The sequence below is a fragment of the Anolis sagrei genome, chromosome 1, assembly GCF_037176765.1.
Source record: "Anolis sagrei isolate rAnoSag1 chromosome 1, rAnoSag1.mat, whole genome shotgun sequence".
Taxonomy (NCBI): domain Eukaryota; kingdom Metazoa; phylum Chordata; class Lepidosauria; order Squamata; family Dactyloidae; genus Anolis; species Anolis sagrei.
Genome location: NC_090021.1, coordinates 22167005 through 22288857, shown reverse-complemented (window position 1 = coordinate 22288857; position 121853 = coordinate 22167005). Strand labels below are relative to the sequence as shown.

The window sequence follows — 121853 nt, the reverse complement described above, 5'->3', positions numbered from 1 at the left end:
GTGTACACAAGAAGCAAAGCAGACAACAGAAAAACAAAAAAGGGAAAAAAGAGAAAAGAAAAAAAGATCTACAAAAGAGCAAGCAAGTTTACACAAAGGTATATAGTCAGCGCTCATTAAACTTATGAAAAATCAAATTGGACTATGAAGTCACATAGCTGTTGCACCAATGGATAAAGCTACTATACAATGATACAAGTATGGTCAGCTGCCCTGCAGAGATTTCACCACCCTTCAACATCACTGTTGGCGTGCTTCAAGGATCAGCACTCTCAACATTACTATTCAGACTCTGCATGGACTAGGCAGACTATGTGTCCCTGGACTCTCATATATGCAGATGACCTAGCACTTGGTCATTGAAAACGTGCAGCCTTTGTTTCTAGCGCCCATTTTTTGCTTGATATTCAGGCAGTGCTTCTTGTAGGTCAGAGCACAGTCCAGAGTGACTCCCAGGTATTTCGGTGCGCTGCAGTGCTCCAGTGGGATTCCTTCCCAGGTAATAATCCTCAGAGCTCGGGATGCTTGTCTGTTCTTAAGGTGAAAGGCACATGTCTGTGTTTTAGATGGATTAGAATCAGCTGGTTTTCCCTGTAGTAGGCGGTAAGGGTACTTGTGCTATGAGCTTCTGTTCAACCATCTCAAAGCTCCCTACTTGAGCGGTAATGACATAATCATCGTCCTTAAGATTTTTTTTTTGTCAGGAGTGACTTGAGAAACAGCAAGTTGCTTCTGGTGTGAGAGAATTGGCCGTCTGCAAGGACGTTGCCCAGGGAACGCCCAAATGTTTTGATGTTTTATCATCCTTGTGGGAGGCTTCTCTCATGTCCCCGCATGAGGAGCTGGAGCTGGTAGAGGGAACTCATCCGCACTCTCCCCGGATTCGAACCTACGACCTGTTGATCTTCAGTCCTGCTGGTGCAGGGGTTTAACCCACTGTGCCACCCAGGGCTCGTTGTCCTTAAGATAAAACTCAGGGTTAAATAGGCCTGAAACCAGGTTCTTGTGGGTTTTTTCGGGCTATATGGCCATGTTCTAGAGGCATTTTCCCCTGACGTTTCGCCTGCATCTATGGCAAGCATCCTCAGAGGTAGTGAGGTCTGTTGGAATTAGGAAAATGGGTTTATATATCTGTGGAATGTCCAGGGTGGGGCAAAGAACTCTTGTCTGCTGGAGCTAGGTGTGAATGTTTCAACTGTCCACCTTCATTAGCATTAGAAGGCCTGGCTGAGCCTGGGGGAATCTTTTGTTGAAAGGTGTTAAGATGTGCCTGGTTGTTTCCTCTCTGCTGTTTTGCTGTTGTAATTTTTGAGTTTTTTAATACTGGTAGCCAGATTTTGTTCATTTTCATGGTCTCCTCCTTTCTGTTGAAATTGTCCACATGCTTGTGGATTTCAAAGGCTTCTCTGTGTAGTCTGACATGATGGTTGTTGGTGTGGTCCAGCATTTCTGTGTTCTCAAATAATATGCTGTGTCCAGGTTGGTTCATCAGGTGCTCTTCTATGGCTGACTTCTCTGGTTGAAGTAGTCTGCAGTGCCTTTCATGTTCCTTATTTATTTATTTACTTTGCTTATATACCGCTGTTCTCAGCCCGGAGGCGACTCACAGCGGTTCACACACAGTAAAAACAGCAATAATTCAATGCAACACGTAACAATAGACCACTTAACACATTATCCACTAATAAACAATAAGCAATTATAATAACAGTTATTACAATAACCAAACCCAATCGTCTCATCGTCAAAGCCTAGTCCAGGTTCATTGTCCATTGTTCCATTCCTATGTTCAATTACCAAATATTGCACTAGATTACTCGAACGCCTGCACAAACATCCAGGTCTTAAACTTTTTTTGGAATGCCATGAGGGATGGTGCCAGCCTAATGTCCGTAGGAAGGGTGTTCCACAGCCGAGGGGCCACCACCGAGAAGGCCCTATCTCTCGTCCCCGCCAACCGTGCTTGAGAAGCCGGCGGGATCGAGAGCAGGGCCTCCCCGGAAGATCTCAAAGTTCTGGTGGGTTCATAGGAGGAGATGCGTTTGGACAGGATTTGGGCCGGAACCGTTTAGGGCTTTATAGGCCAACGCCAACACCTTTAATTGAGCCCAGTAGCAGATCGGCAGCCAGTGGAGCTGTCGCAACAGGGGGGTTGTATGCTCCCTGCGCTCCGCTCCTGTTAGAATCATGGCTGCCGCACATTGGACTAATTGAAGCTTCCGGGCCGTCTTCAAGGGCAGCCCCACGTAGAGAGCGTTGCAGTAGTGTAGGCGGGATGTAACCAGAGCGTGGACTACCGTGGCCAAGTCAGACTTCCCAAGGTACGGGCGCAGCTGGCGCACAAGTTTTAGCTGTGCAAATGCTCCCCTGGTCACCGCTGAAACCTGGGGTTCCAGGCTCAGCGATGAGTCCAGGGTCACACCCAAGCTGCGAACCTGCGCCTTCAAGGGGAGTGCGACCCCATCCAGCACAGGCTGTAACCCTATGCCCTGTTCGGCCTCGTGTTTGGGCAATGCTGCGTTTGGTGGTCCCTATGTAGACTTGTCCACAGCTGCATGGTATACGGTAGACTCCTGCAGAGGTGAGAGGATCCCTCTTGTCCTTTGCTGAATGGAGCATTTGTTGGATTGGCCTGAAAACGCATCTCCACCTATGAACCGATGCGGACATTAAGATCGCTCTCGGTCCCGCCTGCGTCACAGGCACGGTTGGCGGGGACGAGGGACAGGGCCTTCTCGGTGGTGGCCCCTCGGCTATGGAATGCCCTACCTGTAGACATCAGACGCTGCTGGCGTTCCGGAGGAAGGTTAAGACTTGGCTCTACGAGCAAGCGTTTGGCTAAACAGTGCAACTGAACACAGGAAGACGGTAAAATTGAACATAGGAATGGCACAAGGATTATGAGAATTGATTTTGTTCTGTTATCGAGGCGTCATGAATTGATAATAATTGTTGATTTTGTTGTTGTGTATGATGTGTTTTTAACTGTTTATTGTTGTGATAACCTGCATTGTGTAAACCGCATTGAGTCGCCTAATTAGGCTGAAAAATGTAGAAATAAAGCAAATAAATAAATAAATAAAACCAATTTGTTGAAAAGGCCTGAAACCCTTTCAGTATTGAAATGACTAATAAAAAAAATACTTGAGTCCTCCAGGCCGCAGGTGGCGCTGTGATCAGAAGGGGTAGGTGGCGGTATGACAAGAGGTGCTCTGCTTTGCTGTCTTCCCTCCACCACCGATCATGAAAACACTTCGGCGTTCGACTAGCAAGCCTGGAAGTGGCGAGGGGAGGGGGAGCAAGGTTGTGGAAGGAAGCTCGAGGGCTCGGCTCTCGACTCGCACGCCTGGACGGCGCGGAAAAGGGAAGAAGCGAGGCCAGGACTGGAGCGAGAGGGGGGCGGAGCCAGAGGAGGAGGAGGGGAGGGGGAGCGCGCCGCGACTGCGCATGCCCGGTCGGCCTTTGTGCCCACTGCGCACGCGCCGGAGGTTGCAACCGTCAGGGACGGCAAGGGAAGCGCCCCCGAGAGTTCGAAGCCCTCTTTGGCTCCCTCCCTCAGCCACCGTTGCTTTGCGGCCTGCACTTCCGCTTCCTTCCTGTCAGGGCCGAGGAGAAGCAGAAGGAGAAGGATGCCGGAGAGCCCGGGGTCTGCGTGAGGCGAGGCCGGGAAGGGAGGGATGTCGCCGGCGCCGGGCCTCCACGCCGGGTCCTGGCCCCAGCCTCAGCCTCAGCGGCGCCCTCCGCCTCGGCCCTGCGCAGGTTCGGCCCGGGCCCAGCGACAGGGACAGGCCCCACCAGGCCGGGCTGGGCCCCAGCACTGACTCCGCCGCTTCCCCGACGCCGAGGGCCCGGGACGGGGCGGGCAGGATGCAGGCGCCGCCGCTGCAGTACGACTTCTTCAGCGAGGAGAACGCGCCCAAGTGGCGGGGCCTGCTGGTGCCCGCCTTGAAGAAGGTGAGTCCCGTGTTTCCAAGGAGGAGAAGCAGGGCATCTTCTCATGTTTATTTATATCCCGCTTTGTGTCTCCCTAGGGAGACTCAAAAGCGGTTCGCAACTCAAGCGTGGCAATACAACCTCAAATATACACGTATTAAACGTCATTGAAAGCAGGTCAGATCACTGACTAGATCTCCAAAACGGAGATCATGAAACAAAGCTAGAAGTTTGTTGTTTAACTTCAACTCTGGCCCCTTCCACACAGCTAAACAAAAACCTATAATAATAATACAACGACGGATTCTCCCCTATGAACCATCAAGGTTGTTAAAGATCTGGAGGGGCCCTGCTCTCGGTCCCACCTCCTTTACAATCGCGTCTGGTGGGGATGAGGGACAGGGCCTTCTCGGTGGTGGCCCCTCAGCTCTGGAACTCATCTTCTGATGTTTATTTATATCCCGCTTTGTCTCTCCATAGGAGACTCAAAAGCGGTTCGCAACTAAAGCGTGGCAATACAACTTCAAATATACATGTATTAAACGTCATTGAAAGCAGGTCAGATCAGTGACTAGATCTCCAAAACGGAGATCATGAAACAAAGCTAGAAGTTTGTTGTTTACCTTCAACTCTGGCCCCTTCCACACAGCTGAACAAAAACCTATAATTAATTAATTAATTAATTAATTTTACTTCTATACCACTGTTCTCAGCCCGGGGGCGACTCACAGTGGTGTACAACATAGGAACAGCAAAATTCACGACACAGTATAAAAACAATTCACAATCCAGCATTATACAAAAACATCATTACTACGAAAACCATTCAGCGTCGTCTCATCGTCCAAACCACAATCCAATATAATTTCCCGTTGTTCCGTTCCTGTAGTCATTACCAACCATTGCACTTCTTATTCGAATGCCTTCTTGAACAACCAAGTCTTTAATTTCCTGCGGAATATCATCAGGGAAGGTGCCAGTCTAATGTCCACGGGAAGGGTGTTCCACAGCCAAGGAGCCACCACCGAGAAGGCCCTATCTCTCGTCCCCGCCAGCCGTGCTTGTGAAGCAGGCGGGATCAAGAGCAGGGCCTCTCCGGAAGATCTCAAAGTCCTGGTGGGCTCATAGGTCGAGATGCGGTTGGATAGGTATCTTGGGCCGGAACCAGTTTTGTATACTGGTCTTCTTCTCACCTCCGTTCGAGGGACTCAGGCCGGTTTCCAACATCAATATTACAGACAGTCATTAAAACATCATATTCTAAATCACACTAAAACATTAAAATAGCAAAATACAATCATATAATTGCAGTGGTCAGTCATCATCAAAAATCATTATTCATCGTCACCCATCCATGTCACAGGATCATGGCTCATTCGTCGAATGCCAATCCCCAAAGCCAAATTTTCACCTGTTTCCTGAACGTTAAGATAGAAGGGGCAGTTCTGATCTCCAGTGGAAGGGAGTTCTAGAGTCAAGGGGCCACCATCAAGAAGGCCTGGTCTCTCGTCCCCACCAGCCGCGCCTGTGAGGCCAGTGGGATCAAGAGCAGGGCCCCTCCAGACGATCTTAGCAATCTTGATGGTTCATAGGGGAGGATACGTTCGGACAGGTAAATTGGGCTGGAGTCGTTTCGTATTATTATTGTTATTATTATTATTATAACAACAACAACAATAACAACGGATTCTCACCTATGAACAACAACAGATTCTCCCCTATGAACCATCAAGGTTGTTAAGATCTTCTGGAGGGGCCCTGCTCTCGGTCCCACCTCCTTCGCAATCGCGTCTGGTGGGGACGAGGGGCACGGCCTTCTCGGTGGTGGCCCCTCGGCTCTGGAACTCTCTCCCGTTGGAGATTAGATCTGCCCCTTCCCTCCTGACTTTCAGAAAGCTGGTAAAATCTTGGCTTTGGAATATAGCATTTGCAGAATGATGATTGAGTCAATAACGGCTGACCATACTGGCAGATGGTGATGAATTTGTGATTTTACTCTGACGACCTGGATTTGTAATTGTATGATCTGTATTTTAATGTATTTTTGTATTAATGTATTATGATGCTATTATGTTTATTCTATGTGTGTATGAATTTTCTGCTGTTAGCCGGCCTGAGTCCCTCTTCAGAGGTCGAGAAAACCAGGTTATAAAAGCTCTAAATAAATAAAGAAACTTTATTTTTGTGCCCCACCTCCATCTCCCTGAAGGAGCTTATGGTGGCTTACATATGGCACAATGTGCCTAAAGCAACGCATTAAACATACCATAGTCAGTTGTTCAGCAATTTTAAAAACTTGACATTATACAAAATTTCCTTTGACCAGAAGTTGGCCATGTTGGGTGCCGCTTTTATTTATTTGGTTTTTTATTATTACAACACTTTTATGCCGCCCTTCTCACCCCAAAGGGAACTCAGAGCGGCTTACAAGATATATATATATATATAATATATTATATTATTAGCATAGCACAATATCTGTATTATATATTACTATATTTATTTTATTTATTTTATTTTATTGACATCATTTTACCCCCACTCTTCTCACCCCCATAGGGGGACTCAGAGCGGCTCACAATGGCAATGATTCGATGCAAGATATATACATACAATATATTATATTATTGGCATAGCACAATATCAGTATTATATATTACTATATTTATTTTATTTTATTTACATCATTTTTACCTCCGCTCTTCTCACCCCCGCAGAGGGACTCGGCACGGCTCACAATGGCAACGATTCGATGCCTCAATGCTTACAATTATAAAAGCAGAATAAAATCATACCATTAAAACAGCATTAATTATCAATCATAAAGGCATTTCCATTTTAACAATCGTCGTCTGGTCCAATTCCATGTTCAGGTGCTGTTATATCCATTAGCCAAAAGCCTGGTTCCACAACCATGTCTTCAGTTTTCTTCTGAAAGAAAGGAGGGAGGGCGCTGATCTAATTTTGCTGGGGAGCGAATTCCACAGGCGGAGGGTCAGCACCGAGAAGGCCCTGTCCCTCGTCCCCACCAGTAGCGTTTGCAAAGTTGATGGGACCAAGAGCAGGGCCTCCCCGGCAGATCTAAAATATTGTACTATACCATTATATTATAATATTATTAATAATATTACATCTAATATAAAATATATAATTATAATATTGTGTTAGTAATATTATATTGTATTACATTACATTATATATATATGTATATGTATATGAATATATTATATTATATTATTAGTATAGCACAGGAGACAAGGTGGAACTGCTTTCCTGGCCCCCTCTCTCTTCACTCTGGCTCAGAGAAGCAGTTGGTGCTGAGGGGAAGGGGTTCCAGCTGATTTATACAAATATTAAAACTGTATTAAACATCATCAATATTCAAAACAATTCAGGTTGAAACTATAAAAGCACACAGAACCACAGCACCCCCAGGCCAGATCATAAAACAAAGCTAGAAGTTTGTTATTTGCCTTCAACTCTGGCTCCTTCCACATCAGAATAAAAACCCACAATAGTAGTAGTAGTAGTAGTAATAATAATAATAAAGTCAACCCTATGTAGAGCACATTGCAGTAGTCTATACGGGATGTAACTGTCTCCCATCTATGTGAAGCCGCTGGGAGACATCATCTGGAGTTTTGGAGTTCAGTGTCACTTGTACGCAGACGATGTTCAACTCCATCACTCCTTCCCACTTGCTACCAAAGAGGCTGTTCAGGTCCTGAACCAGTGCTTCTCAGCTGTGATGGTCTGGATGAGGGTGAACAAATTGAAATTGAATTCAGACAAGACAGAGGTATTCGTGGTCAGTCATAAGACCAAACAGGGCATAGGGTTATTATATTGTGTCGGCATCAAATAATTGCCTGTTGGAAGCCATCCTGAGCCCCTCTTTGGAGGTTGAGAAGGACAGGGTATCAGTGTTTTAAATAAATAAATAAAAGCACACAGAACCACATCACCCCCTGACCAGATCTCAAACACCTTCATCTTTAAAAGCCTGCTTGAATAAAAAGGTTTTAGCCTGCCACTGGAAGGACAGCAGGGAGGATGTCATTTTGGCCTCCCTGGGCAGGGAGTTGCAGAGTCAAGGGGCAGCCACTAAGAAGGAAGGACTACTCTCTCATTCCAATCAATTGAGCTTGAGATGGAGGTGGAACCAAGAGAAGGATGGGCCTCTTCTGAAGATCTCAGGGCCCAGGCAGGTTCGTACAAGGGGATGTGGTCAGCCAAATAGCCTGTACCTGAATATCTGGGGCTTAAAAGGTCATAATCAGCACTTTGAATTGTGCCCAGAAACAGACTGGCAGCCAGTGGAGCTGCTGCAACAGGGGGGTTGTCATCTCCTTGTAGCCAGCCCCAGTGAGCAACTTGGCTGCAGCTCTTTGGACCAGCTCTTCAGAGGCAGCCCCACGAGTGCTCTACAGAGGCAGTGTGTTACAGTAATCTGGACGGGATGTAACTAAGGCATGTATGGCCCTGGCCAGATCTGGCTTCTCAAGGAACGGACACAGTTGGCTTACAAGTTTAATTGTGCAGACGCTCTCCTGGCCACCTCTGACACCTGGGCCTCCAGGTTCAGCGCTGAGTCTAGGAAGACCCCCCAAACTGCAAAGCACATTTGGAAAAGAAGAGGTGCTCTCTGTAGAATCATGCAGTGGGAAGAGACCCCAATTGCCATCCAGTCCAACTCACTGCCATGCACACAATCAAATCAGATGGCCATTCAGCCTCTTCTGTGATCATGGCTAGTTTAAGTATGCATAGGGCTTTTTAAAAGGAAGATATTGTAATCTATAGTGTCTAGATCAAGGGAAATAATAATCTATTCTGCTTTGGTCAGACCTCACCCAGAATAACACTGCATCCGGTTCTGGCCCCCGCAATTTGTGACCAAACTGATCAAAGGTTTGGAAGGCTGGGTTATCCAGTCCAATAGCATTCTGCCATACAGCAATAAAGGCACTCACACCACATGGCCATTCAGCTTCTCCTTAAAACTCATTGAGGAAGTTCAGAAGAAGCTGGGCAAGTTCAGCTTGATAAAAGAAAGACTTTTTAATAAAAGGAAGAGAGGTGATAAGATATAATAATTATCTCCTAGTGCAGGCATGGACAAAACCAGGCATGAGCAAACTTGGGCCCTCCAGGTGTTTTGGACTTCAACTTGCACAATTCCTAACAACCTGTTAACAGAATTGTGGGAGTTGAAGTCCAAAACACCTGGAGGGCCCAAGTTTGCACATGCCTGGGCTATCCAGTCCAACCGCATTCTGTCATACAGGAATACAAAACAGGCACTCCCACCAGATGGCCATCCAGCTTCTGCTTAAAAACCTCCGCAGAAGGTGACTCCACCGGACTCCCAGGCAGCATATTCTGCTGCTGAACAGCTTTTGCCATCAATTCTTCCTAATCCTTAGGTGCAATCTCTTTTCCTGCAGTTTTAATTCATTGTATCCTTATCTCCAGAGCGACAAAAAACAAGCCTGCCCCCTCCTCAGTGTAACAACTTTTCATACACTTAAACATGGCTATCATGTCACCTCTCAGACTTCTCCAACCTAAATGTACCCAGCTCCCCAAGCCGTTCCTCATAGGGATTCGATTTCCAAACCTGTGTTAATTTTGTTCGGCCTTCTCTGGACACATTTTAGCTTGTCAATATCCTTCCTGAATGTGAGGCCCAGAACTGGATGCAGTGTTATTCCGGGTGAGGCTTGACCAAAGCAGAACAAAGTGGGATTATGACTTCCCACAATCTAGACCAGTGGTTCTCAACCTGGGGTCCCCAGATGGTTTTTGCCTTCAACTCCCAGAAATCCTAACAGCTGCTAAACTGGCTGGGATTTCTGGGAGTTGTAGGCCAAAAAACATCTTGGGACCCCAGGTTGAGAACCACTGATCTAGACCATGTATGGGCAAACTTCAGCCCTCCAGGTGTTTTGGACTTCAACCCCCACATTCCTAACAGCTGGTAGGAAGGAGAATGTAGGGAGGGAAAATTCCTTCTGTAAAGGACTTATGTGCATGAAAGCTACACTTACACAACCACTGACTATCATGTATAAATGTAATCTTTTGTAATTACTGACTTTAGTTGTGGGCCTAGTACAGCAAGCATTTATTTTAATTGTGATTTCATTTACAATGATGTGGTTGTCATGAGACGGATTACCATACACATGTGCTATTATTGACATGTTTATAATGGAACGTAGGAACTGAGTGTTGTGACTGAAAAAATAGGGATTTATAATAGTTTTTCTCTAGATTTATAAAATTTTAATAAACTTGATTGAGGGGCTGAGACTTGGAGAAGCCAGTTTCTTTTGTATTTGCCTTCAGGCTACTAGAAGCTCTTGTTTGGAACACCCATATTTCAGTTTCTGTTTGTAATCCTGTCACAAAGTTATCTATGCAGTTGTCTCAATTTCAGTTGTTTCCATCTACTTTACCTTGATGCTGTTGTAACCAGGAAGAATTAACAGTGTAATTCTGTTCCTATTTGCCGAGATCTTACTAAAATAATTCAGACTTACTCCCTAGTAATGTTAGTTAGAATTGTAGTCCAAATGCTAAGTGTTGCTGAATTGTAAAAAGTTCAAGTGATAATATATTGGCTACAAAAACACCTATATAAAAACAGTGTTTTACAATAATTACAGTGTGTAGCACTGCTTTTAAATGACTTGATTTCTGTTGCCTGGAAAGGAAATGTGTTTTAGCTCAAAAGAAAATTACTTTAAGAAAGTTTACCTCCAAATCAGTAGTTTTTTTGAGTTCATGTGCAAAGGATTAATTTCAGCATCTGCGGATGCATTACTAAATGCATCATGGCACACCTGACATGATATGTCATGGTCTCTGGTTCTCTAAGTTTGAGGAAACACTGCAGGCTGAAAATAAAAAGGGATTGAATAGGAGCACTTACTTAATTGCAGTTGGGTTTCATTAAATAGCCAGGCTATATCTTAAGCAAAACATTTTCAGCACTAATCTATTGAAAGCTGATATGGTTAATAATAGCTGTGGAATTTAGTCTGGGCTTGCAACAAGAAAGTTGCATGTGTCTATAAATGTGATGTGGGGTTTCTGTGTATTGAGGGGTCGCTAAGAAGTGGTAGTATTTCTGCAGAATGTAAGAAGGTAAAATTAGACTTTCTGTTACTAGTATTTATTCAGGATATTTCTAGTCTGATCTTCATTTGAAAAAGGGATCACAGAGGAATGGCTTGTGTGTATACAAATATATGTAAATGCATGGCCCCAAGTTTCAAACTTAGCTTCACACATGGACACAATGCCTGCACACCCCAATTATGGAATTAGCCAAAGGTACAGTACAGCCAATAACAAAGCAATTCTAAGCGGGACCGAGGAAGAGCAGAATGGCAGATCTTTTACTGTATATTAAATCTGCCACCTTACTCTAGCCATGGGAAAAGGCAGATTCTTCTCAGCTTAGCAGATCTTGGTCCCTCACATACATATACATACTGAAAAGAACACAGCACATGTTGATCAAGTGGCACATTCCTTTTGCAGGAGGACTTCTTTTGTGGGTCGTAACACTAGCAACAACTTTGCAGACGACACCAAATTGGGAGGGATAGCCAATAGTCCAGAGGACAGGAGCAGAATTCAAAACGATCTTGACAGATTAGAGAGATGGGCCAAAACTAACAAAATGAAGTTCAACAGTGACAAATGCAAGATACTCCACTTTGGCAAAGATACAGAATGGGTGATGCCTGGCTCGAGAGCAGTACGTGTGAAAAAGATCTTGGAGTCCTCGTGGACAACAAGTTAAACATGAGCCAACAATGTGATGTGGCGGCAAAAAAAGCCAATGGGATTTTGGCCTGCATCAATAGGAGCATAGTGTCTAGATCTAAGGAAGTAATGCTACCCCTCTATTCTGCTTTGGTTAGACCACATCTGGAATATTGTGTCCAATTCTGGGCACCACAATTCAAGAGAGATATTGACAAGCTGGAATGTGTCCAGAGGAGGGCGACTAAAATGATCAAGGGTCTGGAGAACAAGCCCTATGAGGAGCGGCTTAGGTAACTGGGCATGTTTAGCCTGAAGAAGAGAAGGCTGAGAGGAGATATGATAGCCATGTATAAATATGTGAGAGGAAGCCACAGGGAGGAGGGAGCAAGCTTGTTTTCTGCTTCCTTGGAGACTAGGACGCGGAACAATGGCTTCAAACTACAAGACAGGAGATTCCATCTGAACATGAGGAAGAACTTCCTGACTGTGAGAGCCGTTCAGCAGTGGAACTCTCTGCCCCAGGGTGTGGTGGAGGGTCCTTCTTTGGAAGCTTTTAAGCAGAGGCTGGATGGCCATTTGTCAGGGGTGATTTGAATGCAATATTCCTGCTTCTTGGCAGGGGGTTGGACTGGATGGCCCATGAGGTCTCTTCCAACTCTTTGATTCTATGATTCTAACAGTTAGTAACATCACCAGCAAAAGCTTCTCATGCACTGGTTTCTCTGAAGCTTTAGCAGAGGTATCTATAATGGCAGAGTCTGTCCACCAGTAGAGAGTAACTAGCATCATCCTTTCCAACTGATTTGGGCAATAACTGGCAAGTCAACATCTGAACCACTCTTAGATGACTTTTTAAAGGCTTAGGCATAGTTATGGGGGTCACAACATGGGTTTCACTAAATATGAATTAAGGCAGTCTGTGGCTCCTTCAAAAGGGAAGGCAAGATTCCAGCCAGCTTAAAACAAGATGTAATAAAATCACTCAACTATCGGCCAGTTTCCAGTCTCCCCTTTTTGGGCAAAGTCATGGAACATGTGGTGGCCTCGCACCTCCAGGTGTTCTTGGAAGACACGGATTATCTAGATCTGGTGCATTCTGGCTTGAGGCTGGGACATGAAATTGAAACAGCCTTGGTTGCCTTAGTGAATGATCTACACTGGAAACTGGACAGGGGGAATGTGTCCCTGTTGGTTCTGCTGGACCTCTCAGCAACCTTCGAAACCACAGACCACGGTATCCTTCTGGGACGCCTGGCAGGAATGGGCCTTGGAGGTACTGTTCTATAGCAGATTTGGTCCTTCCTGGAGGGCCATTCCCAGAAGGTGTAGTTGGGGGACACCTGCTCGGCCCCACAGCCTTTGTCTTGTGGAGTCTCACAGGGTTCAATACTGTGTCCCATGTTGTTTAATATCTACATGAAGCCGTTGGGAAAGATCATCCAGAGTTTTGGAGTTGGATGTTATCTATACGCAGATGATGTTTAACTATATCACTCCTTTCCACTTGCTATGAAGGAAGCTGTTCAGGTTCTGAACCAGTTCTTGGCAGCTGTGATGGGGATAAGAGCAAACAAATTGAAACTGAATTCAGCCTGTAACCCCAGGTTTCAGCGGTGGCCAGGGGAGCTTTTGCACAACAAAAATTTGTGCATCAGTTGCATCCATACCTTGGGAAGTCTGACTTGGCTGTGGTGGTCCATGCTCTGGTTACAACCCATATAGATTACTGCAGTGCGCTCTATGTGGGGTTGCCTTTGAAGACTGTTCAGAAACTTCAATTGGTCCAATGGACGGCAGCCAGGTTGCTCACCGGAGTGGTGTACAGGGAGCATACAACCCCCCTGTTACATCAGCTCCACTGGCCACCAGTCTGCTACCAAGCACAATTCAAAGTGCTGGCTTTAGACTATAAAGCCCTAAATGGTCCCAGCCCAGTTTACCTTTCCGAACGTATCTTCCCCTATGGACCACCTTGAAAATTAAGATAGTCTGCAAAGGCCCTGCTCTCGGTCCCACCTTCTTCGCAAGCATGACTGGTTGGGATGAGCGACAGGGCCTTCTCAGAGGTGGTCCCTTGGCTGCGGAACTCCCTCCCTAGCAACATTAGATCAGCCCCCTCCCTCCTAGCCTTCAGAAGGAGAGTAAAAACCTGGCTTTGGGATCAGGTTTATTATTGCGCTGTGCAATAATATAATTGGAATAGTGCAAAGACTACAGAACGTCCTTAGACTACAATTTCAGGATGTCATGATTTTAATACTGAATGTAATTTTTAAATGTTTAATGTGTATTAATTTTAATTCAATGTATTTTAAGCTTAATGTTTTATGTGTTTAAGGCATTGAATAATTGCCATATGTAAGCCACCTTGAGTCCCCCTTGGGATAGACAAAGGCGGAGTATAAATTGGGTAAATAAATAAACAAAGAATATGTAATGGTTTAGTAGCACTGTACACTAACTGATTATTTGGACAGAATGCTCTGTTTGTGTGCTTAAATCTATAAAGTATTGTATTTACTGTATCCAAATTTCCATTTTGCCTACAAAAACCTTACCTGTTGCTTCACAGTTTTCAGATATATTACATCTGTAGCCAGAATATCTTTCTCTAGTAGACCAGTATTCTGTCTGCAGACATTTTCAGGGTGGGACATTTAGTCATGTAAGCTGTCCTGACGATGATGGGTTTACGAGTTTCTACGCTGTCGATAAGAAGTAGATTCAAGTCATACATTTCTTCCAATTTTCTTCATATTTTAGCACACATTGATTTTAAATAACTTTCACTTCATAACTTAGTTTATATGCAATGGAATCTGAACCAAGAAATTCTTGTACATGGTTTTGCACTTTTCCTTTTTAGTTGTCTGTTTTGTTTCTCTATTCTTAAATGGCCACTTAATAATAATAATAATAATAATAATAATAATACTTTATTTGTATCCTGCTCTATCTCCGTGAGGGGACCTACAGCTTAAACGGTGTTGGTTCTCTCAGTTTCTTGCTACTAGACTGCTGCTTAGGAAGAAAGCAGTACCAATTTTACTATATTTTAAATTGTGTTGAACTCTTAATATTGATTTATTACATGGTGCCACAGGTTCCTTGAATGTTAGGTGATAAACATTTATATAAGTATCTTTATATAGGTTGTCCATAGGGGAAGATACAGAAAGTTGGACTTGAAAGAAAACATATTGTTACAATCATGCTTTTAGTATTTTCTGCATCACAGTACAGTCTAGAAAAAAATCAGACATCAAAACAGCTTCTTGATTAACCTGGTGTAACAGATAGTTCGCGGAGCCTATATTTACAAATGTTCGTTTTTCTAAGATGCAGCTGAATAGTATAATTGTAAATTTAAGTCTGATTATTTTATGTTGAATGTAGGTTCAGATGCAAGTCCACCCTAAACTCTCATCTACTGAAGATGCCTTGCAGTATGTTGAGGAATTAATTCTGCAGTTGCTAAACATGCTGTGCCAAGCCCAGCCCAGAAGCTTCCAGGATGTAGAGGTAGAAAAATCGTTCTTAGTTCATCTTGTAGCTATCTATGTGCTTGTTGATGCAGTATTAGTAGCTCGGGACTTCATCACTGAATTATTGGTATTTTGTTAAACTCATGATGTTGTAAATATTTATATACTTTGAATTGTGTGTTATCTTAACTCTTTGTGCTATTGTGGGGAAAATTTCATACAAAAATGACTGTATTTTTAATCTTTTAGAATATGTGCTAAATACTGGCTATATGCAAATATATAAAGACTCTGTTATTTACATTTCTTTTATATATTTATTAATGAATTCTGCTAATAAAGTGAAGCTATTTCCTTTGGAAGATCTCTAGGCAGGCGGTTTCTGTATCTGGGAAGTTCAATGGTGGTTCTACTTCCCTGAAAGAGGAGGTGCACAGCTAAGGTTTCTCTTGGACCCACCATTATCACTATGTTTTCTCCCATGTTTAATTTAACATATAGTTTTTACTTTAGATTGCTTGTGGCTCCAGGGATTGCCAAAAATACTCCCAAAAAACAAAATGAGAAGTGGCTTGAAACTTACTATTGTTAAAGTACAAGGAAAGGTGCTGCAACTTGTTTAAAAGGTTAAGTACCATCCGGGAAGCTTCCCAAAAAGGAAACTTTATTGACTAGAAGATCTTGAGAGTCTGTGAGGCTTGGGGGCTGTAAAAACAAATGAGGGAGGATGCGTTTGGCTCCAATGCTATACTTTGCCCACATCTACTTTAAAGCCATCAGTAGTTTAAGACCCAAGTGCCCTAAGAAACAGCTCCTCCTTGAGCATTATGATCACTTGTTTTCTTTTGATAAGAAAACTGCTATGAGATTATAAAGGGAAAAGTCTTTTCTGTTCTTACCATCACACCTTGGAATGCTTTTCTCAGAGAAGTTTGTCCCTTCACCTATGTTGTGTGTTTTGGTTTGTTTGTTGAGATAGCTGATGAAAACGTATTTGTTTGCCTGGGAATTTATTTCGTTTTTTAACTACGGTAGGAATTTAGCTTGTGTTTGAATAGTTTTATCTTTGGCCTTTTTTTGTTTGTTTGTTTCTGTGATTGATTTTGTGTGTTGCTTGATCTGCCTTTGATCTCACTTCTGTTTAATGAGGGTAGTTGAACAAATAAAAGCTCTTTCAGTTATTTAAGGTATATTAAACAACTGTTATATAATAACTGATTACATGCCTAGCTTTGGGGAGATAGGGCAGAATATAAATAAAGCTTTATTATTAATACCTGATTTTTGTGTTAACAGGATCGTGTACAAAAGAGTTTTCCCCATCCTATTGACAAGTGGGCAATAGCTGATGCTCAGTCTGCAATTGAAAAGAGGAAGCGAAAAAATCCATTATTTCTTCCAGTAGAAAAAATTCACCCATTATTAAAAGTGGGTATTATTAATGCAGAATGTAACATATTGCAGAATTAGTGATGTTTGTTCTTCATTATGTGTTCTACACAGAAATTGATCTCTTAAACTCTTTTCTGGATTTTATCTTCACACCTGTTGAGATTGACCCAGCAGTCTGTCGTCCTAGCTAGTGCTGATTCCAGCTAGGTTTAGCTGAGTGTGAGGTGTGGGGGGTTTTTTGGGGGGGGGGGGGGGTTGGTGACCAGGCAAAATATGTGGATTTCTATATACCTGCTGGTGTTGTTTATTCGTTCAGTCGCTTCCGACTCTTCGTGAGCTCATGGACCAGCCTATGCCAGAGCTCCCGGTCGGCTGTCACCACCCCCAACTCCTTCAAGGTCAATCCAGTCACTTCAAGGATGCCATCCATCCATCTTGCCCTTGGTTGGCTCCTCTTCCTTTTTTCTTCTATTTTCTCCAGCATAATTGTCTTTTCTAAACTTTATTTTCTTCTCATGTGGCCAAAGTACTTCATCTTTGCCTCTTACTATCCTTCCTTCCAATGAGCAGTCAGGCTTTATTTCCTGAAGTATGGACTGGTTGGATCTTCTCGCAGTCCAAGGCACTCTCAGAACTTTCCTCCAGCACCACAGTTCTAAAGCATCTATTTTCTTTCGTTCAGCCTTCCCTATGGTCCAGCTCTCACATCTGTAGGTGACTATGGGGAATACCATTGCTTTCACTATGTGGATCTATATACCTGCTAGAGATCTATTTTTAACTCAGGAGAACACTTGCAACATTTCTAACAGGAAAAATACTTGGTGTGATACATATATTTTTCAAGCCTCAGGTTCCAGCCAGTAAGAGCTGTTGCATAATACAGCAAGGCCTGGAATATAGTTTTTTAAGATTCCTGCACATCTCCTTCTCGTAACGAGCTTTATTTAGAGGCAGAGAATACATAAATATTTGAGTGCAAGTAAGCACCTTAGTGCTAAATCTAACATTACACTGTTGGCTGCCGTTGAATTTTCCTACCCTTTCTCATTTCACTGTTCTTTCCTGAACACTAGTTCTAGATGGTTTTTTGACTCTGCAGAGTTAGTTTTGGAATCTGTGGGGGCCACACTGTGAAAGAGATGTTTCTCCTTTCAGGTTACAATGGATTCCAACAATGGGTTGATAGATACTACCCTCAGACCATTAAAAGACCTCACTGCAGAATTCCTGATATTTCGCACACTAAATACTCATTGTACTAGACTCAGTCATTCAGCAAAAAGGTGTAGTGACTGGAGTTTGATTGTTCCTCAGATAAAATTGCCTTGGTTAACAGAACTGGAGAAAAGGGGTAAAATTTCCTTTCCTTTCCCCACAACCTAATGTACCCTAGAATTTGCTCAAAGAGTCTGAGGAAGCAGTGGAGGCAGTTTGGAGAGGGGCATGAAGATCTTTGAGATGAAAGAAAAAGGGAAGAAAGTCCTGTAGTATTAACGATTATTTGGTAGGATTGTACTGAATTTAAATGTATGTGCTATTTAACTACTGTAACAAATGTAGTGAAACTACATTGTGTAATTAAATATCTCGTTCTTTTGCTGAACTCAGTGTTACTCTTAGCTCTCTTATATGATGCCTAGTTAATACATTTATTATTTGATGCCTGATAAAGTGGGTTAGTGTAGAAATATATAGAGAAATGTACAGTTCTTTAGTGTATATCTGCATAACTTGATGTTATTAAATTATCTTTCATTTTCAGGAAGTTCTTGGTTATAAAGTTGACCACCAAGTATCTCTTTACATAGTAGCAGTATTAGAATACATTTCAGCAGATATTTTAAAGTTGGTTGGGAACTATGTAAGAAATATAAGACATGATGAAATCACGAAACAAGACATCAAAGTGGCAATGTGTGCTGATAAGGTGGGTAACATTTCCAGTTACTATATACTTTATTGCATCTAGCAGAGCTCCTCTACAAGGTCACCGTGAGGAGAAGAGACTTCAGTTTAGTAGATACTTTTGTAAATAGAAGGAGGAGTCCCCTCTACACCATTTTTAATACTGTTAAAGAAGTTCTGCCTTCTTTCTGTAGAAAGTTTAAGTAAAGGAGAAGGAGGATGTCTCTGGCATTGTTACACCATTTTCTATGAGGAAATCTTCAAGATTTCCACAACTGTTTCAAGAAGTTTCAAGATTGTTTCAAAATGATTACTTGAAACATCTTTATATTTTATCAGTCTAATATATTTCCTTCTTTATACATTTCCCTTTCCCTTTAACACTATTTCCTTAAATGAATTCTTAAACAACAATTAATATATACACCCTGTGCATCACCATTCTCACAATTTAATACATACAGTGAATCTAATTGCTAAACAGAATTATAAATGAACTTTTCTTTCACTCTGTAAAGAATGGAATATTTTCTGATGAGGATTTAAGATTTCCCTGTCCCTTTTTCTTGGGTTCCAATCCTAGATATGTCTACGGAGTCATTTGGTAGATCACAGTCTAATTTGGGGCGTATGTCTGCTAATTTTCTGGAAACTTTTTTTTTGTTATCCATGCTTTAGTGAGCCAATTTCAGGCATAATTCTGATTTTATTTCTCCAGTGCCTGTTTAATTTAGTTTAATCAACCCTAACATTAATTTTCTTTCTTCCATCTTCAAATAAATAGGTACTGATGGATATGTTCCATCAGGATGTAGAGGATATTAGTACACTAACATTATCTGATGAAGAACCCTCCACATCAGGAGAACAAACGTACTATGATATTGTGAAATCATTCATGGCAGAAGTTCGACAGTACATAAGAGAGCTAAATCTCATAATAAAAGTGTTCAGAGAACCTTTTATTACCAATCCAAAGCTATTTTCAGGTCATGTAAGTATTTTACATTTTTACTATATGGAATTTGTTACTAGAATGTTGAAAACAAAGTCTCTGGTTTAGGAAGCCCATGAGCACAAGATTTTAATATTGGATAAAACAGTATACATGTTGTTTGATTTTATAGCATTTGTGACCCGAATTGTATCAAGCAGACACATGTTAAGTTCCAGATAGCATCTTTTATTGGATCGCAAGTTTGATTGGCACAACAGTTTCCCGCAAACTCTTTTACACCTTCACATTCTTAGCACATTTTGCACATTGTAAGAAGCCAGGGGCCCTGAGGATTCCAGGTTTATCTTGAATGAAAAGTGTGTTTATACCTGCCACTGATTGCTCCAACTTACACAGAGAGTGGATATAGCTGAAGACTTCATTTTGCTGTTCATGCCAGTACAGTAGTGGATTAAAAGGCAGCTGCTGTTTGTCTTGACTGTTGTAAGGCTGCAGTAGGATCAGCTAGAGCAGAATCTTAGTCTTTCCGTGCTCATGCTGTATTGTATTGTTTGCTACATTATTTCCCACAAACATATTTCTGCAACTCGGCAGGTTTGTGTTTATCCCTGAAGTCAAAAGGAATTAATTTTTCTGTGAGATGTGTTTGTTACTGCAAGATTACATATTTCACCAGTATCTTGACAAATCAAGCAAAAGACTAAGGGCCTAGCCCTTTACCCAAAAGGAAAGCTGTAGTCTTGTGATTTTGTATAGAATCACTATCCGTTTCTGTTTATTTCATTTGTAAGGCCCAGTTATCGTTTTTGAGCACCTCTCCCAAAAATGGGTTCCTTTCCAAATGAGCTTTTTCATACCAGGTCTGAAAAAAAAATGAATATTTTCATCCCATTGGCAGCAGTGGGTGGGCTTTCTCTTCCCCTCAGGTTTAGGTACTAGCAGGCGTGGGTGCTTTCTGGGCCTGCAAGCCATACATGAACTCTCCTTGGAAAGAGTGTGCCCGCACCTGCCAGGACCTACAGCCAAGTGCTGAAAATCAGGCGACCAAACAATTACTGTTCCCACTTACCTTTCATTTCACTGACATTTCCATACTAGAGGGGGGTGTATTGTTTCGTGCCATCCGAATGAAACAAACAGTACAAAAACACATATTAAATGCCTGAAACGGTTACCAGACCCATGACTAGGAAGCACATCTTTGTAAAGATTTGACCACATCTCCTTGAAGCCCTCTGCAATATAGTCTACCTAGCAGTAATTGTTCTAACTTTAATTTACAATTTAATGTGTCAACCTTAACTCTCACCTACAATTATTAATTATCAATTCATTCATTTTTTGCAGGATGTAGAAAATATATTCAGTCGCATATCAGATATTCATGAACTTAGTGTGAAACTGTTGGGCCATATTGAAGATACAGTAGAAATGACAGATGAAGGCAGTCCCCATCCTTTAGTTGGAAGCTGTTTTGAAGATTTAGCTGAGGTATGTAGTAATAAGGTCATAGTATTCCTACACAGATATAATGATGCTGATCTTTTCTTTTCTCTCTGATGTAAATACCTTCGTCCTGTCACTCCTTATCTCTAATAACCATTGCATGTTATATCTCTGTCTACTTTTGAGTGCCACATTTATTTTGATGAATATATATAAAATGGAAAGGATTCAGAAACTAGATATATGTATCCTGGAGAAAAGACACGAGGAAGGCATTATAGCATTCTTCAAATATTGGCAGAGTTGTCATGGAGAAGATGGTGAAAATTGTTCTCTGATGCCCCAGAAGACTGAATATTTTGGGTTTAAATTGAAGATTTTGGTTGAATATTGAATAGATTTTAAATGATGAAAGCAGCCTGCATGTGGAAACAATTAGTAGAATCAAATAAACGATGACTAATCATTTGTTGCAAATGGGGATATACTTCAGATAATGATACTAAAATGAATAGGGCTGATTTGGAAAGCTTGAGGAGATGTCCAGTTCTTGAGATGGCACAAAAGGACCAATACATTTACTGATGGGTTAATCCCTGTGTGCCAAACTCCTTATGTTCTTTTTCAATTAGCACCATTAAGACCCCTTTCCTTTCAACATCTTTTTCTTTTTTTCCCTGCAAACCAGGTGAAGCAAATCCTGGTCCCTATTTGTCCTTTAATTTGGAGAATAATTAGGAATAAAATAGAAAGGTATAGGGAAATGGAGCAGTGAGGAGAAAGGAAAGCTAAAGAAGATAGTTTCTCTCAAATTGCTGAGAAGCAGATTGAGAGACCGTTAAAATTAGTTTCACCCAGATGGTCTCAGCACAGCGTGGCTCTGAAAAGGAATGGAAAGTGGAAGTAAGGAAAATATTACACTCCTCCAGTGAGAGTAAAACAAAAGAACTCAAAAGGAGCAAGGAAGTAAATTTAGGAGAATGTGAGCACATAAAATGTTTTCCGGGGAGGGATGCAGCAGGCCTCACACAGAAATAAAGGAAAAGAGACAAAAGAAATGCAGATAATATACCTATGAGCTCAAGCAAACCAGAAAAAAATATGACAGTAGCAGCAATTTACTTGTGAGCACAAAAAAGCCAGAGAAAATCATTGTAGCAGTAATGAGGTCTTTAAAGCTGCTTCAAATTGTCATCTCAAAAAGCAGGACTTCAGGTTGGGGGCTATGCTAGAATGTGCTTCTGCAGACAGAGCATGCCCAGTTATGTAAGAGTCGCCATCACTAACTCACAATTATGACATAGCAAGGCTGGAACGTCATGACAGAGAAGTAGTGAATTACTCACCTGTGATAGATATATCTCTTAAATTTATAACATCTTTACTGATGTCAGACACATGAGTCGTGATACAAAAGGGTTGGAGATCAGCAGATAGCTAGGCTGGAAATACAAAAGCTTGAGTCCATTACAATAAGGCAGATCATTTTATACCCCCAAAATGAGAGGAATGTAGTTACAGAGATTGATTCAGATTTGCAAAAATTGATATGTGAAAAAGTTGGAAAATGTTTAGAATAATTGTAGGAGATAGCAGTGATACTGTAAGCAATGATCATATTTAAGTATAATGCATTTAAAATATTTAATAAATTTTAAGTTGAACTAGTAGAAATTGCTGAGAATAAGAAAAGAAAGACTGACATATCGAATCACAAGGGAGTCTAAAATTATGCAGAGGGAAATAGAAATATGTTGATTTGATGTAGAGGATGAATTGATGGATGAAATTAGTGGATCAATGAAGAGGAAATTAATGTAGAGGAAATTCCTGAAAGGAAGATGAAGAAAAGGAGGTTAACAAGGCAGCTTCACGCGTGTTAAAATTAATATTATTTCAAAACAGTAAAAAAAAAACCCAAGGACATCTTCCTTTCAGGATAAACATAAAATAGCAACCTTTTTTTAGAAAGCAGCAACTAAAAAGTTGTGAAATGTTACTTTCAGAAATATTTAAAGATATAAAAGAGTCTGTCATTGCCATTGGAATATTAAAATGTGCATCTTTTCAATCTATCAAAATCATTAAATATATCTGTAATTTCCATATCATTGCCAATGACAGACAAGAAATAGTTAAGCTTGCAGTATCAGGACAGTCGCTCTCAGTTCAGGGCTCAAATATTCAGACTGGCACCTGACCCAAGAGTTTTTCCAAAGGTATTAATACCCCTAGTGGTGTACCTCAGACAAAAAGGAATTCATATACACTTGTATTTAGAGGACTGGCTCTGTAAACAAAATTGCATGGGACATGGGAATAACTATCACAGCTCTGAAAAGATAAGAATTTGGGATAAATTATGAAATCATTTAGTTGCCCAGATCAATACTTATCAGGATAGTATAGAACTGTCAATAAAAAAAGGAGAAATGGAAGCAGCATTTAAAATATATGATAATTCTTGAATTTGCAGTTGTAATCATTGGTGAATTTAATGTAATATTAATGCCAACTATTTAGTACCATGGTGGAGATTTCATCCAAGAAACTTGCAAAGAATCAGACAGGTTTCAGAATGTCTGCAATCAATATCTGCTGTTTATGTCAAGGGAAAATTGAATATACATGCAGACTTTCTGAGTATGAATTCAATACATCCATGGGAATTTATGCTTCATTCAGCAGTGTTCTGGAAAGTAAGCAGTCCGTTTGGGCCTGATTTGCTTCTAGAATGATAAATGTAGAAAGGTATTACTCAGTAGATGTAAGTGTCAGTGTTAGGCCTATGATGCATTATCGTTCTCTTGGCCAAGGGGATGATTGTATGCATTTTTTCCAATAAAGTTATTTCCAAAAGAACATCTGAAGATTCAGCAGGAGAAGGAATGTGATTTTAATAATACAACTTTGGCCTACATGGCTATGGTGTCAACAACTACCTTGAATGTCAGTAGCCTGTCCATGGATGCTACTAAAGAAGCCAAATCTATTAAGCTAGGGACCAATATGATATCCAGATTCAAAGTTTGATGACTTTGAGAGATGATCATTATAAGAAAGGGATATTCAAAGGAAGTGATACAAACAAATATGGCTTCCTGACACCAGTGGGCACAGAATATGTATATAAAAAAACTTTGAAAACATTTATACAATTATGCTGTTACGTATGATACACTTGTACAGTATAAACCTGACTCATGTATTACAGTTTCTTTAGGACAGCCTTAAAAATGGTCTGAGACCAAACACTTTGAGGTGTCAGGTTACTGCATTATCTGTCGGGTTTAGATTAGAGAAATGGTTTCCAGCCTTTAGTCCTCCAGTTCCTTTGGACTTCAGCTCCCAGAAATCCCAGCCAGTTTACCAGCCATTTGGAATTGTGGAAGCTGAAGTCCAAAGCACCTTGAGGACCAAAGATGGGAGATTAGAGGGTGTCTCCATCGGTTCACTCTCACGTTAATAGGTCTTTTAGGGAATGCAATCTTGTCCTCAAGAGTGCATAGGTACCCAATCACAGAATTTGCAGTTGGTGTTGAATAGTCAAACAGAGTCACCATTTTCCCAATGGAGCCCCCGGTGGCACAGTGGGTTCACTGTGCCGGCAGGACTGAAGACCAACAGGTCGCAGGTTCGAATCCGGGGAGAGGCGGATGAGCTCCCTCTATTAGCTCTAGCTCCTCATGTGGGGACATGAGAGAAGCCTCCCACAAGGATGATAAAACGTCAAAAATAATCCAGGCGTCCCCTGGGCAACGTCTTTGCAGACGGCCAATTTTCTCACAACAGGAGCGGTTGCTCCTGACACGACAAAAAAAACAAAAACACAATTTTCCCAATATAGGAAGCTTCCTTGCTACTTCGTCCCTTTAAGGTGCCTTTTTGATTGGCCAGAAGGGTGTCCAAGATGGCAGCTTTTTTTTAAAGTCCAAATTTGTGCACATTTGAGCAAGATAGTTTAATTGTCACTTTGGAGCCAACATTTTACCAAAGTGTGTTTCTAAGAAAGGAAATGAATCTCTTCATCTATCAAATTTCTGTCCTGCTCCTGTGCACTTACTGTTGAATGGTAAGGCCATACTGAAGATTTCCTGGGTTTAACACAGTTGAAACTGCTAGTATTATGGAACATTGCTGTTCTGTAATTTCATTCTGGATACTGTAGAAAACTATGGGGTGGGCTGGGGGGGGAGAGACCCAGAACGTGGAATAGGAACTTGGTAAGGATAGGGAAATTGCATTATTTTGTTGAGGCTACATGTCCTGTTTTGTAGACTTAAATTGAACCAAATTGTGTTCCTTTGAATGTCTCTAATACATTGAAAAGGTTAAAGTTTAATTACAAATTTCCCAGTTAAATATTTGAATTTATAACCGAGTCATTTTTTTCATGGTAACTTTCAAACAGTGTTACAGTCTACTAAACTATTCTGTAATCCTTTGTTTAGGAACTTGCATTTGATCCTTATGAAACCTATACTCAAGATATTTTACGGACTGGCTTTCATGACCACTTTCTTAGTCAGTTGTCAAAGCCTGGAGCAGCATTCTATTTGCAGGTATGTAAAGTAGCACACTGGACATTGCAGAGGTTGTTGCCATAAGACTGTTTCATAAGATTGAAACAACTGTTTTATTTTCAGTCAATAGGAGATGGTTTTAAAGAAGCTGTTCAGTATGTTTTACCAAGGTTACTTCTAGTTCCTGTTTACCATTGCCTTCACTATTTTGAAGTTTTAAAGGTAAGAAGCTAATTATTCAATTTAGTATTGTAAAAAGGTTATTTGTAAACCACTGTCACTTATACATTGTTGGGGGGAGGTACAGTTGTTCTTCCTGGCAGTAGTAGTTTATGGTGCCATTTCATAGGTCAACATTTTCCAGAAGGGGAGGCTGAAACACTGTTATGTGCAAGCAAAATACCATCTTTGGTGCATTGCATCATATTCGTTAAAATTAACATTTTAAAATCTCTCTTAGTTTTAGTGAAAGACTTCAGAATCTCTGTTATCTCAATTTATAATTTGAGTGCAGATGTACATATTTTAAAAGCTCTTCTATGCTTTTGTAGTTACCTTATTTAGACATTAGATGGTGTTGGTGTATAGGCATTGTAGTAGTCAAATTTAAAGAAGTAAGTATGTGATAAAATACAGCTGCTTTAACCTCATAATATAGAGCATGTTTACAATATCTATACTACTAAATCAGCCACAATCCTATCCATCTTTTTTTTAATGTGAAAGTATCTTGACTTGTTTTGCACAAGTATCTGATTCTATAAGATGTGAGCAATTTGAGGCCAAGTATCATGTATTATATTTATATGTGGTACAAAGTTTCTTTCTGCAGGTTGTGTGTTTCATGCTGCATAGATTTGGTAAAATATTGCTTTTGGTTTTCTTTTTTACTTTACCTAGATTAAATCTAAATTTAAGACTTTTTAAAAAGACAACTAGTTAATTGACATAATTGATTTTGTGTTATCACTTTTTAGCAGACATTTCTCTCTCTATTGTTCCTGCCTAAAATAGTCATTTGGTATGTGAATAGAACATTTACCTCAATTATTTTCAAAAGAGATTGATCATGTGTAATTGGTTCTGTCCGATAATTGCATCTTCTAATAAACAGATTCCAAGGATCTATTCTGATCCTTGAGGTGTTCAGTAGTGGAACTCTTCCTCAGAGTGTAGTGGAAGCTCCTCCTTTGGAAACTTTTAAACAGAAGCTGGATGGCCATCTGTCAGGGGTACTTTGATTGTTCTTTTCCTTCATGGCATGGGGTTGGACTAGATGACCCATGTGTTCTATTATTCTATGAATCTACAGAACCCATGTCCCTTGGTATACCTATTAACAATACTATTATTTCTTTTCCATAATTACTATTTAAATCATCTGTTAATAGACATATAAACATTCCATAGATTTCCCAATCATATAAGAGTGGTGTTTTGTTTTTTGGTTGGTGGTGAGGTTGGTGAAGTCATATGACAATCAGCCGAAGAAGCTTGAAATTCCATGAAAGTTAAAGGATTTTTTGGGTTTTGCCACAAGCCTCCATAATAGCACTGGATTACATTATTCTGAATTTATCACAATTATGGAATCATAGAGTTGGAAGAGACCACAAGGGCTCTTCAGTCCAACCCCCGCAATGCAGGAACTTAAAGTCAAAGTACCTCCCAAGAGATGTCCACCCAATCTCTGCTTAAGAACCATCACAGAAGGAGACTCGACTGCGTTCCAAGGCAGCACAGTCTACTGCCGAACAGCTCTTACTGTCAGAAGGTTATTCCTAATGTTTAGGTGGAATCTTTTTCCTATACTTAGAATCCATTATTCCATATCCTAGTCCCCAGAATGAATTTGTTCATCTGCATTACAGCATATATCCTGTTGCATATCCCAGTTATATCCCCAAGAAAAGCCAAAGTTTACAGCCACTATCTCAGCTCTAAATCCTTTCATATGACAAGAACTTTTGACTAGGTTTTTTGTGCTGTTCTACAAGACTCTTAACACTGATTATTATGTAGTTTGTCAATTTGTTAACGTTAACAAATAAGAAAAGAACAGTACTTGTCACCAATGGATGAAATTAAATTTGAAAACTTACATAGTATTTTCTTCCCACATTCATAGCAATTAGAAGAAAAGAGTGAAGATGAAGAGGACAAAGAGTGTTTGAAACAAGCAATTACAGCCCTGCTTAATCTTCAGAGTAGTATGGAAAGGATATGCTCCAAGAATCTTGCAAAGAGACGGCTTAGGTAAACATATTTCCGCTTTCCTCCCTGCTTTTAGCCCTGGACTGCTGTGCTATAAATTCAGGCTTTCCAGTTTCCTCTTTCAATAAACAATGGACAAAGTAGTTTGTGACAAGCCTACTTTTTGAGAGGAAGTGACATCAAAGTCCAGATAGCTATTGTTTCAGAGTTCTCCTGTGTGTGTGTGTGTGTCCTTCACACTGCTAGTGAATGCATCTTGAGAATCTCCTGGTAAGCAGAAAGAAAAGTAGCTTTTCTTTAGTTTTACAGAGACAAAAGTATATGCAGATCTGCTTAAAATGTCAAAAAAAATCATGCTAATTTATGTTGTGGTGACTAGTATAGTTTATGCTTTGATTAAGTAAAGAAGAATTGTCAGATTTTGTTTAAGATGTTAATATTTGTTTTTGAAACTAAATTACAGGAATGCTGGAATTCTCAAATCATGTTCATGTGTAATTGAACATATCTGGTGCAATCCATATCATTCATATCACTCCTCCAGCTTAGTTTTTAGTATATTTTTGGCCTAGTATATATATGAATGGCTATTATATGTGAGTTAGCTTTTATATTAATAATTTGTTTCCTCCTCGTTCAAAGTGAATCTGCGTGCCGTTTCTATAGTCAACAAATGAAAGGGAAGCAACTTGCAATCAAGAAAATGAACGAAATCCAAAAGAATATTGACGGCTGGGAGGGTAAAGACATTGGACAATGCTGCAATGAATTCATAATGGAGGGGACTCTCACGCGTGTGGGTGCCAAGCATGAAAGACATATATTTCTCTTTGATGGCCTCATGATTTGTTGTAAGTCAAATCATGGCCAGCCAAGACTGCCTGGTGCTAGCAATGCGGAGTATCGTTTGAAAGAAAAGTTTCTAATGCGAAAGGTACAAATCAACGATAAAGATGACACTAATGAATACAAGCACGCCTTTGAAATAATTTTAAAAGATGAGAACAGTGTTATTTTTGCTGCTAAATCAGCCGAAGAGAAAAACAACTGGATGGCAGCCTTGATCTCTTTACAGTACAGAAGCACCTTGGAGCGCATGTTAGACGTAACAATGTTACAAGAAGAGAAGGAGGAACAGATGAGATTTCCAAGTCCTGAGCTTTATAGGTTTGCAGAACCTGATTCTGAGGAAAATATTGTTTTTGAAGAGAACATGCAGCCAAAATCGGGAATCCCTATAATCAAGGCAGGAACAGTTGTCAAACTGATCGAGAGACTTACATACCATATGTATGCAGGTAAGAAATCTTTCTTGGGATTTAAAATATCTGAGCTGTTTTTTCATTCTTTCATTACCCCAGGGAAGTGAGTAGTGGGCCATACAGTGTCTGGTTTAAGTAACAACTTTTGCCAACTTTATAGTAGTATGTTTGGGATAATCTTAACTATGAAGGGGGGAAAGTCTTGTTGTAGAGTGAAAAAGGTTCTAGTTGCATTTGCCCAGTAATTTGAATGCTGAATAATTTCAGGATATTGAATCTGAGCTAAAAAGCAAGAAAATTGGTCACAAACTTGTTAAGTGCATTGTTGTGTATTTTCCGGGATATATGGCCATGTTTCAGAAGCACTCTCTCCTGATGTTTCACCTGCATCTATGGCAGGCATCCTCAGAGGTTGAGACCTCACAACCTCTGAGGATGCCTGTCATAGATGCAGGTGAAACGTCAGGAGATAATGCTTCTGGACCATGGCCATATAGCCCGAAAAACACACAGCAACCCAGTGATTCCGGCCATGAAAGCCTTTGACAGTAACTTGTTTAGTCTTTATCAGTAGATCAAACTAAAAAAATTGTAGGTTTTTGGGTTTTATTTTTTGTTTGTTTGTTTGTTTGTTTTATAAGAAAACATGCTTAGTTTCACATTTCCAGGAAATGATGGCAAACATCCTAAAGGAAGAATGGCAGATTGTTTTTTCTATTTTTCAGCAGCAGCCTGCTACAGTGGTTACAGACACATGGTGCATTAAATGCAAGAACACTACTTATACTTTTAGGGATAATAGTTTTTTTCCCGTCCTCTGTTTCTACCCACACACTTTCGTGATGGAATGAACTATGTAACCAGAAGAAAAAGAATTTGTATTTTATTTTCTCTAATGGTGCAAATGTGAGCATATAGAGGATATTACCAATTTAGGGGTTTTGAAAATATATACAGAGGCAAATGTATATTGCATGACTTAAGCCAGATAGAATGAAATCTGTAATAGCAATGCAGTGGTTAAGTAAATCAAGTATTTTGACTTTCAGATGTCCAGCATTGTTAATGTGCTATTTAACTTCCTATCTACAGTGCTTCATTTTTAATGTGCCCTGTTCAGAAAATAATTTCAGCTGACATATTACTGGGTTTTCAGGGTCTGAAAATTTGTGATTCACCTAAAGTCACCCAATAGATTTTCATGGTTTAGCAGGGAATCAAACCCTGATCTCCAGAGTTGTAATCGAATCCTCAGAGCACTACACCACACTGGCTTTCTGTGTGTACTCTTAAAAGTTTAAATTTGTGCCTTGATTGTTACAGAATAAGATATGCTATCTTGGCCTTTTTACCCAAGCACTACAAATCCTATTCAGCCATTGCTTTGTCTTCATAAATTTCAGCAAGGTTTACTGACTAAATCTTAAGGATGGTACGATACATTTTATTGATTGGCCTATTGGCCGTATCAAAACATTTAACACATAACACAATTAACACATAGTCATACATAGTCATACATACAAAATACAACCCTCGGTATAAAAGAAGTTAAAATAAACAAGCTGTTAACAAGATCTCGTTCAGGTCAAATGTCTGCGTCACCTCCACAGTTTACCCCAATTGATTCTAAATGTGCAATTCTCAGCTGTGTTGCTTTGAATAGAAAAAGGGCTGTTTTGTGTGTTATTTTAGGGTTCTGACTAAATCTTAAGGATTTTGTGGAGTCATAATGGCCAGTAACTAGCTTACAATAAAATAGAGATTCTGGGGAATTTGAATACTTCCCCCCGCCACCACTCTTTTATTATTAATTTATCATGTATAAAGCACAAATTCCTTTGAGAAAATTGATCTGCTTTTTCAGTTATTTTCCAAATATTTTTTTCTATCAGTATGCAACCAGAAACTTATGTATGATTCCGTATAGATAGTCCTACTTTCCCTTATTTATTTTCCTAGTTTGCTTTCTTTTTATTGTTAATGCTGTGTGCATGTTACCATATGTTGGGGTTTTTTTTATCGTGTCAGGAGCAACTTGAGAAACTGCAAGTCGCTTCTGGTATGAGAGAATTGGCCATCTGCAAGGACGTTGCCCAGGGGACGCCCGGATGATTTGATGTTTTTATCATCCTTGTGGGAGGCTTCTCTCGTGTCCCCGCATGAGGAGCTGGAGCTGATAGAGGGAGCTCATCCGCCTCTTCCCGGATTCGAACCTGCGACCTGTCGGTCTTCAGTCTTGCCGGCACAGGGGTTTAACCCACTGCGCCACCGGGGGCTCCTATGTTGGGCTATGCCCCAGTTGCTACCTATTACATTCACGCATGATATAGGAAGAAATGGCCACATAACTACTACATCATGAGCAAAATTTAATGAAAAAGCTATTCTATTCCTCTGGGCAGTGGTATCATATATATGAGAGCAGTGGACTTATTTGCCTGCTACTGCTGTATTGATGAAATATTTATGTGAATCTCTGATGATACTGTGATCTAATAAATTATGAATATCAATCCTAAATTAGGGCACTCTGTCTTGCAGGTTAATTTGGAGACTATGGAATTCCCTCACCAGGCAATAGATAATTTGTTTGTTTTTTTCCAAAATTTCCTTTAAAAAAAATCTATATATTTATTGCCTGTATTTATTTGAGTCTAATGTGGACCATTTTCAGAACCCTTAAACAAAATAAAGTATTTCCCTGTTGAATGTAATATGCAGTGGTAAAAAGTGCTTTCTTTGTGTAATTTGGTCAAAAAAGGGTGTAGTTGCTGCCTGCTAAGAATTTATTCTTTAAAAAAAAAGTATCTTAAGACACCAAAGCTTCCAGCAATTCAAAGGAAAACCTTGGGTTGCATCTATGTTGTAAAATGAACCCACTTTAACTGCCTTAGTTCAATGCTATAGAATCAGGGGGCTGTAGTTTTACAAGGTCTTGAGCATTCTCTGCGAAAGAATGTTGATGCCTCATCAAACTACAAATCCCATGATTGTATAGCATTGAGCCTTGGAAATTATATTTGAGGTGACATCCCTCAAATGGGAACAAATAGCACTGAAGCACTAAGATTATAGTATTATGCAAATCTAATGCCCCCCCCCCCCTAATTTTGGCAGGGTAATTTAACCTTAAAAACTGAGCATTAGATTTCAGTAAATACCATTTTTTTCAGTAATTGAAGTATTGTTATACAATTCATTGAGAGGAATTTCCCCATATATGACTTGCATCACTATATACATCAGTTTAAAATATTTTTGCCACTCACACCCACCACGTTAAGAACAGTAACCAAAACAATAAAAATTAAAATGTATTTCCCACCTCAACAACATACAATGAAAATACTATTCATTTGTTTTTGCACGTGACCAGAAAGGACACTTCATTCTTGCTTTTGGCCACAATCCTATGTCACACCCAAGTTGTCATATGAAACGTGGCTCAGTTCTAGCCTTGAGGGGGTCTTTCCCGTTCTAATAGCAAGCCATGTTTTGGCATTACAAAAATACAATAGGACTTTTGTTATCAAATACAAATTTATTCACTTCCTATATTTGAAAAAAAAATCTTGTAAAAAATCCCAGAAAATAAAAGCAGGTTTATTTTATTTTGAAGGATTTTTGCTACATTTTGTTCAACATTATGTTAAACTGAGTTTACACAAAATGGGTGCGAACAGGAAATTAGTGTTCTACAGGAAAACATCCTCTTTAAAGAGGTGTTTGGCCATCTGTTTTAATATAGCTGGATAATGAACAGCTGAAAGTATACACGCATAGTCTTGGTCTTAAATTACTAGTAATTCAGATTTTGAAAGTGCTAGACCAGTGTCCCTAACACATGACTAGGATTCTATGAATTTCTTTTCATTAAATTTAGGGTTTAAAATATGAAAATAGGCTCTACTAAAGTGTACTTTTGGCTGCAGCACCAAAGTCGCATTAGATGCCAAAGCACATACCCAAATTCCAGAGTTGGTGGGTTTTAAAAAAAATATTTTTATTATTTTATCATAGTTTAATACATTTGTTATACATTGTTTGTTTTACAGCAGATACCTATTATTCAATACAACCTGTCATACTTTAACTTTTGGCATCTACTGTTATTTTTCTGCTTATACATATTATCTATCCCTTGCCACTGTGCTTCCCTCTCCCCCTCCCAAGCCACAGCTTTTATATATCATCTGTCCAAAACTTTAATTCTTCTTGTGGAGGTAACTTTCCTTCTTTCTTTTTAAATCCCTTTTCAGTAAATTTTCTCTATACATCATTGAAATCACTTTGTTTCCATATACCTCTTTTAACTTTTAATATACATGTAGTTGGTGGGGTTTGACTGGGACATCTGACAAGGGTAGACATTCACCCTCATAGTTTTCTATGTATTCCAATGATGGCTGTTTTTGGTATTTATTTACTGTATTTGTATACCGTCCTTCTCTGTAAACTCAGGACTATTTACAGAGGCGGCAATTCAATGCCCACAACACCATAAAAACATTTAAAAACATATAATATAATATAATATAAACAGATAATAGAATTAATAAAACATAGAACATTTAAATCTCCTAGTTAAAAACTTTGTCCAATCAGGCTGGGTAGCCCATGTAGAAGTTTTGGACTTTTGAGGTTGGTTGGCTTCAATAAAAAAATAACGTTAATATCAATATCCTACTGTTTGCAAAGTACAACATGCCTTCAGGAGGCTCCTTTTAGTACACACAATTCATATCCCAACAATACTAGTGCAATGTTTTATTGGAATAAACACAGTAGATATGGCTCTGGTGTTTTGCTGGTAATTTTTCATGTTAACAATTCACATCAGGGGAAAGAGCAACTCCACAGTGTTGTAGTGACCATGTCATCTTCTCTGACTATGTGGAATCTGAAAATGTCTGCATTTCTGTCTTGCCATAGCCAACAGTTTTGGAATACATATGGTTTTGGAGTAAAGATGTACAGACAGCAATCTTATTCTTTTCAGTGGAATGGATGTCTCTTCTACATGTGCCCACTTTTCTCTAACACCAACTACTCACTGGTATGTCTTGGTGGCTGTGCCAGGTGTGATGGCGTGTTCTTCTCTTGATGTTGTCCTAGCAGATTCAAGCTCTTTCAGGGGCCAGATTTAGTTGCTTTACCTGACATTATGCCAGCACTACAGGTTGCTACACCATCCTGATTTGGAAAATCTGGCGGTACAATTTCGTTCTGTCCTAGGTGCTCTTTTTGTTTGCAAGATCTGATAGGCCGTCCTTTTTTAGTTGTACCTAGAGTACTGGTTTTGTTGACAGTTAGCTTGTGTAAATGACTCAGAAGCAGATTCAGAACAAGAAGCTACTATTCTGTTTGGATAGAATTTTTATATATTTTCTCAAATGATAGCTTTTCCTCAGAGTTCTATGTATGGCACAAATTCCTCTCCACTTCCTGATTTGATGTCTCTCCTTTTAAAACAGCTTGCAGCTTTTTCTCTTGTTGGGTTTTGCTGTTCTATTTATAAACTCTGATATGTTGAATGAATGTGCGTCAGCATAGTGTCCATTTCCTCTCTTAAGGCATTGAGGAGTGATTATTTATTATTATTTAGACATTGTTTTTAGCTTTTAAAATGCTTGGATTGAGTAGAGATTTATCACATGAACAGACATCCTGCCCAACTATGTGTGTGTATTTTTAGCTCAAGCAGTTGGCTATTTGAAGTCATTGTAGCAGGAGAACACACTCAGGAAAGTGCACTTGCTCTGTCATAACTTCAAAACGAAGATTAGAAAATTAGTACAAGCTTTCTATATAATGAGCATACTGAAATGTTCTTATATATAGTGTGTGAATTTGCAATCTAGTATTTGTAAATATATTATCTTAACACAAGTGTTAATTTTCCATTATCTTAATGGAAAATTGGGATTTACGTATGCTGGTTTCAGTGCAGACATAAGAAATCATGACTTTTCGGTAATAGGGTGGGAAGAGTTCAAGTATGAGGCATGTGGTCAGGGGAGCAGTTATGTAGGAGTCATTTTTATATGCAGGAAAGAGGTTTGTTCAGGAAGGCTTCTCTTTGGGGCTACAGAGCACTAAGAAGTACTTTGCCAAAAGATTGAACTTGTTCCTAATTACCCTGTTACCTTTCTTGGTTGCACTAGACTTTTTTAGGTCCCTAAAGATTTAAGAGGTTTGAAAAACAGGAAAATAAAAACTGCTATTGCTTTACCTGAAGTTTACAGGCCATCTATTCCCCAAACCCCATTCTTTCTAACCTGGTCTTGTAGAAGGTAATTTTTAAAAATTATTCTAAATAAATTCAGCCAGAAATTCAATCTGTCAGTTAATATCATTAAGAAGTCTCTCACACTAGAAGCGCCTTGCAATTTCTCAAGTCGCTCCTGACCCAAAAAAAAAAAGTGCAAAGAAAACTGTGGGTGTGAAATGCTAAGAACACCACTTTTCCTAAGGATAATTTTGTATTGCTGTACAGTTGTCAGAGCAGAGGATAAGAAGTTGGGACAAGGAACCTTTCAACACTATTTTTCACAAATGTTATATGTCTAGGAGATGGTTTTGTCGAGTAGCCCTTGGATTAGTGAAGCAGCACAAACCGTTGACATGGCTGGCCTTCAATTTATTGTAATAGCAATCATTCAGAAGTGCTGAGAAAACAGTGTGAATACAATGTGTTGAAAACATCACTTTCCATTAGGAAATGTCTTTGAGTTGTCAGTTAGACAGAACAGAGGACGATAGAATTGGATATTTGCTATATGTAACCCAACCATCTTCATATAACTGTTGCCTTTTTCAGTTGGAGATCCCTAATGTTGATTTTAGAGATACATAGAGGAATAAATGGTTGATATGATGGACCTACACAAAATATAACAGAAACAGGCTAGAGATGTCAAAGTAGTGATCTGGATTATCAGTCCCAGCCAAACCTAGTTGTAGTTTCTTTGCTTTCCTACTATTTTCTAGTTGACTCTTCGATGTTGTAGGGGGAGCGGATAGTGCTAGATATAAAGAAATTTTGCTAAGACAATTAGTTAGAAACATTTGCATATTGTTCTGTATATCTGTTCCAGAACTCAGTGAATTAGAAACTTTAAAAATCTCCCCTTATTTTCCAAATTCTCAACTTAATTAGAAAGAACCTCCATATAACATTTCTTTATGTTCCAGTCCTTGCTATAGCATTGAATTTGCAGCATCTGCTATTTCACTGATACAGTTTATGAAGTTTCCTACCATGGCATCCCATTGTCTTCGAAAAGAGTCCTAGGACACTTCCTTGATGAAGTCCGCCATCATACGACACAACACTTCTTCTGGCGGGGCTGTATACAGGAAGCATCCTGGCAGCATCTTAGAACTCTTCCCAAAGTCAATGTGATGATGTAGTAAGAAACGTCATAAACTGTATCAGTGAAATAGCAGATTAAATGATGTATGTATGTTTTCATACTTTGAATTGCTTTGTTTACATGTTTGCCACTTTGAGACTCGATTTTGGGAGAAAAGTGGGATAAAAATAAATAAATAAATAATAAGATGCTGCAAATCCAATGCTATAGCAAGGACTGGAACATGTTGAAATGTTATATGGAGGTTCCTTCTAATTAAGCCTGGAGAACATGGGAGACTTAGATAGAATGGGGGGAAATGATGGGAAAAGCACTGCAGCAGGTGATGTGAGGCACATGGCAACGTTTTCTTCTGCTGCCCAGCAGATTCACCACACTGCATGGCAAATCTTCCCGCTGTGAGGAGGTCCTTAGTTTAGAGTTGACTGGCTTCAGTGCTTGGGGCCAGTCTCTGAAGATTTTTTGTATATGTCAATTCAACACTTTGCAAAGAAATTTTATATTGAGATAGAGGAATAAGGTAAAACAACATATATATTACTTTGCTGTTTGGTGTGGCATTGTCTGATTTACAAAAAAATAAATATCTCTATAATAATATTTCTGGATTGTACAAAGTTTAAAAAAGAAAGCTTGGAAAATGTAATAAGATATTTTACCCATGGATACTCAAGGTGGCTAAGGGGGGTATAAAAAAGTTGATAATAATAAAATAATATAAATAAATAAATAAATATTACTTTATTATTATCAACTTTTTATACCCCCCTTAGCCACTTTGAGTACCCATGGGGACTCAGGGTGGCTAACAATCCCACACTTTAGTCAAGTTTAAAAAGCGCAATACAAAAGTTAAAGAACAATTAAATGGTACAGTGTGGTAAAAACATTACAAAAGATACATTTACTGGGTTTTGTATATAAATGTGGTTGGTATCTATCTATACTGGAGTTATAGGTGTCTAAAAGTGGTATCATTTGTAAAGAAGTATATTTGGAGGAAACTGGAAGAGAAGAAAGTCTTCTCATAAAAATCTAGGAAGGCTGCCTTGTTATAAAAAGGAAATAATTTGTTATTTGAGGGTTTTTATTATTATATATTGTTAAAAGAATGATTTAGAGATATATGATAACTCTTTAATTAGCCACATGTACTGACATATATCAACAAGAGTATTTATGTTATTTGATAAAATTCCTAATCTTACAATGACTTTTTGTAGAAAATAAGTATATGTTTTGTAAGCTTTGATTTTGTTTATTAGAAGATAGATTTTTATAAAGAGGAATTGAAGTGTAAACTGATTGCAAGTTTAAATAACTGTTGAAAATGAGATGGAAAGTCACTTTTCTCTTTTTGTGTCCTTTGTTTTATCATTGTCTATTTATATTGGATGTGGCGCTTTCTCAGTAAAATAACAATTTTGTTCATTTACTGATTTATAATCTAAGATAAGACACAAAAAGAAAAGTCCAACAGGTACTGTCTCTTTTTTGCTCCCTCTGAGGTTAAGGCAGTGGCAGTGGTATGGAACGAGGGTCTTTTTGTTTGCATTGTATTTTGCAGTTTTGGGTTTTTTTTCCCAGTTTTCTGTTTTCTTTTTTGTCAGTATTGTCCTATTTTATGTGTTGTATTAAAATCTTAAATGAAATTTTTAAAAAGAGAGAAAGATAGGGAATCAGAAGCAGATTGTGGGATAGAAGTGCTTTTTATCTTCTCGTTTTGTTCACCTTTCACAATCCTGGAAACATGGCAAAATTGGTGGGAAGGTACTCTAAGGCTCTTTAAGTAGAAACGTCAGTCTCCCGTTAATCTGCTAATCTTTTAGTTCTTATTATTGATTCTCACAAATCACAGTTAAAAGACTTACTGTAAGCACTTTAGATGGTTCAGTTTCAGGAGACTTTGATCAGTGTGTAAATTATGCATCCACTGTTTTGAAATATTAACCATGCTGACCCTTTAGTTATCTGCATTCTCCTAATTCTGCTAAGGTGACATCCTATCTTGCAGACTTACCTATTTTGGAATTAATTACATTTTGATATTCCTGAATTAAATCCTTGCCCGTTTGCTTTCTGTTTATTTGTAAAAAGAACTAGGGAGTCTTTGGTCCTTCTTAATCTCTTAATATGGACCAGTCCGGCTAGGGCTTCTGGAGAACTGAATCTCCAGATATCCTGAAGGTAGTGGTTCTCTATTAGGGGCCACTCTAGTTGGATCTGCCTGTTTTGCATCCTTTCAGTAGCTGACATAATAGGAAATCCAATACAGGAAGTTACAAACATCTGACTTACAGATGATTCATAGTGAAGAACAGGAGTGAAACAACAGAGAGAAATCTACCCCTCAGAAGGGACATTCTCTCCCGAAAGAGTTATCATGGGGGAAAGGTATCTCCACTGAAGCTTTATCACCAATCCTCATTTCCACAACAAGCCACATTTTTCAAAATCCAGTTATCACAGGGACAGATAGTGAGATGAAATCTTCTCAACAGGAGTACAGACAGCAAAACAAACATCACTGGGGTGTTAACCCTTCCTTATTCCTTCCAAAACACTTTATAAAGTCCTTGTTCCAACTTACTTACAAATTCTGCTTAAAAACAAACCTACAGAACCTTGCCTGTATAGATTTGTTCTCTTGCTTCAGCCTGGCTTTCAACTTTATTCTCTGCTCTCATATATGTTTATTCTGTTAGCTTAAAACCTCTCTGGTCATCAAGGAAAAGAACAACCCCCACAGGAAGTGCCTGTTTGCCCTGCCTTCCCAATCCTAAAGCAAAGTTTTCCCAGAGCAAAATATCCTCCTGCAATGTAACCTGAAAAGTCCCAAACACCATTCATTGACTTTATGTATAGAAAGGCTGCCATAAATTTGAACAACAAAAAACATAATAGCAGCTGTCATTTAACCACAGCAATAAGGAAAAAAAATATGTTCCTTATAGCAGAGTTGAGGATTATGGAGTCCTCAAGTTATTTTTTTCAGCTGCAGCTCCCATCAGCCTTAGCTACCATGTTGGATGGTGAGCAGTGTTGTGAGCTGCAGTCTGAACAATATCTGTATGGTTCCTTAGTAATACAGATATTAAAATTAAATTTAAAAACCACACCTTATATTTATTATTTACAGTATTTGTAAAATTAAACCCCTGTGCCGGCAGGACTGAAGACCGACAGGTCGCAGGTTCGAATCCGGGGAGAGGCGGATGAGCTCCCTCTATCAGCTCCAGCTCCTCATGCGGGGACATGAGAGAAGCCTCCCACAAGGATGATAAAACATCAAATCATCTGGGTGTCCCCTGGGCAACGTCCTTGCAGACAGCCAATTCTCTCACACCAGAAGCGATTTGCAGTTTCTCAGGTCGCTCCTGACACAACAAAAAAAAAGTATTTGTATACTGCTTTTCTCACCCCGAGGGGGACTCAAAGCGGTTATACTACCTTGAGGCCTCCCGAAGATTTCTTCCCTGATGTATTCAGTTATATCTTTTCTTTTAGGACCCTCCACTTAAGATTTCTATTTTGGTGGGAAGACGCGTAACTTGCTAGGGTTAGCTGGTAAGGTTGGCTTATCTGCTCTCCCCTTTTCATTCTGCTAATTCTGGAGGAAGCTGCTGTTTACCTGGCCTGTTGTAGAGAGGTTCACATAAATTGGCTAGAGTAGAATTCCATTATTTACCATGTCAAGCTGTATTGCAGAATTTACTGTCAATATGCTGCTGCAACACAACACCAAACCTCTATATTTTTCCAGCCCTCTTTCTATCCTCCAGTATCACTATTACTTTAAAAATGCAGCTGTACAGAGAAACAGAAAGGAAAGATTGTGTAAAAAGACTCTACTTTGTTGCAGGCTTTTTAAACTGAGATATTCCTGTAATAATAACAATAACAATAATAACAATAATAGCAACAGCAGCATATTGACAGTGTTTGGTGTTTTTTGGTGTTACAATTATAGTTACTGATTTTCTGTCTGTGTAATTTTTAAAATACTTCTCCTTTCTGTCCTAGATCCCAACTTCGTTCGAACATTTCTTACAACATATAGATCATTTTGCAAGCCTCAGGAATTGCTGAGTCTCCTGATAGAAAGGTAGGTAGTTTTCTTAACGAATTGTAATGTAACTTTCTTTTACTTTTAGGAGGTTTTTTTTCCCTTCAGATTAATATTTCTGTTTGGAAAGATAGGTCCTGCTTTTTTATGATAGTTGCAGTATGCAAAGGTTAAATTTTGTCAGGCACATTCACAAATCAGAGAAAGGTTATGACTCAAATGATAAGTGCACTCCAGCTTTTATCTTGCAATAACACAATTTGTTTGGCAGCTCAAACCTTTTGGTATGCATTTTTTCTTGATAATATACTCTATTTTTCCATGCTGAGATTATTTTCTCCATTTTTTTTGAGAAACCTCATATTGCCTTGCTGATTTATAGTGTTCAAATAAAATCAAATGTGAGTTTGGTAAAAACATGTTGAAATCACTTCCCAGATTTGGGCTTAACATTCAGATCCCATTCTCAGGAAGGCTAAAGGAGCAATCTTCAACAGTTAATTCCTCATGCCAGATGATCAAGGAGGAAACCAAAATTGTAAACCATTTTATCCTTTGCTCCTTTCCCTCCTTCACTTTTTTCTTATCACGCCTTGCCAGCTAGTCAAGAATTATTCTCTCTCTCGCATTATAATGATTTATTCTAGCATTCATAGAGCATAGACAGTAATTATGGCAGTATCAGGATATTTGCTTTAAAAGAAGAGAAAAATGACTGAAGTGGGTGAGAACAGAGAAGAGGCATTCAGTGGATACTCGAAGGGCTATGAAAATCCATATTTACAGAAAAGAGTATTTAAACGCATGGAGACATCCCTCATTTCTTTCCATCCAAGGATGTTTGTGAGTGCAATTGATTAGAACAATGATCATTACAAGAGCTACAAGGCAACATCTCCTTTGGAAGATGTATACAAACAGCTGGATGAAAGGAGACATCAGTGTTCATAATGCATTATGAAGGTTTAGGACAGCTGGTAAATCAGCAGTTATAAGATCTATCAACCAAAAGGTTGCAAGTTCGAAGCCCCGGGTTGGCGTGAGCTGCCAACTGTCAGCCTAGCTCATTGTTTACCTAAGCAATTCGAAAACAGCTTTAGCTGTGATTAGAGAAATTAGGTACTGCTAAAAACCAAAGAGGTGTTTTACAACACCATAAAGAAAGAAGATCAGAAAATGCTGGGCGACCAGAATGAAGGAGGAAGTCCTGATGGCTCTTCGTCATAGAGGATAGCGCAACAGCACCCCCTGGACTCGAGCCCAAAAACAGCTGGACACTCCATGGCACCAAAAACAGCTGGACACTGTTTCGAAACAAACCACCTCCTTCTGTTGTCTGTCTGTCTGTGTATTGTCTTTACAAAGCTGCATTGAATGTTTGCCGTGTATGTGTACTGTGATCTGCCCTGAGTCCTCTGGGTTGAGAAGGGCGGAATACAACATTATTATTATTATTATTATTATTATTATTATTATTATTATTAAGCCGATACATTTAAGTTAGGTAAGGCCTTTGGATAAATTATTTGCAAGTGTAGTTCAAGATTTGAACTAACTGTTCCAACCCTTAAGGGATGTATATCCAAATAGTTGTGGATTCCTCCTTTAATCTTCCTTAAAATCAGAGGTTGATACTTACAATTAATACTTATTTTAAGAAGGGAGAAAGTGCAATCCACCCCTACCCATGGCTGTATTTTTTAAATTAAAATTGAAGGGAAGAGAAGGTCTGACAGTTTTGAGCCTCAGTCTGAGCGGGTTTAATGTTCAGATCTGGTAAGGATATTGAACAAAATCGAAGGAGAGAGAGATGAAGCATCAGAAAAAAACAGTTTAGAATTTTGGTCTCCTGGGTTGCTCCTTCAGCCTTACTGTCATTCACAGTAATTACCATCCTATGATTTACATAAATACATTACCAAGAAAAGTAAGTACAGTTTGCTTTCTGTGGGCATGAAGAGCATTTATACACCTTTCACTATATTTGATACACACCTTTTATAGCACATGTATATTATATAATATTTAATGTCATGTTTGTTGCACCTTTGTACTTTATGCAGCTGTCTTTATGAGTATTGTACCTACACTACCTCGAAAACTTAAAAATCTATAGGGATTGTGGCCCATCTATCATGACATCTCCTGACTGGTGAAGATGAAGTGGTGCTATCTTATTGTTTGTTGTGTGTAGCAGTTATTATTTAACATCTTCAAGTTCGGCATCATTCATGCTTGATTATCTGGATTTCCCTTCCCAATCCCACATTAGGTTTGAAATTCCAGAACCTGAACCAACAGAAGCAGATCGGATAGCTATGGAGAATGGAGATCAACCTCTCAGTGCAGAGCTCAAAAGGTTTAGAAAAGAATATATACAACCTGTACAACTGCGGTAAATATTGAGACACATAAATATTTTTGCATGAGTCTTTCAAACTGGAACATGTAAAACTGTTGCTTATTTTAGATTGAACCTACTTTTTAAAATTAGTAGTCTGCATCCAAAGATTTGTGTACAGTGTTCCATGTGTATGCATCAGACCTTTTAATTCACCTGTCTGTGCCGTGGCACTTTCCAAAAATCTTTCCTTGAGCTTTGGGAGGTTTTGTAGAGCCGCGTTTCATGTAATAGGAAAGGACTGCAGGCAGAAGAAAACAACAACTGTTAACTCCTGCCCACTCATTCATGTACTCCTGAAAAACACTTGCATATGCATATATATGAAGGGTTTTTTTTTAATGCTTCATGTTAGCATCTGGATGCTCTTACTATGGGCTATTATGGCCTTCTTTTATCCCCTGAACATAAATGTTTGAAACTGGTAGTTAATTTAGATCATGAATGGTCAGGTTGCCCAGGTACAAGGGCTACACACATTTCCTTTATGGACTTGGGAGGGCTGTACTTCACTTAAGTTACCCCAAGCACTCACGCTTCCCCTACAAATGAAGAAATACTCATCAGTTTGGATCACTGTCATAATCAGGCCTTCATGATAATTCAGTTTTAATGCAGCTTTTTCTCATAACCAGAATTCTTTAAAGGGATAGTGATATCCTCACTGAATGACAGATAATCCTTTACAATCTCTGGAGACTGTATAAATTCCATATTTGAGTGACACCCCTGCCATTTCTGTGTGTGCCATGCATGTTTGCTATTGCTAGACCCTAAGAAGAGCCATTGGTTTAGCCAATGGGTTGGCGGGAGACTACTCGCATAGGTTTGATTTGTTGGCAGTGTTGACATTCTCCTTTACTCTTATTCCATTCTTATTAGAAACTGGGGAAATAAGGGAGGCCAGTAGTGTCATCATTCTAGTCCAAGCCAGGCAAATCAAGGTAGTGTTTTCATTGACGGATATTACAGCAATATGGTCCATCCACAAGGGGTCAGTACAGTGTGTCATTGTGCCATTGACTATAGAAGAAAACTAATTCTCCGGCTCTTTTTAGTGTATGGGCAGAAAGATACTGAATAAGAACTAACTTCAAAAATTAATCTTTCTTTTTGTTGTAGAGTTTTAAATGTATGCCGACACTGGGTGGAGCATCACTTCTATGATTTTGAGAGAGATGTAGATCTTTTGCAGCGTTTGGAAGAATTCATTGGCACTGTCAGAGGTATTTTATTATAATTGTGGTTTTGTTTCCTTATAGACTCTTTCAATGAACACGTATGTAATTTGTTATAGACATTTAACATTTGTTATACACACAATTAAAATATTACACAAAATCAAATTTTAAGAAATCTTTTTAAACCGTAAAAATTAAAAATATCACATAAAAACAAAATCTAACCCAGCAATAATAAATCATAGCAATAAATCCATTTGCAGTTCAGTGAAGTAAATGCCCATCTTCTATATCCACAAAAGGAGCAAGACTTAACACTTATTCTTTTCATAAATGGGCCTTCTCCGAAATGGATTCAAGTCATTGTTTTCAAGTAAGGTTGCTAGATACACATTAATTCTTAAGTGTTTTAAACTTTGATCACAGTTGCTTCTCTCAGCGTTTATTTTTAAAAATTTAACTATTACATCTGGCCCGGCCATAGGTTTTAAAATAGCTGCGTGTTATTATCTATATGTAAGTTATATTAATTGTATTGTTTTATTTGCTTATTGCTTTGTTGTTTTTACTGATGTGTTGTTGGGCTTGGCCTCATGTAAGCCGCTCCGAGTCCCTTTGGGGAGATGGTGGCGGGGTATAAATAAAGTTTTTTATTATTATTAATATTAATATTCTGAAATTGGTAAAATTGAGTCTTCCTTGCCAAATACATCGTGGCTTACAGTGACTACCGTGTATACTTGAGTATAAGCTGACCTGAATATAAACCGAGGCACCTAATTTTACCACAAAAAAACTTGGAACGTATTGACTGGAGTATAAACTGAGGGTGGAAAAAGCAGCAGCTACTGGTAAATTTCAAAATAAATATAGATACCAATAAAATTACATTAATTGAGACATCAGTAGGTTAAACATTTTTTAATATTTACATAGAACTGTAATTTAAGATAAGGCTGTCCAACTCTGATTAAATCATTATTCTAACCTCCTTCAATGTAAATATGCTTAAGTATCATTCCAATAATAATAAAGAGAGTAAAATAAAAATGTAATAAAATAATAATAGAGTAAAATAAAAGAAATGTAGTAATAACAGTAATAATAGAATAAAATAATAAATGTAATAAAATAATAATAATAATAGAGTAAAATAATAGAAACATAATAGTAACAGTAATAGAATAAAATAGTATATGTAATCATAATAAAATAAAATAATAAATGTAAGGAATAATAATTTAAATGCATCCGTAATCATAATAATCATAAATAGAGGAAAGTAATAAATGTAATTATTATTGTTGTTGTTATTATTATTATTATTATTATTATTATTATAACAGAGTAAAATAATAAATAACTTTGACTCAAGTATAAGCCAAGGACAAGTATAAGTCAAGTACAAGCCATTGGTACACAGAACTCCGATGACCAAGCTAAAATAGTGGAAGGGTTTGGTGAGCATTGACCTTGCGTTTGGGAGTTGTAGTTCACCTACATCCAGAGAGCACTCTGGACTCAAACAATGATTGATAGGGAGCAAACTTGGCACAAATACTCAATATGCCCTTTGGGCTGTCAAGAATTCAATTTTTTTTGTCGTGTCAGGAGCAAGTTGCTTCTGGTGTGAGAGAATTGGCCGTCTGCAAGGACATTGCCCAGGGGACGCCCGGATGATTTGATGTTTTTATCATCCTTGTGGGAGGCTTCTCTCATGTCCCCGCATGAAGAGCTGCAGCTGATAGAGGGAGCTCATCCACCTCTCCCCGGATTCGAACCTGCGACCTGTCAGTCTTCAGTCCTGCCAGCACAGGGCTTTAACCCAGTGCCTTAAGAATTCAATGACTGCACGTTGCTTAAGTCGCATTGACTGACCGTCGGCGCAAGGTTCTATACTTTGCACTTTAACAACACAACCGTTCAATCCTAAGGCTTCCCACCAAAGTGGAACTGTAGAGGAAGGTCTACTGAACAAGCCAGTACCTGCCACATACTAGTACTGCCACTGGGGTGAGAAAAGCGGTATGCAAATACTGTAAATAAATAAATAAATCTATTGAGGAGTTACCTAAACGAGTTACCTAAAGCCCTAAACGACTCCGGCCCGGTTTACCTCTCCGAACGTATTCTCCCCTATGAACCATCAAGATTACTAAGATCGTCTGGAGGGGCCCTGCTCTCGGTCCCTCCGGCCTCACAAGTGCGGGTGGTGGAGACGAGGGACAGGGCCTTCTTGGTGGTGGCCCCGCGACTCTGGAACTCTCTCCCGCCAGAGGTTAGAACCGCCCCAACAATCCTGACATTCAGGAAACAGGTGAAGTCATGGTTATGGAGACAGGCTTTCGCAGAATGAGACAATGATCTGGATGGAAGACGGTGTATATTCGATTTTAGTATGACGACTGACCACTGTAGTTTTAAATATATGTGCTTTTTTAATGTTTTATTATAATGTGTATTTTGATATTTTACCGATTGTATGTGTTTTTATGGTTGGAAACCGGGCTGAGTCCCTCTTATGAGGTGAGAAGCTCGGTATATAAAACTTTGAAATAAATAAATAAAATAAATAAGGAAGGTTATACTTAATATCTGTACATATTAGTAAATGTGATCAGCAAAGAAAATGTTGGTCTGCCAGCTATTGTTTGCAGACAAAATTTGACCAAGACAGATTGTGTTCATGGGGAAAAGGGAAATAAGCTGGCATCTAGCAGCAGTAGACAAGAGGAAGTATTCTGTGAAATGTAAAATTCCTTGCATACCTCGTGAGCCTCTCCGGGAGCTTTTTTGGTTGAATTGTGGTACATGTATTAGTTAAATGAATAAATACTTGCAGAATTCATCCCCACAGGGTGTGATAGCCATTCATTATAAATGGATTTAAACAAAGGGATTAGACATTCAAGGGAGATTATCAATGGGACTTCATGGTCAAAGAGAGCATGCCTTTGAATCTAATCACTACATGATGGACACAAGCAAAGGGACATCCCCATCATATCCAGCTTTTGAGCTTCCCACTGAAATAGAGCCTTCTATTTTTCATAATGGAGTTCTTTTCACTCTCATGTATATGTTGGACAATTTCATTATCAGAATTTTGCTAATGGCAAGGTCAGTTTTTATCAACCATGATGGATGATGTATTTATTTTCATTTTCAGGAAAAGCTATGAAGAAATGGGTTGAGTCAATCACAAAGATAATCCATAGAAAAAAGCAAGCACAAGCCATTGGGCCAAGCCACAATATTACATTTGAAAGCTTACCGCCTCCAGTTGAATGGCATATAAGCAAGCCGGGACACATGGACACATTTGACCTGCTTACTTTACACCCAATAGAAATTGCTCGACAGCTCACTCTACTTGAATCTGAACTTTACAGGTAGATTTCTCCCTACTAAAAGTGTTTTTTTTGTTCTATATTGTAATCACAAGTAAAATGTTCTTATGCCCTGGTCCCTGATTCTTACTGGCAAGGCAGTTTCACATTTGAGGGACAAACCGCTTAGGAATGATGTTTCAAATTGGAGAAAATATTTAATTTTAAAAATTAGCATTGTATAAAGCAAACTATTCATATTAACCCATTTATTCAGTGTTCTGAATCAGAATTATTCATCAAACTGGGGAGTTTTGTCTTATAGTTTAATCAAATGGTTATTTCATTAAAAAAAAACAAATAGCTTTGGGTTTTCACCCCGTATTTTATATTCATTTTTTTAGAGCTGTGCAGCCATCCGAGCTAGTGGGAAGTGTGTGGACAAAAGAAGATAAAGAAATCAATTCTCCTAACCTGCTCAAGATGATAAGACATACCACCAATCTGACCTTGTGGTTTGAAAAGTAAGTAATTTGAGTGAGGAGTGGAGCATCCTGAGACTTCTGTGTTTGGATTTACTAGTGTCCCAAAATTCAACAAGACAATTGGTTGCATCCAGGAGTGGCAATATGCAGGTTAAACAGTTTATATCCTCTTCAAACTATTCTTTAAAAACTAAATCAAACCAGAAGTGAAATTTTGACCACTTACAGGTTTTCTGGGAGTTGTAGGTCAAAAACATCTGGGGATCCCAAATTGAGAACCACTGCCTTAGAAGCTGTCTACTTCTTAATTAAGGTTCATCTCATTCTATCTTAACTATCTGAAGAATTGCTTCTCATCACAATACATTAATACATTTCTCTGGTCTTGTATACTTGCAGTCCAGCTTAGAACATCTGAATTTTGCATCTGAATTTTATTGCTCTTGACCTATTTCTTTACAATTAGAAGTGTGCTACATGTGGGAATACAGAGATGGGCTTGAAGTGATTCTTTTAATTTTAATTCATAAAAATAGATTCTCACAATCAGATGTTAGGAAGATAGGTGACATGTCTTTTTGGTTTTGTTCTTCTGGCTCACATGAGAAAATGACATTGTTTTTCCTGTTACTTTAGGTGCATTGTAGAAACGGAAAATCTAGAAGAAAGAGTTGTTGTAGTGTGCCGGATAATTGAGATCTTGCAAGTTTTTCAAGAGTTAAACAACTTCAATGGTGTTCTTGAGGTTGTCAGTGCTATGAACTCTGCACCTATTTATAGGCTGGATCACACATTTGAAGTAAGTCAAACGATGAATGTTAACTCCTGCAATATATTATTGCCTTGAAAGAACAGGTGTATCATTTCTTTAAAAACAAAAAACTACAACTGCTGGAATTTCTATGTTGCTCTTGAATCTTATTATACTCCATTTTCTTTAAATAGACATATTAAGTTAAAACACTAGCAATGTGCAGCACAAATGTTCATTATTCAGGGGAAAAATAAAGCACCAGTACTTCCTTGTTTTTTTGGCCCAGAGTCTTTTCCATATCAATCCATTATTAGATTTATGTATAGATACTGGATGGATTTTAGCTCACTTCATGGCCAAAGTGTAGAGCTATAGCAACTTCTGGTTTGTTTTTGGAGCAAAATATAACATTTTTCTTATATTGCATATCTACAGCAAATCCCAAGTCGCCAGAAAAAGATATTTGAAGAAGCTCATGAACTGAGCGAAGATCACCATAAGAAATACTTAGCAAAACTCAGGTCTATCAATCCTCCTTGTGTGCCTTTCTTTGGTAAGTAAGATTTTATTCTTGATTATGAACATAAAATCACAGATCCTGGTGCTTAAATTCATATGAAGTGGGAAAGTATGGTTTCTTAAATACATTGCAGGTATGTGGCATTGTCCAGAATTTCTAATATGCTTATTTGGAATTAATAAAGAATAAACGTTACGCCCTCATGCTCCCCTTTACTGCTTCTTGAAGACTTCTAAGGTTTTGTTACGCCTTACTTTCCTGTTACATCCAATCAAACAAAACTGCCTTCTTTTCTAATCGCATGAAGAAAGTGCCTGAGGAAGCAAAGGTGAAGAGTTAAGCAGGGACAGAAGCATGTACTTAGGCTTATTTTATAGCAGGCATTGGCAAACTTTGGCCCTCCAGGTTTTTGGGCTTCAACTCCCACAATCCCTAACAGCCTGCTTTATAGGCTTAATTATTGATAGGGCATTGGAATTATTGGGCAGTTCCAAAAGAGTCTTAGGAAAAGGGGTTTTGAGAAAAGAAATCTTGCAAAAGAAATAAGAGGTATTATCATCTGATATCTAAAGAGGCAAGTCCAAAAATAACAATTGGTCCATTCAGCAGCAGAACAGAGAGCATTGGTAGAAAGAAATTATTTCCCTTCTTCCCTTAATCTTTGCAGATTTGCATCAGAAGATTAGGATAACAAAAGGTTCTTAGAAAGAGGCCCAAAGACTTGACCTTTGTGCCAGAGATGAGCATCTCCAGAGTGTTGCTGTCTGAAGTAATTGGGCAGAGAATACAGTAGACAAATACACAGAACAAAGTCAGATGATGTTGTTTCTGATCCGCCTTCCCTTCCCCTCCCTAGAATTAATTTCCAGTGAAACACTAGAGCAAGTTTCTAATGCACAGTTTTTACATGTTGTGTTTAGGTATTTATTTAACAAATATCTTGAAAACGGAAGAAGGCAATCCTGAATTCCTTAAACGACATGGAAAAGAGCTGATCAATTTCAGTAAACGGAGGAAGGTGGCTGAGATTACAGGGGAGATCCAACAGTACCAAAACCAGCCATACTGCCTAAGAAGCGAACCTGAAATCAGGGTGAGTAGTGATTTCAGTCTTTCAGGATCAGTTTCTCTTTGGGAGCCATAAGTAAGAACACAAAAGCTGACGTTTCCTTCTGATATGTGATGCCAGTTCTGTCGTCTCTAAATGTATGTTCAGCAAAGTCCTTAGTGTAAGTAAACTTATTCCCTGACCTATAGAGATTCCATTGACTGTGTTTATGACATTGTAGAACCCTTTTCGGCAGAATTCAAGGGAATCCTAAACCATTTCTAACAGTGGTTCCCAACCTTTTTTTGACCAGGGATCACTTGAACAGGGACCACTCTCCAACATTAGTACCAAAAGGGTTACAAATCAGTTTTTGGTCAACTTTAGATTTGATTTGGTTATTTGGGGTGCTGATTCAGACAATTATATTGGATAGACCACATCAGCTCTAGTTTCTGATATAGAGCATATGCCATCCAGTAGTCACCATCTGCTCGCCCACCAAAACCATATTTATTAATCTATAGGTGATGTGGTAGTAGTAATCTTTCATGTTGGGAGGGGAGAGGACTTCCACAGTAGTCATCCTCTCTCCTCTCAACATCTCCGTTTCCTCGCAAGACCAGTCGCTCTCGTCGCCACATGGTTTCGAGGCAATGGTTGTTCCAGTGTGCCTTCCCAGAATAAGGAAACTCCCAGCAATATGTCCCTAAACGCACTTTATTCATGATCTAGGATTGTCTCCAAAATTTCTATCCTGGTTATATGTCACCTGGTCACGCCCAGCATTATTTTTCAAAATTTTAATTAGTACATTTGGCCCTGCCATAGGTTTTAAACGTTGTTGTGTTGTTGTTAATGTTTATTGCTATTTTCTGTTTATGAGTTTTATTTATTGTTTGTATTTATGTTGCTATTGTTTTTATTGTGGGCTCGGCCTCATGTAAGCCGCACAGAGTCCCTTGGGGAGATGGTAGCGGGGTACAAATAAAGTATTATTATTATTATTATTATTATTATTATGTTGAGGCCATGGACCATACTTTTATTCTTGCGGACCACTGGTGATCCACGAACCACAGGTTGGGAACCACTGATTTAAAATCAGATGCACTCAGTCAGTGTGCTACAGTTGAAAGCAAAAAAGAAAGGACCACAGTCCTTTTAACTGTCCTCTCACCCACACAATTTCTTGATGGGAAATGCTAATTTATTTATAGCACAAGGATTGAAATCCTGGGACTTCCACAGTCTAATAAGGAGGAGGATCCAGCAGTCTTTAGATCAGACATGGGCTTTCCAGCACCTACCAGCTGTTAGGAATTGTGGGAGTTGAAGTCCAAAACACCTGAAAGGGCCCAAGTTTGCCCATGCCTGCTTTAAATTCACCAACAAAAAACAGTTGCTGGAAAGTTTGTAGCCAGTGCTTTCAGGCACTATGTTACACTATATTAATCTTGCGTAATGTTTTGGGTTACAGAAATTTTTCGAAAACTTAAATCCAATGGGAAATAGCATGGAAAAAGAATTTGCAGATTCTCTGTACAATAAGTCTCTACAAATAGAGCCACGTAATGCGAAGCCTCCCCCAAGATTTGTGAGTATTCAGATTTTATTTTTATGTTGGTTATAAATCTCAGTTGCTTTCATTGGATATACCTGTAAAGTGGGGGGAAATAGTTTTCTTTAAAAATATATAAACCATAACTTCCCCTGAAAAAAGTTTCCATTAATTATTTTGATTTTATTGCAGCCCAAAAAATACAACTATCCTCTTAAATCTCCGGGTATTCGTCCATCTAATCCAAGGCCAGGCACCATGCGACATCCTACTCCTCTGCAACAAGAGCCAAGAAAAATCAGTTACAGCCGTGTTCCTGAGAGTGAAACGGAGAGTGCGGCTTCCGCACCAAACTCTCCCAGAACCCCTCTCACCCCGCCCCCTCCATCCTCCACGTCCAGCACCACTGACGTCTGCAGCGTCTTTGATTCTGATCCCTCAACTCCTTTTCATTCAAGTAAGTGCCATGGCTAGGATAATCTTTTCCTCCTTTTTAAAAATTCTGAGTATGTTGAATGATAGTGCTATACATTAAAAGGGATTTAGTGATCTAAAACTTGCATTTGTAAGAACAGATTATGTTTCTCCTGAGCAAGGCAGGATATTAAATAGACAAATGATTCATGTTCAAGGCATAATTTAGAAATGGTGGCGGAGGTATATAGCATATTAAGCGAACAAACCCAGTTTGCTGTAAAACCAGTGTTTCCTAAACATTGAAGTCCAAAATAACTGGAGGTCGAATGTTTGGAAATCAGTGATCCAGACATTCCTGGCAAAGATAATTGTCTCCACTGTCCATTTAGCAGGATGGATTCTACAAATGTACAAAATTAATTTGGTTTCAGGAATATATGCGGTGCACTTGGTTTCATTTTACTTAACTTCCAAATCCTTGCCTTTTGTAGTTGTTGCTTTTTAAGATGACTGCTGGTTAAAGCCCAATTTCATGATACCATCATGAATCTTCTTTGACATTTTGACATTTCTCCTGCCTCTATACTGCAAGCTCTGTAAAGTAAACACGCCAGTATTTACTTAATTATAATGCACCATTAAATGTAATACCCACCTCAGTTTTGAAGGTGGACATTTGAAAAACAGGATTTGTTGCCCAAGGTAATGCGCCCAAGTTTGGAACTCCACAAGGCTGGCGAAGGGATGTGGCTTCCCCTTGCCCATTGGTCATTGCCCCCTGCCGACAGGTCTAATGGCACAGGCAGAATGGCCAAGAAGCAAGGGGATGCTGTGCCTTTATTCCAGCCTGGCATGGTTCCTCATGGTTCCCAACTTCACGAGACCTTCAAAAGCTCCCCCTTGGTTTTGAAGGCCTCCTGAATGTGGTCAGTTAAGAACTCAGCCTGACGGAGCGGATTAAGCAGGTTTATGTGTGCAATTCTAACGTTCCATTGAATTTAATGTGTACATTAGACTCGAGTAAATACAGTAATCTGTTCTTGCCACTCTGTGAATATTAAAAGAGTTCCTTGAAATGCAAACTGCTAGAACTGTTTATTAGGGGCCTACAGTTGTATCAGGTATGATAAAATTCACACAAATGGTTTCTGTCATTTTTCCTTTTCATGGTCTCTGATTCACACAAATGAATCTCTGTAATTCTTTGTGGCCTTTGTGATTTTTTTTTCTGCACAGTGCATCATTCTGAACTTTTTAGAGGTCCCACATAAGCATTTTGGCAGTAGCATACCAGTGCACTTCCCACCTAAACCCTTAGTTCTTTTTCATCTGCCACTGCAGCAGCATTGAGAGGAATGTTCTTTAAGCTTTGCTGTATTTAATTTCTAGTTTCTCTGACTAGATTGTCTCTTTCATTGTTGTTCTGATTGTCATTTTGGCTCAACTTGGATCAGAATTTGGATTCTCCATACTCTTTGGCATGGTTTGAAAACATCTGTGTGTTTAGATGGAACAGCCTTGCAAAGGAACTGCATAAATTTGGATTGTGATTATATTGATGGGTTTTATCTGATATCTTGCTAATATTATTTGGTTGGGCTTTGCATTCAGGTTTTAACAGGTTTTGCTATATCTCTCCTCATTGTGGTTTTTATTTCTTGAGTTGTTTGGCCCAATCAACCTAATTATTGCAATATTTTTGTTAAATAACAAAACTCAACAAAAAATCATTTTATTGGATGACTTGGTTTTTAGGCCTGTTCCTGTGGTTATTTTGGCGTGCTGATCCAGAAAATTGCATTGGACAGACTGAATCAGCTCTAGTTTCTTAGATATGATTATCATTGTTTTTTATGGGTGAGCAATTGTCCACTGGTTACTGACATATGTTCTGTATCTCAAAAACTAGAGCTGATATGGGGGAACTGGTACCATTTTTGGAATCGGCAAATCAAATATGCCCAGAAACAAGGCTGACCTTTGAGGCATCAAAACGTGTGTTGGCCAGTGAATTACAGTGACAGTTCATAATATCATCGCAACTTGGAAGAGGGAAGGCCTTAAGTGTAAAATAAGGGATAGCCTTATTAATATTTTACATATTGTATTTTACCAAGCTATGAAGTTATTGGACCCTGATGGCGCAGCAAGTTAAACTGCTGAGCTGCTGAACTTACTGATTGAAAGATTGGTGGTTCATATCCGGTGAGCGGGGTGAACTCCCGCTGTTAGCCCTAGCTTCTGCCAAACTAGCAGTTCGAAAACATGCACATGTGAGTAGATTAATGGGGACCGCCTCTGTATGAAGGTAACAGCACTTCATGCAGTCATGCTGGCCACATGACTTTGGAGGTGTCTGTGGACAATGCTGGCTCCTCGGCTTAGAAATGGAGGTGAGCACCACCCCCCAGAGTAGGACACGACTATACTTAATGTCAGGGTAAACCTTTACCTTTTTACTATGAGGTTATTGGGAAAAGTAAATTAATTTGAGGTGAATAACAATTTCCATATATTCCCAGGATCTGCCTCTGTATCCTCCATAAGCTTTCCCAAAAGCTCCGATGAAATTACTGTTCCCCCACCTATTCCTCCTCGAAGACGCCCAGAATCCGCTCCTGCAGAATCCTCTCCATCAAAGGTAATTTCTCGATTCATTTATTTCTATGGAAACAGTGGGACAAAAATATCTAGTGTTAGCCTCTTGGTAGACTTAACAGGGTGTCACTGAGGTACTGAAACTGTTAACAAATTCCTCTTGGTGTTTCAGATTTCTTCTGCACACTTGGACAGCCCCCCAGCGATCCCCCCTCGGCAGCCCACCTCCAAAATCTATTCACCGAGGTACTCGGTGACCGACCGGACGTCCATCTCAGACGCCCCGGAGAGCCCGCCTGTGTTGCCACCCCGAGAACCCGTGCGGACTCCTGACGTTTTCTCTAGTTCTCCTCTGCATCTCCAGCCACCTCCTTTAGGCAGGAAAAGCGAACTCGGCAACACTTTCTTTCCTAACAGTCCCTCTCCGTTCACTCCCCCTCCTCCCCAGACGCCTTCTCCTCACGTTGCAAGGAGGCATTTGCCATCGCCCCCGTTGATACCACAAGACACGGACCTCCATTCTGTTGCTGGGCCCCCCGTCCCACCACGGCAGAGCACCTCTCAGCATATCCCAACTGTTCAACATATCCCAAAGCTGCCTCCAAAAACTTACAAAAGGGAGCCTGCGCATCCGTCAATGCACCGCGATGGGCCCCCCTTGCTGGAGAATGCCCACTCCACCTGAGTCTCCCTTCCGCTAGAGAGAAAGTGCTTGCCCAGGTGCCATGTCTGTTGCTGGCAATAGATGCACTGTACTTTTTTGGCGCCAAGGAGTTGGGTTGTGTTGCTCCTAACACTAAAGACGCTGCAATACATTTGATACATGGTATAGAAAAATATGAATCTTAATAACAGGCAACTTGTCTTGAAAAGGAAAAAACAAACTGTTGCTGTTTGTTCGTGTGATATGCAGGGCACTGTTCTAAAGTCTCTGGACATCTGAATGTACCAGAAATCAGACTTCTTACAGATCTCTTTGGGCCAATAAGCAGACACCGTGCTTTGTGTCATATCCAGTGAAGGATGATAAATATAGTCCTGTAATCATCTGTCCGCTGCAACGTAAGTTCTTGGAGTAACAATATTATGCACTTTTTAAAAATATTTCAAACAGGGAACTTGATAGTCTCCTTAATTTTCTTTTGTTGTTGTTTTGTATTCCCTGTGTTCAAATCATGAATTGGACTGTAAGGAAGATCTGTGGTACTGAACCAATCTCAAACTAAAGAATAGCACTGTACTGCAGTCCTGTTTACAAACTATTGCTAGTCCATTGTGGGTACCTAGGCTTCACCAAAGAGGTACTTTCCTTCTTCTTCACGAATTTTATGGTGCCAGTTCCAAAAGAAATTCAGCCAGGAAACAGAATGCCCAACATTTGCCTTCTTTAAAAAAATGAGAGTTTAATCTTAAAACGAATGACACCAGTGACACAAACTGCAAAACAGAGCTAAATTGATTCCTTCATTTAGAAGACTGTTCAATCTAGATTAGGTTCGGTCCTCTTCCTCCTGAGGTTTACTGAGGACCCACTTTATTATGGCTGGTGGCGCAACATCCTGGATCGTGTCATGACAATACAAAGGATGATCGGCTGGCCGTACACCCCCATTAATGATCATCATCATGTTTTAGCTAGCAGTAGGTAAGTGACTAAATAATCAGCGCCCATAGAATTGCCTTGTAGTTGCATAGATAAATCATGTGTATATAGTGAATGTTGCGTATACTTGCAAATTGTTTTTTAATTTAATTGAAATAAAGATACAGATATTTTGTCTGGCTGACATATATTAAATTATTGCATTGCTAAATGTACATTTCAGTTTAAAGCACTGAGGAGAAGACATATTCTGTGGTACACACACATTTTTCTAGCTCATTGTTTTGGTCTATGAGACGTAACGGAAGAAACCCCATGTTTAGCATGTGAAGCAGAGGTGAGTTAGGGGCAGCTTGGAGTCAACATCTGTGTGCTTAGAATGTAATGGATCTCGTGCATGTCAGGCAATACCGAATTCCAAGCTCTGCTGGACCTCATAGACTTTGAAGTTGACCTTTTACAATGTCAGAAATGTTTGAAAGAGACTGATCTACATGAATATCCTTCCTTGGATTATTTATAGACCTGTGAACTGCGCTTCTGATTCCAGTACTGTGATGATAATGCATGCTACTTGTTGAAAACATTTTAATCATCTCCGCTACACTAGGATTTGTGAATGGTGCAGTATTGTATCTTTAGTTACCAAGACTCTTATAGGACATTTTTGGCAAAACCAAAACACATTTCGGCCATCTTAGAAAGCCATGTCAATGAAACAATGTTGGTGGAAGACTGTATCACCGTGGAAGCCTACTGTTGTAATCTATTTCTACAGCTCTATGCAGTGCGGTCTTTGCATTTCAGGAAATGTTTGTTTACTTTCAGTTGCATAGGGGTTTTTTTTTAACATGTAGAATTTGCAGGGTCTAAAGAAAGGTATTCTGGAAGAATGGAAGTTTGTATAATGGTAGACTATAAAGGAAGGTTACGCTGAGATACAGTGATGCCTAATAAAAGGTAAGGGATACTTCTAGAAATGGTTGAACGTTAAAGAAAAGTTTTGAAATGGTCCTCTTCTTAGATCTCTACTGCTTGAGCAAATGGAGCAATGCCCACCTAACCCTCACTACCACTCCCAACCATTTGGGAATGCAAGTGGCTCCATTTCCAGTGGTTCTGCGCTCCACTCCGTAAGTCGCAGTGGATGCCAGCCCCCAGCCTTTATATTGCTTTAAAAGACTAAAATCTATCAGCAAAAGCAGCCGGTCATGTCAATCTTTCTGGAACCAACGAGCTTGTCATTTCTCAAAGTTATCTGCCTAAAAGACAGAAGAGTTACCCAATAAACCCACTTCCTTTTAGAGAGGGAAAGAGTCTGGGCTTCAGACTTACTAATTTTATTTACCATATATACTCATATTTAAATCCACCTCACCTATCAATCAAAGGCAGATTTTAGGTCAAGGTTATTCCACAGAGAGGGGAAAGCACCAAGGCATTTAAAAAGGCTAGAAGTGGTGTCACGGTAGAGTTGAGGGATTCAACACTTCCTTTAGCTTCTCCAAAGGCAGGCTAAGCTCTTGTCTTTGGCCACTCTGCTCAGAGAAGGACATGGTTCCTTATTTGATAAGAATTAAGGTAGAGTTCTCGCAAAGACCCACAGATAAGTCAACCCAGCATATTTGGGTTGGGTTTATGACTATAATTTCTAGACTTATACATAAGTTTATAGCAGGCATGGGCTGTTAGGAATTGTGGGAGTTGAAGTCCAAAACACCTGGAGGGCCAAAGTTTGCCCATGCCTGCAGTAGACTGTTAGGAATTGTGGGAGTTGAAAACCAAAACACCTAGTATATAGAGTAAGTGGTCACCCCACACTTACAAATATATCTAATTTTTTTCCTAAATATTTCCACCACCCTCAATGTTGGTAAAAGTATCCTGCTTGTTGCACCCTAAGTGCCAAATGGTTAAATGTAGACTTGAGTAAGGAGATACAAAGTCAGCACTCTTTTAGAGGACTCTTGGTCATCTTCATAATGTATTAACGGTTGCAGTAAATTAGCTGCACTGAATTTTAATTTTCTGAGTAGGATAGATTTTTTTAAACCCTCTGAAATGGAGTTTGTGGTGCACAAATGGGCAGGCAGTGTTTTAATACAGTCCGTTTTAGTTACAAAGTACTTTGTACTCAGCCAAACCATCCATTATTGTATCCTTTTATTGCCATGTATAAACTACTTGTCATGTTTTTGGCAGTCTACAAAATCTTGTGTCCTTTCCCAGAGGTGAACTTTTTGACTTGTCTTAAGATCTAGTTGGGATTTATAGAGTACTACCCTTAAATTTCTTTATGATATTCCAAACACTTAGGTGAGTCACTAAAATTAATCGAAACGGAACTTATGCCATTGTACATCAGGCAAAAAGGAAAGGCATTTCAAAAGTTGACTTTGCCAGAGCCATGTAGTTACTGAAGTGTTGATGTTTTTTGTTTTGTTTTTTCTTGTTGAGAGGAAAACAAATGCATGTTCCATTCTATTGTGGGATTAGAAGAAAATAACAAGCCAATTTTTGGAGCAAGTATTCCAAGAGCATTGCCATATATACTCATGTATAAGTTGACTTAACTTGTAAGTCGAAAGCAGGTTGTGGGAACAAAATTATGGACAAGCTGAGGTTCATTTCAAGGAAAGGGGAAAGCAAACAAAGCCAACATTACTGACATTTCCCCCGCGAGGCAATCTCAATGGCAGCAGGACAGAGAGAGCCAAGGGGTTGGTGTTCTTTGCCCAGGATAAACTAAGCCAGGCTTGGACAAACTTGGGCCCTCCTGGTGTTTTGGATTTCAACTCCCACAATTCCTAACAGCCTCGGCCCTTTCCTTTTTCCCCTCAGCCACTTAAGCTAAGTTTGCCCATGCCTGAACTAAGCTCTTGTCTTTTGCCACTCAGTGAAGGGGAGAAGAATTAAGACACAGTATTTGCATTGACTCATGGATAAGTTGACCCAGGTTTTTGAGGTTGATTTATTTTGACTAGACTTATACAGGAGTAAATACAGTATATTTAAAAATCCGGACCTAAACATATCCATGTTTTGATGATGTTGTGGTGGGAGTATTCTTTCCTTTCCTGTACCAATGCTATTATTAGTGAGAAATTCTTGAACAATTGGATATTTTTTTAGTTGACCTTCCAGATCATACCCAAATATTGCCCCAAATGCCATGGGCTCTGCATAGGACATCACTTGCACAATATAGGGGGTTTCTGCCCTACTTCTTTCCTGTAAAATAAGTAGAAATGTTTTGTGGGAGAATTCAAATCAACAATGGGTTGTGAGTTTTCCAGGCTGTATGGCCATGTTCCAGAAGCATTCTCCTGACGTTTTGCCTGCATCTATGGCAGGCATCCTCAAAAGTTGTGAGGTCTGTTGGAAACTAGGAAAATTGTGAAACGTCAGGAGAGAATGCTTCTGGAACACGGCCATACAGCCCAGAAAACTCACAGTTATTCCGTCCATGAAGGCCTTTGACAATACAGTGAAATCAAAAATGTTCGAATATCCTGAGCTCTTCAACAGGTAATCATCATTTGGGGGTAGCATTTATTAGAATGCTTTCCCCCTTCTTGTCTTTCTGATTTGCTTCACCTATTGGCTGTTCCACTCGAGGGACACGTAAGAAGTCCTTCTTGTTGCTCTTCTCTATTTTAATAAGTGCAAAGTAGGAACTTGTTGTGAACACCAAGAGGCCTAATCCAGCGAATGGGAAATGCAAGCATTAGATCACATCATGGCTATCAATTTATTTCAAATTCCTTTTGAGAAAATTATTTTTCTCTTCTACGCAGCAGTTGCTGTAGCCTCATGCTGATGACAAGGGGTAAAGCCAAAAGGCGCTTGGGTTTGTTTTGTGAATGCCATGCCTTCTTTGCCATTTATTTAGAACGACCTTCAAGTGCATTTTTGTCAACTGTGAGGATATTTCCCTTTTGCCTTTATGGAAGTCATAGTGCATTGAGCAATCTGTTATTGCAACAATGCAAATTAGGTAACCTTTTGAAAACCGTCATGTACCCAGGCGAAAGGGAAACATCTTGTGCCAGAAGTATGCAACTTTCAGTAGCTGCCAAAATGTGCCTTTTTGAAACAAAAATACAGTAAATTCTTTTCTGAAGCGCAGTAGATTTTCCTGTTGGCTGGGGTCTGATTTCAGGTAACATGTTCTTCTTTGGCCAATTTAGAAACCAAGCTTTATGGTTCTGTGTATGTACAGGTTTACGTTTTGATGAACTTCTGATAATTCATATATTGAAAATGTATTGCCTTTTTGTTTAATGGTGTGGAGACTTTGCTAAATGGTTAAGACGCTATGGCAGTCCGATCCAGCTGTGTACGTTTGAAGTGGTGATATCTCAACTGGCAAATCTTATGGGTCTGTGTGTACCTAATCATGTATGTAGGTCAGCTTTGTATGCTATGTCTGCAATGGTATTCAGATTGCATTTAAACTGAAAATTAATAGTGGCTGTTACTTTTGGCATTCAAGAGATCTGTTCTTAAAAATAAATAAAAATGCCTTACATATCCCATCAGTGTTTATCTTTATATATGTGGTATCTTAGATCTGTCACACCACAACCTATCATAGATCAGGCATGGGCAGACTTCGGCCCTTCAGGTGTTTTGGACTTCAACTCCTACAATTCCTAAAAACCTACCAGCTGTTAGAAATTGTGGGAGTTGAAGTCCAAAACACCTGGAGAGCTGAATTTTCCCCTTGCTTGTGCTAGAGGTATACAACTTTCAGTGGGGTTTCTTCTTTGGGTGAGGGTTTTTTTTACATAATACTTCATAATCAATATAACAGGCGTCACACTTCCCTCAGTTATTGCATATACTCGAGTATAAGCTGACCCAAATATAAGCTGAGGCACCCAATTTTACCACAAAACACTGGGATAAGCCGAGAGTGGGAAATGCAGCAGCTACTGGTAAATTTCAAAATAAAAATAGATACCAGTAAAATTACATTACTTGAGGAATCAGTGGGTTAAATGTTTTTGAATATTTACATAAAACTGTAAGATAAGACTGCCCAACTCTGATTAAACCATTCTAACCTTCTTCAATGTAAATGTGCTTACGTATGTTCCCAATAATAATAGAGTAAAATAATAAATGTAATAATAATAATAATAAAGTAAAATAATAGAAATGTACCACTGTTAGCCCCAGCTTCTGCCAACCTAGCAGTTCAAAACATGCAAATGTGAGTAGATCAATAGGTATCACTCCTGTGGGACAATAACACTGCTCCATGCAGTCATGCCAGCCACATGACCTTGGAGGTGTCTGGACAACGCTGGCTCTTCAGCTTAGAAATGGAGATGGGCACCAACCCCCAGAATCGGACACGACTGGACTAATGTCAAGGGAAAACATTTACCTTAATAATAACAGTAATAATAGATTAAAATAATAAATGTAATAATAATAATAATGTAATAAAATAATACTATAATACAGTAAAATAATAAATGTAATAATAAATAGGGTAAAATAATAAATATAATAAAATAATAACAGAGTAAAATAATAAATAACCTTGATTTGTGGTTCTCAACCTGTGGGTCCCCAGATGTTTTGGCCTTCAACTCCCAGAAATCCTAACAGCTGGTAAACCGATTTCTGGGAGTTATAGGCCAAAACACCTGGGGACCCACAAGTGGAGAACCACTGGTATAAGCTGAGGGGGCGCTTTTTCAGCCCAATAATAGGTCTGAAATCTCAGCTTATAGTCGAGTTGTCACTGCTCTGTTATTACTGAGTGTGTTCAGTCCTTATTGGCCAATTTGGGTATTCTCAGATTGCAGGAAAGAGCCATTCAGCAATGGGTTAACTCCCTTTATCAGTTGAAGCCAGAACATGGGATCAAAAATCACAGCCTTTTTTCTGTTGGAAGACAACAAGTTCTTCCTGTATTTCCTTCTGCTTGGCCCACTTCAGAAGGGAAAGCTCTCTCACGCATATTCTTCACTTCACTGGAGTGTGCTGAATCAGCTGCGTGAATAGTATATTCTATCATTTGTGTCTAAAGGTGTACAGAAAAAGTTTGTTTGAATGATGACAAAAAAATCCTTAGTGGTACACTCAAGAGTTTAATCAAAGAATACATTTCTGGCATTTCTTCGTCCCATCCATTCTGAATATTCCCCCTGCTTCGAAAATGGGAGCGATTCCACTGCAAAATTAAAAGATTTAAAGATTTAAAAGATAGCAGCATAGCACCTCTTTACATGTTCAGAGAAAGATCAATAAAAGCCTTTATTATCCATCAGAGTATTGCATTGCTCGGAACTAAAAAAAACTACAGTTCAAAATGATATTTCGGATTTTAATCATATTGACATGAAACCCAGAATGGTTAGGCTACACTTAGGTGTGAGGTGTTCATTTAGATTGGGCATGGGCAGACTTTGGCCCTCTAACTGTTTTGGACTTCAACTCCCACCATTCCTAACAGCTTCAGGCCCCTTCCTTTTCCCCCTCAACCGCTTAAGCGGCTGAGGGGGAAAAGGAAGGGGCCTGAAGCTGTTAGGAATGGTGGGAGTTGAAGTCCAAAACACCTGTAGGGCCCATGTTTGCTCATGCCTGATTTAGATCCATCCAAAATGCTATGCACCAAACCAAAATGCTAGTTGTGTAGAAATCCACTCTGAGGTTTCTCCTAATTCAGAGGCAATGACAATAAATGCGTTGAAGGACATCATGCTGTATTTCTTTTACTGTGAAGCCCTGATGGATGGGAAATGGCAATGTGTGAGTGGCAAAATGCACCGATGGGACTTTTCATTTTGGGCCTCAAAAGCTGGGACTTTTCAATTTAACCAAAAAAAAGTCCACCCATTTGAATATTCTGCTATTTCTCCCCTTGAACTTAAAGTCGCTTGAAGCAAAACCGTCATGTTACATGGCACTCAAAGCATCAAATCCGGGAGAAGCGTGGAAGCCTCTTGCCCGGGATCATTTCTTTTTGAAGAGTTTTCGGAAGGAACTGCGGAAGCGCCCTCGCTGTTCTTGCCGTGGGATGTGGCTGCTGAAAGATGTTTGCTCGTTATCTTCCCTATGAGAGAACCTAGCGTTGTCTTCTAAACGCAGATCCTGAAATGGAAAACACAGGTGAGTCAGGGGTATTACTAAAAGAAAGTTGTCCATGTAGAGCAGTGTTTCTCAATGCCGCGACCCCTTAATACTGTTCCTCATGTGGTGACTCCCAACCATAACATTATTTTCGTTGCTACTCCATCACTGTAATTTTGCTACTGTTATGAATCATAATGTAAATATCTGATACCATTAGGAAGTTCTTCATGTTCAGGTGGAATCTCTTTTCCTTTAGTTTGAAGCCATTGTTCCGCATCCTAGTCTCCAGGGCAGCAGAAAACAAGCTTGCTCCCTATGACTTCCCCTCACATATTTATGCATGACCATCATCATGTTTCCTCTCAGCCTTCTCTTCCGCAGGCTAAACATGCCCAGCTCTTTCAGCCACTTTTCATATGGCTTGTTCTCTAGATTCTTGATCAAATGTAAATAAATAGCTCCTTGCATAACCCCAGGAAATCATTGAGAGGGACTAACAGTAGAAATGGGCTGAAGTCTACTTCCCTGTCATGTCATAGCTTGGCGTAATGTCTGTGACTGCAGGAACATAGGATGGAACCCATATCGTTTTCAACATAGTCATTGCTAATTGCGTCTGAGCATCTGAGGGGGGAAAGGAAAAGCCTGAGGCCAGGAATGGTGGGAGTTGAAGTCCAAAACACCCGGAGGACCCAAGTTTGCCCATACCTGTACTACAGTCATGGAAAGCTACTCATTAGTTATCCTATATATACCCTATGATTGAAAAAGTGTTTTCAGTTCCCACATGGCATGACTCTGAAAGAGCATTTCAATTAACCAAACAAGATACCTTTGGAGAATATGTAAGGTCACACTCCCAATTTATCCTTCTGTATCTTGCAATCACTAGGAAGATGCTTTTAACTAGGAAAGGAAGCATTGGGTGTTTTCCCTGGGGCTCATTGCCAGTGAGTTGTCCTCCTTTGCAACTCACTCATATTTTTCCTGCTCGATTAGCATGGTGAGCATACAAATGAAAGCAAAGAGGTGCTCTGAATTCCATGCATCCATTTCCTTTGTCACAATACAGCATTGATGTGTCAGTGATGTCAGGAAGTGTCTCACACATCAGCTTGGTTTTCTGACCAGTGAGACCAATTTGGTCAGGCTTTGGACATGCAGTGGAAAGAGCTATCATTTTCTTTTTCTACTCACTAACCAGATTATATGCTTAGCAATCTGTGTAAAAGTCTGCTCACCTAATCATATTTGTTTTGCGGAGTTTCATGACGCTACAAAAGCATGAAACATCAGCACTGTTAAAGGCTTGCTTGGATTCATCCCTTGGTTTTTACAGGGAAGCAGCCACCCCTGTCAATGGGGAAGCAAGTGACTGTTGTTTCCATCCCTTCCTGTGAGCAATCTCCAGCAAACTGGGAAGAAGCAGAACCCTATCACAATTCTTCCTTTTGCAAGAGGTTATGGGAATGTCAGTCAGACTGGGGATTGAGAGCGGGCGGTCAGGTTGGGATTCACTATGTAGCGCTATAACTACAGTGATTGAAAAAGGCAAACGTTTCCCCTTGACATTAAGTCTAATTGTGTCCAACTTTGTGGGGTGCTGCTCATTTTGGGTTGTTGTAGGTTTTTTTCGGGCTATATGGCCATGTTCTAGAGGCATTCTCTCCCGACGTTTCACCTGCATGCAGGTGAAACATCAGGAGATAATGCCTCTAGAACATGACCATATAGCCCGAAAAAACCTGCAACAACCCAGTGATTCTGGCCATGAAAGCCTTCGACAATACATTGCTGCTCATTTTAATTTCTAAGCCAAAGAGCCGGCATTGTCCGTAGACGCCTCCAGGGCATATGGCTGGCATGATTACCTAGCGCACCATTACCTTCTCACTGGAGCGGTACCTATTGCATATTTTTGAACTGCTAGGGTGGCAGAAGCTGGGGCTAACAGTGGGAGCTCACCCCCGCTCCCTGGGTTCAAACTGCTGACCTTTTGGTCAGCAAGTTCAGCAGCTCAGAGGTTTAACCCACAGCACCACCAGTAGTTCCAACTATAATGATTACACATACATAAATCCACAGAAAATATCCACCCAGTTACTAGTTTCTAATATTTTAGCTTTTGCATGAGGTGAGTTTTTAAACATATCTTTTAACTTTTGTTCATGCTAGAAGCCAACCAGTTCTTGATACTAAAATAAGTGGGACTACCTGACAAGGAATTACCTTAAAATCACTTCTGTATGGAGATCAAATGGGATGTATCATACACACTCATGTATACATCAATCTCATGTATAAGTTGAGGGCAGATTCTGGAGGCAATATCATTTTTTGCTATGATTGATGGATAAGTTTCTCATGGGAAAGCATCAACACTGGTCAAGGGGCCGTTTCTCTCTCCACTATGGCACCACTTCTGACCTTTATGAATGCCATTTTCCCTCCGAGGCATTCATAAAGGTCAAAAGTGGTGCCATAGTGAAGAGAGTGAAAGGGATCCATGCTTTTTCTTTTTGCCTTTTAATTCCCCCATAATGGACTAACTTCTGTCCTTTTTGCACTCCACTCAGAGAAAGGAAAGAATTAAGATACAGTACTCACAGCGACCCATGGATGAGTCCACCCACTTTTGGGGGGTTAATTATTCTAGACTTATACGTGAGTATATAGGGTAAGTGTAACCAAAAAACAAACACGAATCTCAGGGCACTGTCCCAGGACAGCCCTCACCCCCCTTTTTTCCTCATAGCGTGTGCCCAGCTTACGTGTTTCTCAGACCCTGCTGGGAAGTGGGTTTGCCCTTGCCTTTCGCTCTCCTTACTTCCACAAAGCTCTGCTTTTCACCCACTCCTCGCTGTGGAGGGAAGTAGTTCCGCTGGGCGCTCCTGGGGGCGGCGGCGGCAGGGACTCCGTGGGGCTGGAAGCCCCTCTCCTGCTTGGTTGGCAGCCGGCTCCCGCTGCTGCTCCGCGTGCTGTAGAGCCTCGCGCTGATGTTGTCCGACCCACTGCGGGGAAACTCCTTCAAGGACCGGCTCAGCTGTTTGCCTTTGCTCCGGAAAAGCTCCCTCTTGTAAGTACTGCTGCTGGCGTTGCCCGGAGCCCCACTCTTGGGCAACGGCTGCAAAGTGTGCTCTGTCCTTTCCGGCTCCGTGGTGAAGTTCACAGGCCTCAAGAAACAGATGTCAATGCTGGACTCGGAAGAAGCCGGAGAACGGGTCTCAAAGACGGCCAGGTTCTGAAGGGGCTCTTCCTGGTAGGGGCCGCCCATGCCATAGGTCTCCCCTCTGTACTCAAAGTCTTCATAGTCGGGCGCGAAACCTGCACTGTGATGGAGAAGCTCTGAAGTGGAGGCCCTCCGATGGCGCTCCTGGTGTCCCTTCACTTCAGGTAGAGGAGGAGGAGCACTGTACTCCATGTCTGGCAGGGCCTGGAGAGATGCCGCGATGGTCTTCAGGTCCTGGTCGTTGAACTGAGAGGAAGTCAGGGCATTCTCTGCCCTATCGTGCCTCCTTCCCTCGCTTTCCCATTCGCTCGAGGGCCCTCCCTGCATGCCCTCCATCCCTTGCTGTTGACTCTTCTTCATGTGGGACATCAAGTGCCTTCAAAGATAAGAAAGAAAGAGGACAGAGTTAAGCATTTGGCTAAGTGAGCTAGAGAAACAAAAGAGTAACCTCAGGATGCAATCTGAGACAATATCTTACTAATTATGGTGGGAGCTTTGAGATGGTTGAACAGAAGCTTTAGGTGCTCTTACTGCCTATTACAGGGAAAACCAGCTGATTCCTAATCCATCTAAAACGCAGACATGTGCTTTTCACCTGAAGAATAGACAAGCATCTCGAGCTCTGGGAATTACCTGGGAAGGAATCCCTCTGGAGCACTGCAGCACACCCTTATATCTGGGAGTTTCCTGTCGTAGTCCCTGTGAATCGCACATGTGATATCTCAGCGCTTGCGCAATAGCTTTCGGAACCTTCTAGAATACAAGAAAAAACACTTGACTCCCGGTTGGCCCCACCCACCTCGCCCCGAGTATAAGTAGCCCGTGGGAGGGGCCAGCCGTCAGTTCTCTTTTCCGCGCTCCACGGATAGCTTGGGAACCCTTGTTTTGCTCTGACTTGACTCTTTATCGGACTGATTATACCCTAACGGACTTGGCTTGGCTTGATTTGACGAAGGTATTGGTTAGCGTTTTTGGACTGTTCCCTCTGCTGGCTTTAGACTTGGATTGCCTGACCATTCTCACCTCCCCAACCTCTGATTCGACCGCCTCTCGACGATCCGCTATGTCGACTACTTCCTTCAAGAGGTGTTCTAACCCCTCTTGCCCCAATACCTTCCCTGACACCGACGGCCACTCACTATGCCTGGCCTGCCTGGGCGAAGGTCATCTCGCCCAATCCTGTGCGGTTTGCTTGGCCTTTACGGCTCAAACCAGGAAGAATAGGGAGGTGCGACTTAAGGCCGCCTTGTACGAGAAGGCCCTTCTTCCTCCGTCTCCCCTTGGCCATGCAGGGCCCTCTCCCGGCCCCAACTTACCTTTTTCGCTTCAGGATGATCCCAGGGCCAAGAAGAAGGCCAAAAAACCCAAAGAAAAGGGCGCTCAAGATGGCGGCCGCTCTGCCCTGCCGAAGAAAACGGCTCCTAAAAGAGCGGGAACCGCGGATAAGACCTCCGCTCCCCCCTCCCTCTCGGGGAGAGCCTTGCCGAGCCTCCAGCGGCCCCTGCCGGCCACCAACACCATTGCAGGCTCCTCCATTGCGGCGCCATCCACCGTTGAGGGGATGAGAGATCTCGCTTCGCCTGGGCCGATGCCCGTGCTCCTGTCTCCCGAAACTGCCCTTCCTCCAGCCTTAGGAGGAACACCTCTCATGCCTGCCGCCCTCTCCCCGGGCCCGAATGTGATCTCGGTCCCGGCTGGGACCCAGGGCTCGCCAAACACCATCGCGAGCCCTGAGCAGCAAGCTCCGCCCCCACAGGAAGTCGGCAGGGGCACCCCGCCCACACAGCGCGCGGCTGCTGGAGCCCCGCCCACACAGGGCTCGAGCGTCCCTGCTGGAGCCCCGCCCACACAGGGCTCGAGCGTCCCGACGCCGAGAGAAATGAGCCCCGGGATGGGAGCGACGCCAGGGAGTTCGGCATTGCTGACAGGGAGCCACGAGCTCGCCATGCCGCCGCCGCCTCCTGCCCCCCCCTCGCCCGAGGTGAGGTCGACGAGATCGGGCCGTTCTGCGCGCCACTCCAGCAGGCGCAGGCGTCGCTCCCGATCACCCTCCCGGCGGAGCGGAGGTTCTCGACACCGTCGACGTCGCTCTCACACGAGAAGCAGGGCGAGATCTTCGTCATCATCATCGTCCTCCTCCTCCTCTACCTCCTCCTCCTCCCCTCCGCGCAGAAGACGCCGCCGCGGCTCGAGGTTCTCCCGCTCCTCTTCCTGCCGCCCGGGGGCCTTTCCACCGGCCCACGTCCCACCGCTGGGGTGCTGGCAACTGGGCCCAACAGGACAGCTCGTCTATGTGTCGATGCCCTCACAGCTGACGATGCCTCCTCCTCCTCCGGCGGCGCCTCAGCACCCTTCCGCTACCCTGATGACCGGGATGGTCTCTGCCACACCTGCCAGGCCGGTAGTCCCCCTGCCTGCAACGGACCCCACCCCCGGGACCGGGGCTTGGGACCCCAATTCGAACCTGACTGACTTGGGAAGGTCAGACGGGTCCGCCCCTGCTGGCGCACTGGCCCTGACCCACCAACCTGTAGCGCCTCTTACCGTGCCTTTGCCCGCACCACAGGCCTCCAACACCCCACTGATGGCCTCTAGTGCGGATCCGCCTGATCCAGTGACCCACGACGAAGGGGAACTGCCGGACACTGACTCAGACGCTGAGCCGCTTGAGGCTCCTCAGCTGCAGGGGGGTGAGGACAATGTTTTGCCTGCAGACTTTAATAAGTTCGCTGCCTTAGTGGAACGTATGATTAAGGCCCTGGAGATTCCCGCCCCGAAACCCCCGGAGCATGTGGAGGACCCCATGTTCCCTTCGGAGGAACAGAACGTGGTTGTGTCCTCCACCCTCCCCCATCTCCCTTACCTCCTGAAGTTGGCTAAGATAATTGACGTACCCCCCTCGTCTGTACCAGCTGTGCCTAGACGCCTAGACTCTATGTATAAAATAGATATGGCCACCGCTAAATGGGTTTTGGCGCCTCCCAAGGCTAACACAGTGGTGGCCGAGGTGTCGAAGTCGAAGCGCTCTAAGCCTTCCCAAACTGCCCCTCCCGACAGGGAGGGCAGGAAGCTCGATACACTGGGGAAGAAAGCCTATCTTTCTGCGGGCCTCTTCACAAGGATGGCCCACTATGCGACCTATATGTCAGGGTACCAGACCCTCCTTTGGAATCGGTTGCCACCCTACATAGAGGTCCTACCACCTGACGATCAACGCTTTACTAGAGCCCTTCAAACCGAAGCTCTGTCCCTCGCTAAGCTCCAAAAGGACTTCGCGAAGCACATGGCGGAGGCCTCTGGCAACTTGTTTGCCACCGCCACCTCCATCAGGCGTCACGCTTGGCTGCGGGCTGCCAACCTTTCGGAGGAGGGGAAGGCCCTCGCTGAGGACCTTCCCTTCCACGAGGAGGGGCTGTTCAATCCTAACACCGATGACCGGCTTAAGCAGAAGCAAGATGTGAGACAATCCGCTTCCAAGTTCGGCTACACATGGCAGCCCTACTCCCAACAAAAGGGGAGGTGGCAACCGAGTACCCCCTCCTACCGGAGGTCATTTGGTAACTCCTATTCCACGCCCCTTAGGGACAGATTCGGGGGCCAGCCCAGATTCCAGGGGGGAAGGCGAACCCCCTACTCCCAGAAACCAAGGGCACAACCCTTCCAGGGAAAAGCCAAAGCTCCTGGTGCCTCAAAGAAGCGTCTTTGACGCCTCTCCCCCCACCTCTAGGCCGGGCACGACCCCAGTTGCAAGTTCCGTCGTGACTGAGCAACCCAAGTTACCCTTCCCCCTCTGTTTAGATGTTGAGCCCCAGGAGACTCCCTCAGGGCCGTTGCCCTTCTTCACTGACCGCCTCTCCGGGTTCTACTCGGAGTGGGAGAAGATTACCTCAGACCGTTGGGTACTAGCCATTGTCTTAGGAGGCTACGCTATAGAGTTCGATGATACCCCCAGGGTTGGTTTGTTCCGTGAGACCCCATTTTCTATGCAACTCATGCAAGAGATTAGAATGTTGATGGATAAGGGGGCTGTTTCCATGGTTGACCCTGCTTCTGCTCCCTTCTGTTTTTATTCCCGTTACTTTCTGGTGATTAAAAAAGGTGGTGGGCTGCGTCCCATTTTGGACTTGCGAGAGCTCAATAAACACATCAAACCGAAACGGTTTCGCATGGTGACTCTTGCTTCGATAACCCCGCTTATTCCTAAACGCGCCTGGTTCGCCACCATTGACCTCAGGGACGCGTATTTTCATATTTCTATCGCCCCGCACCACCGACGGTTCCTTTCCTTTAGGATTAAGGGTCAGTCCTACTGTTTTAACGTCCTCCCATTTGGCCTTTCTACGGCCCCGAGGGTCTTCACCAAGTGTATGGCCGTGGTGATGGCTCACCTTAGGACCAGGGGGGTCACGGTCTACCCCTATATTGACGACTGGTTGATTGTGGCAGACACTTACCTTAAACTCCAAACGCATATCTCCATGGTCTTGTCTCTCCTCCAGTCCCTAGGTCTTGTCCTGAACCGAGAGAAGTCCGTCCTGGTGCCGACGCAGCAGATCCGGTTCATCGGGGTGCTCCTGGACTCCGTCCACGAGAAGACCTACCTCCCGGAAGACCGCTTCACCACCATCGCAGACCTGGTCGAACGGGTTCTGGCAGAGCCTCACGTGACGGCCAGGCAGCTGCAAGTGCTATTAGGCCACATGGCGTCGACTACGTCAGCCATCCTGTATGCCAGACTTCGCATGCGCCCGCTGCAGTCCTGGTTCCTGTCCGCCTTCAATCCCCTGCTGGACAGTCCGTCGACCATACTATCACCACCCCCCTGGGTCCGCTCGTCACTCCGCTGCTGGTTGGACCCTACTTGGGCCTGCTCGGGCCTGTCTTTCCACATTCCCCCTGCTACGAGAACTGTCACTACGGACTCTTCACTAACGGGGTGGGGTGCACACTCTCAAGGTCTGGTAGCTCACGACGTGTGGTTAGGCCAAGAAAACGAGCTCCACATAAACGTTCTAGAGCTCATGGCCGTCGACAGGGCACTAAAATCCTTCGAAAAGGTGGTCACGGGTCAGGTAGTACAGGTGCTTACCGACAATACGACGGTAATGTACTACCTGAACAAACAGGGCGGCACCCACTCCCCGAACCTACTAACGTTGTCCTTCCAGATTTGGGAGTGGTGTATAGACAGGGGAATTCATCTCTTAGCAACATACGTACCCGGGGAGCAGAACGTGTTGGCGGACTCCCTCAGCCGCAACCCCCTTGCACACCACGAGTGGTCCTTGAACGGGGAGGAAGTCCACAGACTCTTCTGAGCGTGGGGGACCCCGAACGTCGACCTGTTTGCGTCGAAATTCAACACAAAGTGTCCGCTTTACTGCGCGAGGGCCCACCCCTCCATGGAGGAGGGGTGTCTGGGGGACGCCTTCCTGCACACCTGGTCGGGCTGGACAGCATATGCGTTTCCACCTTTTCCCCTGCTCCTCCGCACCGTAGCGAAGATACAGAGGGACGCCACTTGCTGCATCCTAGTGACGCCTTGGTGGCCGAGGCAACCTTGGTTCTCCCCCCTCCGCCAATTGGCACAGGGGATATTCGTACGGTTTCCCCCCAGACCCGATCTTCTGACATGTCAGCAAGATCAAGTGTTGTACCCAGAGGTACACAGACTGAAGCTCACGGCATGGCGAATCCTGCCCGTCACCTGACTCCCTTCTCTGACCTCCCCGACCCCGTACTTCGAATCCTTGAGGCGGCCCATAGGCCCTCTACCAAACGTTCCTACTTGTACAAATGGTCCAAGTTTACATCCTTCACTAGGTCCCGCGGATTGGATCCCAATACGGCACCAATCCCCGTCGTACTGGATTTTCTGGCGTCCCTTTTGGACGCGGGCCTCTCCCACCCCTCTATTAAATGCTACCTGGCCTCCATCTCCTGGTTCCGCAGGAGATCGGGTATGCCCTCTTGCTTTGCAGACCCACTAGTAAAGACGTTTTTGAGGGGGATATTGAACATTAGACCCCCCACCACCCCCGTAGTTCCTTCATGGAGCTTGGATCTGGTGCTTAAAATACTGATGAGACCTCCATTTGAACCGCTAGCGACCATTAGCCTGTCCTACCTTTCGTGGAAAACTGCGTTTTTGGTGGCAGTCACATCGGCTCGACAGGCTAGCGAGCTCTGTGCCCTCAGAGCGGACCCCCCATATTTGAAATTCCATGCTGATAAGGTTGTCCTGAGGACTGATATAGCCTTCCTTCCTAAAATTGCTACGTCCTTTCACCTCTCCCAGGACTTGATTTTGCCCTCCTTTTTCCAGAGTCCTACTTCTCCCTTGGAACAGAATCTTCACCTTCTGGATGTCCGCAGGGCGCTGGCCTTTTATGTGGACAGGACTGCCCCTATCAGGAAGACTCCTAGACTTTTCATTAAGTATCGTCCTGATGTTCTTGGTGGCCCTGTTTCCCCTCAACGACTGTCTTCGTGGATCGTTTCCACTATCCAACTGGCTTACCGCATATCCCGTACACACTTGCCTCTCCCAGTGAGAGGTCATTCCACGAGGTCCGTCTCGGCCTCCACGGCACACTGGAGGGGCGTCCCGCTGGATGCAGTTTGTAGGGCGGCCCTATGGTCGTCCCCCCTTTCCTTTGTCACCCATTACAAGATGGATGTTGTGTCCAGAAGGGATGCGCAGTTTGGCAGAGCCGTGTTGTTTTCCGCGGTGGCATGACGCCCACCATCCAAGGTGAAGAGCTCGCTAATCTATCACATGTGCGATTCACAGGGACTACGACAGGAAACTATAGGTTGCTCACCTGTAACCATGGTTTCCTGAGTAGTCACCTGTGAATTCGCACATCCCCACCCGTCCTCCCCTCGAGTGTCATGCTCGCGTTCTCTCTGCATTACGGCGGAAAAGAACTGACGGCTGGCCCCTCCCACGGGCTACTTATACTCGGGGCGAGGTGGGTGGGGCCAACCGGGAGTCAAGTGTTTTTTCTTGTATTCTAGAAGGTTCCGAAAGCTATTGCGCAAGCGCTGAGATATCACATGTGCGAATTCACAGGTGACTACTCAGGAAACCATGGTTACAGGTGAGCAACCTATAGTTACCCTGGATTGTGCTCTGACTTATAAGCTTGAATATCAAACAAAAAGTGGGCACTAGAAACAATATCATATGAAAGTAAAAATAATAAAAATAGTAATAATATCATACGAAAGCTGACCGGCACAACCTGGGGATCACAATCAGACACAGTGAAGTCATCTGCCCTTGTGCTTTGCTATTCTGCTGCTGAGTACACATGCCCAGTGTGGAACATCTCTGGCCCATCCTCTGTTCGGATATCAGCCAGCATGCCAAGGCCTTAAATCAAGAAATAGTTTTCTAAGATCTACAGAGACTCGCAGGAACACCTCAGCAAGCGAGAGTCCAAAAGTGGCAGGCTCAAACCCTGAACCTCAATCAGTGGCTGATATTGAATGAGAAACTCCCTCCTGGGCACACAGAAGACTGGGTGACTTGGAAAGCACTGAATAGACTGTGCTCTGACACCACGAGATGCAGAGCCAACTTTAAGAAATGGGGCTACAAAGTGGAGTCCACAGCATGTGAGTGTGCAGAAGAGCAAACAACAGACCACCAATTACAATGCAGCCTGAGCCCTGCCACATGCACACCTTCTTATAGCAACACAAGAGGCACTACAAATGGCCAGATACTGGTCAAAGGACATTTAGTAGAATGCCAAGTTTTTAAACTTTGTGTTTTTAAAATACATTACAACTCTACCCTCAATCCATAATGTCAAGTTTTAAAAATGTGTGCTTTTTTAAAAACCTTGGTTCACTCCTGATATGATAAATAAAAATAAATAAAATGGTGAGTATCTTCTGAAAATCAAGTTCCACTTGCAGACTCTGTTAGTAACGCTATAGCTCAGTGGTGGAGCCCCCGGTGGCGCAGTGGGTTAAACCCCTGTGCCGACAGGACTGAAGACCGACAGGTCGCAGGTTCAAATCCGGGGAGAGGTGGTTGAGCTCCCTCTATCAGCTCCAGCTCCTCATGCGGGGACATGAGAGAAGCCTCCCACAAGGATGATAAAACATCACTTCATCCGGGTGTCCCCTGGGCAACGTCCTTGCAGATGGCCAATTCTCTCACACCAGAAGCAACTTGCAGTTTCTCAAGTCACTCCTGACATGACCAAAAAAAAGCTCAGTGGTTCCCACCTTTTGGTCCTCCACACACACACACACACATATATATATATTACTTCAACTCCCAGAAATCTGAGCCAGTTTACCAGCTGTTAGAAATTGTGTAAGCTGAAGTCCAAAACACCTGGAAGACCAAAGATTGGGAACCACTGCTATAGCTAATGGCTTATCACAGTAACATCCAATAAAAAGCAAAATCTATGAGAACCAAATAATACCGTATTTCTTCAATTGTAAGACACCCTAATTTCAGTACCACCAACAGCATCAAAAATACATAAGATACACCTTTTGATTCTAAAATGACCCCATTTTTAGAGATGTTTATATAGGAGGAAATGTATTTGAATTTAAGAAATATTGTAATAATAATACAACTTATAATAGTAACAAATTAATAGAACATGGATCAAAACAGGTATTGCAAGAAATGCCAACAGCACAATGGCTATAAGTTATCTTACCACCAACACAATAGCAGAACTACAAAGAAACTGAAAGGGCAAAGACAAAGGGAGGTGTATATCTAGTATTGATAAAGCAGAAGCCAGTTGAATTTTGCATAAGGAGACAATGTAACAGCAATGGCTTTCTTTTTGAAGAAGCATAACTTTCAGATATGACCAGCTGCTATCAAGTGATGGTCACTGAGCATGTTGACTTCTAATGACTTCTAATGTTGAGCTCAGGGCTCACAAAGGAGAAGTCATGAAAAGGTGCCTTTTCGGATACCGGGTTCTTGTGAGAGCCTTGCACTCACATAGCTGTGGTTCCAGAAGAAGATGGGAAGAGTTGCATGGCCTCTTCGGAGTGGATCCCACTATCGCGGATGGACGTTGCACTCGGGGTTGGAGACACATCTTGGCCAGTGTTGGCACACTGAGAAGCTAATCCTTTATACAACTTTATGAAGGAAGATCTAGTAAAATGGAGATATAAATATAGTACAACCGTTAGTTAAATATAGTACAACTGTTCATTAAATAATCAGACAGGCACCACTTTAAAAAAACAAAACAGCAATATTATGTTATTTCCACACGAATAACACTGGCAAAGAATTCAATCATGACACCAATTCTACAATTTCAGACAAACCGAGAAAATGCCACAAGTGTGTTCTGGAGCACAGGATAGGGATCAATTGATACGAAGTTTCTCACTCTTGCAGCTATGAAAATATGCTTGAAAAGCAAAAAGGTAAACTACAATTCATTAAACTTCTGTACTCCAAACCACATTTGTGGCATTTTCTAGATTTGTGTGAAAGATGACATACTGTATAGGTAAAGGTAAAGGTTTCCCTGGCATTAAGTTCAGTTGTGTCTGACTGGGTGGTGGTGCTCATCTCTATTTCTAAGCTGAAGAGCCGGTATTGCCCATAGGCACCTCCAAGGTCACGTGGCTGACATCACTGCAAGGAGCACCATTACCTTCCCACGGAAGTGGTACCTATTGATCTACTTCCATTTGCATGTTTTCAAACTGCTAGGTTGGCAGAAGCTGGGGCTAACAGTGGGAGCTCACCCTGATCCCCGGATTCAAACCACCAACCTTTTGGTCAGCAAGTTCAGCAGCTCAGCAGTTTAACCCACTGTGCCATCAGGTGGCCTTGAAGTACTGTACACATTAATCAAAATCAAACCATAGAATTATGCCATTTGTTTTCTTGTAATACATAGGTGCCCAGATACAGTTGGGAATGATAGTATCATGCTAAAGTCCCTGCAAGTTCAATATATCTGATGTGAGAAGAATCAAACAGTTCACACTTGGCTGCTAGTTCAAAATAATCTCAAATTGAGATGTTTCTCAGCCAAAATCTGAAACCTAAGAGAGATGCATTCAATACCAATTACAAGAGTTCACAGCTTGTCATTCATATTATATTTGGCGGGGGGAGGAATAATAATAATAATAATAATAATAATAATAATAATCTACTTTATTTATACCCCTCCACCATCTCCCCAAGGGACTCAGAGCGGCTTACATGAGGCCAAGCCCGACAACACATCAATAACAAAAAAGCAATAAACAAAAACAATACAATGAATATAAGTCACATATAAACAATAACACACAAAGATTTAAACACCTATGGCCGGGCCAAATGTAATAGCTTAAAATTAAAAGATAAAAGCTGGACATGAACAAAGGTAGGTAAAGCATTTCCTTATTTGTAAATGAAGACAAATCTTATGTAAGGGACTAGTATTTAGATAGTATTTATTTCATGATACTTTGCATTAGAAAGGATATCGGATTGAGGAGGAAGGGGCCAGCTTGTTTTCTGCTGCTCTCTAAACCAGGACATTATGGATTAAAGATTCAAATCACAGGAAAAGACTTCCTAAACATTAGAAAGAGCTTCCTGGTGGTAAGAGCTAGTCAATTGTGGGATATGCTGCCTCAGAGGGTGGTGGAGTCTCCTTCTCTGGAGGTTTGTAAGGAGAGGCTGGATAGTCATCAGTCAGGGATGCTTTGATTGTGTTTTTCTTAATGGCAGATTGGAGTTAGACTGGATGGCCCTTGGAGTTTCTTCTAACTCTATAAGTCCATGCTGGGGAACAGTGTTGGGCTCGACTTCAGTATTGTGACATGTAAACAAAGAGCTCTCAGGCAACTCTCACAACCACCATGTCAGACTACACAGAGAAGCCATTGAAATAAACAAGCATGTGGACAATTTCAACAGAAAGAAGGAAACCATGAAAATGAACAAAATCTGACTACCAGTATGAAAAAACTCTAAAATTTCAACAGCACAACAACAGAGAGGAAACAAACAAGGACAACTCATCACCTCTCAACAAAAGTTGGCTCCAGACACTTCCAAGCCATTAAATGCTAATCAAGGTGATCAGTTGAAACATTCATACCTAGCTCCAGCAGACAAGAGTCCTTTGTCTCATCCTGGTCATTCCACAGATATATAAACCCTTTTTCCTAGTTCCAACAGACCTCACTACCTCTGAGGATGCTTGCCATAGATGCAGGTGAAACGTCAGGAGAGAATGCCTCTAGACCATGGCCATATAGCCCGAAAAAACCTACAACAACCCAGCTCTCAGGCAGTTCACAAGCCAATAGGATGGCACAACCAGAGCATTAGAAGAGGACTGGGGAGATCAAAGCTCAGCTCATGTCAATCATGGAGTTGACTGAGTGGCCGTGCACTGGACCACAATTCCCCGCGTAACCTAACTCACGAGATCACTGTGAAGGCCACTCAGAGCTCCACGAAGAAAGATCTTTTCCACATGAGGGTGAAAGAGAGGCTGCTTTGCATCACAGGACTTACTTCCTCAGCTTTTTTCGTTTCTGTATCAGCAGGTCTTCATTGCATTGGAAAAGGAGGCTGTAGTGTGAGATGAACACTCTCAGGCGCTGAACGCAAACAAGGAGAAGGTAGTAATCGGGATGTTCCTGCTCGGTGAACTTCAAGATATTCTAGGGGAAAAGCAACACAACTGTAGTGAATTATAGCCTTACTCCATTGGGTTGAAAACAATGTCAAGAGCCACAAAAAGATACAAAGGTTTATCTTTGGAGGGTTAGGTCTGCAATTCAGTGGTTTACATGCAAATCCTAGCATCTCTTAGGGCACATCTATACTGTCGAATTAATGCAGTTTGACAGCACTTTAACTGCCATGGATCAATGCTATGGAATCTGGGGAGCTGCAGTTTGGTGAGGCACCAGCACTCTTTGGCTGAAAAGGCTAAAGGCTTTCTAAAATTTCCAATGTTGTTGAATTCCAACTCCCATTATCCTTGCTCACTGGCTATTTAAAGTCCGACATTCCAAGGGCCATAGTCCCTTAGATTTAAAAACAAGGCAATGGTAATAATTGACATCTTAGGACAGTGGCTTCTTTGCCCTCAGCAAGCACAGAACTAACCTGCAAATGAAGAAGGTATTCAGGAATACGCTGAACAATATGAAAGAAGACTATGTAGAGATCAGACTTAATTTCATCCTCAATCTAGTGGTGATAAGAGAGAAAAGAACACTGAATACACAGGCAAACATTCAATGCCTTTGAAATCATATACAACGAGACACACAAATACAGACAAAGGCAGAGGCTTCTCCTTTCATTTCCAGTTTCTGGAGAGGTACTTTCCTCTATTTTCAAGCCAAGGTGCCTGCATTGTCATCTCCTGATTGTCTGTCCAGCAAGATTGCTTGGAGCGTCTCTTTGCCTTTTCCCACCGAAGTGGTACCTATTTATCTACTCACATTACATGTTTTAGAAGTGCTAGATTGCCAGGAACTGGAGCTGACAGGACCTCACCTCGTCTCACTGATCGAACCACCAACCATCAGGTCAGCAGTTCAGCCACCTTCAGGTCAGCAGTTCAGCAACACAAGGGTTTGACCCAATGGTTCTCAACCTTCCTAATGCCCCGACCCCTTAATACAGTTCTTCATGTTATGGTGACCCCCCAACCAGAAAATTATTTTTATTGCTACTTCACAACTGTAATTTTGCTACTGTTATGAATCGTAATATAAATGTCTGCTATGCAGGATGTATTTCCATTCACTGGACCTAATTTGGCACAAATACTTGATATACCTAAATTTGAATACTTGTGGGGTTGTGGGGGGATTAATTTTGTCATTTGGGAGTAGTAGTTGCTGGGATTTATAGTTCACCTACAATCAAAGAGCCTTCTGAACTTCACCAGTGATGTAGTTGAGCCAAACTTGGTACACAGAACTTCCATGACCAACAGAAAATACTGGAAGGATTTGATGGGCATTGACCTTGAGTTTTGGAGTTGTAGTTCACCTACATGAGAGAGCACTGCAGATTCAAACAATGATGGACCAAACTTGGCACAAATACTCAATATGCCCAAATATGAAAACTGGTGGAGTTTGTGGAAAATAGATCATGACATTTGGGAATTGTAATTATTTATTTTATTTATTTATTTCCGTCACTTTTACCCCGCCCTTCTCACCCCCAAGGGGGGACTCAGGGCGGCTTACAGAGAAAGGCACAATTCGATGCCTTGATACATATACATACATATATAAAAACAATTAAGCAATTACAATTTAAATTAAATCATCAATACACAACAACACCATAAACACAGTAGTAGGCTAATCCTGAGCTCAACGTTCGGAGTTCCGTAAATCCATTCCGTCTTGTCCAGCTCGTCATCAATCTTTCTTTAGCTGCCAGAATGTCCAAATGCCTGGTCCCACATCCAGGTCTTCAACCTCTTCCTAAATGAAAGAAGGGACGTTGCCGATCTAATCTCCCCGGGGAGTGAGTTCCACAGGCGGGGGGCCACCACCGAGAAGGCCCTGCTCCTCGTCCCCGCCAATCTCACTTGTGATAGAGGCGGGGTCGAGAGCAGGGCCTCCCCAGAGGATCTTAGGTTCCGAGGTGGGACGTAGAGGGAGATTCGTTTGGATAGATACACTGGGCCGGAACCGTTTAGGGTTACTGGGATTTATAGTACACCTTCAATTAAAGAGCATTCTGAACCCCACCAATGACAGAACTGGGCCAAACTTCCCACACAGAACCCCCATATCTAACAGAAAATATTTTCTGATGGTCTTTGGTGACCCCTCTGTCACCCCCTCAGGATTTCCCCCCAGGGGGTCTTGACCACCAGGTTGAGAAACATTGGTTTAACCCATTGCACTACCGTGGCCCATTATATTATATTATATTATATTATATTATATTATATTATATTAATATAAATTAATAGCCCGTATAAATCTGCAACCACTTAGATCTTGTTCTGCCTTGGCAACAGGAAATACAAAAGCCTAGAAGTCCTTATGTAATTCAGAATGATTTCTGCTGGAATCAACCAATCCACATCATGAACATGCCAGTTTGAATGCTGCTTCTCACTTCACCCAGTTCAGGATTCCCTTGAATGCCCATACAGAACTCATCTTTCTGTTGAGATTTGACTGAATGCCTCCCTTTCCATTGACATGAAAATAACTAAAAACTGAACCACTGCTATACCAATGGAGAAGAACCATATGGCTCAAGATCAGAACCAACCAGGAGATCCTCTGCTTTGGCGTTGTTACTGTCTGGAAGCTCACCTCTTTGAGAATCACCACATGAACCAGTGAAATGCACTCCGGCAGATCTCTCAGGTAAGCAACGTAATAGTCCAAAAAATTATTCTGGAAAGCAAATGAAAAGATAATTTAGCCCACAGTCCGATGACCTGTTAAACACAAAATTTGTAAGTATTTATTTATTATTTATTTTATATTTCCGGCATCTTGGAGGCTGTGCTCAACTCTGGCCATGGGGAGGAGGGATGTCACTCCATCTTCCATGCCAAGGAGCTTTCCTCCAATTGAGCGATGTCCTTAAGGGCAAATTTATTACCTCCCCACTAAAAGTGATACATATTTATCTATTCACATTTCTGCTTTTGACCTGCTAGGTGGGCAGGTGAGCTGAGTGCTCATCCCGACCCGGGATTGAACTGTTGACCTTTTGATCAGCAGGATTTTTCGCAAGCATGGTGGTTTCGCCTACTGTGCTAAGCCCGGCCACATTTATGTGCTTTTTTTTACTTGTTATTTATTTTTATTTGGTAAGTCACTTTCAGACTCAGACCCCATCTAAACGAACCATACAATGCAGCTTGAAACTGCATTTTATGGCAGTGTAGATGGGGTCTCAACTTTGTGTGTGTGTGTGTGTGTGTGTGTGTGTGTGTGTGTGTGTGTCAGGAGTGACTTGAGAAACTGTAAGTCGCTTCTGGTGTGAGAGAATTGGCTGTCGGGGCGCCCAGATGTTTTGATGTTTTATCATCCTTGTGGGAGGTTTCTCTCACATGGGGAGCTAGAGCTGATAGAGGGAGCACATCTGCACTCTCCCCGGATTCAAAACTGCCACCTGTCGGTCTTCAGTCCTGATGGCACAGGGGTTTAACCCATTGCGCCACTGGGGACTCCGTAAACTTTGAGTAAAAGGTGTGGAATACAATGCCTTTTCGTTTTGTCATTGAGTTCTAGGAGTGAGTTGAGTTCTAGGAGTGAGTGTATATGCTTAGACAGATTGGAATGGATCCAAACATCGTCATTCTTGGAGTAGAGACAAAGATTTGCAGAGCTGTAAGAGGATCTTGCCCAACCCCTTTGCCATGAAGAACAAACAATTAGAGGACTCAAAAGAGATGGCCATCCCATTTACTATTATTTATCTTCAAATAGAAAAGAATCTGCTGTATCTGCCACTGCAATTCATTAGTATTGAAGTCTCATTGACTTCAGCAGGGCTCCTTCAAGAACGACTAAGTTTGGATCCAATCTATTTCGATTAATATTTGTGCTTCTCAAGGAAGAAATGAAGGTAAGGCACGAGTGTATATTTCAGCCTTTGAATATGCGAATATCAAAGTGCTTCCTTCTCCTCCCGCTCCAAAGGTACCCAAGGTGCGTACTTCATCATTGGTCAGCTTGAGAAATATGTCTCCCAGGATGCCTTGTCGGGGCCAACTCAGGACTCTCTCTTGAAGAGCATGGAGTAAGTCGACATGCTGCTGGACCAAGTATCGCAAAGAGTTCGGGACAAAACTGTAGGGAGAAATAAGAAATGCCTTACCAGAGAACTAATCGATACACATAATAAAAGTGAAAATATGTATGTGTGTGTGGCTGTGATGTCTACTTACACACAAAGAGCTATAGTTCCCACTACTCAGGAGACACAAAAAGTCCTCCTTCCAATGACATTGTAGGTTATAGAGAGAGCCATGAACATGTTCAAGAGCCCTGACAACATCCTCCACAAACACCACACTGCCCACCATCCAAGTGAAGGCTTTCATTTTTGTGTTCCTCCACCACAGACATCCCAGTGTTTCTTACTCTCTCCCACTGGTGTGGAATGTTCATGATCCCTCCCACTGCCTCTTCCATAACCCTTTCATATTCTTTTCTGTGGCACACAGCAAACAAAGGAATTGATCAGCAACTAGAGAGCTTTGGGAAAAATTCACCATGGTTTATAGGAGTTGTAGGTACTGGGATGTATAGTTCGCCTGCAATCTAAAAGCACTCAGCACTCCACCAACAATGGACCTGGAACTAACATGGCACACAAAACTACCATGACCAACAAAAATACTGGAGGTCTTTGGAGAGATTTATAGGAGTTGTAGTTCACCTACATCCAGAGCATGCTGTGAACCCAAACGATGATGGATCTGGACCAAACTTGGCATGCATACCCAATATGCCCAAATTTGAATACTGGCGGGTTTTGAGGGGAATTGGCCTGGACATTTTGAAGTTGTAGGTACTGGGATTTATAGTTCACCTGCAATCAATGAGCAATCCGAACTCCTCCAAAGATGAAATTGGACCAAACTTGGCACACAGAGACCAGCAAAAAAAATACTGGAGGTCTTGGGGAAAATTCACCTTGATTTATGGGAGTTGTAGTTCACCTACATCCAGAGAGTACTGTGAACCCAAACACTGATGGATCTGGACCAAACTAGGCACACAGACCTGATATGCCAAAATTTGATTGCTGGAGGGGTTTGAGAGGAATTTACCTTCCTTTCTGGGAGCTGTAGTTCACCCACAACCAGAGAAATATGACCTCCACCGATGATGGACCTGGACCAAACTTGGCACACAGAACCCCCATGACTAACTCAACCTACTGTAAAGGTTTGAGGGGACTGACCCGCCATAGTGGGAGTTGTAGTTTACCCTACAGCTAGAGAGGACACTGAATCCCACCGATGATTCATCTAGAGCAAACTTGCCCAACATAAAAAAATGTAAATACTGATGGAGTTTTTCAGGGTTAACCTAGCATGATGTGAGTTGTAGTTTACCCACAAACTTATGCATTTTGTACAATTAAAAATGACTTAAAATATCCCAAGCAACATTGGGTACCCAAGCTAGTAAACAATTAAAACCTAATGCATACAAACAAATAGGATGCTCATAATGCACTATTATCAAAAAGGTGAGTTCAGCCTGAACAATGCACAACAGAAGCTAGTCATGTGTCTTATAAAGACAAAACAAAACTGATTGGAGAGAGATGTGTGGAATAGACACGAATGTCCTTTGCACATTGGAAGGAAAATGTTTTATACAAATAGGTGTAATGAATACGACACCTCCTTTCCTTTGCATTCCTCTTCATTTCTGGTCCCTGCCATGAAGTCTTGATTTTGAGAACCAGGGAAAGGCTCACCACATACTTCCTTTCAGACTCCAGTAAGTCCAAAGCAATATTTTGCCTTTTAGCTAGAACCAACCAAAATAACATTTATTACTATTAGCATTAAAACAATAATAATAGCCACGATCATGCGCTTGCATTTGAATAAGACATCATAACAGCAAAATGCAAGCAAAACGTTACTTTGTTCTTCTTCACATTAGAGAGGATTAAATCTGTTTTGACACACAATACTTAATTTATCTGCCATTTGTCTCTATCTAGCATTGTATAAATTGTTGCCAGATAAGATGGAAGCCATTTCCTCCCTTCTGCCTTTCCCATGTAGCTTTCCATATACCAAAATTGGTTCTGGATGTTTTTCAGTCCATCAATGGAACCACGACCTACTGAATCATGTCCAGAACCTACTTTGGAAATGGAAATCCTATGGGGCTCAGATAGTTCTTTGCAAAATTCCCCATTTACTTTTTGCTGGCTAAGAAGACTAGAAATTAGGCTTTTTAGATGAGTGAGCACATGTTAGCAATGAACCAAAACACGGCCTCAAGGGCAAAAGAGCTCACTTTCAGATTATAACATACGAAGCTAGCTGTATGGATTAAAGTGATTCCCCAATAAGGAATGAATTTCCTTTTTCTTTTGTAGGCGAGATTTAATTACGAAACAACACCTGAAAACCAAGTCACCTTGCAGTTCCAATATTAGGAGAAATGCATGATATTATACAAATGCTAGTAAAATGTAACATATATGAAATCTGTACTAATCCAGAAAACACATTCAATCAATTAAAACGGAAGAGAATAAATAATAAAATGAATGTATTGTCGAAGGCTTTCATGGCCGGAATCACTGGTTTGTTGTAGGTTTTTTCGGGCTGTATGGCCATGGTCTAGAGGCATTCTCTCCTGACGTTTCGCCTGCACTTTGGCAAGCATCCTCAGAGGTAGTGAGCTCAGAGACCTCACTACCTCAGAGACCTCACTACCTCTGAGGATGCTTGCCAAAGTTCAGGCGAAACGTCAGGAGAGAATGCCTCTAGAGTCTGGACCATGGCCATACAGCCCGAAAAAACCTACAACAAACCAATAAAATGAATATTACTGATTAAATGTTAACGTAGAACTAAATTGGCATATTGCAAAACAAAGGAATGATCCATCCTTAGCCATTCCTAGAGCATATCCATTGAAATCAATGAAGCTGAAGTTAGATCAGGCTTGGGCAAACTTGGGCATCCAAGTGATTTGAACTTCAACTCCAAAAATTCAGAACAGCCTACTGGTGTTGTATTATGTCTTGTTTATTACAGTAAGTTGTAGCAGGATCAAGTGTGTGTTAAACAAAAACCTTATGATGTTAATTATTATGTGCAGCTGGTAATGTAGGTCAGCCAGCATGTTTGGGCCACACCCGGTGGGATATAACTGTATGGATTTTAGAATACAGTTTGGAGAAGCAATACGCTACTCTGAGAAAGGCAAACAATACGCTACTCTGAGGTTGAGAAGCAATATGCTATGCTCTAACAGCGATGCTCTTTGCTATGGTGGAATAGCTATTTACTCAAGGTTTATGTTTTGCTCTCTCATTTGAATGAAGATGAAGAAGCCTTATTCTGTGTTACTTACAAGAACTATGTAAGTGTGTTGCACTGTTTGATTTTGTATGCAACACTGCAAGTTTATGCCTCTGCTGATAAGAGTAAAGTTTTCTGTTCCTTTTCTTTCTCTTGCCTGTGTGCCTTTTGCATGCGACTTGGCTAAAATTTGCTTCTGCGCAACATTGTTGAATGTGTATTTTACGTAAATTTGTAACTGTAATTTGTAACTGAATGTGTATTTTACATAAATTTGTAACTGTACGCCACTTTGAATGCCACCCATGGCAGAAAAGTGGGATAAAAATGAATACATTATTATTATTATTATTATTATTATTATTATTATTATCCTCACCTGCAATAGACGGGTCTTGCAGTAGGTTTTCCATGGAGCTATATCTGGTTGGACCTAATTCCTTCTGGTCCCTTGAAATATAGTCATCACCCCAATCTTTACCATCCTTGGTTTGTTTCCACATTTTGGATGATGACTGAGCATCAGATGAAGAGGATGCTCTAAGGCTCTCTTCTGTGTCCAGATTCGTACTGGTAGGTCCTAGGAATTAATGCATGTTGTCACCAATATTGGTATATCCTCATGGCCACTAAGCTAATCTCTGAACCCCAAGAAACCTGACTCTAGTTTATGATGACCAAATCTCAGATTCTCATAGGTTCAGGAAAGGTTTTGGGCAGCATAAAACCTGTTGGCCAAAAGAAGACTAATGACTAGATCCAGAAAAAAGGGGAAGTGCTTTATTATTTCTAATGACACAATCCAAGAGTATAAAGCTCTGGTAGTTGCTTCAGATCAGTGCAGAAACAACACAGTTGCCTGTTTCAGGAGCCTAGTTGTTAACCATTGTCTTCACCTTATTAAATTCTGAACCAGATCTCTCTTTCTTATTCAGGGTTCGGGCTTTGCCTTAGGAAGAAGGCCTCTCTGGAGATCTCAGCCTATCAGTCCCTGTCTTCATGCCATCATTGCCCAAGGAGTGAGCTTTGAGATGGTTGAGCAGAAGCTCTCCGAAGCTTTAGGTGCTCTTACTGCCAATTACAGGGAAAACCAGCTGATTCTTAATCCATCTAAATGCAAACGTGTGTTTTTCATCTTAAGAATAGACAAGCACCTCGAGCTTTGAGGATTACCTGGGAAGGAATCCCACTGGAGCACTGCAGCATACCTGGGAGTTACTCTGGACCGTGCTCTGACTTACAAGAAGCACTGCTTGACTATCAAGCAAAAAGTGGGTGCTATAAATAATGTCATACGAAAACTGATTAGCACAACCTGGGGATCACTACCAGACACAGTGAAGACATCTGCCCTTACTCTTTGCTACTCTGCAGCTGAATATGCATGACGAGCGTGGAATATAGAATCATAGAATCAAAGAGTTGGAAGAGACATCATGGGCCATCCAGTCCAACCCCCTGCCAAGAAGCAGGAATATTGCATTTAAATCACCCCTGTATATGTTTATATACTTATCACCCCTGTATATGTTTCACTATATTTAAGCAGTAGATGTGGCTCTTAGTGAGGCATACTGCATTATCACAGCATGTCTGCTTCCCACACCAGTGGAGATATTATACTGTTTAGTTGGTATTACATCACCAGACATCTGCCAGGAAGTAGCAGCCAATAATGAAAGGACCAAGGCAGTGACACCTCCAGCCCTGCCCTTGTTTGGATATCAGCCAGCATGCCATGTCTTAAATCAAGAAATAGCTTTCTAAGATCTACAGATATACTCGCAGGAACACCTCAGCAAGCGAGAGTCCAAAAGTGGCAGGCTATAACCCGGAACCTCAATCAATGGCTGATACCAAATGAGAGACTCTCTCCTGGGCACACAGAAGACTGGGCGACTTGGAAGGCGCTGAACAGACGGCGCTCTGGTACCACAAGATGCAGAGCCAACCTTAAGAAATGGGGCTACAAAGTGGAGTCCACAATACACAAGTGTGGAGAAGAGCAAACAACAGACCACTTACTACAATGCGGTCTGAGCCCCGCCACATGCACAATGGAGGACCTCCTGATAGCAACACCAGAGGCACACCAAGTGGTCAGCTACTGGTCAAAGGACATTCAGTATAATGCCAAGTTTTTTAAACTTTGTGTTTTTAAATACATTACAACTGTACCCTCAATTCGCTTCTGACACGCTAAATAAATAAATAGTCCCTGATTTGCTTGGGCTGTCTCCTCCTCTTGAATAAGCAAGTTCTAAAACATCTATAGAGGTTTTGACTCTCTGAAAATGTTGTTGCCTTGGCTTCTTTCTGTATCAATGGGAATTGCCTACCAAAGAGCAAAGAACGCCAGTTCATAAGGACTCCTCATCTGCCTACCTTTCATGTTGCTTTCTCCGAGTCCCCTGGGTCTGCAGTCGGAAACTGGGCAAGAACAGAAGAGATTTTAGCTTTGTATGACAGAGGATCAATAAATGAAACATCTCACAAAGAGCCAGAACAAGAAATGGCTTCTAGAATTTTGCATTTATCAGTTTTATTTTCAGATTCAGAACAAGGGATGGGAAATGCAAACTAGGAGATTCAGGTTGGTGCCATTGTAAGTTGGTTCTACACACTAGTCACTTCCTTCTAGACCGGTGTTTCTTAACCTTCCTAATGCCGCAACCTCTTAATACAGTTCCTCTTGTTGTGGTGACCCCCAACCATAAAATTATTTTCATTGCTACTGTGATTTTGCTACTGTTATGAATCCTGATGTAAATATCTGATATGCAGGATGTATTTTCATTCACTGAACCAAATTTGGCACAAATACTCAAGAAGCCCAAATTTGAATACTGCTGTGGTTGTGGGAGATTGATTTTGTCATTTGGGAGTTGTGGTTGCTGGGATTTATAGTCAACCTACAATCAAGGAGCATTTTGAACTCCATCAACGATGGAAATGAACCAAACTTGGCACACAGAACTGCCATGACCAACAGAAAATACTTTAAAGGTTTGGTGGGCATTGATCTTGAGTTTTGGAGTTGTAGTCCACCTACATCCAGAAAGCACTGTGGACTCAAATAATGATAGATCTGGACCAAATACTCAATATGGCCAAATGTGAACACTGGGAAGTTTGGGGAAAATAGACCTTGATGTTTGGGAGTTTATAGTTCAACTACAACTCCCACATGTCAAGTCTATCTCCCCCAAACTTCACCAGCGTTCACACTGGCATATTGAGTATTTGTGCCAAGTTTGGTCCAGATCCATCATTGTTTGAGTCCACAGTGCTCTCTGGATGTAGGTTATAGTTATAGTTGCTGGGATTTATAGTTGAAGCAGCTGAGGGGGGAAAGAAAAGGCGTAAGGCTGTTAGGAATGGTGGGAGTTGAACTCCAAAACACCTGGAAGACCCAAGTTTGCCCAGGCCTTATCTAACATGTCCATCTGAACTCATTCAGGTCAATGTCCTGTATGGTACAGCATAGCATAATAGTTCCGCATAGAAAACTACACAACTGGCCATTCAACACAAACAGGATTTATCCTTCAACCACACATACGCGCACATGTGTGGCAATGTCATTTTGTGAAGCTCCCCACTAAGCATCTGTTATTGAATCTCTGAACCCATGATTTAGAAGCTTAAACAATTATTCTTGTTGCAATAATTATAGCCTTACTTAGCCTAGAACCTTGCTTTGAATGCCTGCTCCTTACGCTCTCCCACTTCTAGTTTTCTTAAGATAAAAGTTTAGGTGATGATTGCTCTAATCCTGACAAGATTAGGTTGGCTGACCGAAAAGTTGGCAGTTAGAATCCGGGTAGCAAGGTGAGCTCCTGCTGTTAGCCTCAACTTCTGCCAACGAAGCAGTTCGAAAGCATGCAAATGTGAGTAGATCAATAGGTACTGCTTCTGCGGGAAGGTAACGGCACTCCATGCAGTCATGCTGGCCACATGACCTTGGAGGTATCTATGGATACCTCTAAGCTCTTCGGCTTAGAAATGGAAATGAGCACCACTGCTCAGTTGGACACAATAATAAATAATATAATAATAAAACCTTATTTATACCCCACTACCATCTCCCCAAGGGACTCGGTGCGGCTTACATGTACATCAGTAAACAAAGGCAATAACAAAAACAATCAATACAAAACAATATAAATCACATAAACAAAAATAAACAAGCTTAAAGAATTATTTACAGTAAACAAAGGCAATAACAAAAACAATAAATACAAAACAATTAATATAAATCACATAAACAAAAAGTAAACAAGCTTAAACAATTATTTATGTTGCAATAATTATAGCCTTACTTAGCCTAGAACCTTAATACAAAACAATTAATATAAATTAATTAATATAAATCACGTAAACAAAAAATAAACAATAACAGTAACACACAAGCATTTAAAAATCTATGGCCGGGCCAAATGTAATAATTTAAAATTTAAAAAATAATGCTTGGCATGAAGAAGGTAGGATATAACTGGGATAGGGTTTTTCAAAGAGAGATGAGGGAAAGCAGTCAGTCCTAAATCAGTGGTAAAGTGCATTTTGGGGGCATATTGCTGAGAATTTTCCTTATTTTGTGAAGGCATACTGGAACAACTAGATTTAATGTCAGGGGGAACCTTTACCTGACAAGAAGGAACACTTTCTGTGTGTTTTGGACAGAACATAAGAAAGGAAATGTGTCTCTGTTGATCTCTCCTGCCAACTTTCCAATTTTCGTTCTGCTCCTTCCCTCTCCCTCCTGACTCCAAACAAGCCTTATTAAATTATCATTCTGTTCTACTTTCTTAATACAATTCTGTTTCTGGAAAAAGCTCTGGTCTCATTATTATTGCTCCCTGAGCACCTTACAATGGCTCTAAGCTACCAGAACTAAATGATCCAAAGAGACACACTCGGCAACACTGCGTAGTAGAAAAGATGAATCGTTTCTGGGGCATCCCTAACGGATACATACTCCATCCTCCTACACGTCTGTGGACCACAATAGGAAACTCAGTCAAAAATATTTCAATCATCTACATTTTGGAAGGGTTTTATAGCAGGCATGGGCAAACTTTGGCCCTCCAGGTGTTTTGGATTTCAACTCCCACAATTCCTAACAGCCTCAGGCCCCTTCCTTTTCCCCATCAGCCGCTTAAGCGGCTGATGGGGAAAAGGAAAGGGCCTGAGGCTGTTAGGAATTGTGGGAGTTGAAATCCAAAACACCTGGAGGCCAAAGTTTGCCCTTGCCTGGTACAAAAGATGTTTCAATATATAGTACACTGACATAAAAGTACATATGGTGTACAGCAAAAATATACCTTTCTCATATGTTGCATTGTGCAAAAGGTTTACAAAATCTTCATTAATTAAAACCGTCTCTGGAAGGTTCAGCGAGCGAAAGGGACTTCCTTGCAAGGGTGTGGGGACTGTTTGCGACCCATGTTCTTCCTTCTGTATTCTTCTGGGGAGAAAAAAAAACATTAAAAAGCAAAGCTATCTATTTGGGAATACATCCTTGACTTAATGTGGGAAGTGGGAAACAGCCCACTATGTTTTTCTGTTGTGGCAACTGGTACAGTTCAAATAGGTTTGACGATGGCACAAGTCTTTTTATTGATTTGAGATGAAAACATTATTATAGTTTAGCATTCAAATAATCCAATGTTGTGTTTGTGAAAACCCCAATCATTGTGCATACATTTGTGATCTCTCCTATAGTAGACATGTCCGTCTGTTTGGGGGAAAAAAATCCAATTTTGCAAAAATAAACAGAGTAAGTTGCTTTGGGTTTTCTGGGCTGTATGGCCATGTTCCAGAAGCATTCTCTCCTGACATGTCACCCACATCTATGGCAGGCATCCTCAGAGGTTGTGAGGTCTGTTTGAAACTAGGCAAGTGAGGTATATATATCTGTGGAATGTCCTGAGTGAGAAAAAGAACTCTTTTCTGCTTGAGGCAAGTGTGGATGTTTCAATTAGCCACCTTGATTAGCATTTAATGGCCTTACAGCTTCAAAGCATGGCTGACTGCTGCCTGGGGATCCTTTGTTGGGAGGTGTTAACTGGCCCTGGAGCCCCCGGTGGCGCAGTGGGTTAAACCCCTGTGCCGGCAGGACTGAAGACTGACACGTCGCAGGTTCGAATCCGGGGAGAGGCGGATGAGCTCCCTCTACCAGTTCCAGCTCCTCGTGTGGGGACATGAGAGAAGGCTCCCACAAGGATGATAAAACATCAAAAATCATCCGGGCATCCCCTGGGCAACGTCCTTGCAGACGGCCAATTCTCTCACACCAGAAGCAACTTGCAGTTTCTCAAGTCTCTCCTGACACGACAAAAAAAAAAGCTGGCCTTGTTTGTTTCTAGTCTGGACACAGCATATTATTTGAGAAGACGGAAATGCCAGACCACTCTAATAACCACCATGTCAGACTACACAGAGAAGCCATTGTAACCCACAAGTATGTGGACAATTTCAACAGAAAGGAGGAAACCATGAAAACGAACAAAATCTGGGTACCAGTATTGAAAAAAACTCTAAAATCAGGGCAGTAAATAGAGAGCAACACTCAAAAAACAGGGGACTTCCAGACTAGAATCAATCAGGGCCAGCTAACACCTCCCAACAAAGGAATTCCCTAGGCAGCAATCAGCCAAGCTTTGAAGTTACAAGGCCATTCAGTGCTAATCAAGTTGGCCAGTTGCAACATTCACACTTGCCTCAAGCAGAAAAGAGTTCTTTCTCCGACCACAGATATACAAACCCCACTTGCCTAGTTTCCAACTGACCTTAAAACCTCTGAGAATGCCTGCCATAGATGTGGGCAAAACATCAGGAGAGAATGCTTCTGGAACATGGTCACACAGCCCATCAAATTCACAGCAACCCAGTGATTCTGGCCATGAAAGCCTTCGACAACACATTAAACCACTTACTTTGCTTTGATCTTCCGAGATTCCTTGCGTTTCTCTTGTTGGAGCTGTTCAATTTTCTGTTGCATTTCATCTTGCTTAGCACTGATTTCTTCAATCATGGACTTGGCTTCATTAAGCTCCTCCTAATGAAACCGGGAAACGCTAGGGGTAAGGATTACATTATCCATTCGCATTTCAAAGTACTGTATCACATTCCTCTACAAAGAAGTAGACATCCTTCCAAAACAATGCAGAGGGAGGAATACCACGCTCAGAACACTAAGGCTGTATTGCAAAGGGCAAAGACGTAAGAAAACAGATTTAATTTTGAAACAAAACCACCTGCACTTGTTTCTGTTTCTTGAAACATATTTCTCTCTTTCTTACTCCCATCACAGGGATAATTGCACACAAGACTGAGGCTGTTATATGCATTATATGGCAGCATAGACTCATATAATCCAGTTCAATGCAGTTAAACTGCATTCTGAAACTACATTGTATGGCAATGTAAATGGAGGCAGAATGTCCTTTCATAGCTGATCCCACAGTATGGAAGCCCCTCTACTTTTGTACCATGTAATGGCAAAGTTCCCACATGATATGTGTCCTGATGTAACCATCTAAAACAGTGTTTCTCAACCTGGGGGTCGGTAATCCTGGGAGGTCGCAAGGGGGTGTCAGAGGGGTCGCTAAAGAACATCAGAAAACACAATATTTTCTGTTGGTTATGGGGGTTCAGTGTGGGAAGGCTGGCCCAATTCTATCATTGGTGGGGTTCAGAATGCTCTTTGATTGTAGGTGAACTATAAATCACAGCAACTACAACTCCCAAAGGTGTATTTTCCCCAAACGCCACCACTGTTCACATTTGGGCATATTGCATATTCTGTTTGGGAAGTTCATTTATAGGTGAACTATAAATCCCAACAACTACAATTCCCACATGTCAAGTCTAATTTTTCCCCAAACACCAGTGTTCACATTTCAGCATATTGAGTATCTGTGCCAAGTGTGGTCCAGATCCATCACTGTTTGAGTCCACAGTGCTCTCTGGATGTAGGCGAACTACAACTTCCAAACTCAAGGTCAATGCCCACCAAACCCTTCCAGTATTTTCTGTTGGTCATGAGAATTCTGTGTGCCAAAATTGGTTCAATTCCATCACTGGTGGAGTTCAGAATGCTCTTTGATTGTAGGTGAACTATAAATTCCAGCAACTACAACTCCTAAACGACAAAATCAATTCCCTCTCTACCCCACTAGTATTCAAATTTGGGCATATTGGGTACTTATGCCAAATTTGGTCCAGTGGATTATTTATATATCATGTCAGGAGTGAAGCAAAACATTTGTATTGCATTAAAAACAAACAAACAAACCACAAAGTTTGCAGGCTTGGCATTCTATTAAATGCCGTTTGACCAGTAGCTGGCCACTTGGTTTGCCTCTGGTGTTGCCGCAAGAAGGAATCCACGAGTGTGAGTGTGAAGAAGAGCAAACCACAGACTGCAATGCAACCTGAGCCCTGCCACGTGCACTATGGTCCAGTGGATGAAAATACACCCTGAATTTCAGATATTTACATGACACTTCATAACAGTAGCAAATTTACAATTGTGAAGTATAAACGAAAATAATGTTATGGTTGGGGGGTCACCACAACATGAGGAACTGTCTTAAGGGGTCACGGCATTAGGAAGGTTGAGAAACACTGCTCTAAAAACCCATTTTAAAAGCCAAACAGCTGCACCAACTGACAGCATTTTGTAGTGTTGGCAAACAAGGCACTGAAGAATGATCTATCCAGTCTCCAGCCTACACATTTCTGGATGACAGAAAATAGTGGGGATCCCTGCAGGGATCCCCACTATTTCCCACCCCGGAGTCTGAGATCATCTGGGGAGGCCCTGCTCTCGACCCCACTGCTATCACAAGTGAGGTTGGTGGGGACGAGGAGCAGGGCCTTCTCGGTGGTGGCCCCTCACCTGTGGAACTCACTCCCGGGAGAAATTAGGGCATCAACATCTCTCCTCTCTTTCTGGAGGAAAGTAAAGACGTGGTTGTGGGAACAGGCCTTTGGGCAATCTGACAACTAGATAAGGACAGTCAAACGACTAGGACTGACAGGACTGACAATGTGGAATTGGAAATTGGACTATGAGATAGCGAACGCTGACCGTCTATGAGGAGTAATTGGAATTGTATTGTTTTATTGGTTTTAGGGTTGTAATGCAGGAATTGTTGTTTAACTGTTCAACTGTTTAACTGTTTAATTGATGTTACTTTGTTTTATTACTGTTATCTGATGCTGGCACCGAATTGTGCCTTTGTAAGCCGCTCTTCGGGGTGAGAAGGACGAGGTAGAAGAAACCGAAATAAATAAATAAATAAATAAATCTGTCATAACTGCTGGTCAAACTGCAGCTTCCTGATAGAAAGGTCATGGATGTATTATCCTTCGGCTCTTCTCTTGATAGCACCGCAGAACTCAGTTGCTGCAACTACAAGTCTTTTAAGGTGGGCTTCAGGGGGCATTTGTCATTATGATGACTGTGGTGTCATGATTTAAATGTGAATTTAAATTTTATGAGGTCTTGAGTCTAGCTTATGAAATTATACATACAGGATGGATGCCAGCCAATATTTTAATTGTATTTTGTTTTAATCTCATGGACTGTAACTTCTTGAAGTGACCTACCAACCCAGCTGCTCCATCTGATAATTGAAATTCTGAGGCAGTGTTGTAATTTTCCAAGAGGATTCTGAGGATGAGGGGTTTCAAAATGAAGGGTCTGAAAGTATTCAGGGAGAATCTGGGATCGTTAAGGGAGAACGCAGACAGGTCAGGCTGACCCCACTGATTCTTTGCATACTTTAGATCATTCCTTAGCAACCAGGGAAAGTGAAATTGCAATTTCCCTGGAGAAAAGGCCTTGGGAAGATGGGGAGGGTAAGGAGGCCTCAAGGGAGTGTAGATTAGATCTCAGAATGCAGGGTGTGAAAAGTAGACAAACTAGGTCTTCCCAGCACCACCAAGATAAAGCCTTGAGATCCAGGTGCCTTCGACATGATTTCATGGGAATCTGGACAGGCTTAAATTAGGTGCTTTGGTTACAAGCATTTCTGAGGAGATAACATTGCTAAAGGACAAATAGTCTCCTGTTCATTTTGCCAAGTTGCCAAGTCCCTAGTTCTTGAAATATCAAGATTTTTGTTTCATGTTCCTGTTTTTGTCTATGTACCTTCAAAGAGTTTTGCCTGGAAGAGATTCCTGTTTTCATATCCATGGAATTACCTTGGATTGTTTCTATATTTTTGAATTTCTAGCTTCTGAAATGTTTCCTTGGCATTCTTGAATTTCTTTTATAGAACTCTGGCTTATTTTGTATTGTACAAGTTATATCCTGACTTACTTTTGGACATAAACCTCGCCCCCCCCCTTTTTTTAATATTATTTCTTCAATAAACACTGTGGCGCAGCTGGCTAGGAGTCAGCTGCATTAAGATCACTACTGACCGAAAGGTCATTAATTCAAAGCCAGCCCGGGTTGGAGTGAGCTTCTGACCAATTTGTGTAGCTTGCTGTCGACCTTTGCAGCCCAAAAGACAGTTGTAGGAAATTTAGATACCGCTTATGCAGGGAGGCTAATTTAACTACGTAATTTACGAGGCCATAAAATCTCCAGCAAGCATGCAAAGAATGAGGAAGTACTTCATCAGTGTCACAAATGGTCGGTGACGGGACAGCTCCCCTTGTGGCCAGAATACCTTCAAGAAAAGCTGGAATGTTAAATTGCCTCTGTGTCTGTCTATATATGTTGTATGTCTATGGCACTGAATGTCTGCCATGTATATGTACATTGTAATCCGCCCTGAGTCCCCTGAGGGGTGAGAAGGGTGGGATATAAATACTGTAAATAAATAAATAAATAAATAAATATTGGCCTGTGGTGTGGTGCTGGGTGAACAGGTGCCACAGGGCTAGAGAGCATCAATATTGCAGATTCAATGCATTAGAATAGTACTAGCAGTGGAAGAAAGGTATCGTATATATTAATTTTAAAAACATAAAATAAATATTTTTTCCAGTTCCAATACAAAATGACATGATACAGATCTCTCACATATCAACTGAACCATACCTACCTACTCATACCTATTACTTTTTGGACCACTAACTGCAGTGTGAACTCAGACTGCAATCCTTTGAATAGTCCTTTTTTAAGCTACATTTTAATTTATCTACCTATTACAGCATTTCATGCTTGTCTTGATCCAGTATGTGATGGAAAAACTTTTTCAAACTACATTTGAAAACGTGTGTTCTTTAGAGATAATATGTATTTAAACATGTGTTTGCATTTCAGTTTTTAAATAACTGTAGTGAAATGGAAAAACAGGATGAAATTGACTTATCAGTGATACAGACTGGAAACAGACTGATTCACCCACTCCTATTCTGGTGAGACAAAGAACAAAATTAATGCAGACTGTCTGTTTTCACTGCTAATTATCCCTCGAAAATATATTTGAAGTAAAAGAAAGATCTTCATGCTCTATGATTGTCTCCTGTTTCCAGTCTTCAAACACATGAGCCTAATGTTCTCTATTGAGAAGGAGAGAGGCTGCCAAATTTTAGCACAGCAGCAGAAAATCTTGCTGATTGAAAGGTTAACAATTCAAGCTCAGGTTGGGGTGAGCTCCCAACTGTCAGCCCAGCTTCTGCTCAACTAGTTCGAAAACAGTCATGTGAATAGATAAATAGGTACTACTTTGGCGGGGAGGTAATAAAAAGGCGCCCGTACGGACATGCCAGCGATTTGATTGGGAGAGAGCCTAAAGACAACAAAGCTCATCGGCATGGAAGATGGAGCAACAGCACCCCCCCCCCCCCCCCCCATGGCTGGAATCGAGGAAAACCTCCAGATGCAGGAGATGGAAAAAGATGGGAAGCCTTTACCTCTGTTTATGTACAGTATATCTTTGTTAATTAGATAATGGCATTGAATGTTTGCCATATATGTGTACTGTAATCCACCCTGAATCCCCTTGGGTGATAGGGTGGAATATAAATAAAGAAGGGTCTGGAGAACAAGCCCTATAAGGAGCGGCTTAAGGAGTTGGGCATGTTTAGCCTGAAGAAGGATGAGAGGAGATATGATAGCCATGTATAAATATGTGAGAGGAAGCCACAGGGAGGAGGGAGCAAGCTTGTTTTCTGCTTCCATGGAGATTAGGACAAGGAACAATGGCTTCAAACTACAAGAAAGGAGATTCCATCTGAACATTAGGAAGAACTTCCTGACTGTGAGAGCCGTTCAGCAGTGGAACTCTCTGCCGCGGAGTGTGGTAGAGGCTCCTTCTTTGGAAGCTTTTAAACAGAGGCTGGATGGCCATCTCTCAGGGGTGATTTGAATGCAATATTCCTGCTTCTTGGCAGAATGGGATTGGACTGGATGGCCCATGAGGTCTCTTCCAACTCTTTGATTCTATGATTCTATGAATATTGTTATTATATTACCTTGAAATCATTCAGAGAATTCTTCATCTCTGCCACTTTCTCTTCCATCGCACACCGGCAGCTTTGGACCTTCTCCTCCAGAGCGTACTCCCCATGTTGAATCCTTGTGAGCTCCTGCATGGCTTCAGTGAAACCAGTTTTGAGTTCAGAAGCCAGAGCCTGCAACTGGAGGAAAAACAACAGCAACAAGACACGTTATTAGTTGTACCCACTACAAAAAACAATGTGGATTCTTCCATCTATTCATACAGCCTAAGGAAAAAATTAATTGCTTATCCTACCAGGTCGTTTGCTTATCTCAGACATGGGCAAACTTCAGCCCTCCAGGTGTTTTGGACTCCAACTCCCACAATTCCTAACAATAGCTTCTATTATTATTATTATTATTATTGACAGAGGGCACTTATTTCAATAGGGTTCACTTATCCATAGTTTCCTATTTCCAAGGCGAGTTCAGGATCATACTGTATTCATTTGAGGGTCATGTTATAATCATAGGCACCTGTTTTCCATTTTCAAAAATATTGCAGCCTCTGAATATTCCTTCAGAACACAAAATAAAGGACTGTTCTGGGATAGCTATACAAATAGAGGAGTGATTGCTGTTCTGCTAATTGCATAGTTAGTTAAATCTATATGCTGCAATCTGTTGTGTTCTGTTTTTATTTATAATCAAGCAGGAGGCAATGCCTAGCCATGTCTGCTTATATAACCTAAGCCTAGATAAAAGAAGGTATAGATAAAGGTAAAGGTTTCCCCCTGACATTAAGTCCAGTTGTGTCCAACTCTGGGGTTGGTGTTCATCTCCATTTCTAAGCTGAAGAGCCAGTGTTGTCCGTAGACATCTCCAAGGTCATGCGGTCAGCATGACTGCATGTATAGTATATGTATAGTATAGATCAGTGGTCCTCAAACTTTTTAAACAGAGGGCCAGTCACAGTCCTTCAAACTGATGGAGGGCTATATTATAATTTGGGGGGGGGGAGAATGAATTCCTATGAACACTGCACATGCCTTATTTGTAGTGCAAAAAACCACTTAAAAACAATACAATAATTAAAATGAAGAATGATTTTAACAAATATAAACTTACTAGCTGTGCCCTGCCACGCGTTGCTGTGGCCTATAGTAAAACTTATCAAAGTTGAGGTAGATATCTGGACTATTATGAAAGAGAGGTCCCTACCTATTCCTTCCCCCTTTTCCTCCCCCTTTCTCTCCTTTCTTCCTTCTCTACCTCTTTCTTTCTTTCACTACTTGGTTTCATCCTTCTCTCTTTCCTTCATTCCCTCCCCCTTTCTTCCTTTGCCTTTCTTCCCTCCCTGCTTGCTTCCTTCTTTCACTTTTTATTTCCTTTTATTTTACCACCATCATAACAATAACAATAATGCAATGCATTGCCTCTGGGACCTGGGACCTGACACCTCTCCCATTCCCCCTAAAAGGGTCTCAGAGGAACAATAGCATAATAATAATAATAATAATAGAAATAACAACCTTTACCCGCCACGTGTTGCTGTGGCCAATCTTCCCTCTTTCTCTCCTTCTTTCCCTCCTTCCTTCCTTCCTTCCCTCCCATCTTTCCTTCTCCTCTTCTTTCTCTGTCTCTTTCCTTCCTTCCCCCTTTTTCTTTCTTTTCTGCTGTCTCTCTTTTCTTTCCTTCCATCTTTCCTTTTCTTTCCTTTTCTTCTTCCTTCTTTCTCTAACTTTCCTTCCTTCCCCCTTTTTCTTTACCTCCCTTTCTCTTTCTTCCTTCTTTCCTTCCTTCCTGTCTTTCCTAGATTTTGACAGGGCGGGAAGGGGCGGGGTGGGGTTTGGAGGTGGCGTGAAGTAAAAGGAGGTAAGATTGGGGTGGGGGAGTGATGGAGCGTGGGGTTGCGTGTGTGTGTGCAGCGGCGGGGGGAGTGATGGAGTGTGGGGTTGCGTGTGTGTGTGCGGCGGTGGGGGGAGTGGGGTTGCGTGTGTGCGTGCGGCGGCGGGGGGAGTGATGGAGCGTGGGGTTGCGTGTGTGTGTGCGGCGGCGGGGGGAGTGGGGTTGCGTGTGTGCGTGCGGCGGCGGGGGGAGTGATGGACTGTGGGGTTGTGTGTGTGTGTGTGGCAGGGTGTGTGTGTGTGCGGGAAGCGGCGCGACGGGGCTTGGAGTGAGTTGTTTTTCATTTTGAGTAGATATGTTTGTACCTTGTGGGTTATGTTATGGGCATGGGAATTTTGGTTAAGTTTCGTTGGGGGATTTTTGAGTTTTGTTGTTTTGCCGTTTTGTGAATGTGTTGTTGTGTTGTTTTTCATTTTGAGTAGATATGTTTGTACCTTGTGGGTTGTGTTATGGGCATGGGAATTTCGGTTAAGTTTCGTTGGGGGATTTTTGAGTTTTGTTGTTTTGCCGTTTTGTGAGTGTGTTGTTGTGTTGTTTTTCATTTTGAGTAGATATGTTTGTACCTTGTGGGTTGTGTTATGGGCATGGGAATTTTGGTTAAGTTTCGTTGGGGGATTTTTGAGTTTTGTTGTTTTGCCGTTTTGTGAGTGTGTTGTTGTGTTGTTTTTCATTTTGAGTAGATATGTTTGTACCTTGTGGGTTGTGTTATGGGCATGGGAATTTTGGTTAAGTTTCGTTGGGGGGTTTTTGAGTTTTGTTTCCTCGTTGGATGCCCCTAACAAATTTATATATATAGATTAGTATTTTAATGGGAAATGTGGGCCTATTTTTGGCTGATGAGATAAGATTGTTGTTATTGTGTGGCTTCAAGTAATTTCAGACTTAGGTTGACCCTGAGCGAGGATCGGGTAAATGACCTTGGATGGCCGTATCCGGCCCTCGGGCCTTAGTTTGAGGACCCCTGGTATAGATGTATAGTCATCTCTAATTTTCCTGAAACCAGTGCTAAAATTTCAGGAGAGTAAAACCCAGTCCCTTCTGCAACTGATTCCTTACCTGCTGTTTTCAAAAGTTTAGTGGAATTAAGAGGAAGATTGGATTAAAATAGAGAAGAACTCAAAGGATGGGTTTTCTTGATTTCATTAACATATATGGTAAGTAAAGGTTTCCCCTGACATTAAGTCTAATTGTGTTCAACTCTGGGTGGGGGGGGGGGGGTGCTCATCTCCATTTCTAAGCTGAAGAGCCAACTGCTAGGTTGGCAGAAGCTGGGGCTAGCAGTGGCAGCTCACTCCGCTCCCCGGATTCGAACCACTGACCTTTTGGTCAGCAAGTTCTGCAGCTCAGCTCTTTCACCCACTGCACCACTGGGGGCTTCTAAAATTATGCAAAGCTATTACTATCTGTGGCAGCCAATCGATATGGTAAGTCCAGATTTATTATTACAAAACTGTGAGGCCATAATTATTACAAACATGGTCCTGTGCCTATTTATGAGACTTCATGTGACCAAGGACCCCCGGTGGTGCAATGGGTTAAACATTTGTGCCGGTAGGTTGGCGGTTCAAATCTGAGGGGTGAGTTCCCGTCTGTCAGTTCCAGCTTCTCATGCAGGGACATGAGAGAAGCCTCCCAGAGGATGGTAAAACATCTGGGTGTCCCCTGGGCAACGTTCTTGCAGACTGCCAATTCTCTCACACCAGAAGCGACTTGCAGTTTCTCAAGTCGCTCCTGAGACAAAAAAAAAAGTGACATTTTATAAGGACAGTTAAGTCAATGGTGAAGAAAAGTAGTAAAGGTAAAGTTGGCCCCTGACATTAAGTCCAGTCATGTCTGACTCTGGGGTGTGGTGCTCATCTCCATTTCTAAGCCGAAGAGCCGGCATTGTCCGTAGACACCTCCAAGGTCATGTGGCCGGCATGACTGCATGGAGCGCTGTTACCTTCCCGCCAGAGCGGTACCTATTGATCTACTCACATCTGCATGTTTTCGAACTGCTAGGTTGGCAGAAGCTAGAGCTAACAGCAGAAGCTCACGCCGCTCCCCAGAATCGAACCTGTGACCTTTCAGTCAACAAGCTCAGCAGTTCAGCGCTTTAACCCACTGTGCCACCGTGGGCTCCCAGAAAAGTACTGTAAGGAATTAAGAAAAGTACTGTAAAGGAATTAATTTCTGTATCCTGATGTCTATTTCCTGCTCAAAACCAATCCCTCTCGTTGCTTCTCCACCTTGGTGGAGTTTGGAATATGTGTTGAAATGAATCTACAATTGTGCAGAGAGAAACATGGTCTTCAGCAGAGAAAAAAGGGAGCTCTCCTTCACTCTCAATTATTCACTTGGAAGCACAGCCTCTTAACATTTTATGGGATGTGTGTGTGTGTGTGTGTGTGGATGCATGAATGCCCTTTCCTTCTGTCCTTCTAATCTTTTCTTAACAATGAGATTTCTGGAAAGCTTTCAGCACAAGCCATTTGGCCCGAGCTATTATTTTTCTAACTAAGCTACAGTTGTGTACAATTGTAAATAATCACCTCTGGTTCTATGTATTGTCGAAGGCTTTCATGGCCGGAATCATTGGGTTGTTGTAGGTTTTTTTGGGCTATATGGCCATGTTCTAGAGGCATTCTCTCCTGACGTTTCACCTGCATCTATGGCAAGCTTCCTCAGAGGTAGTGAGGTGTGAGACCTCACTACCTCTGAGGATGCTTGCCATAGATGCAGGTGAAACATCAGGAGAGAATGCCTCTAGAACAGTGGTTCTCAACCTAGGGTCCCCAGATGTTTTTAGCCTTCAACTCCCAGAAAGCCTAACAGCTGGTAAACTGGCTGGGATTTCTGGGAGTTGTAGGCCAAAAACATCTGGGGACCCCAGGTTGAGAACCACTGCTCTAGAACATGGCCATATAGCCCGAAAAAACCTACAACAACCCATCCCTGGTTCTATTCTCCCCAACCTCATTTCCCAGGATCTCTTGGGATTGGCCACCAATAGGATTCCCTCTTTATGTGTCTTTATGTGGGGCATAGCTCCAACATCTGGAGGCCCAAGTTAGCCCATGCCTGGTATACAGGCACATATACATTGGAAACCCTGCATTCACTCAAAACTTAAGGGACGTATATCTCAAACTATTCTGTGAAGATTCTGGCTTATACGAATAAGAAGGAAGTCAGAGTATCATTTGAACATGATACTCTGAATGCACTACAGAACTGCCAATATCTGATATGTCTTCTTTTGTTCTTCATTAATGGCATTCACATTTGCCACTGAATTTTCCGATTTGTCGTTCTCTTTTGATATCCTTTTGGGTCCGGCTTTCCCTGAGACTGATTACAAAGCCTAATTCTTAAAGTGGCTGGGATTCTTCATTGTTACCTGGGCAATCTGTGTTGCAGGATTAATCACTGGCACACTTTCAGTTTCTCCTGTGGGAATAAAGAACTTCAGTCAATTAACGGGACTTATTAGGCTTACTATATATAAAACGGGGGCATAATGATTTGCAGTCCACTTAAGATGCAAATCTGTCTCTTTCTGGAACACGTAGTTCCACGTCGGCTTTGAAGCTGCCAGCTTTTGGCTGTAAGGATTTTGCACAAGCGAAGGAATTCACTGCAATGAAATACGGTGATATTGTGGCAGGAGATGGGAGCTGAGAGTCATGCCCGCTGAAATCATCAAGCTTGAAGATAAGACATTGCGGCCATGCAACTGATTGTGGTTTTTCCACTGATATATATAATATATATTAATTTATGAATTCAGTAGCTGCATAATGTTTATATCAGTATTTCTCAACCTTCCTAATGCCACAACTCCTTAATACAGTTCCTCATGTTGTGGTGAGCCCCCAACCATAAAATTATTTTCATTGCTACTTCACAACAGTCATTTTGCTACTGTTATGAATCGTCATGTAAATATCTGATATGCAGGATGTATTTTCCTTCACTGGACCAAATTTGGCACAAATACCCAATATGCTCAAATTTTAATACTAGTGGGTTCAGGGGGGGATTGATTTTGTCATTTGGGAGTTGTAGTTGCTGGGATTTATAGTTCACCTACAATCAAAGAGCATTCTGAACTCCATCAATGATGGAATTGAACCAAACTTGGCACACAGAACTCCCATGACCAACAAAAAATACCAGAAGGGTTTGGTGGGCATTGACCTTGAGTTTTGACTTGTAGTTCACCTACATCCAGAGAGAACTGTGGACTCAAACAATGATGGATCTGGACCAAACTTGGCACAAATACTCAATATGCCCAAATGTGAACACTGGTGGAGTTTGAGGAAAATAGACCTTGACATTTGGGAGCTGTCGTTGCTGGGATTTATAGATTACCTACAATCAAATAGCATTCTGAACCCCACCAAGCAGGCCCGTAGCCAGGATTTTGATTCGGGGGGAGCTGAGTTTGATTGGGGGGGGGGGGGGGCTGAGTCTGAGTGAAAGAGGGTCTACCCTAGCAAACCTTTTGTATTGTTACCCCAATACCACCATGCATATGGGATTATATTGAGCATGGTGATCAGATCATGATATGAATAAATATAACAGTTTAAATCAGGGGTCCTCAAACTTTTTAAACAGAGGGCCAGGTCACAGTCCCTCAAACTGTTGGAGGGCCGGATTATAATTTGAAAAAAAACATGAATGAATTCCTATGCACACTGCACACCTCTTATTTGTAGTGCAAGAGACACATAAAACAATACCATAATTAAAATGAAGAACAATTTTAATAAATATGAACTTATTAGTATTTCAGTGGGAAGTGTGGGCCTACTTTTGGCTGATGAGATCGGATTGTTGTTGTTCTTGTGTGCTTTCAAGTAATTTCAGACTTAGGTTGACCCTGAGCGAGGGCCAGGTAAATGACCTTGGAGGGTTGCATCCGGCCCCCGGGCCTTAGTTTGAGGACCCCTGGTTTAAATAGTATACTAGTAAAGCCTTCTCGCGGACCACCATGAGAATTTGGGGGGGGGGGCTGAAGCCCCTCAAGCCCCCCCCCCCCCCCCCCCCCGGCTACGTGCCTGCCACCAAGGATAGAATTGGGCCAAACTTCCCACAAAAAACCCTCATACATTGAAAGGACTCACTAGGGCGAGCCTCCCTCCAGCCTTGCACACTCTCCCTTGCCCGCACATGCGCACCATGCTGCCATGTGGCACGCACAGCTGCTCTCCCCTCCCTGCTTGGAGTCTCAGAAACAGCCCTCCTATTGGCTGAAGAGCCAGACAATCGCAGCGGAAGAGGGCTTTTGGTGGGAGGATTCGATGTCTGTTTCCAAAAAGAAAGAGGACACGAGGAGACATCTTCAGCCTTCTCTGCCAAAGATGTTTCTAAGACCATCAGAAATATTTTTTCTGATGGTCTTTGGTAACCTCTCTGAAACCCCCTCACACACACACCCCGGGGTCCTGACCCCCAGGTTGAGAAACACTGGTTTATATGGATCTGTCTCTAAAGACAACCCAAAATCTTCAACCAATACAAAATCTTGTTGCTGTGTGTGTGTCTTCAAGTCATTTTCCACTTATGGTGACCACAAGGCAAGCCAATAATGGGTTTTTCTTGGCAAAGGGGGATTTATCATTACTTCCCTCTGTGGCTGATTGAGTATGACATGCCCAAGGTCATCTGGTGGGTTTCCACGGCTGACTGAGTTTTAATGCTAGTAGAGTTTCCCAAATGTGCATGTACTATAATTGTCTTCCAGTTTGAAACAGAAACCATAAAGCCTGGCATTCATTATCTTAAACCACAGAGTCTGGATTTCCTTAGGAGAACAAGGCTGCTGAATAACTGTTCACATACACAGAAAACACTTCCCTCCTTTAGCTAAACATTGAATACATCCTCACTGAGAAACTGAGAAGCCAAAGTATAAGATGGAAAATAACGAAGAGTCAACATTCTGCTCCTCTTTTGTTCTGTATTATATATTGGGTTAGCCCAGGCATGGGCAAACTTTGGCCCTCCAGGTGTTTTGGACTTCAACTCCCACAATTCCTAGCAGCCTATCGGCTGCTAGGAATTGTGGGAGTTGAAGTCCAAAAAACCTGGAGGGCCAAAGTTTGCCCATGCCTGGGCTAGCCCCATGCTTGGATACTGAAATCAGTGGGTTCGGCTTTAAAGTTGTATCATTCTTTAGTAGGTTTTGATATTTGATTAGAAATGTCAATGATTTTTATCCTCTCATCCAAGGGAAGTCTTCAGATCAGTGGGATAAAGACTCCAAAAATAAGGACAGTATGACCCTTGTCTAGATATTATTTTAAGTCTCCCATCCTGACTCTATGGCATTCTTGGGCCAGAAGTTTTTTATTTCAATAGAGGTTTTCTATTTGACATAGTTTTGTGTATCCATGCAAAGTCCAAGAATGGAAAAATATTTCATTTCATAGAATCATAAAGTTGGAAGAGACCTCATGGGCCATCCAGTCCAATCCCCTGCCAAGAAGCAGGAAAATCGCATTAAAAGCACCCTTGACAGATGGCCATCCAGCCTCTGTTTAATAGCCTCCAAAAAAGAAGCCTCCGGAGCAGAGAGTTCCACTGCTGAATAACTCTCACAGTTAGGAAGTTCTTCCTAATGTTCAGATAGAATCTCCTTTCTTGTAGTTTGAAGGCATTGTTCTGCATCCTAGTTTCCAGGGCAGCAGAAAACAAGCCTCCTCCCTCCTCCCTATGACTTCTCCTCAAGATGAAGTACTTTGGGCACATTATGAGAAGAAAGGAAAACTTAGAGAAGATAATGATGCTGGGGAAAATGGAAGGGAAAAGGAAGAGGGGCCGACCAAGGGCAAGATGGATGGTATCCTTGAAGTGACTGGCTTGATCTTGAAGTAGCTGGGGGTGGTGACGGCTCACAGGGAGTTCTAGCGTGGGCTGGTCGATGAGGTCACGAAAAGTCGGAAGCAACTGAACGAATAAACAACAACTACAACAACAACATCATGTCTTCCTCAGCCTTCTCTTAGTAGAATCTTATTAGTAGATTGATATTTCATTCATCTCAACATTTAGGTCAGAAAGAAGTTCTGCCAGACTCCTATATGACCTGTTACATTACATAACTTTATGTATATCTAACTCAGTTGGAGGTGCTAAGAAACAGAATTGCAATGGTGTGTAATGGAGCACTGGCTCCTGTTGCAGAATGCACATCAGTGTGAAATACTCACAAGTGCATATGTCACATCAATGTGCATCAGGTACAATGTGCAGCAGTAACGTCACAGCTATCCTCTCCTGAATACAGATGCAATTAACTGCATTGTTAATTCCTGTACACATAAATCCACTTACAGGGACCAACAGGATTTTGGTTTTCATCTATAATGCATACTAGGATACATAAATATTTATCTCTTTCTCTCCCTATCTTTCTCTGTAATATAGATAATTAATCATTACACAAAAGATGCTGTTAATAAAGAAAACTTTAGCGTTTCAAACAGTTAGGGTTAAATTCCTTAAGGTCTTTCATCGGCACATATCACTTGATCCTCGTGTCACATACCCCTGATGACAAGTTAATAATTCTGTTAAATATCTAGACCAATGAATGTATGAATCACATACACTGTTTGTTTTCATAATAACACTACACAATCACTCTATGCATCATTTTATAGACATAATAATATGATAACTACAAATGGTTTTAAGCAGATTTCCTCAAGCTAAGACCCTTCAGGTATATTGGATAACAACTTAGGCCAGGCTGTGTGAGGATGATAGGAATTGTGATTGAGAAAACCTGGAGAACAACAGGATATTTATTTATTTATTTACAGTATTTGTATAACGCCTTTCTCAAGCCAATCAAGGCGGTTTCCAACAAATCAGTACATATAAAAACAGATTAAAACATTAAAAAAATATATAACACCACAAAAGCAATAAAAAAACATCATTAGCGTCTCATTATTATCAAGCATTGTCCAGTTCCATTGTCAAATCGTTCGATTTCCTATATTAGCTACTCTGCATTGGTAAACGCTTGCTCGAACAGCCATGTTTTAACTTGCCTCCGAAATGTTAAGAGGGAGGGAGCAGATCTAATCTCCCTAGGAAGGGTGTTCCATAGCCAAGGGGCCACCACTGAGAAGGCCCTGTCTCTCGTCCCCGCCAAACATACTTGAGCTGAAGGCGGGACCGAGAGCAGGGTCTCCCCAGACAATCTTCGAGTCCTCGCTGGTTTGTTAAGGGGAGACACGTTCGGACAGGTAAGTTGGGCCAGAACCGTTTAAGGCTTTAAGGATAGTCATATCGATCTCAGGGTGGTGACAAGAACCAAAGCAGGATCAGCTACAATGGCACAATGGGTTAAACTCTTGTGCTGCTGAACTGCTGACCTGAAGGTTGGCAGTTTGAATCCAGGGGACAGAGTGAGCTCCTGCTGTTAGCCCAGCTCTTGCCAACCTAGCAGTTCGAAAACATGCAAATGTGAGTAGATAAATAGGTATTGTTTTGGTGGAAATGGCATAAGATGCTTCAAGCGCACATGCCGGTCACACGACCAGGAGGTGACAATGCAGGCTCCTCGGCTTGGAAATGGAGAACATCACCTCCCACCAGAGCCAGAGATGAGCACTGTCCCCAGAGCCAGAAATGAAAGGAGAAGTCTCTGCCTTTATTTGTGTTTGTGGGTCTCATTGTATTGTAACAAGACACTGAATGTTTGTCAGTATCTGTTTACACTGTAATCCGCTCTGAGTCCCCATGGGGAGAAGGGTGGAATTTTAAAAAGTATTATTATTATTATTATTATTATTCAGCCTGAACTGACCAATTCATGCTTTTTGCTTAAAGCTTGGTGTTTCCTTAGGATACTCCTACACTTCTATCTGGGCATTACAATGCAACATATTGCTATATGAATGTTATGTTAATGGGAATTCCCAACCCTTGTTTTCCTCTTCAAGCAAATAGATGCTGGAAAACCCCCAGTCTGGATTGAAATTGTAACGGGGCCAAATGTGAGCCCGCCATTTGCTCTGCATAGTTCCAATAAGCTTACCACTACCTACACCACTTCAAGTTAGCTATGTGCTAAAGACGAAAAAACCCACGTAATATCATATCCATTTGGACACATTTAGTGGCTGCTTCAAAAGATCAGCCCATGAAAGTGAGCATAAACATTATTTGCCCATTACTGATGGTTTAACTGTGCATACCCTTTCAAGAAAATACTAATACTGAGATAACTAGGTGTCAGTTGTGTTTAACTCCTGCTGCGATACTAATGAAGTTGTCATTCCTTGGAGGACATTAATTAATTGAAATCATCCTGAAATTAATTTCTGCTTCAGCTGTGGCTAGGGCCTGGAGCATAGATACAAGAGCAATCTCCTGCTTTCATTCTAGAAACCCTTGGAATAAGGTGAGAGAGAAGGATGGCCCCAAGTGGCTTCTGGATTATGAGTATTTTTGTGACCATAAAATGGGGAGGCCAAAAGGACTGGGGAGCAGGGGAGGACTTGGGGATCACCAGCATATCTGGCTTTGCTTGTCTCTTATTTATTTATTTATTTTATTTATTACTTCGCTTATATACCGCGATTCTCAGCCTAATGGCGACTCATTGCGGTGTACAACATAAAAAACAGGTGCAAAATACAACATACAAAAAATAATCCATAGTACATCATTATCAAAACATCACATCAAAAACATCAATATAACTACAAGCCATTCCGAGTCGTCTCATCGTCAAGTTCACAATCCAATACCATTTCCGTTGTTCCATTCCTATGGTCGAGTTACCCGTCATTGCACTACTATTCAAATGCCTTCTCAAACAACCAGGTCTTTAGCTTCCTGCGGAATATCAACAGGGAGGGGGCTAGCCTGATGTCTGCGGGAAGGGTGTTCCACAGCCGAGGAGTCACCACCGAGAAGGACTATCTCTCGTCCCCGCCAGCCGTGCCTGTGGCGCAGACGGGATCGAGAGCAGGGCCTCCCCGGAAGATCTCAAAGTCCTCATGGGCTCATAGGCTGAGAGGCGGTCAGTTAGGTATCTTGGGCCGGTACCGTTTAGGTTTATCATGACCTGAGAGGCTGCTGAATAGATAAAGTCTAAATGTTCAAGTTTGGATCACAAAGGCTCTTACATGGTTTGATGGATCTGGACCTAGCTGAAAATATTTACCCATCGTGATACAACTTAAAACAACTGATGGGGTTTTGTGGCAGATTGACAGAATGATGGGAGTTGTGATCCACCCACATCCAGAGATCTGTGTGAATCCCACGCTGATGGATCTGGACCAGATATGGCACACACACCCCTGCCCCATCATGATCCAACTGAAAACCATTGAAGAATTTTGGGGTGATTGATAGAGGCTGATGGGAGTTGAAGTCAGCCATGATGGATTGGATGAAGGCTAACAGGCTGAAACTTAATCCAGACAAGACAGAGGTCTTCCTGCTCAGTCATGGGGCCAATCAGGGTATTAGGTGGCAACCTGTGCTTGATGGGATTACACTCCCCCTGAGGACACAGGTCTGCAGCTTGGGGATTCTCATGGACTTCTCTGTTCCTTTGTCTTCTTTGCATAAGAATGATCCTGCCTTTCTCCAGGCATAGAATCATAGAATCATAGAGTTGGAAGAGACCTCGTGGGCCATCCAGTCCAACTCCCTGCCAAGAAGCAGGAATATTGCATTCAAAACACCCCTAACAGATGGCCATCCAGCCTCTCTTTAAAAGCTTCCAAAGAAGGAGCCTCTATCACACTCTGGGACAGAGAGTTCCACTGCTGAACGGCTCTCACAGTCAGGAAGTTCTTCCTCATGTTCAGATGGAATCTCCTTTCTTGTAGACATGATGTAGTTGCATGCATATTTCCTTATTTTTATCATCTTTTACTTTTCTTAGAAGATAGCTTAGTAAGCTAGTTAGCTCCAAGAACCTTTCCTACCCAGAAAGGATTTATTTTGTCTTCAATAAAGATATATTTTGAACCTATGAAGTTGTGGCTCCTGCAATCCTGTGCCATCCTGTTGAATGGAGACTAATCCTTGCTCACTTCACGTAAGCTTCTGCTGGTTATGAACTGTGCTTCTGGCATTCTGCTATATTTTTGTGGAATCACCCCAAGTGAGGGCTATATTTGAGCCTAACAGCTCTGATTCCCATCAGTTATGACCTACAAAGTCCTGTCAGGTGTGCTTTGAATGAGATTTTCCTGCTTCTGGGCAGGGGGTTGGACTGGATGGCCAACGAGGTCTCTTCCAACTCTATGATTCAATGATTCTATGATTCTATAAACGGTTCAGGCCCTGCCTATCTTCGTGATCACATCTCCTCCTATGAACCAGCGCGAGCTCCAAGATCTGCCGGGGAGGCCCTCCTCTTGCTCCCATCACCATTACAAGCATGGTTGGTGGGACTAGAGAGAGGGCCTTCTTGGTGGTGGCCACCTGACTTTAGAACTCCAGGGAGATTAGGCAATCCCCAACACTGTCCTCCTTCCACAGGGACCTGAACACCTGGATGTTCCAGCAGGTTTTCGACAATGATTCTTCCCTAAGCCGTCAGATAGTACTCTGTTTCTGCACTTTATCCACTTCCCCAACCCTATGATACGCTGTGGCACTATCCCTTGCCCACCACTTTTATAGTTACCACGTCTATTTTGTAATCCTGGCCATTGGTATTTTGAACCCATCTGATGGAGCTATAATAGAATTGGCTTTTTTAAAAAAATTATGTATCTTTTAGTAGGTTTCTATGTTTTATGGTGTTTTATTTTAATTTGTCTGTATTGTTTTCTTTTCTGGCAATTGAATGTTTTGCCTTATATGTTGGAAACCGCCCTGAGTCCTCTTGGGGAGATAGGACGGTATACAAATAAAGCATTATTATTATTATTACTATTATTATTATTATTATTATTATTATTATTATTATTATATGGCTGGCCATCTGTCAGGGGTGATTTGAATGCAATATTCCTGCTTCTTAGCAGGGGGTTGGACTGGATGGCCCACGAGGTCTCTTCCAACTCTTTGATTCTATGATTCTATGTCAAGAGTCATGAGAATCCCACTGATGATAGATCTGGACCAAACTTAGCACACGTGGTGGAGGCTCCTTCTTTGGAGGCTTTGAAACAGAGGCTGGATGGCCATCTGTCGGGGGTGATTTGAATGCGATTTTCTTGTTTCTTGACAGGGGGTTGGACTGGATGGCCCAAGAGGTCTCTTCCAACTCTATGATTCTATGATTCTACGTATCCCATCATGTCCATAACAGGATTAGGGAGACTTGATATCGGATTCCAGTCACATCCAGAAAGCTGTCTGTATCAACTAACGATGGATCTGCATCAAACCTGGCACACCTGCCTATCATGATGCAACTTAAAATATTGGTAAAGTTTGCGGGATTAAGCATGGTTGATTAAGCATGTTAAATAAACATTGTGTTACATATCAAAAGAGAACAGAAACTGCACCTGTGGATAATTCTACCTATAGATTAGAATGACCTATCGGAAAGTGGTTTTGCTCTGCATTTTAATTTTTAAACATGCTTTTAGAACAAAATGTTTTATATAGAATCCAGTGTCAAAATGATGACCATCTGCTTAATGCAGTAATATTATTAAATGTGGCACCTCTGGTGGCACAGTGGGTTAAATTGCCAAGCTACTGAATTTGATGACTGAAAGATTGGCAGTTCAAATCTGGGGAGTGGGGTTAGCTCCTGCTGTTAGCTCCAGCTTCTGCCAACCACCAAAAGTTGGTAGTTCGAATCTGGTTCGAATCAGATATATTGAACTTTCATGGACTTTAATATGATACTGTCATTCCCAACTGTACCTGGGCACCTGTGTATTACAAGAAAACAAATAGCGATATTTTATGTTTTGATTTTGATTAATGTATACAATATACGGTTAAATCACTGAGCTGCTGAACTTGCTGACCGAAAGGTTAGCGGTTCGAATCTGGGATGCGAGGTGAACTCCTGCTGTTAACCCCAGCTTCTGCCAATCTAACAGTTCGAAAACATGCAAATGTGAGTAGATCAATATGTACCACTTCTGCGGGAAGGTAATGGTGCTCCATGCAGTCATGCTGGCCGCATGACCTTGGAGGTGTCTACGGACAACGCTGGCTCTTCAGTTTAGAAATCGAGATGAGCACCAACCCCCAGAGTTGGACACAACTAGACTTAATGTCAAGGGGAAACCTTTACCTTTACCTTTTTACAAAATGAGACGAAGAGATATCTCTGCTCTATTCTTGTGATATGCTTTCAAATAGTTTTCGACTTCTGGAGACCCCAAGACGACCCTATCATGGGGTTTGATAGGTAGGAGTTGTTCAGAGAGGTTTTACTTTTGCTTCCTTTTGAGGCTGAGAGAGTGCAACTTGCCCAAAGTCAATTAGTGAGTTTCTGTAGCTGAGATGGCACTCGAACCCTGCTCTCCTTGTATTCTAATCCAGCACTCACTTAAAACACTTTCGCACTTCACACCATAACGAACATCTAGGCCTCATTCTAATTGTGTAGCTATTTATATCCCGCATGAAAGTTACCTAATTAGATACAGAAACCTAGCCAACATAAGCAGCACTAAGCATTTAAAAGTCTTTCTCGCTGCAGTTCCCAAAAGGAAAGGGCGGCCAATGTCAACTGCAGAAGATTTCCTCCAAAATGTAGGCCACGAATGCTGAGGACCAACATTCGGCACCCATTTAGAGTTGCTAGAATTAAAGGTGCCAAACTCCTACATTTCTAGTAGCGGAGTAGAAGAGGGAATTTCAGCAATGAGATAGCAAGGTGTTGGTTCCTCACCAAACTACAGCTCCCACTACAACACCTTATACACAGCCACTGAATGGACATGTGTTTTAATTCTGGTAATGCTACGCCTTTTTAACCCCTGTTGGAAAAAATATATATCTGTTTACCTTCTTTTCTGTTTGAATCCATGCTTGGATGTTGTCAAGTCCAGTTAACCATCTGTCCTTTATTGTTCAGGGGGGTAAAAACCCATCTCATGGTTCTGAAGAATCTAAACATGTGAGTTCAAGGGAGGAATCAGATGGCCCAACTCCTATTTTCAATGGAAAGAAAAAAGCATAATGGGGTTATCTGTCTACTTTTTGTCAACTATGCCAAAGATTAGAAAAAATAAATAAATGAGTTCAATAGTTTGCACTCAATGTAATTTGTACCAATTTATGTTTTTCCTTATTCTTTTTGGAAGGCTTAACCATCACAGTCATACTTTTATCAGGGAATGCATCTACACTGTAGAATTAATGCAGTTTGATACCACTTTAACTGCTCTGGATCAATGTTATGGAAACATGGGAGCTGGTGTTTGACATGGTCTTTAGCCTTCTCTGTTAAAGAGCACTGGTGCCTCACCAAACTACAACTCTCAGGATTCCATAATGATGAGCCAGGGCAGTTAAAGTGGTCCTAAACTGCATTAATTCTACAGTGTAGACAATAATACTAATAATAATACTAATACTAATAATAATAATAATAATAATACTTTATTTATACCCCGCTACCATCTCCCCAAGGGACTCGGTGTGGCTTACATGAGGCCGAGCCCACAATATATCAGTAATAAAGCAATAGCAAACAATACAAAAGTTAAAATATATCTCATAAACAGAAATAAAAATAAGCAATACAGTAACACAACAAGCAATTAAAAACCTACGGCTGGGCCAAATGTAAAATTAAAAATTTAAAAAATAATGCTGGGCATGGGCAAGGTAGGATATAACTGGGATAGAAATTTTGGAGGGGATAGGGCATGCAAATCAATCCTAAATCAATAATAAAGTGCATTTTGAGTACATATTGCTGAGAGTTTCAATTATTCTGAAAAGGCACACTGGAACAACCACGTTTTCAGGCTCCTCCTAAAGATTGCCAGAGTTGGGGCATCCCGGATGTCCTTGGGAAGCTAGTTCCAGAGTCAAGGGGCCACCACCGAGAAGGTCCTCTCGGTGCACCCAGAATTCCAGGAAAAGGGTAGGGTTAACGCAAGAGCAAAAGAGAACAATTTTATTAGATAGTTCTGATCTCAGGTAAGGCTGGCCAAACAAAGAAGCCAACTCAACTCTATTTGCTTGTCATCTATTGGGAGTGCTTTAGTTGTGTGTCTCTGCAGGTCAGATAAGGGTTGCGATGGATGGTCCCTGGAGTCTCTTCCAACACTTTGGCTCTCTAGTTCTATGATCTTTTTCTTCATGCATCCTGGCTGGACACCACATACACCACAGTGCAAGACTGTTGTTGCCTCTTTTGCGTATTTATTGTATTTACAGTCCTTATGATTTAAGGACTGTAGAATTGTGGGAGTTGTAGAACTCTTTGGCAGAGGAGGCTAAAGACTCTGTAAAGCTACAACTCCTGTGATTCCATAACATTGATCCAGCGTACTTAAAGTGGTGTCAAACTGCATCAGTTCTATAGTGTAGATGCACTCATCCTTATGAGTCACTGATTTTTCAAGGTATTCAGCCTTCTCTGCTAAAGACTGCTGGTACCTCAACAAACGATAACTCTCAGGATTTCATAGCATTGAGCCATGGGGTTGAGATGGTTGGCTCCTGGGGGTCTCTTCCAAATCCTTGACTCTAGTTCTATGATCTTGTCCTGTACTCATCCTGGCCAGACACCAAACTTCTCCATACTTCTCTATGGCAGGTTGTGAGGTCTGCAATTGCAACATTCACACTTGCCTCCAACAGACAAGAGTTCTTTCTCCCACCCTGGGCATTCCACAGATATATAAACCCCACTTGCCTAGTTTCCATCAGACCTCACATCTTCTGAGGATGCTTGCCATAGATGCCGGCGAAGCATCAGGAGAGAATGCTTCTGGAACATGGCCATACCTCATAGCAACCCAATCCTACTTCTGTCTTCTAAAAGTAAATCCCTTGGAATTAAATTAGTATTGTTCTCATGGAAGGAAGCATTGCAGAGAGATTGTCCTTTTTCTGTGTATATTATTCAAGGGAACTATTTGCTTTCTTGCAGCTTTCCCTGAAAGAGTTTATATAAGGATCAATCCAACAAATTTATTTCTAGCTCTTCTTGGAAGTAGCTTTTTTGTTGGCGAGAGAGAGTTAATGATAGGGAAGGAAAGTCATATTACTGTACTACTGAAGTGTGAAAAATTCCAATTGATTCTGATGGTATAGTAATATATTTTAAAGAACGAATAAATGAGTTTTGGATTTTTATATGTCTTTTAATAGGTGAACAGTATTTCTCCTTTCTCTTGCTTAGTTTTATTATTTTATTATTTGCTTATACTTTGTAATAACTGCAACACATCAACAGACAACATATAATCAAATACATAAACAGAAAAGACAAGGATAATGCAATCCTAGACATATCTACTCAGAAGTAAACCCTGTATTTACTATTTCCAGGGACTTAATTCTGGATAAATGTGCATACAATTGTGATTGCAGTCCTATGCTCACTTACCTGGGCTGTGAGTAAATCGGTTTCAACTCAATGGGATTTACTTCAGAGTATATACGTATATAGTTGTGGTGCATATTTGCCGATGCCTTCAAATACAAATCCCACTCTTACAGAATTATCTTGCCAGCGCAGTGCTAATTCATGACCTAGAATATATAGAATGAAATTTAAATTATGTTAATGCTAAAGTACATAAATAAGATCTATGGAATATGGTGATAAATTTGAACTCACCCTAGCTGTGCGATGTCTCTTGCAGCTTCCATACCTTGGTGAGTTAAGAACGAACAGTCCTCTCAAATGAAGGCAGGAAGGCAGCTATGGGAGTCTGGTGTTCTCTGAAGTAGGTCTATCACATGCTATAATGTTAATTTCAAATCCAAGCATATCTAATCTTAAGCTTCCCAATTATGCAATCCTGAGGTCACATCCTTCTGTCCCTCCCTGCTGGTTAACCCAGCTATACGTTTAACATTAAGGCAAGCTCTTAAAACAATGCTGATGGCTGTTAAAACTGTACATTGTGGTGTGTGTATTCTTTTTAATTATTATTAGGAATGGAAAACAATGCATTTACGTCTAGCCTGAAGAAATGCTGTTGGCAGTGATTTTTGTTTAATGGAAAGGGTGGGTAACCAACTGCAAAAAGAATTCACAGTGCAGGAAAATCTTGTCCAAAGAAACATGAATGGGGCCCCAACTCAAGTTAAACTACCTGTTATAACCCAAATTGAAAGTGATTTAATAAAACAGTGAGGTCAGGTAGAGGGCTCCAAACTCTAACAGTCTGGAAATTGAAGACATACAGAGATGCTCATTCAATGTTGGTGACTATGTGCGCAAATGCCAGTTTTATACTTTCTTGCCCAAAATATAAAAGGGAGAAGACCCTCTGGAATTCTTCATTATATAAACATACTAAATTGTGGGTTGTTGTAGTTTTTTCTGGACTATATGGCCATGTTCTAGAGGCATATTTTCTCCTGACGTTTCGCCTGCATCTATGGCAAGCATCCTCAGAGGTAGTGAGGTCTGTTTGGAAGTAGGAAAATGGGTTTATTTATCTGTGGAATGACTAGGGTGGGACAAAGGACTTTTGTCTGCTGAAGCTAGGTGTGAATGTTTCAACTGACCACCTTGATTAGCATTTAATGGCTTGGAAGTGCCTGGGGGAATGTTTTTTTTGAGAGATGATGTGATGTGCTTGATGTGCATTGAAATCCACAAGCATGTGGACAATTTCAACAGAAAGGAGGAAACCATGAAAATGAACAAAATCTGGCTACCAGTATTAAAAGACTCTAAAATTACAACAGCGAAACAACAGAGAGTAAACAATCAGGCACATCAAATCACCTCTCAAAAAAAACATTCCCCCAGGCATTTCCAAGCCATTAAATGCTAATCAAGGTGGTCAGTTGGAACTTTCACACCTAGCTTCAGCAGACAAAAGTCCTTTGTCCCACCCTGGTCATTCCACAGATATATAAACCCATTTTCCTACTTCCAAACAGACCTCACTACCTCTGAGGATGCTTGCCATAGATGCAGGGCGAAACGTCAGGAGAAAATATGCCTCTAGAACATGGCCATATAGCCCGGAGAAACCTACAACAACCCAGTGATTCCGACCATTAAAGCCTTCGACAATACATACTAAATTGTCTTGACAAAGGTCTTCATCGCCGGAATCACTGGGTTGCTGTGTGTTTTCTGTACTGTATGCCCATGTTCCAAAAGCATTCTCTCCTGATGTTTCACCCACATCTATGGGAGGCATCCTCATAGGTTGTGAGGTCTGTTGGAAACTAGGCAAGTGGGGTTTATATATCTGTGGAATGCCCAAGGAGGGAGAAAGAACTCTTGTCTGTTGGAGGGAAATGTGAATGTTGCAATTGGATGCCTTTATTAGTATTTAATGGCTTTGCAACTTCAAAGCTTGGCTGGTTGCTGCCTGGGGGCGCCTTTGTTGGGAGGTGTTAGCTGGCCCTGACTTATTCTTGTCTGGAATTCTCCTGTTTTTTGAGTGTTGTTCTTTATTTACTGTTATGATTTTAGAGTTTTTTTTAATACTGGTAGCTAGATTTTGTTCATTTTCATGGTTGCATCCTTTTTCTATTGAAATTGTTGCATGCTGGTGGATTTCTGTGTAGTCTGACCGGGCTGAGAGGACTCCCCATGGTTACGGTCATAGCAAATTTCTACATGGAAAACGTTGAAAAACAAGTCCTGGAAACAGCAACAGAAATGGCCACTATATGTTTCAGATACATGGATGACACCTTCACCATTTGGAGCCATGGAGAAGAAGAACTAAACAAGTTCCTGGACCACCTCAGCAGCATCCACACAAACATCCAATTCACCATGGAGAAAGAAAATGAAGGAAAACTGCCATTCCTAGATGTCCTAGTCATCCGCAAACTCGATCAACAATTGGGCCACACAGTTTACAGAAAACCTTCATATATGGATAATTAGCTACATAACAACTCCAAACATCACCCAAATTTAAAAAAAAACTCAGTTAAAGCCCTGGCAGACCATGCAAAAGGAATCTGCGAACCCCACCTCCTCCAAGACGAAATGAACTACCTAAACTGGGCTCTATGGGCCAATGGGTACTTCACCACAGTCATCAGAAAAGCTGCAAGACCAACAAGCAAGCATTCCCAAATGCAGTGTAGCAGACAAACTCTGATCTACGGAATGGCTGGACAACGCAACTGGATAATGATTTTAGTAATGAGACGGTGAGGATTTATGTTTTTATTGATTTTTACTGTTGCATCTGATGTTATTTATACTAATGTTTTAATTGTTTTTATGTTGTTGGGGGCATCGAATTGTGTCGTTTGTAAACCATCCCGAATCGTCCTTGGGTTGAGAAAGGTGGTATATAAATATGGTAAAAAATAAATAAACAAACAACAAGCCACAAGAGTAAAGACAAAAATCCACCCAGAGGAAAAGCCTTACATTAAGGGAACCACTGACCACATAGGGAAGCTGATGAAGAAACAAACATGTGTGTGTGTGAGTGATATAAGTGGGGTTTTTTATAATTCTGAAATCGGTGTTATGCTAAAAATAAAAAAAGGAACCATAAAGGTGCAGGAAGGCTGGATTACAAGGATATGCAGAAGTATGATTGTGGGACCATGGTATGGCAAACCAGCACAATTGCAATACTGAAGAGAGGTATAATATCATAGGTGCTCAAGTCACTATGTATCCATTATCTACACTAATGCAACTGTAGCAGAATAGCAGGTTGGTGTGATAACATCCTTAAGATTCCAGTAGTCATTTTAACACTGAAATATTACATGAAGAAAACTACATCAGTCAGCATTTGCACTTACAACAATTACATCCTACCTTAACTGTGCATCCAGAGCAGATGTTTTGCCTCCTCTATACTACAAAACATCTCTCTGGCTTTTACACCCTGGAGATCATTCAGTAATTCCTTCATTGCAATTTTGTAGAACATATAGAGGGCATTAAGGAATATGTTAAAGAAAAGCTTCAGACATTGACTCACGTGTTTAGTGCTACTGAGTCACAGTTTTTTTGGGGGGGAGGGGGGGAAGACAGGATATAAATAAAATAGGAAGAGTTGGTGGAGGAGTTATTTGTAACTGCCTTGACACTTGGTGCAATAATCCATGCTGTCAGAGATGTTATAGGAGTCCAGGGGTATTATTATGTTGCAATAACTGCTATAGAGGTGTAGTTTTTATGTGCTTTGGTTGGGTTTTAAAGAAGTAAGCTCCCTGTGATTAGGGAAAACATGCAAATCCCGACCTGATTCTTATGACACACACACACATTATCTTAGGGTGCATGCAGACAGATTTAAAAGACCAGAAAGTCCAAAGTTCTGTTCCTGCTCTTTCAGATTTTATTTTGGAGAGCCATCCATGTCGCCTTTTTACACCAGCTCCTTTGGTCGGATCATTTGAATCCAGTATAAAATAAAAGTAGGTAAGGTAAGGTAAAGGTTTTCCCCTGAGATTAAGTCCAGTCGTGTCCGACTCTGGGGTGTGGTGCTCATTTCAATTTCTAAGCCGAAGAGCCGGCGTTGTCCATAGACACCTCCAAGGTCATGTGGCTGGCATTACTGCAAGGAGCGCCGTTACCTTCCTGCTGGAGCAGTACCTATTGATCTACTCACATTTGCATGTTTTCAAACTGCTAGGTTGGCAGAAGCTGGGGCTAACAGCGGGTGCTCACGCCGCTCCTCGGATTTGAACCTGCGACCTTTCGGTCAACAAGTTCAGCAGCTCAGTGCTTTAACCCACTGTGCCACCGGGGGCTCCATAAAATAAAAGTACCGGTACATGAACAAAATCTGGAACTTTTGAATCAGTCTGAATGGACCCTAACAAAATTACCTTAGAATTTATAAACAAAATAAAATAGACCAACCCTGAAGTGGGTCCAGTCCTAAAATGTCTCCCTCTTTTAATCATGCCAGCCAGGGCAAGAACTACCTGAGATGGTGATGATGATTTGCTGGAACTTGTGCCATAAATACTATGGCTGTGACAAAAAACTGATGGGCTCACAAGCCTGAAAAGGTTACATGAAAATAACACATCAAAGTACTCTGGGACTTCTGAATTCAAACTGACAGAGTTTTTGAGCACAAAACTCCCAACATCATGATTGTGGGGGAAAATAAAGTGTGGATCATCGATGTTGCAATCCCAAGTGACAGCAGAATTGACTAGAAGCAACTGGAAAAGCTGACACAATATGAGGATTTAAAGACTCTGGCACAAGCCAGTTAAGGTGGTCCCAGTGGTGATCGGCACACTAGGTGCAGTGCCTAAAGACCTTGGCGTGCACTTAAAAACAATCAGCGCTGACAAAATTACCATCTGTCAGCTGCAAAAGGTCACCCTACTGGGAAGTGTCTAGGACTGTGTGATGGATCAGCAAGTAATGTGTGCAGATGCCAGTAGGATGACCTTTTGCAGCTGACAGATGGTAATTTTGTCAGTGCTGATTGTTTTTAAGTGCACGCCAAGGTCTGCAGGCTTTTGTATTGGATCACTTGTCAGACACTTCCATGCATAGTGATCTTGTTTGCTGTGTACTAATCTTGTTGTGTATCAAATAGTAATAATAATAATAATAATAATAATACACACCTTTCCTTGCATCTCACTTCCACGTTAGAAAAAATTTCCTAACGGGAAGAGCACTTCAACGGCAGAATACTCTAGCTTGGAATGCAGTGGAGTCTCCTTCTTTGGAGGTTTTTAAATAGATGCTGGAATGCTTTCAGTGCTCAGCAAGGGGCTGGACTGGATGGATGTTCCAGTCTTTTCTTACTTTATGATCCTATAAATATACAGTTCCAGACTATTGAGGATGATGTTCTAAAACAGAGCACCATTAATTACACAGGA

General features: G+C 41.6%; 2 protein-coding genes across 5 annotated transcripts; one reads left to right on the top strand and one right to left on the bottom strand.

Annotated features, from left to right (window-relative positions):
- The first annotated feature begins 3450 nt into the window (after positions 1 to 3450).
- SOS1 (SOS Ras/Rac guanine nucleotide exchange factor 1) lies at positions 3451 to 60781 on the top strand. The gene is made up of 22 exons (XM_060754508.2): positions 3451 to 3954; positions 15112 to 15237; positions 16497 to 16628; positions 18358 to 18522; positions 19285 to 19494; positions 20806 to 20949; positions 25356 to 25466; positions 25551 to 25649; positions 27556 to 27683; positions 28284 to 28939; positions 40306 to 40387; positions 42621 to 42743; positions 43872 to 43975; positions 47100 to 47322; positions 47664 to 47783; positions 48381 to 48543; positions 48934 to 49051; positions 49939 to 50111; positions 51547 to 51663; positions 51820 to 52084; positions 54567 to 54685; positions 54815 to 60781. Exons 1-22 carry the CDS (start codon positions 3868 to 3870, stop codon positions 55325 to 55327), a joined length of 3978 nt encoding a protein of 1325 aa, XP_060610491.1. The 5' UTR covers positions 3451 to 3867; the 3' UTR covers positions 55328 to 60781.
- A 1983-nt stretch (positions 60782 to 62764) lies between these two features.
- On the bottom strand, positions 62765 to 117120 carry ARHGEF33 (Rho guanine nucleotide exchange factor 33). 4 transcript variants are annotated; one of them, XM_060754510.2, is made up of 17 exons: positions 116665 to 117120; positions 116431 to 116576; positions 113871 to 114016; positions 103294 to 103343; positions 98042 to 98206; positions 92539 to 92660; positions 90925 to 91067; positions 87986 to 88030; positions 85980 to 86180; positions 83954 to 84083; positions 82253 to 82385; positions 80895 to 80978; positions 78703 to 78786; positions 78103 to 78251; positions 75559 to 75717; positions 66165 to 66942; positions 62765 to 63355 (listed from the first exon to the last, which is right to left on the bottom strand). In XM_060754510.2, exons 3-17 carry the CDS (start codon positions 113890 to 113892, stop codon positions 63218 to 63220), a joined length of 2403 nt encoding a protein of 800 aa, XP_060610493.2. In that variant the 5' UTR covers positions 113893 to 114016; positions 116431 to 116576; positions 116665 to 117120; the 3' UTR covers positions 62765 to 63217. The 4 variants fall into 4 exon arrangements, with proteins under 4 accessions (XP_060610493.2, XP_060610494.2, XP_060610496.2 ...); XM_060754511.2 differs by having other exon boundaries at positions 90925 to 91064; XM_060754512.2 differs by having other exon boundaries at positions 63251 to 63355; positions 66109 to 66942.
- Positions 117121 to 121853: the final 4733 nt, after the last annotated feature.

Coding starts and splice junctions, on each gene's coding strand:
- SOS1 (XM_060754508.2), top strand. CDS start 3,868: ATGCAGGCGCCGCCGCTGCAGTACGACTTCTTCAGCGAGGAGAACGCG. Junction 3,955..15,111: donor TGGTGCCCGCCTTGAAGAAG/GTGAGTCCCGTG, acceptor TGTTGAATGTAG/GTTCAGATGCAAGTCCACCC. Junction 47,323..47,663: donor CTTGAATCTGAACTTTACAG/GTAGATTTCTCC, acceptor TCATTTTTTTAG/AGCTGTGCAGCCATCCGAGC.
- ARHGEF33 (XM_060754510.2), bottom strand. CDS start 113,892: ATGGATTCAAACAGAAAAGAAG. Junction 98,207..103,293: donor CTGCAACACAGATTGCCCAG/GTAACAATGAAG, acceptor TTTTTCCTCCAG/TTGCAGGCTCTGGCTTCTGA. Junction 86,181..87,985: donor CGGAGAAAGCAACATGAAAG/GTAGGCAGATGA, acceptor ATTAATTCCTAG/GACCTACCAGTACGAATCTG.